Source organism: Callithrix jacchus, chromosome 1 (assembly GCF_049354715.1).
Source record: "Callithrix jacchus isolate 240 chromosome 1, calJac240_pri, whole genome shotgun sequence".
NCBI classification, from domain to species: domain Eukaryota; kingdom Metazoa; phylum Chordata; class Mammalia; order Primates; family Cebidae; genus Callithrix; species Callithrix jacchus.
This window is the reverse complement of record NC_133502.1, coordinates 192099850-192240648: the sequence shown is the minus strand read 5'-3', so window position 1 is coordinate 192240648 and position 140799 is coordinate 192099850. Positions and strand designations below refer to the sequence as shown.

General features: G+C 51.4%; 3 protein-coding genes, 1 long non-coding RNA gene and 1 other non-coding gene across 14 annotated transcripts in view; 3 read left to right on the top strand and 2 right to left on the bottom strand.

Annotated features, from left to right (window-relative positions):
• TOB2 (transducer of ERBB2, 2) overlaps window positions 1-75 on the top strand; it is a 12149-nt gene extending 12074 nt beyond the window's left edge. For all 4 annotated transcript variants that reach the window (XM_002743806.7, XM_008979610.5, XM_035266807.3 and 1 more), the window contains exon 2: window positions 1-75. This exon is cut by the window's left edge and continues 3822 nt beyond it. The gene's annotated coding sequence lies outside the window, so the exon portion shown is untranslated.
• Window positions 76-32690: 32615 nt separating this feature from the next.
• On the bottom strand, window positions 32691-64030 carry TEF (TEF transcription factor, PAR bZIP family member). Of its 4 annotated transcripts, none has more exons than XM_017963907.4 (4): window positions 63886-64030; window positions 44013-44345; window positions 38144-38364; window positions 32691-36292 (listed from the first exon to the last, which is right to left on the bottom strand). In XM_017963907.4, exons 1-4 carry the CDS (start codon window positions 63950-63952, stop codon window positions 36077-36079), a joined length of 837 nt encoding a protein of 278 aa, XP_017819396.1. In that variant the 5' UTR covers window positions 63953-64030; the 3' UTR covers window positions 32691-36076. The 4 variants fall into 4 exon arrangements, with proteins under 4 accessions (XP_017819396.1, XP_008977845.1, XP_008977836.1 ...); XM_008979597.3 differs by having other exon boundaries at window positions 44013-44330; XM_008979588.4 differs by lacking the exon at window positions 63886-64030 and adding an exon at window positions 49415-49675.
• Window positions 49684-56581, top strand: LOC108588061 (uncharacterized). Its single transcript, XR_013521241.1, has 3 exons — window positions 49684-49876; window positions 54690-54781; window positions 56361-56581. It is a non-coding gene; the product is annotated as an uncharacterized LOC108588061 (long non-coding RNA).
• On the top strand, window positions 53675-53785 carry LOC118148305 (U6 spliceosomal RNA). The gene has a single exon (XR_004735071.1). It is a non-coding gene; the product is annotated as a U6 spliceosomal RNA (small nuclear RNA).
• A 7175-nt stretch (window positions 64031-71205) lies between the features above and the next one.
• Window positions 71206-128366, bottom strand: ZC3H7B (zinc finger CCCH-type containing 7B). Of its 4 annotated transcripts, XM_054239293.2 has the most exons (24): window positions 128165-128366; window positions 108507-108565; window positions 103740-103773; window positions 103413-103610; window positions 101649-101807; window positions 96928-97008; window positions 94728-94784; window positions 92058-92150; window positions 91845-91887; window positions 90973-91163; window positions 90048-90369; window positions 89067-89125; window positions 87895-87994; window positions 86683-86844; window positions 84439-84644; window positions 82494-82594; window positions 81383-81564; window positions 78847-78932; window positions 75805-75938; window positions 75544-75649; window positions 75345-75453; window positions 74794-74927; window positions 74480-74643; window positions 71206-74107 (listed from the first exon to the last, which is right to left on the bottom strand). In XM_054239293.2, the coding sequence occupies exons 2-24, from the start codon at window positions 108557-108559 to the stop codon at window positions 73858-73860; spliced, it is 3024 nt and encodes a 1007-aa protein (XP_054095268.1). In that variant the 5' UTR covers window positions 108560-108565; window positions 128165-128366; the 3' UTR covers window positions 71206-73857. The 4 variants fall into 4 exon arrangements, with proteins under 4 accessions (XP_054095268.1, XP_035122627.1, XP_054095269.1 ...); XM_035266736.3 differs by lacking the exon at window positions 92058-92150; XM_054239294.2 differs by lacking the exon at window positions 101649-101807.
• Window positions 128367-140799: the final 12433 nt, after the last annotated feature.

Genomic DNA, 140799 nt, shown 5'->3' with positions numbered 1-140799 from the left:
CAAAAAGATCAAATCTGTACAGTTTCTATTGTTCCAGATTTTTTTAAGTTTGTATTAAAAGCATGATATATGATAGTCTTCTGCCTGCTCTTGGCTTTCTTGGTTTCTGGGGTCCCTTTTGGGAGAGAATGGGATTGGCATAGCCCTTATAGGCTCCAAGAAATGATTGGTCCTCCTTACAGTGACTGAGCCCAGGATGTACATAACTGTCCTGGTGCCCCTCTTTGACCACCTATCCATCCCATCAACACAGGATACTTAAGTGTGCCTGCCACCCCAGATGCTTTTCTACACTGGAAATGGTTCCACGAAGTTAGGAACTGCTCCAGTTCCCTCAGCCAATTGGTGGTGATGCCAGGGCTGGGAGCAGAGCCTGGAGAACGGGGTACCTCTTCATGGCTCTTTAGAAACTGCCTATTCCTGGGGAGAGATGAGGGGCAGCTTCCAGCCTGCTTTAGATCTAGCACTTAATCATTAGTACTAGAACCTTAGATGTAGGCAAGGATGAGAACAGCTCACATAAGCCAGGATCCATCCAAAAGCCTGGTGCTTGGATTCTTAGCCCTTTTCTTGAATTGGCTAGACAATTTCAAAGCTGCTTTAAGAATAAGACAGCCCAGCTTGGAGAAAGCCACCCTTCTGCCAGTGGCCGATTTCCTTGGGAGCTTAGCCATCTCCCAGTGTCCCAGGCCATATTTTGTCCTTCCCTGGACCTGTGCCCATTAATGCTGCCCATCTAGGAGGGAAACATCTCTATATACCATCTCCCACCAGTGTGCACTGCACTGCCAAGACCCCTGGGCTGAAGTGAGCTCAGAATATTTGTGAAGTTATTTCATTTTTTTTTTTCAATTGCACAGGGTCTTGAACTGGCCTCAAGCAATCCTCCCACCTCAGCCTCCCTCTCAAAGTACTGGGATTACAGATGTAAGCCACTGTTCCCCATCCTGTTGAATCTTATTTCATCCTCAGAGGGATTGTGTCCGTTTTGCATTTAAGAAATAGGCTGCGTGTGGTGGCTCACATCTATAATCCCAGCACTTTGAGAGGCCAAGGCAGCCAGATCACTCGAGGTCAGGAGTTCGAGATAAGCCCAGCCGACATGGATAAAACCCGTCCCTACTCAAAAAATATAAAAATTAGCCAGGTCTGGTGGCAGGTGCCTATAATCCCAGCTACTGGGAAGCTGAAGCACTAGAATTGCTTGAACCCAGGGGGTGGAGGTTGCAGTGAGCCAAGATCATGCCATTGCACTCCAGCTTGGGGAACAGAGTGAGACTCCATCTCAAAGAAACAAAAAAGAAATAGGGTCTAATTTAGATTACCTTAGATTCACAAAACTAGTAAGTTGTAAAGATTTTGACTCATGTCTGACTTTTCCATTTATGAATCCAAGTGATACTGAGCAGTGTCAGCCCTTGTCCACTGGAGAATAAGTCACAGTGCTTGCCTTCCCAGAGCTGACGTCTCATACACATTTGATACCATTACAATTGCTATAGAAGAATGACTTGGGTTAAGGGTGGCAGGAGATGATCTTGCCACCTCCACTGCCACCACTGGACTGGAGTAGGGGCAAACAGTTCTGGGGTATCAGAGGGATGGGGGTCTCCTCAGGCCCCCCCTCACTCCCCAAACGGGCAACACTGAGCGCTCCCCAACCAAGTTTGTGAACTAGAAGCTACCAGGACAAACATCCAACCTCTGGACAGTTCTCAGGAGGCCTGATGCCCAGCCCCTCCATGGGCCACTTCCCCTCCACAGAGCCTACTGAGCGGAGGAAGGCCTCCATCCAGGATAACAAAGCCCTGGCCTGCCAGACACAAGGCTATTGGCAGGGGTTTCACTTTCTTCTTTCCTGCCTGGGAGAGGCCCACCCTGTCTCTGTATCCCTGTGTATGGGCTGGCCACCCACCCTTGGGTTCCATGGCAGCGGCAGGATAGCCCTCACCTGCTCATTCCTGTTTAATGTAGACACAGGTCCTGACATGGCAGGTACCTGCTCCCACTTCCTGTCATGCCATCATTGGAAGGTCCTGGGGCTGAGGCAGGAGAATTGCCTGAACCCAGGAGGCGGAGGTTGCGGTGAGCCGAGATCGCGCCATTGCACTCCAGCCTGGGTAACAAGAGCGAAACTCCGTCTCAAAAAAAAATAAAATAAATAAATAAATAAAGCACAAGTCAGTCAAGAAGAAGCAAAGCAAGGCCCCTCCACTCCCCAGGGAGCCCCATCAGGAGGGCATCCATCAGGGTCAGGGAAGAGTCTGGACTCTGCTCCCTTAGAAGTGCAGGTTCTAATTCCACCCTTGCCACTCTTGCTGCGCAACCTCTGACAAACCTCTCCACCTACCTTGGCACCTCACTTCCGTCATCTTGAAAATGGAAATCAAAAACAAAACATAAAAGTGGAAAAAAAGCCCCACAGGGTGGCTCATGCTTGTAATCCCGGCACTTTGGGAGGCTGAGGTTGGTGGATCACCTGAGGTCAGCAGTTAAAGACCAGCTTGGCTGGCCAACATGGCAAAAACCCATCTCTACTGAGAATACAAAAATGAGCTGGGTGTGATGGCACACACCTGTAATCCCAGCTACTTGGGAGGCTGAGGCAGGACAATCACTTGAACCTGGGAGGCAGAGGTTGCAGTGAGCCAAGATCCCACCACTGCACTTCAGCCTGGGAGACAGAGCAAGGCTCCATCTCAAAGAAACAAACAAACAAAAAAACCCCACAGCCGGGCGCGGTGGCTCATGCCTATAATCCCAGCACTTTGGGAGGCCGAGGCAGGTGGATCATGAGGTCAAGAGATCGAGACCATCCTGGTCAACCCCTGTTGCTACTAAAAATACAAAAATTAGCTGGGCATGGTGGCACGCACCTGGAGTCCCAGCTACTCGAGAGGCTGAGGCAGGAGAATTGCTTGAACACAGGAGGCAGAGGTTGCGGTGAGCCGAGGTCGCGCCATTGCACGCCAGTCTGGGTAACAAGAGCGAAACTCCGTCTCAAAACAAAAAACAACCCACAAATATTAGCCATGGCAGGTGCCTGTAATCCCAGCTACTAGGGAGGCTGAGGCAAGAGTATCACTTGAACCTGGGAGGCAGAGGCTGCAGTGAGCCGAGATCACACCACTGTACTCCAGCCTAGGTGGCAATGAAACTCCATCTCAAAAAGAGAAAAAAGGAGAAAAAAAGACCAAAAAAAAAAGGAAGAAAATTGGGATGATAACTGTACCTACTTGTGAAAATTAAATGAAATAATGGGTGGAAAGTGCAGAGAACGGTGGCTAGCCTGAAGTAAACAACTTGGTGAATAGCGAGTATCATTTTCATCATCATGGCCATTATTGTCCATCCTTAAATGCCACCAGCCAAGCCGGGCCAGTATGCTCCTTGCATCAGCATACAGACCGAAACCCGAGCCTGCTGGCAGGACCAGGCTGGGGAAGAAAAGAAAACTGTGTCCTCTGAGCAAAGCCTGGGCTGCCCCAGGCCTGCCCTCTGCCAAGGTGGGAAGCTGCTTATCTTTTAGCAAGATAGTGTCCTGCGAAGCACGCTCAATTCCACTCCTTCTCTCCAGGGCCCTGGCCTTCTGCCTCAGGATGAAATGTGACTCTCAGTGTGTGTCCCAAAACCTGGGAATTTCTCCTTAAAGAGTCAGACAGGTGGGCAGGGTGGGGTGAGTCACGATGGCCAGAAAACCCTGTTCCCTTCATCATTGCCTGATTCAGTGCCCTTAGGCCAACGAGATGCCACTTTCTGGACCCTACCACCGCCACCTCCCTCCTAAGTGACTTGGGGTGGAGGGGTATGCCTCCTTCCTTTCTCTGGGCCAGGCCAGCTTGGCCAAGTTTTGCCTGGACAGGGACTGAGTAGACTAGGACCAGTCAGATGTCTCCAAGCCTCTAGACAAAGAAGCCAGATGACTCTATGATTCTTTTTTTCTTGAAATGGAGTCTTGCTCTGTCGTCCACGCTGGAGTGCAATGACACAATCTCAGCTCACTGCAGCCTCCGCCTCCTACACTCAAGCAATTCTCCTGCCTCAGCCTGGGATTATAGGCAGGTGCCACCACACCAGGCTAATTTTGGTACTTTTTTTTCTAATATGGGTTGTCACCAAAGTACTTTTTTTTTTGAGATGGAGTCTCACACTGTCGCCTGGGCTGGAGTGCAGTGGCACAATCTCAGCTTACTGCAACCTCCACCTTCGGGGTTCAAGCAATTCTCCTCCCTCAGCCTCCCAAGTAGCTGGAATTACAGCTGCATGCCACCATGTCAGCTAATTTTTTGTATTTTTAGTAGAGACAAGGTGTCACCATGTTGGCCAGGGTGCTCTCAAACTCCTGACCTTGTGACCGCCTCAGCCTCCCAAAGTGCTGGGATTACAGGCATAAGCCACTGTGCCTGGCCAATTTTTATACTTTTAGTAGAGACAGGGTTTTGCCATGTTGGCTAGGCTGGTCTCAAACTCTTGACCTCAGGTGATCCACTCACCTTGGTCTCCCAGAGTGCTGGGATTACAGGTATGAGCCACCATGCCTGGCCTGATTCTTTGAGACAGAGTCTTGCTGTTGCCCAGGCTGAAGTGCAGTGACAGGATCTCAGCTCACTGCAACCTTCACCTCCCGGGTTCAAGGAATTCTCCTGCCTCAGCCTCCCGAATAGCTGGAATTAGAGGTGCGTGTCACCACACCTGGCTAATGTTTTGCGTTTTTAGTAGAGATGGAGTTTCAACATGTTAGCCAGGATGGTCTTGATCTCCTGACCTCATGATCCGCTCGCCTCCACCTCCCAAAGTGCTGTTTTTTTTTCCTTTTGATTCTCTGATTTTTAATTTGGGGAATATTACTATCAGAAAGAGAAGTGGGTTCTAGGTCCTCAAATATGCCAATTCACTGTGTAACTTTGAACCCTCTTGACATCTGTACCATTTGTACAACAGGGGACAGTGGGGCTAGGCCCGTATCCACCTAGGCCATTCAGGATGGTCCCTGTGCCAGCACCTCTTCTGTCACCCAGGCTGGAGTGCAGTGACATGATCATGACTCCCTGCAGTCTTGACCTCCAAGACTCAAGCAGTCCTCCTGCCTCAGTCTCCCAAGTAGCTAGGACTACAGGTTCAAGCCATGACACCCAATTTTTTACTTTTAATTTTTTTGTAGAGATGGGGGTCTTACTATGTTGTCCAGACTGGCTCCTAAGCCCTGGGGAGGGTCCTAGGAGGACCCTGTATGGTGGTACTTTTTCCAGAGATGGGAGGGAAGAATGATAGATTGAGCCCTGGACAGAACCATATGTCATCAGGTGGGACTTCCCCCAACCCAAGATACAAGAACCTAGTCAAACTATTGCTGGGCTGTGGCAGGGCTGTGAAGTCCAGACAGGAGAAGAGTCTTGGTCCAGAGGCTCAGACACCTGGACTCTTTTCCCAGCTCTGCCCTGATTCATTATATTCCTTTTTTTTTCTTTAGACGGGGTTTCACCATGTTGGTCAGGCTGGTCTTGAACTCCCGACCTCAGGTGATCCACCCGCCTTGGCCTGCAAAATACTTGGATTACAGGCGTGAGCCACTATGCCCGGCCATTCCTTTTTTTCTTTTGAGACAGGTCTTCCTCTGTCACCCAGGCTGGAGTACAGTGATATAACCAGTCTTGACCTCCCAGGCTCAAGCAATCCTCCTGCCTCAGTCACCCAAGTAGCTAGGACTACAGGTTCAAGCCATGACACCCAGTTATTTTTTTACTTTGAATTTTTCGTAGAGTCAAAGAGTCTCACTATGTTGCCCAGGCTGGTTTCAAACTCTTGGGCTCAAGTGATCCTCAGGCCTCCAAAAATGCTGGGATTACAGGTGTGAGCCACCTTGCCCAGCCTGATTCACTATACTATTTTTATTGTTATTTTTATTTTTGAGACAGAGTCTTGCTCTGTCACCCAGGCCAGAGTTCAGTGGCATGATCTTACTCATTGCAACCTCTGCCTCCCAGGTTCAAGTGATTCTCCTGCTTCCGCCTCCCAAGTAGCTAGGATTATATGTGCATGCCACCATGCAGAGCTAATTTTTGTATTTTCAGTAGAGACGGGGTTTCACCATGTTGGCCAGGCTTGTCTAGAACTCCTGACCTAAGGTTATCCATCCACCTGGGCCTCCCAAAGTGCTGGGAATACAGGCATGAGCCACTGTGCCTGGCCCGATTCACTATATTAAACATTCAATATTCAGTTGAGGGAATGGTTCATGCTTGTAATCCTAGCACTAAGAAGGGTGAAGGCAAGACTGCATGAGCCTAGGAGTTCGAGAGCATCCTGGGGAACATGGTGATACCCCTGTCTCTACAAAAAATTTAAAAATTAGCCAGCCATGGTGGCATATACCTGCAGTCCCAGCTACTCAGGAGGCTGAAGTGGGAGAATATTTGAGCCCAAGAAGTCAAAGCTGCAGTGAGCTGTCATCATGCCACTGCACTCCAGCCTGGGCAACAAGAGTGAGACCCTGTCTCAAAAAAAACCCAAAATTCTGCATTCAACATGGGGCCCCCATAAGCAGTGGACACTGTGCTAGGCATAAAGCAATAAGGGGCAACTACAGACAAAAATCCTTGCTCTCCTGAAGCAATGTTCTATTAACTGAAAACAAACAAATGAGAAAATGGCAGATGGTAAGATAATCACAACGAGTGACAGTGGCTAGTGACCAAGTGGACGCTTAGATTGGATGGACAAGACAAGGCAGGTCTTCCTAAGAAGGGGGCTTTCAACCTGTGACCTGACCTGAAGCATACAATCCCTTGTCACATGCTTAACAAGGAAAACAGCAGCAGGACCAGATATTTCCAAGGGCAAGAGGCAGGAACAGCATGGTGGCCTCAGGGAAGAAAAGCCAGCGGCAAGCAAGAGGCAAGTGGCACAGAGGAGATCAAAGGTGGCCCCAGGCCACAGCATGGGCCCTGCCTGAAGCCTGGATGGGGAGCTGGGATTTTCTCTTCAATATGCAGTAAGTTTCTGGCCCCAAGGTTGCCTCATCTGTAGTTAGATGCAGAGACAGCTTTCTCACATATTCAACTGCAAACCCTCCTGGAGCCCTCCTTTATGCCAGGCCCAGAGCAAGGACCACTGGAGGAGCAGACCCAGGCCTTGCCGTTGGAGGGGACTTCTACTGGTGGAAGAGTTGGGGGAAGGCAAATCCAGGCCATCATGACTTCAACACCCCATCAGGTCTATGGCAAGAGGCCCAAGGAGCTATATGCACCCAGAGGAGGCTCCCACATGGCCCTGGAAGGCTTTTCAGAGGGTTGACAGAAGCTAGTGGGTGAAGAATTTGAAGAAAGGGCAACAGCACTTATACCAAGTGCTGCAGGGTGAGCTGCAGGGTAACATGACACCTGGACTTGGCATTGAGGGGGGCTTAGGGAGTCAGTGGTGAGGGAAAAGAGGAGTGAGACTAAGGGGCACAAGAGTGAAGGGTGAAACCAAGGGCATAGCAAGTGTAACTGACTCTTTCAACAAGCCACGGAGGTATCCAGAAGGCAGAAATGTAAAACCCCTCGCAAAGTGCTGAGATTACAGGCTTGAGCCACCACACCCCGCCTAAAACCACAAGGAACATACCTATTAAAACAGCTAAAACGCAGCCTGGCACAGTGGCTCATGCCTGTAATCCCAGCACTTTGGGAGGCTGGGGCAGGTGGATCATGAGGTCAGGAGATCAAGACCATCCTGGCCAACATAGTGAAACCCCATCTCTATTAAAAATACAAAAAAAAATAGCTGGTCATGGTGGCGCACGCCTTTATTCCCAGCTACTTGGGGGGCTGAGGCAGAACTGCTTGAAGCCAGGAAGTGGAGATTGCAGTGAGCCAAGATCACGCCACTGCACTACAGCCTGGGTTACAGTGCGAGACTCCGTCTCAAATAAATGAAAAAAAGCCCCAAAACTGAAAAACAGTTAAAATGAAGGAGACTGTTCACACCAAATGCTGATGAAGATGTGCAGGAATTAGTAACTTTATATACTGCTGATGGAAACGTAAAATGGTAGAACCACTTTGGAAAATAATGTGGAAGGGAAGTTTCTTAAAAAGTTAAACATATAGCCAGATATGGTGGCTCAGGCCGGTAATCTCAGTACTTTGGGAGGCCAACGCAGAAGGATTGTTTGAGCCCAAGGAGTTCAAGACCAGCCTGAACAACACAGTGAGACCTCATCTCTACAAAAAATTTAAAATGGTCAGGCATGGTGGCTAATACCTGGAATGCTGCCACTTTGGGAGGCTGAGGTGGAAGGATCACTTAAGCCCAGGAGTTCAAGACCAGCCTGGGCAACAGGGCAAGACCCCATCTCTACAAAAAACTTAAAAAATCAGTGAGGTCATGCCTGTAATCCCAGCACTTTGGGAGGCCAAGGTGGATCACAAGGTCAGGAGTTCGAGATCAGCCTGGCCAACATGGTGACATCCCATCTCTACTAAAAATACAAAAATTAGCTGTGTATGATGGCATGTGCCTGTAGTCCCAGCTACTTGAGAGGCTGGTGGCATGCGCCTGTAGTCCCTGAACCCAGGAAACGGAGGTTGCAGTGAGCTGAGATCAGCCCACTGCACTCCAGCCTGGACAACAGAGAGAGATTCTGTCTCAAAAAAAATAATAATAATGAGGTGTTATGGCTTGCACCTATGGTCCCAGCTACTTTGGAGGCTGAGATGAGAGAATTGCTTGAGACTGGGATGTTAAGGCTGCAGTGGACCACTGCACTCCAGCCTGGGTGAGAGAGTAAGACCCAGGCTCATTAAAAAGTTATATATCGGTGGTGGCTCACACCTATAATCCCAGCACTTTGGGAGGCCGAGGTGGGTGGATCACGAGGTCAAGAGATCGAGACCATCCTGGTCAGCAAGGTGAAACCCCGTCTCTACTAAAAATACAAAAATTAGCTGGGCATGGTAGTGCACGCCTGTAGTCCCAGCTACTCGGGAGGCTGAGGCAGGAGAATTGCTTGAACCCAGAAGGCGGAGGTAGTGGTGAGCCGAGATTGCGCCATTGCACTCCGGTCTGGGTAACAAGAGCGAAACTCTGTCTCAAAAAAAAAAAAAGTTATGTATCATCTACCATGTGATTCAGCCATTCCACTCTCGTTTCCTATAAGAAAAGGAAATAGGCCAGGCCATAATGGTTCATGCCTGTAATCCCAGCACTTTGGAAGGCCCAGGTGGGCACATCACCTGAAGTCAGGAGTTCGAGACCAGCCTGGCCAACATGGTGAAACCCTGTCTCTACTAAAAATAATAAAAACCAACCAGGCATGGTGGCAGGCACCTGTAATCTCAGCTACTTGGGAGGCTGAGGCAGGAGAATCACTTGAACCTGGGAGGCAGAAGTTGCAGTGAGCTAAGATAGTATCACTGTACTCCAGCCTGGGCAACAAGAACGAGACTTGGTCTCAAAAAAAAAAGGCCAGACGCAGTGGCTCATGCTATAATCCCAGCACTTTGGGAGGCCGAGATGGATGGATCACAAGGTAAGGAGTTCCAGCCTGACCAACATGGTGAAACCCTGTCTCTACTAAAAATACCAAAAAATAAATTAGCCAGGCGTGGTGGGCACATGCCTGTAATCCCAGCTACTCAGGTGGCTAAGGCAGGAGAACTGCTTGAACCCGGGAGGTGGAGGTTGCAGTGAACCAAGATCGTGCCAATGCATTTCAGCCTGGGTGACAAGAGTGAGACTCTATAATGAAAGAAAGAAAAGAAAAGAAAAGGAGAGTGGAGGGGAGGGAAGGAGAGGGAATGGGAAGGAAGGGAGGGAAGGGAAGGAAGGGAAGAAAAGGGAATAAATGTATGTCCTTATTAAGCCTTGCATGCAAGGCCAAGTCAAGAAAAGAAAAGAGGTGGGGGAGGGCCGGGCTCGGTGGCTCACGCCTATAATCCCAGCACTTCGGGGGCCGAGGCAGGTGGATCACGAGGTCAAGAGATCAAGACCATCCTGGTCAACATGGTGAAACCCCGTCTCTACTAATAATACAAAAATTAGCTGGGCATGGTGGTGCGCGTCTGTAATCCCAGCTACTCGGGAGGCTGAGGCAGGAGAATTGCTTGAACCCAGGAGGCGGAGGTTGCGGTGAGCCGAGATCTTGCCATTGCACTCCAGCCTGAGTAACAAGAGCGAAACTCCGTCTCGGAAAAAAAAAAAAAAAGAGGTAGGGGAGGAAGGAAGGGAGGGAGGGAAGAAAGAAAGAAAAAAGAAAAGGAAAGGAAAAGAATAGGGAATAAATGTATGTTCTTATGAAAACTTGCATGCATGAAAGACCAGGTGCACGAAAGTCTTTGTGAGGTGCAGTAGCTCATGCCTATAATCCCAAATCTTTGGGAGGCCGAGGTGGGAGGATCACTTGGGTCCAGGAGTTTGAGACCTGCCTGAGCAACATAGCAAGACCCTCTCTCTACAAAAAAAATTTTTTTTAATTTAGCCAGGTATGGTGGTGCCTACCTGTAGTCCTAGACATTTGGAAGGCTGAGTGGGGAGGATCACTTGAGCCCAGAAGATTGAGGGTGCGGTGAGCTGTGATCGTACCACTGCACTCCACCCTGGGCAACAGAGTGAGTCCCTGTCTCAAAGAAAAATAAAATGACTCATATGCAAATGTTCATACCAGCTTTATTTGTTATAGGCCCAAACTGGAAACACCCACAGGTCCTTCAATGCATGAATGGTGGAAGCAATGCTGGCACATCTATGCTATGGAATGGTACTGGTGATGAAAAGAAATGAGGCTGAGGCGGGCGGAACACGAGGTCAAGAGATCAAGACCATGGTGAAAACCCGTCTCTATTAAAAAACACAAAAATTAGCTGGGCGTGGTGGCACGCACCTGTGGCCCCAGATACTCAGGAGACTGAGGCAGGAGAATTGCTTGAACCCGGGAGACGGAGGTTGCCGGAGCCGAGATCGTGCCACTGCACACCAGCCTGGCGCCTGGCAACAGAGCAAGACTCTGTCTCAAAAAAAAAAAAGGAAATGAACTACTGACAACCAGGTGCAGTGGCTCACAGCTGTAATCCCAGCACTTTGGGAGGTCAAGATGGGCAGATCACGTGAGGTCAGGAGTTCGACACCAGCCAGACCAACATGAAGAAACCCGGTCTCTACTAAAAATACAAACTTAGGCAGGCACAGTGGCTCATGCCTGTAATCCCAGCTACTTGGGAGGCTGAGGCAGGAGAATCACTTGAACCCAGGAGGCGGAGGTTGCAGTGAACCAAGATTGTGCCTCTGCACTCCAGTCTGGGCAACAAGAGCAAAACTCTGTCTCAAAAAAAAAAAAAGAAAAAGAAAAAGAAATTAAATGATCTACTGACACACACAACATGGCTGATTCGCAAAACAATAACGCTGAGTCAAAGCTGCACCTTTAAAAAAACATTTTTTTTTTTTTTAAGACGGAATATTACTCTGTTGACCAGGCTGGAGTGCGGTGGCATAATCTCAGCTCACCGCAACCTCCACCTCCCAGGTTCAAGTGATTCTCCTGCCTGAGATTCCAGAGTAGCTGGGACTACAGGCGCAGACTACCATGCCTTGATAATTTTTGTATTTTTAGTAGAGGCAGGGTTTCACCATGTTGGTCAGGCTGGTCTCAAACTGCCTGGTGGATCACTCAGGTGATCCACCTACCTTGGCCTCTCAAAGTGCTGGGATTACAGGCATGAGCCTCCAGACCTGGCCTTATTTATTTATGTATACAGAGATAGGATCTGGCTCTGCCCCCCAGGCTGGAGTGCAGTGGTGGGATTACAGCTCACAGCAGCCTCGACTTCCCAGACTCAGGTGATCCTCCCACTTCAGCCTTCTGAGTAGCTGGGATTACAGGTATATGCCACCACACCAGCCTAATTTTTGTATTTTTTGTAGAGATGGGTTTCACCATGTTGCCCAGGCTGGTCTCAAACTCCTGGGTTCAAGAGATCCTGGTCTCTCAAAGTACTAGGATCACAGGCATGAGCTACCACCCCTTCCCCTGAGACTGCTCTCCCACCCTTGTTTCCGCTATTCAGCCCCTTCCTGCAGTCTCAGCTCATGGCTGTGTGGCTTTGTGTGAATCTCACTCTCTTTTTGCAGTTCAGTTTTCTCATCCATAAAGATGGGAGACAAGGCTGTGTCCAGCTCACCTGGGCACTGGGCTCCCATACAGCTGACGCTCTGTGAAGGGGGCCTTTCCCCTTGGCTCAGCTGGCACTTTTGGAACACGAACAGCAAACATGCCAAGGGCAGAAAAACAGCCATCTCAAGAGCCCAGCTGGCTTGTCCTGAGTGGCACCCTGGGGAGTCTGTCCCCTGGGACTAGGGATATCTTCTGGAGAGACAGCAGGGCTTAGAGTAGGGGCACCCCTCCTAAGCAGGGCTCAAAGTGAGGTGGGAGGAGCTGAGGCACTGCCCTCAGAGCTGCCTCTGTGAGGCCGGCTCTGTCTTGCTCATACCAGGGCTGGGGACAGGCCAAGTTGGCCCAAGGCCCAGAGGGGCAGGGAGGGAGGTGAACGCCACGGCTGGGGGTGGGCCTGCTTGGCCCTCTCTCTGGACACAATGTCCTGGACTGCTCTACAGCTTGGCTGGCCAACAGGGAACAGTGGCTGGCAGAGGACACAGGCAGCCAGCCGAATGGAGGCAGGCGGCCCAGCTTGAGCAAAGGGCCTTGTTCTTACAACCTGTCCTGCCACCTTGGTCAAGGAGAGGGCCAGCTTTCTGGAAGCAGGGAACCTCAGCAGTCACTCTCTTCCTCTTGCCTTAGTTTCCCCAGATCATGAACAACTGCCATCATTTGAGCTAAGTTCTACAAGAATGCAGAATCCCATAAATGCTGGCTTAGCACCCTGCTGACTGTGTGACCTTGGCTGGGGCACCATTCTGAAACCCAGATCTTCCCTGGGCATGAATGCATAGACAGCATTTAGGATAGTAACTCAGAGAAAGTGCTTCATGGAGTAAAGTATGCTAGTACAGTCACATTCACATTAATAAGCAATCATTACATTTATCTATTAAGAGTAACCTGTGTGCCAACAGCTTCATCTGTATTGTCCCAAATCCTGGCAGCAACCTGGTAGACAGGTATTAACACCCTCACTTTATTTTTTTTTATTTATTTTGAGTCAGGGTCTTGCTCTGTCATGCAGGCTAGAGTGCAGTGGCACAATCAAGGCTTACTGCAGTCTTAGCTTCTTGGGTTCAAGCAATCCTACCTCAACCTCCGAAGTAGCTAGGGCCACAGGTGCTCACCACCATGCCTGGCTGATTTTTTTGTTTTTGGTAGAGAAGGGGTTTCCTTATGTTGTCCAGCTTGGTCTCAAAACTCCTGGGCTCAAGCTTTCTGCCTGCCTCGGTCTCCCAAAGTGCTGGGATTACAGGCGTAAACCACCATGCCTGGCCAACACTGTGATTTTTTATTTTTATTAATTTTACTTTATTTTTTTGAGATGGAGTCTCACTCTGTCACTCAGGCTGGAGTGCAATGGTGCAATTTCGGCTCACAGCCACCTCCGCCTCCTGGGTTGAAGCGATTCTCGTACCTCAGCCTCCTGAAGAGCTGGGATTACAGGTGCACATCACCATGCCCAGCTAATTTTTGTATTTTTAGCAAAGACAGGGTTTTACCATGTTGGCCAGGCTGGTCTCGAACTCCTGAGCTCAGGTGATCTGCCCACCTTGGCCTCCCAAAGTGCTGGAATTACAGACGTGAGCCACTGTGCCCAACCAACACTGTGATATTATAGGTGAGGAAACTGAGCTCCAAGAAGCAAAGTGACAAGTCTAAAGCCAAACCACTGATATTATAGGACTGAGTGGCTCCCCAGGTGGGAACCCAGCCTCCCCCACAGGCAGAGGGTAAGAGCCTGTTGGGTGGACCCTGGTGGGTTCCTGAAGGCTGAGGCTGAACCAAGCAGGGGCCAAGGGCTTCCATGGGACTCAGCAGTGGAACCAGCCATCTAGCCTCCCAAAGGATGCTGCTGGCAGAGTCCAGACTTAGATCAAGGCACATGAGCCAAGGTGCTCAGGGAAGGCTGAGGGGGGTAGTGAGAGGGAATGATTCATTAATTCATTTGCATTCATTAATTCAGCAAACAAAAACTTGAAGGCAATATAGTTTGGTGCTGCCACACACAGGCTCTGCAGCTAGACTTTGAACATGGACACTGTCACTTGCCAGGTGTGTAGCCTGGAGATAGGGTAACTCCCAGTTTTCCCACAAAAGCCCAGAGTCCCCTCAGTTTCCAGCAAATCAGGATGACTGGTCACCCTGCCTGGAGAAGCGATTCCACCTCTTGGTTTCCTCAATTGCAAAGGCGAGGCTGGTGGTGTGTGGCCTGGATACCTTTGCTCAAAGGTAAAATGAGGCCAGGCGTGGTGTGGCTCATGCCTGTAATCCCAGCACTTGGAGAGGCTGAGGCAGGAGCATCACTTGAGGTCAATAGTTCAAAACCAGCTTGGCCAACATGGCAAAACCCCACGTCTACTAAAAATACAAAAATTAGCCAGGCATGGTGGTGCACACCTATACTCCTAGCTACGCGGGAGGCTGAAGCAGAAATGCTTGAATCCGGAAGGCAGAGGTTGCAGTGAACCGAGGTCATGCCACTGCACTAGGGCAACAGAACAGACTCTGCCTCAAAAAAAAAAAAAAGAAAGAAAGAAAGAAAGAAAGAAAGAAAGAAAGAAAGAAAGAAAGAGAAAGAAAGAAAGAAAGAAAGAAAGAAAGAAAGAAAGAAAGAAAGAAAGAAAGAAAGAAAGAAAAAGGTAAAATGAGCATAAAGCCCTGGGCTCATGTCCAGGCCAATTTGTGGGAGCAGGGAGAGTGGAATTTCATCTCCTACTGGCAGGGGCCAAGCAGGGGGGAAGGGAAGGAGGTATGATATCTGTGCCCAAGAAAGAGATGAAGATACTGAAGTTCCCAGTGTCTGAGCAGCTCAGAGAAGGCCTGGGCAGATACCTTCCTCATCCCAAAGCTTGCTCTTCCTAGGTGCTCAAAACAGGCTTTGGATGAGCTACCTCAGTAAGTAAGACCATGAATGAGACTGCAAGAGACCCTCAGGTGCTCCCAGGGTCTTGTAAGGAGGGTGACTGGGAAGCACCCACCCCCCCCAACCACCAGGCCACACAGCACCAGCCACGCCTGCAGCTGCTGGGCCACAGGGCAGGCGTGGACCGCGTGCTCCCAGGGCAAAGGCCAAGGTCCACAGGGAGCTGACTGGCCCAGCTGGGCACCACCTAACCAGGTCCAGGTCTGGCACTGTGGCAGGTCCCCGGCGGGGAGGGGTGGATAAGGAGAGTTCACAGCTACCTGGCTAAGTACTCACCAGGTGCCGACATGCTGTTCTTCCCAACCACACTAGAAGGAAGGGGCCATTTTAGACAGGTGGAAACAATGAGGCTCGGAGAGGCAAAATCTGCCCAAGGTCACCCAGAGGAAGGTGGAGAAACCAGCCCTCACTTAGCGTCACCGTCTGACTTTAGAATTTAAGGTACATGGTGGCCCAGGTAAAAATGTCGTGAGTGAAGTGGCCTCGGAAGGCTCCAGAGCCCCCAGAGTCCAGGGCAGGGAGGGAGAGTGATGTAAAGAGGAAGAAGCCGAGGCCTCAAGGGGAGCTGGGACTTTCCCCGCAGTCTGGGCTCCCCTGGGGACCCAAGGAACCTAGCGAGGACAGCCACAGCCACTGCCGCAGGCACCACCCGCAGTACCCTGCTGGAGAGGGGCTTCATTTTCTCTTTGGGCGCAAAGCGGAACTCGACGGCTCTGAGGCGGGCAAGGCGGCGCCGGAGGAGGGTGCCCCGCCCGCGGGGGAAGGTGTGGAGGGGAAGAGGGATTACGTAACGAGCAGCGCGGGGGGCGGGGCATCGTCGTCAGGGACAGGGTCGGGGGGAGCTCCGGGGCGCCCCCTCCTGTGAATAGCACCGCTGTTCCGTCCTCGTGACACCAGCGCGGCCTCCTCCGCACCCATCGTGTGGGCCGCTGAGTCCACCGGGACTGGGGGCGGGGAGGACACCTGCGGGGAGCGAGACCCGGGCGAACTCCCAAGGCAGTTCCGGGAGTGGAGAGGAGCCCTTAGGGCGGGCGGCCACGACCCCTCGGCGGCCCCTCGCGCCCCGCACGCCCTTTGCCCTCCCCGGGGGCCTAGTATCTTCACACCTCCCGTCCCGCTCTGGCCGAGCCTCAGCCTTGAGGTCCCTGAGCCCCGCTCCTCCTCCTTTTCGGACTTCACCTCCGCCAGGGACTTCCGCCCCATGGCCCGGCCTCGGCGCCACTTCTCTCGCCAACTTCGCTCTGCGAAGGTGGATGTTATTTATTTATAAGTTTTTTCTTTTGAGATAGTTTAGCTCTTGTTGCCCAGGCTGGAGTGCAATGGCGTGATCTCGGCCGAGAGCAACTTCTGCCTCTCGGGTTCAAGCCATTCTCCTGCCTTAGCCTCCAGAGTAGCTGGGATTACAGGCGTGGCCAATTTAGCAAAACCCCGCCTTTAGTAAAAATACAAAAAATTAGCCAGGCATGGGGGTACTGCCTGTAGTCCCAGCTGCTCCGGAGGCTGAGGCAGGAGAATCGCCTGAACCCAGGAGGTGAAGGCTGCAGAGAGCTGAGATTGCACTATTGCACTCCAGCCTGGAAAACCAGAGTGAGACCCTGTCTCAAAATAATAATAATAAATAAATAAAAATCAAGGCTCAGAGAGGGGATGTGATTTGGACAAAGTCCCTAGTGAGGAGGGTGCAGAAGAATCAGTACTCAGTTTAATTCCTTTATTGCAGGCCCTAGCTAGACACTAGGCATGGAAAGACGAATAAAACATACTTCCCTAAAAGAGTTGTTGGTATAGGACGAAAGGCAGGCAGCAAACATATCACAATCGCAATCACAATCATGATGGAGGTCTGGAGCAGCAGTGAGGGCTCAGAGCTGAATTTTGAAGGATGAAGAGGAGTTATCCCAGAAGATTCGGGAGGGGCATCCCAGGCAGAGGGAACAGCTTGTTCCACTGCTCAGAGGCCTGAAATAGCAATCGCTGTAGGGAACTGTGAGGTCTTTGGTGAGACTGAGCTTAGAGTGTATTGGTTTGGTGTGAGATGAGGCTTGAAGTGCCTGGAGAACTTTGGCCTGGCAAGGAGGCTGGACTTTGTCCTGAGTGCAGTAAGAGTGCAAGCCCTATGGAAGAGGGGTGAGAAGTAGGAGGGACCTGAAGGGGGCCAGAAGAGCAGAGGCACAGGGCTCCCTCCCACCCCTTCCCTGTATCTCCATGGCAACCCTTCTTTCCCCCACTCTGACTGCACCTCAGCTGTGGACCTGGCTCTCTATCAGCGGTTAAGCTGGGGACTGTCAGGAGAGACCAGACCCCGTTCTAGCTGGGCATGATGTGCTTCCTGTGTGGCCTGGAGCAGACCACTTTGTCCCTTTGGGTCTCGGTTTTCTCTTCTGTAAAATGGGGCAGTACTAATCCCTGCCTAGTCCCTCCACGGGGTGGGTGAGGTGCAGAGGCAATGGCCAGGCCAGAGGGGCTTGTCTGATGCACAGCCCCTGTCAGCACCTTACTAGGCATTGACTCAATTGGTGCATCCCCCAACCCTCATCTGGGTGAGCCTTCTCCCAAGTGCTCCTTCCAGCTGTGCCCACCAGACTTCAGGAGAAGCCAGCAGCACTGACTGGAGTCCTGAAGCTGCCAGCTCACTCAAAGTGGAGCCTCAGGAAAGTCACACACTCTCTGGGCCTCAGTTTTCACAGATGCAATATGGAATGCTCCTGAGTGTCTAGTGGGGAGGGGGCTCTGGCAGCCCTTCTGCCCCAGGACAACCCAGGCCGGCTCTCTCTAACACACAAAGGGGGCCAGGCACAGTGGCTCGCGCCTGTAATGCTAGCACTTTGGGAGGATGAGGCGTACAGATCACTTGAGGACAGGAGTTCAAGATCAGCCTGGCCAACACAGCGAAACCCCATCTCTGCTAAAAATACAAAAATTAGCTGGGCATAGTGGCATGCATCTGTAATCCCAGTTACTCGGAGGCTGAGGTATGAGAATGGCTTGAACCCAGGAGGCAGAGATTGTAGGGAGCCACGTTTGCGCCGCTGCACTCAAGCCTGGGCAACAGGGCAAGGCTCTGTCTCAAACACACACACACACACACACACACACACACACACACACACACACACACACACACACACAGCTTCCAGAAACAGAACTGGCAGATCAGGACCCTCTCTGTCCTACCTCCTGCCATGTCCCCTCTGCCACCCCCAGGCCCTGCCAGGGACATCCTGTGCTCCAGTGATGTCACCAGGCTGACAGGATTTATTTTTAAACTCACAGGCCTTGGCCAGCTCCCTACCTGCCACCCATCCTACCCTATCTCACCCTACCTGCCCTGCTTCTCACATCCCAGCCGAGCCACAGGCTGGTCCTTGAAGGCTTCTCCACACAGATTGTTGCCCAATCTGCAGCTCTCAGGCTTTTGAGAGGTTGTGGGGAGCCAGGTCACTGGCCAATTGATCTTGACCATTGGATTCAGACCTGCAGAAGTAAACAGATGGGCGGTGCCTGGAGGTGGACCCCAGCTTCCTTGGGCCCCCAAGAGGAAGCCTGAAGCCCAGATGGCAGGGGGGTAAGGATCATCAAATGGGCCGTGTGAACACTTGGAGCCCCTGCCTGGGCCTTAGAGCTGTCACCAAAGCTGGCTTTGAATTCATTTTTTAAAAACAGCTTTTTGTCTGCAAGCTTCAAGTCTTTCTTGATGATGTAAAGCTCAGGTTGGGTGCTGGGGTAGCTCCCAGCAGCACCCTGGCCTTGCCCACACCCTGGGCAGGGTGTATATCCATCACACATGTCACACACTTACCCTCTGGAGTGACTTTAGACTAAGGCTCTGTCTCCATCTTGAGCTTAGAAATTTATGCTGACGAAACACCCACTTACCTGTTTCATATGTTGGCCTTCCAGATAAGATTATGGGTGAAAATGACATTCTACTTCAAAAAAACATTTGAAAATGGCAGCCTCAACTCTTCTATCCTTATAGCTGTCCTAGGAAGCTGGGAAAGGACCAGAATCCTCGTTCGTTTGTTTTTTTTTCAGACAGAGTTTTGCTCTTGTTGCCCAGGCTGGAGTACAATGGTGCATTCTTGGCTCATTGCAACCTCCATCTCATGGGCTCCTCTGCCTCAGTCTTCCATGTAGCTGGGATTACTTGTTGCTTTTGTTGGCCAGGGCTGTCTCAAATTCCTGAACTCAGGTGATCCACCTGCCTCAGCCTCCCAAAGTGCTGGGATTACAGGCATGAGGCACCACTCCCAGCTCTGAAACCTCTTTTAATAAATTGGGAAACTAAGGCTCAAAGGGGAGGAGTGACTCAGGCAGTGGCAGTCGATAGAATCCAGGGTTAGAATGCAGTGGTGCAATCTCAGATCACTGCAACCTCCACTTCCCAAGCCCAAGCGATTCTCCTGCCTCAGCCTTCCGAGTAGCTGAGACTACAGGTGCCCACCACCACACCTGGCTAATTTTTTGTGTTTTAGCAGAGATAGGGTTTCACCATGTTGTCCAGGGTGGTCTCAAACTCCTGAGCTCAGGCAATTCACCCGCCTCAGCCTCCCAAAGTGCTAGGATTACAGATATGAGCCATTGTGCCTGGCTAAAATCTCCATTTCTTGATAATTCAGTTCAGTGCAACACAGAGAATAAAAGCACAGACTCTGGACCCAGATAGATCTCAGTTTGAGTCTTGCCTGTAACATTTCTTAGCTGTGTGATCTTGGGCTAGTCACTTAAACTCTCTGTGCCCCAGTTTTTTCACCTGTAAAATAAGGTTTATAATAGGGTGTAACTCATAAAGGGTTGTGAGAAAGACTGTTAGAGAAAATGCTTGAAATGCACTTAACAGACCAGGGGTGGTGGCTCACGCCTATAATCTCAGCACTTTGGGAAGCTGAGGCTAATCACAAGATCAGGAGTTTGAGACCAGCCTGGCCAACGTGGTGAAACCTCATTTCTACTAAAACTCCAAAAAAAAAAAAAAAAAAAAGCCTGCTACCATCACCACCCTATCTCCCCAGGGGATGTAGTAACCCTGAATCCAAAAGAGCAAGAGGCAGGTTTGTTACTTGAGGGCAGGAGCCAAGAAAGAAGGTGCCTAGGCCCCCTTCCTATGCCCACACTCCAGCCAGATCAGCAGAAAGTTCACCAGAGCTGGATTCAAATCCTACTTAACTGTGTGGTCTCAGCCAAGTCAATTGCTCTCAACCTCAGTTTTCTTATCTGTAAAATGAGTATAAAGATAGCAAAAACAGCTGTGGTGAAGATTAAATGAATGAGTATAGAAAGCATCTGCTGCCCCGGTGGGTGGCTCATACCTGTAATCCCAGCACTTTGGGAGGCTGAGGCAGGAAGATGGCTTGAGCCCAGGAGTTTGAGACCAGCCTGGGCAACATAGGGAGACCACCATCTCAATTTAAAAAAAAAAAAAAAAAAAAAGGCCGGGCTCAGTGGCTCACGCTTGTAATCCTAGCACTTTGAGAGGCCAAGGTAGGTAGATCACCTGAGGTCAGGAGTTCACGACTAGCCTGGCCATCATGGTGAAACCCCATCTTTTTTTTTTTTTTTGAGATGGAGTTTCACTCTTGTTACCCAGGCTGGAGTGCAATGGCACGATCTCAGCTCACCGCAACCTCCGCCTTCTGGGTTCAGGCAATTCTCCTGCCTCAGCCTCCTGAGTAGCTGGGATTACAGGCACACGCCACCATGCCCAGCTAATTTTTTGTATTTTTAGTAGAGACGGGGTTTCACCATGTTGACCAGGATGGTCTTGATCTCTTGACCTCATGATCCACCCGCCTTGACCTCCCAAAGTGCTGGGATTACAGGCTTGAGCCACCGTGCCTGGCTGAAACCCCATCTTTAAAAAAAAAAAAAAAAAATCTGGCCTGGCGTGGTGGCTCACACCTGTAATCCCAGCACTTTGAGAGGCCACGGTGGGTGGATTGTTTGAGGTCAGGAGTTCAAGACCAACCTGGCCAACATGATAAAACCCCATCTCTACTAAAAATACAAAAATTAGCCAGGCGTGATGATGGTTACCTGTAATCCCAGCTATTCAGGCGACTGAGGGAGGAGAATCACTTGAACCCAGGAGGCAGAGGTTGCAGTGAGAGCCAAGATTACGCCACTGCACTCCAGCCTGGATAACAGAGCAAGACTGTCTCAAAAAAAAAAAAAAAAAAACACCTGATACATCGGCCAGGCATGGTGGCTCACGCCTGTAATCCCAGCACTTTGGGAGGCCGAGGTGGTTGGATCACAAGGTCAAGAGATCGAGACCATCCTGGTCAACATGGTGAAACCCCATCTCTACTAAAAATACAAAAAATTAGCTGGGCATGGTGGCACGTGCCTGTAATCCCAGCTACTCAGGCAGGAGAATTGCCTGAACCCAGGAGGCGGAGGTTGCGGTGAGCCGAGATTGTGCCATTGCACTCCAGCCTGGGTAACAAGAGCAAAACTCTGTCTCAAAAAAAAAAAAAAAAAACCTGATACACAGTGAGTGCTTAATAATTACATTACTGAGCATGGGGGCTCACACCAGTTATTTCAGCACTTTGGGAGGCTGAGGCAGGCAGATCATTTGAGGTCAGGAGTTCGAGACCAGCATGGCTGACATGGTGATACCCCATCTCTACTAAAAATACAAAAAAATTAGCCGGGTGTGGTGGTGTCTGCGCCTGTAGTCCCAGCTATTCAGGAGGCTGAGGCAGGAGAATCGCTTGAACCCCAGAGGTGGAGGTTGCAGTGATGAGCCGAGATCACACCTCTGCCCTCTAGCCTAGGTGACAGAGTAAGAACTCTGTCTCAAAAAACCAAAAATTTGCCAGGTGTGGTGGTGTGCTCCTGTAATCCCAGGTACTTGAGAGGTTGAGACAGGAGAATCACTTGAACCCAAAAGGTGGAGGTTGCAGTGAGCCAAGATCACGCCACTGCACTCCAGCGTGGGCAACAGAGTGAAACTCAGTCTCAAAAAATAAATTAATAAATTAATTAAATAATTACATCTCTTGAGCAGGAAAAGAGCCAGGCTGAATCTGCATGGGGAAGAGGGGAGCCTGGAGATTGGGCCCCTCCAGCTTAATAGCTGGACCCCCTTATGCTGAAGAAGTCCACAGCCTGCTCGACTACTGTGGCAGGAGTGGGAACAATGCTGTATGCCTCAGGGAAGCAGAGATCTAAATCCAAATGTATGTAAATCTCACGCAAATCAGGAAGCACTGGGTCCTTCCTGGGGAGAAATGGAGAGAGAAGATCCAGTTACCAAGGACTGGGGGTGGAGGTGGGGGGACTGGAAGAGAAGCAGAGTGCCCCAGAGCCTTCAAAGGGCACTGCCCCAGCTGCCAATTGAGCAGCTGCCCCAGTCCCTGTGGGCCCCTCCTGGCATGGATATGAAAGCTCTTGGTGCCCTGTGAGAGGGTCCCTGGTGTGGACACACACAGACACACACGTTTCTGCCATAGTTGGACATACACATAGACCCAATAGTACACACACTCGGACACAGGTACTCAGGCAACTTGGGCTCGACCTCAGGGCAGGGGAGGTCCCAGAGACCTTGCCCCACTTGAAGAGGCAGTACTGAGGCCCCAGGGGCCCCTGGTTTCCTGTCCACCTGCCTTTTCCCCAAACCCACACACACGGGTACCTGCACACACCACCCTCACTCGAGGAGGCCCCTGAAAAAGCCCCTTCCTTGGCCTCATCTTGATACAGCAGGCCTGTTCCATGCACCCCATGGGGTTCCAGTTCTTGCCTACATGTATTCCCTTTTTAAATGTTTTTTTTGAGCGAGAATCTCACTCTGTTGCCCAGGCTGGAGTGCAGCTGTGCAATCTCTGCTCACTGCAGCCTCTGCCTCCCAGGTTCAAGTGATTTCCTGACTCAGCCTCCCAAGTAGCTGGGATTACAGGTGCCTGCCACCATGCCTAGCTAATTTTTTTGTATTTTTAGTAGAGACAGGGTTTCACCATGTTGGCCAGGATAGTCTTGAATTCCTGACCTCAAGTGATCTGCTCACCTCAGCTTCCCAAAGCACTGGGATTTCAGGCGTGAGCCACCATGCCTAGCCTATTCTCTCTTTTTGACAGATGGGGAAATTGAGGCTCACAGCCGTGCTTGTCAAAGGCATACGGAGGACTAGGGATGGTGAGTTACAAATCCAGGCAGCAGATAGACTCCAAGTTCCAGGCCTCTGCAGAACCCCTCATCCCTGATGCCTGGCTCTGGCCAAGCTCCAGTCCCCACCCAACTCCCTGCACGTCCCTTCCCTTCCCAGAAGGAGCCTAGAAGCACAGACTCTGGGTAGCAGCCAGCCCTCCCTTCCTCCCAGGCTTCTGTGCATGCTCTTGGACCACAGCCGCCAGTGGCCATTGGACGGCAGGAGGGGCGGCGGCCGAGTCAGCTGGTATCCACAGCACTGCCTGGCACGGAGGGCCCTGGAGGCTTTGCTGAGAGGACAGATCTGGAGGCTGGACTCGAGGTCACTGCCCAGGATGTGTCTGCAACGCCACCTAGTGGTGACATAGCACCCTGCCACACTCGGCTCTGGTGCTATCATCCTCCCTGAAGCTGGGTCAGCAGATATTTGGGGAGCAGCTACTGCATGCTGTGCTTGGGCAGGCCAGGCACTGAGAACAGACAGATGCTGAGGAGATGTGGGGGCGCGCACTCCAGGCAGGTGGGACAGCAAGTGCCACGGCTCTGAGAGGTGAAGGAGTTGGGGAGACCCAGGAGGAGCAAATGGGTTTAAAAACTAGATTTGGGCCAGGTGTGGTGGCTCACGCCTGTAATCCCAGCACTTTGGGAGGCCGAGGAAGGTGGATCATGAGGTCAAGAGATCAAGACCATCCTGGTCAACATGGTGAAACCCCATCTCTAGTAAAAATACAAAAAATTAGCTGGGCATGGTGGCGCATGCCTGTAATCCCAGCTACTCAGGAGGCTGAGGCAGGAGAATTGCCTGAACCCAGAAGGCGGAGGTTGCGGTGAGCTGAGATCGTGCCATTGCACTCCAGCCTGGGTAACAAGAGCGAAACTCCATCTCAAAAAAAAAAAAACAAAACTAGACTTGGGTGCCAAGGGTAGAGAGGAAGAAAGGCAAGGTTTGGTGGCTCACATCTGTAATCTCAGGACTTTGGGAGGCCAAGGTGGGAGGATCACTTAAGCCAAGAGTTTGAGGCCAGCCAAGACTGTGTCTCTACAGAAAATAAATTTATTTTCTTTCTTTCCTTCTTCTTTCTTCCTTTCCTTCTTTCCCTTTTTCTTTCATGTTCTTCCTTCCTTCCTCTCTCTCTTTCTCTTTCTTTCATTCTTTCTCTTTATTTTTATTTATTTTTAATTTTTATTTTTATTTATTTATTTTTTGAGACGGAGTTTCGCTCTTGTTTACCCAGGCTGGAGTGCAATGGCGCAATCTCGGCTCACCACAACCTCCGCCTCCTGGGTTCAGGCAATTCTCCTGCCTCAGCCTCCTGAGTAGCTGGGATTACAGGCACATGCCACTATGCCCAGCTAATTTTTTGTATTTTTAGTAGAGATGGGGTTTCACCATATTGACCAGGATGGTCTCGATCTCTTGACCTCGTGATCGACCCACCTCAGCCTCCCAAAGTGCTGGGATTACAGGCATGAGCCACCGCGCCTGGCTCTTTATTTTTATAAAGACAGGGTTTAACCGTGTTGGTCAGGCTGGTCTTGAACTCCCGACCTCAGGTGATCCGCCCACCTTGGCCTCCAAAGTGCTTCGATTACAGATGTGAGCCACCACGCCCAGCCTTCTCTCTTCCCGCCCCCCTTCTTATTTATTTACCCAAATTAAAAGGATGTTTCCCAGCAAATCTTTCTTTTCTTTTTCTTTCTGTGAGCCACCGTGCCCAATCCCATTTTGTGCTGCTATGACAGAATATTTGAGACTGAGTACTTTTTTTCTTTCTGTAACCCAGGCTGGAGTGCAGTGGCGTGAGCTTGGCTCACTGCAACTGCTGCCACCTGAGTTCAAGCAGTTTTTGTGCCTCAGCCTCCCGAGTAGCTGGGACTACAGGTGCACGCCACTGTGTCGAGCTAATTTTTGTATTTTTAGTAGAGATGGGGTTTCACCATGTTGTCCAGGCTGGTCTCAAACTCCCAACTTCAGGTGATCCACCTGCCTTAGCCTCCCAAAGTGCTGGGATTACAGGCATGAGCCACCATGCCCTGTGAGATTGGGTAATTTGTAAGAACAGAGATTTATTTCTCACAGCTTGGGAAAGCTGGGAAGCCCAAGATGGAGGGCTGCATCTGGTGAGGACCCTCTTGCTGTGTCACAACTGTGGCAGAAGGCATCCCATGGTGAAGGGAGCAAGAGCTCAAACTTGCAGCCTCAAGCTCTTTTATATTCATTCATGAGGGCAGAGGCTTCATGAACTAAACACCTTCCATTAAGCCCCATCTCCCAACACTGCTGCACTGGGGATTAAGTTTCCAACACACATGTTCTGGGGGACACATTCAAACCATAGCACCATCCTGGGTGCTGTATGCTGGGAAGACATAAGAACAGTGAGGAATGGTGCACCTGGCCTCATGCCTTAAGAGGGAGAGCCAGCTGGAGGAAAAAGATTGAGGTCCTGTTGACCCTTGTGCTGTCCTCACTACCTCCCTGAAATCTGAACTTCCTGGAGTTGGCCTGGAATCCAGACCTGAGTGGACACCCACTACTCTGTTTGAAGAAACCTGCGGGACAGCTGAGCAGTGGCTTGCTGTGTGCCCAGCTCCTGCTGACAGAGCCACAGCTTAAAATAAAAGCCTCCTGCTCAGCCCTTACTTAATCCTGAAGGGACCGGGCATCAGGACGCATGGTTGGGAGGATTTGCTGAAGTGAGATGCTGATGAGAGCTCCCGGAGGGCTGGCTGGGGGACTGGGGGGCTGGGGCACCAATCTTAAAACCTGTTTCTCCCAGCTACTCAGGAGGCTGAGGCAGGAGAATTGCCTGAACCCAGGAGGTGGAGGTTGCGGTGAGCCGAGATCATGCCATTGCACTCCAGCCTGGGTAACAAGAGCAAAACTCCATCTCAAAAAAAAACCTGTTTCTAGGGCCAGGCACATCTGTAATCCCAGTACTTTGGGAGGCCAAGGCAGGCGGATCACGAGGTCAGGAGTTTGAGACCAGGCTGACCAACATGGTGAAAGCCTGTCTGTACTAAAATTACAAAAAATTAGCCTGGCATGGTGGTACATGCCTGTAATCTCAGCTACCTGGGAGGCTGAGGCCAGAGAATCACTTGAACCCGGGAGGCAGAGGTTGCAGTGAGCCGAGATCATGCCATTGAACTCCAGCCTGGGCAACAGAGCAAGACTCCGTCTCAAAAAAGAAAAAAAAAAAAAACCTGTTTCTGATTTCCTTTGCTGCTCACCCCTATCTGTGGCTGGCAGCTTTCCCGGATTAGCTGCTGACGTCAGAAGCTGCCAGCTGGGCCAGCCTGGCACAGCCACGGGGCAGTCTGTGAAGGGCTATCTGGTAACAGGGTGCAGTCAAGGAAGGGGGCATGGGTCCAGCTTTGGAAATTTGTCCTTGAGGGAGCTGGGGGTTGTGAAGGAGAAGGGTCTAGATGTGCTGTCAGGCACACACATGTGACCTGTGTAGCACATTCCCATTGTACAGAGATAGAAACACCTCAGGGAAATGGATAACTTGTCCAAGGCCACACAGCTGGGCTGACCCTGGCTGCATCCCACACCAGCTGGTAGACACCACCCGATGGGCAACAGCTGCTAGGATTGGAGGTGATGGTCTCCGTGTAGGTCCGTACCTTCCTGCCTGTCGCCATCATGGTGGCTGCTGAGTGTTGAGTGTTTTTGCCCTGCTCCAGAAATCTTCATGGGACAAGTGTCTTATGAAGCTGGTGTTCCATGCTACAGCTGAGAAACTGGAAGCCCAGAGAAGGGAAGTGACTTGCCCATCATCATACCCCAAACTGGTGACAGAGGCAGGGTTTGATCCTAGGATGGTCAGAGTCCAAACCCAGTGCTCTGCCATACATACAGAGATTTCACAGCTTTGACATGTTTCAAGCCCATGCCTCTGTACTTCCCGAGGCGGCACAGATCTCTGCTTTGAGTCAACACATTTGCATGCAGAGTAGAAAACACAGAGTGGGGCAGGTGCGGTGGTTCACACCTGTAATCCCAGCACTTTGGGAGGCCATGGCGGACAATAATTTGAGGTTAGGAGTTCAAGACCAGCTTGGCCAACATGGTGAAACCCCATTTGTACTAAAAACACAAAACAGCCAGGAATGGTGGTGTGCACCTGTAATCACTGCTACTCGGAAGGCTGAGGCAGAAGAATTGCTTGTATCCAAAAGGTGGAGGTTGTAGTGAGCCAAGATCAAGCCACTGCACTCCAGCCTGGGCAACAGAGTTAGACATCACCTCAAAAACAAACGAACAAAAAATGCAGGGGGTTATAACAGGTCAACCCTGGAGAGAAACAGACCTCAGGTTGACCAGTCTCAGGAAAGAACATCCTTAGGCCCCAATGGGTCACATGCTCACTCCTAGAACAATTGTGCCCAGGGCTAGGGTCAGATAGACCACCGGCTTGGATTTGGGGGTGAGCAAGGCCTTGGGTAAAGCCTTTGCCTAAAAATTTGATCCCTGGGGCCAAAGGTTTTGCTTTTACCTTCTTTTTCTTCTTCTTTTTTTTTTTTTTTTTTTTGAGACAGATCATGCCCTATTGCCCAGGCTGGAGTGCAATGGTGCAATCTTGGCTCACTGCAACCTCGGCCTCTTGGGTTTAAGTGATTCTCCTGCCTCAGCCTCCTGAGTAGCTGGGATTACTACAGGCATGTGCCACCAGGCCTGGCTAAGTTTTTGTGTCTTTAATAGAGATGGGGTTTCACCATGTTGGCCAGGCTGGTCTCAAACTCCTGACCTCATGATCCAACTGCCTCGGCCTCCCAAAGTGCTAGAATTACAGGCATAAGTCACTGTGCCCAGCCTCTCTTCTTTTTTTTTCTTTTTTTTTTTTTTAGATGGAGTTGCCCTTTGTTGCCCAGGCTGTGCAATGGCTCAATCTCGGCTTATCACAACCTCTGCCTCCTGGGTTCAAGGAATTCTCTTGCATAACTAGGATTACAGGTGAGCGCCACCATGTCCTGTTAATTTTTGTATTTTTAGTAGAGATGGGGTTTCCACAATGTTGAGCAAGCTGTCTTGAACTCCTGACCTTGTGATCCACCCACCTTGGCCTTCCAAAGTGCGAGGATTACAGGCGTGAGCCACCATGCCCTGTGGGTTTTGCTTTTTCACCTGGCTTCTTGGAGTCCTATTCTCAACTTCAGGGACAAGAGGCAGAGGGGTCAGGGTTCCAGTTTTCCTACCAGATCCTCTCCAAGTTGCTTTCTCTGTGCCCTGTCTCTTTGGCCATCTGGCTGAGCTGTATCTGCAGGGCGTAGTGAGGTGTGTGATCGGGGTCAGAAGCTACCTGCAGGCCTCTTGGCTGTGCCCCCAACTTGTATGTGAACCTTGGGGACGAGTCACAGCCATTCATCCTCCTGGTCTCCGCTTAACTGCCACCCAGAGCATCTTTCCTAACCCCTCCAGTACAGTTAATCTCTCTCCCAGCTCCCCAGTCTCATCAGCCGCACCCTTACCTCTGCCTGCCATCATCTATCTTTTTCTGTCTGTCTTCCCTAGCAGACTGTGAGGGCAGGAGGCAGGGGTGATACAAAATAGACATTTAAGAAATACTTGCTACTGAATAAACCATGGTGGTATCTATTAGAAAAAAACAACTTGCTTGGCCGGGCACGGCGGCTCACGCCTATAATCCCAGCACTTTGGGAGGCCAAGGCGGGCGGATCACGAGGTCAAGAGATCGAGACCATCCTGGTCAATATGGTGAAACCCTGTCTCTACTAAAAATAAAAAAAATTAGGTCAGGCACAGTGGCTCATGCCTGTAATCCCAGCACTTTGGGAGGCCGAGGTGGGTGGATCACGAGATCAAGAGATCAAGACCATCCTGGTCAATATGATGAAACCCAGTCTCTACTAAAAATACAAAAATTAGCTGGGCATGGTGGTGCACGCCTGTAGTCCCAGCTACTCGGGAGGCTGAGGCAGTAGAATTGCTTGAACCCAGGAGGCGGAGGTTGCAGTGAGCCGAGATCCTGCCATTGCACTCCAGCCTGGGTAACAACAGCGAAACTCCGTCTCAAAAAAAAAAAAAGAAAAAACAACTTGCTTTTGGGAGGCTGAGACGGGTGGATCATCCGAGGTCAGTTCGAGATCAGCCTGGCCAATATGATGAAACCCTGTCTCTACTGAAACTATAAAAATTATCCAGGTGTGGTGGTACATGCCTGTAATTCCAGCTGTTCGGGAGGCTGAGGTGGGAGGACTGCTTGAACCCAGGAGGTGGAGGTTGCAGTGAGTTGAGATCACATCACTGCACTCCAGCCTGGGCAACAGAATGAAACAGCATCTCAAAAAAAAAAAAAAAAAAAAAAGAAGAAATATTTGCTGAATAGAGTTCCTCTAAACTAAGCCAGGCACGGTGGCTCACGCCTGTAATCCCAGCACTTTGGGAGGCTGAGGAGGGCGGATCACCTGAGGTCAGGAGTTCAAGACTAGCCTGGGCAACATGGTGAAACCCTGTCTCTACTAAAAATACAAAGATCAGCTAGGTGAGGTGACGTGCGCCTGTAATCCCAGATGCTTGGGAGGCTGAGTCAGGAGAATAGCTTGAACCCGGGAGCGGAGGTTGTAGTGAACTGAGATTGTGCCATTGCACTCCAGCCTGGGTGACAAAGCAAGACTCCATCTCAAAAAATAATTTCTCTAAATTTTGGTTTCATTCCCTCTGTGAAATTGAGATAAGATAGTGCCTCCCAGCCCCCAGCAGGCCTGAGATGTGGCAGGAGGCGCTCACAGCCCTGGAGCTGGGCTGAGGGTGAGAAGCTCAGAGGCTTTAAGGAGGCTGGCAGACCTAAGGCTGCAGTCAGCCCCAAGGCTGAATATGGGAGTCTGCTGTGACCCCAGGGCAGCAAACAGGCCCCTTGCCCAGTTGCTGTTCAAGGGATCTGTCACCCCATGTCCCATTCTGGGTTCAAATACAAGCTCTGCCACTGTGACTTGGGGGCATGCCACTTTGCCCTTCTGAGCCTCATCGTTTAATTTGTAAGATGACTGCTTCAGAGTCCACCTTGCCAGCCCATGTCTCCAAAGTTCAAGCCCCTTTCCCCTGAGAAACAAAATTACAAATGGCTCCTGGTCCCTCAACCCACAGGGACCCTGAGTACTAATACCATACAATGTGGGGAGGCCAGGAAGGGACAGTCTGGTTGTAAAAGAGCAGCCCCAAGGCCAGGTACAGTGGCTCATGCCTGTAATCCCAGCACTTTGGGAGGCCAAGGCAAGTGGATCACCTGAGGTCAGGAGTTCAAGACCAGCCTGACTAACATGGTGAACCACCGTCTCTACTAAATATACAAAAATTAGCTGGGCATGGTGGCATATGCCTGTAATAACAGCTACTTGGGCGGCTGAGGCAGGAGAATTGCTTGAACCGGGAAGCAGGAGTTTGTGGTGAGCCAAAATTGCACCATTGCACTCCAGCCCGGACAAGAGCAAAACACTATCTCAAAAAAAAAAAAAAAAAAAAAAAAAGAGCAGCCCCAAGCCTTGCTGAGGAAGCAGGTGCTACCAGCTCTGCACACTGGAGGAAGTAGAGGGAGGAGGGGTGAGGAGAAGGCTGGAGCCCAGCAGAGGGAGAGGGATCTGCACTGGGCACTGCCAAGGGTGGTACACCCCATTTCCCCCCTACCCACTGGGTGAAACCTCCTGGGGAATTCAGGCCAGCCTGAGCAGGGGACCAGGGAACACCAATGTGGAGTGACTGGGCAATGACAGTTCTGGTGCCCTCTCAGACACTGCACTCTTGTGTATAAATTTGTCTTTTCTTTTCTTTTTTCAGACAGGGTCTCACTCTGTTGCCTAAGCTGGAATGCAGTGGCACAATTGTAACTCACTGCAGTCTGTACCTCTTGGGTTCAAGCGCCTCAGCCTCCCATATAGTTGGGAATATAGATGCCATCACCAGATCTGGCTAATATATATTTTGGTAGAGATGGTGTTTCACTTTGTGGCCCAGACTGGTCTCAAACTCCTGACCTCAGGTGATCTGCCCACTTCAGCCTCCCAAAGTATTAGGATTACAGGTGTGAGCCACTGGGCCTGGCCAAACTTGTCTTGGCCAAACATCTCATAGCCACAGACAGAACATTTGGCAAAAGAAGAAAAGGAAAACCCTCGGAGTCCCACCATGAGGATCCAACTTTTCCAGTCTTCTTGCCTTTTTTTTTTTTTGAGACACAGTCTTGATCTTTTGCCCAGGCTAGAGTGCAGTGGCATGATCTTGACTCACTACAACCTCCACCTCCCAGGTTCAAGCAGTTCTCCTGCCCACAGCCTCCTGAGTAGCTGGGATTACAGGCACATGCCACCACACCCGGCTAACTTTTGTATTTTTAGTAGAGACAGGGTTTCACCATGTTGGTCAGGCTGGTCTCGAACTCCTGACCTTGTGATCCACCCGCCTCAGCCCCCTAAAGTGCTGAGATTATAGGCGTGAGCCACCATGCTGCTGGCGCTTTTTTTTTTTTTTCCAAGACAGTATCACTCTGTAACCCAGCCTGGACTGCAGTGGGGTGATCTCGGCTCACTGCATCTTCCACCTCCCAGGTTCAAGCAATTCTCCTGCCTTGGCCTCCTGTGCCACCATACCTAGCTAATTTATACACACACACACACACACACACACACACACAAAGATTTTTAGATTTTTTAGCATATACACACACACACAGGTTTTTAGTAGAGATGGGGTTTCACTCTGTTGGCCAGGCTGGACTCAAACTCCTGACCTCAAGTGATCTGCCTGCGTTAGCCTCCTGAAGTGCTGGGATTAGTTGTGAGCCACTGTGCCCATCCTTTCTTCGTTTCATTACAGAGCTGCCATCATGCATTCCCAGTGTGAGAACACTTTTTTTTTTTGAGACGGAGTTTCGCTCGTTACCCAGGCTGGAGTGTAATGGCACGATCTTGGCTGACCGCAACCTCTACCTCCTGGGTTCAAGCAATTCTCCTGCCTCAGCCTCCTGAGTAGCTGGAACTACAGGCACGCGCCACCATGCCCAGCTAATTTTTGTATTTTTAGTAGAGACGGGGTTTCACCTTGTTGACCAGGATGGTCTCGATCTCTTGACCTCGTGATCCACCCGCCTCGGCCTCCCAAAGTGCTGGGATTACAGGCGTGAGCCACCACGCCCAACCTAAGAACACTTTTCATAAGCAGTTCCCTGTCTTCTAGTTGTGTAGCACTTTTATCTGTTCAAACTGCTTTTGGTCTGCTTATTTGTCCCTCCTCAATACAAGCAGAGCAAGAATCACTTCCATCTGATTGATGAGGAAACTGAGGCAAAGTGGTTGGGGTCAGATGCGAGGAGTGTCTGGACTGTGATGAAGCGGGTGTCTGGATGGATTCTAATTAGGTGTAAGATTTCCAGCTTCACTCTCCAGCTCCTAGGCTAACACTCAGAGAGGAAACTCGGGGTGGGGGTTGGGGGGAGGACAGAGAAGACAGTCCCAACATTCTCATTTCAAAATATTTAATTTTGTCTGAAAAGGATACATTCCCGGCTTCCCTCCCACCACATCACTCCGGCCCACCAGCAGTGACACACTCGCACGCACACACGCACATAAGGCCAATGGGCTACGGTCTGCTTCTGCCCTCTCCAGCTGGGAAGAAGGAATTTTTCTCTTGCCTCCTTCCCCCAACAAAGGTAAAGAAGAGAGGGGCCCACTGGAATGCCAGCTCCCAGGGGAGGACACAGAGCCCCACACACTCTATCACATCACATGCATTTAGAAAAATAAAACCAAGTGGTGTTCTGGCATCCCCAACACCGTAAGAGAGCATTATCCACCTGGAAGTCATCTTTGCCATTTTCTAGAAAAATTTATTGCACTTAATTAGCAGATGTTAAAGGAGCCCTGGGGTAGAGCTTTGCCTTGAAACCCTCAGCCCTTTGCCTTCCAAGGAGCATGGCTCCCGGGGCCTGGGTGGAGGGGCTGCCCAGCTTCAAAGGGGCTTTCCCCTATTGGCTCAAGTGACTGCCGCCCTGCCTGAGGCCAGAGGACCACAGGAGCAGCCTGCACAGCCCCTCTGAGCAGCGTGACATGTACCCAGACTTAAGATTCACTGCTAGGTGCCCCCTCCAACCTCAGAAGCCAGACAGACAAACCTCTTCCCTTGACCAAGGATGAGTTACCCAAGTCCTCCACAAAGCTTCCGTAAACCTTGAAAACTCTCCATCTCTCTAAATGCATGCTCCTCCATCTGGATTAGACATTTAAAATATGGATATTCTTGCAATGTTCCAGCTCATTTGCAATTTGTCTGTTCTGAGGTTGCGCTGAGGCTGCTACAAAGCTTGAGACAGGATGCTTAGGAAGTAGATGGTACTTCTAAGCCCATCGGAACCCACAGAAAGCCAAGGTCAAATCAGCTTTTCTAGCCTCCAGTGATTTACAGATGTGAAAGATCTGGGCACAGGAGCCTGAGTCTCCAGCAATTGGCCTCTAAGAAGCAGAGGGCCCAGGAGGGAGCCAAGGAGACTCCCATTTCTCCGACAGAAACCGAGCAGGCACCAACTCTCTCCTGCAAGCACGGATTCTTAGGACAGAAGAGGAGACAACCTTACCTGAGCACTTCTTTCCCCGCAAAGGTCAGCCTCTGCGGACATCCTCTGTCTTGTCCCTACCAGGCTCCTGACTCAGAGGGGCATTTCGAAAAGAGTCCAGCAGCCGCACTCTTTCCAAGTAAGCACTTTGGGAAAGAACCCAATACCCACTGCCTGGGGGAAAGAAGGGAGGGCACCAAACAGGCAGAGGGCGGGACAAAGACATCGAGTTGAGCCACCATCCCAGCCACCGGGCTCGGCATGTGGGCACCAGAGATTTAGTGTCCATCCTTAAAAAAATGAAACTGCAAAACACAAACCATAGACTTTCTGGCCAAAGAAAACGAAGAGCTTTTAAGCTCGAGGCGCTTCCACTAATATCAAAATGAGAACCGCCCTCTTGGTGATCCACCAGGCCAGAGGGAGCGTGCCTGTGAGGGAGAGCTGCCCGGGGCAGGACACTGACATGCTGGATGTGCCTGCCCTGTGTGGTTACAATAGAGTGAAAGTGTATACATGGTTTTTAAAGAACCACAAAGTAAAAGTCAGGGGCCTGGAGGGAGAAATGACCTCCCTTGGCCTCAGGGCCCCTCGTCAAGTCCCTCAGAGAGGTGGGTGTGCAGGTCCCCAGAGGGCCGTGGCATTCCCCTGGCTAAGGTCCACGGCTTGGTCATAACATCTGTGATGAAAAGTCTTTAGAGGTTGGGGCCTGGGACTCTGAACCACCACGTAAATAAAGCCACTGTTATGGCAGACAAAGCATGCCCATCACCTCTGTCTCCTCTTCACCACAGGCTGCCCGCCCTGAGCAAATAAACACACCCATCTCAGGGGTGCCCCAGTGACCCAAATGAGCAGAGGCTTCCATGAATTTCCTCGGTTCATCTTCAGAGCACAGTAAAAGGGTGAGTCCAGCCACACAAGAGAAAGGAGTATTTGTGGGGCAGGGGAAGCCACTGCTGTGAGAAGCCACAGCGCGGCCAGCCTCACGAGTGGCTCCCATCTCCTAGGACCAAGATTGAGGGGACCCTAGGCCTATGTAAACGTCCCAAGGGCCTGCTATCTCATAAGAGTGGCACTGTGACCTTGGTGACTCTAGGCCAGGTGTCTTGCCCTGCTGACACCCTCCTGGCAGCTCACATGGGAGGGATCCCGAAGCAAGAACTGCGAAGCCCTTGCTGCCTCCAGGGAGAGTGCACTCTGGCCCGGGCCACACTGGTGAGCAGAGCAGAAAAAAATGGGAGCTTCTCAAGAAACACGCTCCAGCTCTTATGCCCATGGTAGAAGGGGGCTGTGGAGGCGTTTTCTAAACACCACTAGGAAAGTGAATCCTGGGGTCCAGGAAGTTAAAGCCTCCTAGATGAAAGAGGGGTTCTTCCTTTGAAATCCATGATCCAAGACTGGACACTGGGTGGAAAGAAACAGCAGGCCCAGAGGCCTGGGCTAGTGGGACAAACGAGCTTCAGGTGGCCTCTGAGTAGCTTGGAGAGGAAATGAAAAAGCATCCCTCGGCCCTCGTACTCTGGGCTCAGAGAGCAGCCACCCTGTCTCTCCTCCACAGCCAATAAAATGCAGAGAGCATCGATGGCCAAAGTACCTCCCTGGCTTCCAGACCTCATGCCTCAGAGCCATAAGGGAAAAGGGGTACAGGAGCTAAGAAAGGCTGGGTGCACTTCTGCTGCAGGTCCCAGCCCCAAGCCCCATTCCAGGTTGTGCAGAGACCCACTCCTGTGGCTGGCCACCCATGCAGACACTGACAGAGGAGCTACTGTGTTCTTCTGCCTCCAAGGAAGATGGGAATAGATGTTACTCAAAGACTTTTGGGGGAGGATGAGGTGTGTGACAGACACACCTTGAGTGGAAATGCGCCCTGCTACCTGAGAAGACATAAGGGTGACAATGATCACAACTCATTCTGCAGAGATAGCCCTCAGCAGCCCAGGCTGGAGACTGAGAGTCCCGGGAGTCTGAACGCCCATGAAAGGAGAGGTGTGTACTCCAGAGGTCCCCTTCTGATTCAACTGGGACATCCAATAATAGAAACTAAGGCCGAGTCACCGGTCTACGCAGATTCTCTTGCGTTCCCCACCAGAGAGGAGACTGGCCCCCGGGGACATCGCCACGTGCGTGGACTGTGGTATAATGAAGCTGAGACGTGGCCACTCCTGCACCGGGTGCACCGCCACGTGCCCACGACGAGTCATAAGTCTCCACGCATGTGAGGGGTTTCAGGGAGCCCCCAGGCAGAGGTCTGAGGTGCAGGCAGTGCCCCGCCCGGGCGGGGGGCACGGGTTACAAGGGCCCATATTTGGTCTCATACTTGGACACGATGGTCTTGCACTTGCCCACCTCCTTGCGCAGCTCAGCCACCTCCGTCCGCAGGGCTGTGTTCTCTTTCTCCAGGAAGGCTGCCCGGATGGTGATCTGATTCTCTTTCAGGCGCCGGGCATCCCGTGACCGTTTAGCCGCCACATTGTTCTTCTTGCGTCTTGTCCAGTACTTTTCATCCTGTGGGGAAGTGCCCTCTGTAGGTCTCTTGTCTTTCCCCACGAGAGAACCCAATCTCTCCCTTCCCACCACCTGGATTCCCTTAACTCATCTGGTGTGGCCAGAACTAAAGCAGGGATACCAGGGAGGGAGCAGCATAAACCAAGGCACATTGATGGCGCTGCCCTTACCTTGGGATAAGAGACAGTGATTTGGTAGGTTACATGGTAGAGAGGAGATCCATCTCCTGGAGGCTTGCTATCTGCTGCTCTAGCATAAAGCACTGCACTGTCCACACCCTTGCTTCACTTAGGCGTTCTGGTTGTGGGTAAGGGCCTAGTTCCCTGAGTTCAGATCTTGGCTCCGCAAGATTACTAGCAGTGAGACTGTGCAAATACTTTAACCTCTCAGTATCACAGGTCCCTTATTTTTACAATGAGAAATAATAGGCCGGGTGTGGTGGCTCACACCTGTAATCCCAGCACTTTGGGAGCTGAGGCAGGCAGATGCTTGCGCTCAGGAGTTCGAGACCAGCCTGGGGAACATGGTGAAACCCGGTCTCTATTAAAAATATGAAAATTAGCCAGGTGTGGTGATGCATGCCTGTAATCTCAGCTACTCGGGAAGCTGAGGGACAAGAATCACTTGAACTCTGGAGGCGGAGGTTGCAGTGAGCTGAGATCATGCCACTGTACTCCAATCTGAGCAACAGAGCGAAACTGTCTCAAAAAAACAAAACATAACAAAACAAAAAAAACAGTGGTACAGTAAGTACCATCCAAATATTTACTGTAATCATCACATTATTATTAAAGTCTCAGAAACCTCCTTGGGAGGCAGGTTCAGTTGTTCCCATTGTTTTTTTTTTGAGACAGAGTTTCGCTCTTGTTGCCCAGGCTGGAGTGCAATAATGCAATCTCAGCTCATCGCAAACCTCTGCCTCCCAGGTTCAGCGATTCTCCTGCCTCAGCCTTCTGAGTAGCTGGGATTACAGGCGTGTACTACCACGCCTGGCTAACTTTTGTATTTTTTTTCCATAGAGACAGGGGTTTCACCATGTTGTCAGGTTAGTCTCGAACTCCTGACCTCGTGATCCGCCAGCCTTGGCCTCCCAAAGTGCTGGGATTACAGGCATGAGCCACTGCACCCAGCCCTGTTTTATAGATGAGGAACTTGAGGCACAGCTAGGTCACAGGTAGCAACGTGGAGTTTAAACCCAAGTCTGCCTGACTCCAAAGAGTTGGATGAAAAAATCTTTCCTGTAAGTTTTTCAAAGGAAAAGATGGAAAACTGCAAAATTCCCTCTTCCTAAAAGCACCATCAGCTTGAAAGCTGCTTGCTCATCCCTGGGGATGGCAATATACAAGCAACCCTTTGTCCTTCAAAGCAAGGACTTTTTCAACCCCAGTTCCTATGGCCCAGTGAGCTCTTTCCCAGTGGCTGGGCTACAGCCAGGGAGGCAGGAACATCAACACAGTCAATGGGCAGGGGAAGGAGAGGGAAACTACAGAGAGTCACACTGGGGCCAAATGCCCTTTCTTTCTATCAAACTGCTGCAGGACACGGATTTAAGCACTGAACTCATGTCTTCCTTTTTTTTTTTTTTTTTTTTTTTTTTTAATAAAGATGGGGTTTCACCATGATGGCCAGCCAGGCTGGTCTTGAACTCCTGATCTCAGGTGATCCACCAACCTCGGCCTCCCAAAATGCTAGGATTACAGGTGTGAGCCACTGCGTCCGGCCAAACTCATGTCTTTCTAAATGGTATCACAAGGAGGGAGGGCTCTCCGGATAAAATCAAATGCCAGGACCCATAGCCCCTAGGCCCCTGAACCAATGCTACATCTTTACTTATAAGGAATACCAGGTTACCTTCTGCTCATCAGGGACAAAGACCTTTTTGGCCTTTTTGATCATGGGCTGGGGCTTCAGGTCCTCCTCAGCAAACTTGTGCTTCCGAGGGTTGAAGAGCTCCCCGCCTGGCACGCTGGAGAGCACCAGGTCGGCGGGGTCTGGATTGAAGTTCACATCCACCTCCACACAGTTGGGGTCGATGGGACTGGGAGTCTCCCTCTCTTTCTCCAGGGAAGATTCTGAAAGACATAGAGACAGGTGGTCCTGAAGTGGCCCACTGGACAGGGAAAACCCATGCCACACACCCAGACACTTGCTTGAACCTCAAGGCTGCAAAAGCCACTGCCACTTGGGGAGAAGAAAATGCCAACAGCACCAACCCCTAAGCCAGACTGGCAAATATGGTTCAATTCCGCAACACAAAGATAGAAAGAATTATTTCCTTCAGGAACAGAATGTTCAAAAGGAAACAGAAGCCCTAGAAAAAGACAGGATTTTCCAATTGTTCCCCCCACATCCCCGCCAGAAATGTTAAGCAAAACATTAAATTTTTATACTCCCTTAACTTCCTGTGGTTACAAGATCTCCAGTAATGAGAAACAGCTGCATCTCTCTATAACTCTAGTGGGTTAGGGACACAGACTGAGTAACGGAAATGGGTTCCTTTTTTTTTTTTGAAACAGTCTTACCCTGTCACCCAAGCTGAAGTGCAGAGGCATGATCACGGCTCACTGCAGCCTCGACCTCCTGGGCTAAAGCGATCCTCTTGCCTCAGCCTCCTGAGTAGCTGGGATTGTACGTACACATCAACACTCCTGGCTAATTTTTTTTTTAAATTTTTGTAGAGACAGGTCTCACTATCTTGCCAGGACTGGTCTCAAACTCCTGGAGTCAAGTGATCTTCCTACCTCAGCCTCTGAAAGTGCTGGGATTACAGGTGTGAGCCACTGCACCTGGCCACCAGGGTTGTTTTTTTTTTTTTATTTGAGACTGAGTCTTGCTCTGTTGCTCAGGGTGGAGTGCAGCGGTGCAGTCTTGACCCCCTGCAGCCTCCCTCTGCTTCCTGGGTTCAAGTGATTCTCCTGACTCAGCCTCCCGAGTAGTGGAGAGTACAGGCACACACTATCATGTGGATGGATCACCTGAGGTCAGGAGTTTGAGACCAGCCTGGCCAACATAGTGAAACCCTGTCTCTATTACACTTTTTTTTTTGGTCTTTTTTTTTTTTCCTTTTGTGAAGAACAAGTTCTCGATATATTCCCCAGGCAGGTCTTGAACTCCTGGGCTCAAGCTATCCTCCTGCTTCTGCCTCCCTAAGAGCTGGGATTACAAATGTGAGCCACTGCGCCCAGCCGTCTCTGCTAAAAAAAATAATGCAAAAAATTAGCTGGGTGCAGCGGTAGGCGTCTGTAATCCTAGCTACTTGGGAGGCTGAGGCAGGAGAACTGTTTGAACCTGGGAGGTGGAGGTTGCAGTGAGCCAAGATTGTGCCATTGTTTGTACGCCAGCCTAGGAGACTGAGCGAGACTCTGTCTCGGAAAAAAACAGAAAAACTACACCTTTGGCCAGCTCTTTCAATACTACTTATAGGAGTATGCAAAATAATTATTCAGTCAACAGATATATTGAACACCTGCTATATGCCAGGTACTGTCTTGGCAAAGACAAAACAGTCAAAAAACAAGTAAAAATATCTGGCTTCATGAAATGTTGGTCTAGTGGGGAAAGCTGCATTACACAAGATAAATAAGAAAACGATCAGCCGGGCGCGGTGGCTCACGCCTGTAATCCCAGCACTTTGGAGGCCAAGGCGGGCGGATCACCTGAGGTCAGGAGTTCAAGACCAGCCTGACCAACATGGGGAAACCCCGTCTTTTAAAAAATATTAAATAAATAAACAAACACAAAAATTAGCTGGGCATGGTAGCATGTGCCTGTAGTTCCAGCTACTCGGCGGACTAAGGCAGGAGAATCACTTGAATCTGGGAGGGAGAGGTTGCAGTGAGCTGAGATCGCACCACTGTACTCAGGCCTGGACAACAGAGTGAGACTGTCTCAAAAAAAAAGATCCTACAATGCACAGGTGAGTCACTCCTCCAACCCCAACAAAAAGTCATCTGGTCTAAATGTCAATGGTGCTGCTGATTCTGACTTTTATCCTGAGATGGAACACCTGGAGGGCTCCGGGCAGACGTGTGCCATGTGCCATGATCAGACTTAAGTTTTAATTGGATTATGCACATAAATTCACTGTACCCTACTAGACAGGGGCTAATTACAGAGATGTCTGAGTGTCAGAGGGGTGAGTGACCAGTGACCCACGTGGTAACTGCAGGCATACAGGGGCTGCCAAACCTAGTACCTGCAAGATAAGCAGCTCAGGTACCTGCATATGAGAATGCTGTTCCAAGTGACACGGTGCCTGGGTGCCCTTCAGCAACAACCAAATGGCACGATGTGGTTAAGTTTCAGAGACGGGATAAGAGAAAGCCGCAGGAAACAAAAGGGGAAATTTTGCAAAGAGGCCTGGGGACAAGATTTTGAGGAATCCCCATTTCCCTCAGTAGATACCTCTGTGAACAAATTCTAGAAAATGACAATGAGACCTTAAAATGACTTTGCTAGAGGGAAAGGGAATAGGTAACTTGCCTGAAACATAATTACCTCATAGGTCCATCATTACAAAAGATGTTAAAATTAAAATCAAAGGCTGACACTGGGACTCCAGTGCCCTGCTGGTGGGAGTACAAATAAATATAACCACTTTGTACACTATTTGGCACTGTCTACACAAGCTGAACATATGTATGCCCAATGACCTAGCCATTCTCTTCCTAGGCAAATACCCAAGAGAAATGCATACCAAAAGACATGCACACAGGCCAGGCGCAGTGGCTCATGCCTGTAATCCCAGCACTTTGGGAGGCCAAGGTGGGTGGATTGCCTGAGGTCAGGAGTTTGAGACCAGCCTGGACAACATGGCGAAACCCCATCTCCACAAAATACAAAAATTAGCCAGGCATGGTGGCACATGCCTGTTATCCCAGCTACTCAAGAGGCCGAGGCAGGAGAATCACTTGAACCCAAGGGGCAGAGGTTGCAGTGAGCTGAGATTGCACCACTGCACTCCAGCCTGGGTGATAAGAACAAAACTCTGTCTCCAAAAACAGAACAAAACAAAACGGCCTGCACGTGAATGTTTATGATGGCAGTAACTACTCATAACCAAAACTAGAGATACCCCAGATGTCCTTCAACCATATAATGGATAAACTGTGGTATGTTAATACATTAGACTACTATTCAGCAACGTAACAATGTGGCTGTGTGTAGGGGCCCATGCCTGTAATCTCAACCAACACTTTGGGAGGCTCAGGTGGGAGGATTGCTTGAGGCCAGGAATTGGAAACCAGCCAGGGCAATATAGTAATAATCTGACTCTACAAAAATAAACAAAAAAAAACCCTTTTAAAATTAGCTGGTATGGAGGTAGATGCCTGTAGTCTCAGCTATTTAGGAGGCTGAGTTGGCAGGATTGCCTGAGCCCAGGAGTTTGAGGTGATAGCGAGCTATGATCACACTACTGCACTGTTGTCCGGGCTGGGCAAGGCTGGGCAACAGTGAGACACTGTCTCTAAATAGAAAATATAGATAAGCCGGGCGCAGACAGCGTAAAACTATGCGTAAAAAAAAAAATGAAATTAGAATTTCTCCTTTTAATTTTTCAATTCCTCTATAGAAACAAATATCAATAAGGCCGGGCACAGTGGCTCACGCCTGTAATCCCAGCACTTTGGGAGGCTGAGGAGAGTGGGAGGTTGGGAGTTGGAGACCAGCCTGACAAACATGGAGAACCTCGTCTCTACTAAAAATACAAAATTAGCCAGGCATGGTGGCACATGGTTATAATCCCAGCAACTCAGAGGCTGAGGTAGGAAAATTGCTTTAACCTGGGATGCAGAGGTTGCAGTAAGTGGAGATCGTGCCATTGCACTCCAGCCTGGGAGACAAAGCAAGATTCTGTCTCAAAAAAAAAGAAAAGAAAAAACATCAATAGTGTACATGTATATCTTTTCTTATTTTTTATTTTTTCCGCAATGATGCGAAGTTGGCTCACTGCAACCTCCACCTCCTGGGTTCAAGCAACTCTCCTGCCTCAGCCTCCAGAGTAGCTGGGATAACAGGCATGCGCCATCACACCTGACTAATTTTTGTATTGTTAGTACAGATGGGGTTTCACCACGTTGGTCAGGCTGGTCTTGAACTCCTGATCTCGTGATCTGCCCACCTTAGCCTCCCAAAGTGCTGGGAATACAGGCGTGAGCCACTGTGCCCAGCCCTAGTGATACTTGTTTCTATAGAGGAACTGAAAAATTAAAAGGAGAAATTCTAATTTTTTTTTTTTTTTTTTAGGCATAGTTTTACTCTGTCACCCAGGCTGGAGTACAGTGGTGCAATCTTGGCTCACTGCAACCTCTCCCTCCTGAGCTCAAGCAATTCTGCCTCAGCCTCCTGAGTAGCTAAGACTACTGGCGTGTACCACCATGACTGGCTAACTGCTGTATTTTTAGCAGAGACAGGATTTTACAATGTTAGCCAGGCTGGTTGCAAACTCCTGACCTCAGGCAATCTGCCTGCCTAGGTCTCCAAAAGTGCTAGGATTATAGGTGTGAGCTACCACGCCCAGCCTTAATTTCTGTATTTTCAGTAGAGATGGGATTTCACCGTATTTGTCAGGCTGGTCTCAAACTCCTGACTTCAGGTGATCCACCCGCCTCGGCCTCCCAAAGTGGGGAATGGTTTCTTTGCACCAGGGCATAAGCAGTATTCAAGTGCTACCTCCATTACCTACTAGCTGTGTGACTTTGAGCAAGTTATCTAACTTCTCTGTGCCTCTGTTTCCTTACCTGTGAAACAGGGATAATAGTACTAATCTTGTAAGATTCTTGTGAGGATTACATGTTAATGCCTGGCACAGAGCAAGTGCTAAATGACTGTTAGCTGGTATTAATATCATTGCTTGAGCTTCCTGATAATCTCTGGCAAAGTACACATCGGAGTAAACGAGCAGCATTGAGGAAATGCAGAGTGGGATTTTTTTTTTTTTTGAGACAGCGTCTCACCCTGTCTCCCAGGCTGGAGTGCAATGGCGCAATCTTGGCTTCCTGCAACCTCCACCTTCCAGGTTCAAGCGATTCTTCTGCCTCAGCCTCCCGAGCAGCTGGGATTATAGGGGCCCACCACCATACCCAGCTAATTTTTTGTATCTTTAGAGATGGGGTTTCACCATTTTGGCCAAGCTGGTCTCCAACTCCTGACTTTATGATCCACCTGTCTTGGCCTCCCAAAGTGCTGGGATTACAGGTGTGAGCCACAGGGTGGGATTTCTATCCTGTAACACTTTGACCTAGAAGGTCCCGTCCTGCCTGTCTGCAGCACACCAGCCAACAGAAAGGTTCCAACTGCTGCTGACATCATCACTATTTTTTTTTTTTTTTTGAGACGGAGTCTTGCTCTGTTGTCCAGGCTGAAGTGCAGTAGCGCAATCTTGGCTCACTGCAACTTCAGCCTCCCGGGTTCAAGCGATTCTCCCACCTCAGCCTCCTGAGTAGCTGCGACTACAGGTGCGTGCCACCATGCCCAGCTAATATTTGCTGGGATTACAGGTATGAGCCATGGCACCTGGCCCTATGACCACTATTTTTATCTTTAGCTTCGGGGAACTGTGTAGAAGGATGTGGAGTGGAGGGTTCCTCCACACTGCAGCCTCAGCAGGGCCTTCCCTCAGAGAAGGGGCTCACTGGGTGCGTGGATACAGGCAGCCCATAGTGAGAAATGGACTTCCTTGGATGGGACAGGTGGCCCTGCCCAATGTCCCGTCACCGACCTGTGCTGGACACGGTTTCAGAGGGCTGAAAGATGGCAGTGGAGGAGGATGGTGGGGACGCTGTGGAAGAGCTGGCAGACTCCTTCCCTTCTAGCTCAGCTACAGGCAGCAGCAGGTTGTGGGCCAGGTGGGTGGGGCTGGCAGGGATGCCATTCTCCAGCAGGAACTCGTCCAGGTCCATGTACTCCAGGTGGAAAGATTCACCATCATATGGGATGGTCTTGTCCCAGATGGGTGGCATAAGTGAGGCTGAGACGGCCATGGTGCTGGCGGCTGCTGCCTCGTCCTCCTCCAGCTTTTCCTTCCCCTTTTCCTTATCTGCAGACACAACATCTGTGATGAGATACCACACAGTAGATTCCTATCCTGTAATGCTTTTGGCTAGAAGGTCCTATCCTTCTAGGCCAAACTTGATCCCAGGAAGTGGGCAGTGAGTCTCACAGGCCTGGCCCATCCTTCTCACAGTCCTGATTCCAACCCATGCATTTCAAGAGCCTGCTCTGTTCTCCAGTTAGAATCTAGCACTTGAACCAGGCCCAGCTATTCTCCTTTAGACATGGTATCCCATCCTCATCCATGCCTGGCCTTCCCAGAATGCTTACCACATGCTCTGAGGCCTCAAGTGGTCACAGGATTAATTTGTTATTTATTCAATTTTTATTATTATTTTTATTTTATTTATTTATTTTTTTTGAGACAGAGTTTCGCTCTTGTTGCCCAGGCTGGAGTGCAATGGCGTGATCTCGGCTCAACGCAACCTCCGCCTCCTGGGTTCAGGCAATTCTCCTGCCTCAGCCTCCTGAGTAGCTGGGATTACAGGCACACACCACCGTGCCCAGCTAATTTTTTGTATTTTTAGTAGAGACGGGGTTTCACCATGTTGATCAGGATGGTCTCGATCTCTTGACCTCATGATCCACCCGCCTCGGCCTCCCAAAGTGCTGGGATTACAGGCGTGAGCCACTGCGCCCAGCCTATTCAATTTTTAATTTTTTTTGAGACGGAGTTTCACTCTCATCACCCAGGCTGGAGTGCAATGGTCCAATTTTGGCTCACTGCAACCTCTGCCTCCTGGGTTCAAGCCATTCTCCTGCTTCAGACTCCTGAGTAGCTGAAATTACAGGTGCCTGCCACCGTACCTGGCTAATTTTTTGTATTTATTAATTTAGTAGAGATGGAGATTTGCCATGTTAGCCAGGCTGGTCTCGAACACCTGACTGCAGGTGATCCGCCTACACTGGCCTCCCAAAGTGCTGCGATTACAGGGGTGAGCCACTGTGCCCGGCCTATTTTACTTTATTTTTGAGATGGAGTTTCACTCTGTTGCCCAGACTGGAGTGCAATGCCACAATCTCGGCTCACTGCAACCTCCGCCTCCTGGTTTCACCATGTTGGTCAGGCTGGTCTCAAACTTTTGACCTCAGGTGGTCCACCCTTCTTGGTCTCCCAAAGTGCTGGGATTACAGGTGTGAGCCACCATGCCTGGCCACGGGGTAATTCAGAATAGTCTGTAGCACTGGCTGGGCGCAGTGGCTCAGGCTTATAATCCCAGCACTTTGGGAGGCTGAGGCGAGTGGATCACCTGAGGTCAGGAGTTCGAGACCAGCCTGGCCAACATGGTGAAATGCTGTTTTTACTAAAAATACAAAAATTAGCCAGGTATGGTAGCGAATGCCTGTAATCCCCGGAGGCTGTGGCAGGAGAACTGCCTGAACTCCAAAAGTCGGAGGTTGCAGTGAGCAGAGATCACACCATTGCAATCCAGCCTGGGTGACAAGAGCGAAACTCCGCCTCAAAAAGAAAGAAAGAAAGAAAGAAACAGGACAGGTGCAGTGGCTCATGCCTGTAACCCCGGCACTTTGGGAGGCTGAGGCAGGTGGATTATCTGAGGTCATGAGTTCAAGACCAACCTGACCAACATGGTGAAACCCCATCTCTACTAAAAATACAAAATTAGCTGGATGTGGTGGTGGGCACCTGTAATCCCAGCTACTTGGGAGGCTGAGACAAGAGAATTGATAGAACCCAAGAAGTTGAGGTTGGAGTGAGCAGAGATTGTGCCACTGCACTCTAGCCTGGGGGACAGAGTGAGACTCCATCTCAAACAAACAAAAAAAACCACAAAAATTAGCTGGGTGTGGTGGAGTGTGCCTGTAATCCCAGCTACTTGGGAGGCTGAGACAAGAGAATTGTTTAAACACGGGAGGCCAAGGTTGCAGATTGCACCACTGCCCTCCAGGCTGAGCAACAAAGAGCGAAACTTCATCTCAAATAAAGAAAAAAAAAAAAGAAACAGAATAGGGTTAGCATCTGCAGGAGAGAGACTACAAGGAGGGAAATGGATTCTCTGACCTTTCCTGATAGCTTAGCTTAGAAAGGGCTGAGCTCTTCCAGCCAAGAACTTTTGTGTTCCCCTGTCCTGTTCCCTCCAGTTATGCTTCTCCACAGAACGCAGACCAGGGAGGAGTCCCAGCTTTGGCACCCACTTGCTGTGTGATGTGGGAACTTAGCCATGTTACTTGACCTCTCTGAACCTTGGTGTCTTCCACTGTACGTAGGATAAAGCTGTTTGTTTGGTGAAGATTCGAGGTAACATTTGAAAGTGTCTTTACAGCCAGTTGTAGTGGCTCACGCCTGTAATCCCAGCACTTTGGGAGGCCAAGGCGGGCGAATCACCTGAGGTCAGGAGTGTGAGACCAGCCTGACAAACATGGTGAAACCTGGTATCTACTAAAAATACAAAAAATCAGCCAGGCATAGTGGTGCATGCCTGTAATCCTAGCCACTTGGAAGGCTGAGGAAGGAGAATCACTTGAACCTTGGAGGCAGAGGTTGCAGTGAACCGAGACTGTGCCACTGCACTCCAGCTTGGGCAACAAGAGCAAAACTCCATCTCAAAAAAAAAAAAAGTGTCTACAGACTTCCTGGCACATAGCAGGCATTCATTGTTACTGTGGGCTCACTGAGGGTAGGGAATGATTTATTTCTAGATTTTAAGGGCCCACCAAGGGGTAGGCAGACAGTGGAGTATGGAAAAATATATATAGTAACTACAGAATACTGAACTTGCAAACAGATTCAGATTAGGTTTATTAGAAAGGGCCTGGAGCTGTCTTTTCAGGACCCTTTCAGAGCAACCATTTCAAGAGACCTTTATCCCTGAATAAGGAAAGAATGAAGGCAGGTTTTCTGGGAGGAAAGAGAGGGGTGGATCTGAAGAAGACTGCTCCTATTTAAAGCAAAACTAATCAATTAGTGGGGACTAGATATGCCTCATTGTCTCAGTCACAAAGTTACATGTGTGGATATCCAAGAGAGGGCAATTTAAAAAAGACAGAGAAATGTGACAAGGTTGGAAGGAAATCAAAGTGACAGCAAGGTCAATCAGGGAAGTGGGAGATAAAATCATGACAAATTAATAATGAGTTTTCAAAATTGAGGGAGACAATTTTGAACTCTGGATTTATAAGTGAAAAGGAGAAATCAAATATGATTAAGTTGGAGATAAACCAGTCATGCATGGACTCCCAGACCAAACAGCAGCTTGTTGGTCCAATAAAAATGAACACACCCACTGAGTTAAGAAGGTGGAGGTTTTGACAAACAACTTGGTCATGGCTTTCTAATACAAATTAATCTGAATGCCTGCAACTGCCTTCTATACCAGGCTTTGGTTTAAAACCAACTGGGAAGTAAGAGAGTCAAGCCTTGGTGGGCTGGGTGGGCCAGATGGCCTTCCTGCTCTCCTCACCTAAGATCTGGACTCCCATTCTGTTCAGAAATGACTGTGACCCATGTTGGGTGGGGTCATTTGGGATCAAATGAGGCAGGAGAAGGCAGAAGATAGAAAAGCAGCCATACTGAAGGGCAGGCATCAGTAAGCTGCAGGTTTTGCCTGGCCTAAGCAATGAAAGATATTTTAAATTTTAAGAAATAAAGGACTAGTCCATCACTCAAGTAACACAACAGTGGCTGCCAGTGTGATACAGTAGAAAGGGCCCCAAACTGAGAGTCATAAGGTCTAGCTTTGTGACTTTGAGACAGCACCTCCCTGAGCCTCAATTTTCCTCATCTGGGAAGTGGGGAGAATACCCTCTAGGACTGTTCATGAAATAAGATGATGTCAACATGCTTCGTGAGCACTCTGCGAATGTCGGGTAGAATTCTTGTCATGGATGGTTATTACCTGGTCATCTCAAACAAGAAACTGCCAGATGTGTACACCTCTCCCTGCAGCCTGTCTAGCCCCAGATTTGGAACAAAGCATCGTCTCAAAAACAAAAGGGTTTGTGCACATGAGGTCCCAAAGCAAGAGGAGAGAGGCTGGCCTCACCTGACGTGCTGAAGCTATTTATAACTCAACAGTGACAGCCACAGGGATGGGAGCGTCAGAACACACAGAGGAAAAGAAGAGAAATGGGATTTTAAAAAGGAAAATCCATTCCTCAGGCCAGACAACTCTCAAATGCCTTTCCCTTTCCCAAACCCTGAAATACCTGATGGCTCTTGGAAATGCAAAGGTCTCACACTCCAAGTATACCTCAGTGTACCGACAATCCCACCACAGGCGGCCCTCCTGCCACTCCATGAACCCCATCTCCCAGGGCGAAAAACAAGGCCAGACCTGCTTTCCACATATGCCCTAGGGACCTTCGTGGCCTAGGCAAGAAGATGAAGCTCAGTCCTGCCACTGTGGCCCCAGAGTCTAGGGTCAGCTAGAATCAACCAGGCGAAGGGCCTTGTGGCCTCATCTGACCCTCATCCCTTCCTGTTTGGCCCAAAACTCCCCTCCCAAGGCACCCCACGCCCCTTGCCCACACCCCTCCCCCACCCACTCAGCAGCAGCCCCCTCGACAGAAAGCCTCCCGCATGGACCTAGCAGCTGGGGCAACTCACACCCAGGGAGGAAACCAGGTCTCCCCGTGGGAAACGCCATGTACGGTGACAATAGACCTGTGCTTCCTAAACTTTGATGTACTTAGAATAATAATGGAGGTGTGGTGGGTTGCTCCTTAACATGCAAGACCCCTGTCCCGGCGGCCGCAGAATGGGTGGGGCCCAGGAACCGGCATTTTAAACAGGCATCCCGAGTGACTCCGATGCAGGCGGCCTCGGGGGAGGGGCCCTGAAGCGTCATTTAAGTGATTGCTCCCGATCCCCTTCCGCCTCCTCAAACACCACCACTCACCCTCTCCCGCCAGACCCACTGTTTCAGCTCACCCCTGACCCTCTGTCCCCAGCCCCCTGGCCTCGTCCTCCAGATTCCTGGTCATCCCGGCCCCATCCCCCTCCGCTGGACCACTGCTCCCTGACCCCAAGCCACCCCGGCCCCGCCCTCACGATGCCCCGCCCCTGCAGAAGTCCCGCCCCCAGGCCCGCGCGGACCACCACCCCGCCCTCACCTAGGCGCGACTCGCGCGGGGGGTTCTCCATCAGCTTCTTCAGGACCAGGGGGAAGGAGCCCGACAGGCCCCTTTCCCCAGCTGCGCGCCCCGGCCCCGGGCCGGGTCCTGCCTGCGGCTCCACAGGCGGCTTCTTTCCGCCGCCCGCGTCGGACATCGTGCCCTGGACTCAGCTCGCGCGCCTCGCTTCCCCCGCCCGCCCCCGAGATGGGCCGGAGCCTTGCGACCCGCTGCAGCTGCCGACACGGGCAGCTACTGCGCAGGCGCCCAGCGGCGCCCCCGCCTCCCTCCATCGCTACCCCGCCTGCGGACCGGCTCTGATACATTAATTATTCATGAGGCCAGGCCAGCTTCCCGGGATCGCGGCTCTGGATTGGCCCAGCCTGCGAGAGGGGCAGCCACAGCTCCTCGGGCCGCGATTGGTCGGGGCAGCCCGGCTAAGCAAGACACGTGCGGGGCCAGGTGAGGACCCCCGCGGAGGCCCCGCCCCGCCGCCCCTGTGTCCCTTGATTGGCGCCTGGTGGACGTGGGCCTTCCTCGGCGAGGTCCCTTCCTTCCTACTAGTGTCCCTGCTTCACCGCTGTCTTCATAACCTCTGCCTTCCCGACCACCGCAGCCTCTCCCGGTCGTCCCTGTCTCCCAACCTTCCCGACGCGCTACCGAACCAGGGCGGGGCTCGGAGCGGCGGCCGGCCAGAGGGACCTATCCGAGCTTCCGCTGGCTCGGCGTGGACGTCCCCCCGCGGGTCACGTGGAGCCGCAGCTGAGTCTGGTCGCGTGGGGAGGGGGCAGAGGAGGAAGGCGCGGGAACAGCCAATGGAGGGCGGGGGCGGGGCCCGGGGCGGTGCACGAGGCGCCGCACGTGCGGGGCTGCGGCGGGGCAGTAGGGGAAGGGAGGGACGGGCGTTTTTGTTCTGGGGACTCTGGCCAGGGTCGCGGGATTGGGACGCAGAGCCCAGCTCTCACTTCTGCTCCCAAGCGACCCAGAGGTTTCCTGAGGGCAGGACCGGGAATCCGGACCTGCCGAGATGTAGGGATGGCCCCAGCAGGCTTGGCCGCCAGAGCTGGGTGTCGGGTTGCCCGAGGCTCCAGGGTTTCGGTGCGGGCGGGCGTGGCTGCCAGATAAACACTAGCGTGGAGGGAGCATTCCTGAGGCCCCATCCTGAGCCAGGGCCCGGGTACATGCTTCCGCCCTCCCACTTACTAGCTTGTGACCTTGGGAAAGTCCGGTTGCTTCACTGGCGCTTGTTTCCTAGGCCATAAAATTAAGAGGTTGGGCTACAGAATCTCTACAGTCTCAAACAGCTGTGAAATTCTGTTCCTTTCTGGGACTCTCCCTTCCTTTACCTGAAAAACAAAAACCTCCTTAACACCAGATACCGATCCCACATTTTGTGGGAGAACCATCGCCTGTCTTAAAATGTAAATCCTCCTCAGGAGTTCCGTAGGAATCTGTAAAAATGTAATACGTGGAGCGGTACACAAATGCAAAGTTGCTCCTAAACAGCGCTCAGAACTTTGTACCTCTTAATAGTACAAGTCAGACTGTGCTGCAAACCCAGGCAACACTAGACTCCCGGCTTAACTCCCGGAAGGCAGAGAGCTTGGCTTGTTTATCCAGCATCCCAGCAGGGGCCCACCCCTTCTAGCAGGAGGGCTTTAGGGGGTGGCAGAGTGGTAGTCCTTGGTTCAGGGGGTAGATGGATGATCCAGACACCCACAGCCAGCTAAAAGTTGTCAAGCTGATGCAATCAGAATTTTGCTAGGGCTGGGCGCGGCGATTTACGCCTGTAATCCCAGCACTTTGGGAGGCTGAGACAGTCGGATCACCTGAGGTCAGGAGTTCGAGACCAGCCCGGCCTATAGGGCAAACACTACTGTAAGTACTAAAAGAATTAGCTGGGCGGCTAATAGGTGGGGGCGCCTGTAATCCCAGCTATTCGGGAAGCTGAGGCAGGAAAATAGTTTGAACCCAAGAGGTGGAGGTTGCAGTGAGCCGAGATAGCACCACCGCACTCAAGCCTGGGCGACAGACAGAGGGAGACGAGACTCCATCTCAAATAAATAAATAAATAAATAAAGGCCAGGCACAGTGGCGCACATCTGTAATCCCAGCACTTTGGGAGGCTGAGGCGGGTGGATCACGAGGTCAAGAAATCCAGACCATCCTGGCCAACATGGTGAAACCCCGTCTCTTAAAAAAAAAAACAATTTCATAAAAAAATAGAATAATTTTGCTGGGGGTTGAGGAGGAAAAAGAAGTTGGGTAGCTGACCAGGCCTGGAAAGCAAGAGATTTGAAGGACTTTGAGTGGTGGTAGGGACATGTGATGAGTCTGATTCCACAATTTAAGCTCTCACTGCTACTCTAATTGAATCTCAGTCATTTTCTGAATCTGATGCCTCAGTTGCTTTACATCTTCAATTTTATGCTTTACATCTTTTCCTTTTATGTCAAATGGAGTTAGGGCAGGCTCTACCTTATGGTTTTCTTTTTCTTTTTTTGGAGGGGGGCACGGGTGGACGGAGTTTCCCTCTTGTTGATCAGGCTGGAGTGCAATGGAGCAATTTCCACATACTGCAACCTCCACCTCCCGGGTTCAAGCGATTCTCCTGCCTCAGCCTCCTGAGAAGCTGGGATTATAAGCGTGCACCCCCACACCTGGCTAATTTTTTTGTATTTTTAGTAGAGATGGAGTTTCATTCACCATGATGGCCAGTCTGGTCTCAAATTCCTGACCTCAGGTGATCAACCCACCTCAGCCTCCCAAAGTGCTGGAATTACAGGTGTGAGCTACTGCGACCGGCCTACCTAATGAGGTTTCTGCAAGCCAATTTGTATAGATGCACAGTTGCAAACCTTCAACAAATGTAGTTTTCATAATTTTACTAAAACTGGTTGGCATATCTGTTATCCCAGAGGCTGGTATGGTGCTTGTATCACTCACTGTAGTCAAAATAGTTAATCGCGTACAGAAAATCTGTTGTGTTGTAGAATTTAGTGAGAGTTCTGTGTGTGGCTAAACTTTCAGGGAAGCTAAGCTAGACAAAGGGCATTCCAAGGAAATTGATTAAAGCAATACAGTGGTTGGGCGCAGTGGCTCACGTTTGTAATCCCAGCGCTTTGGGAGGTCAAGGTACACAGAGCACCTGAGGTCAGGAGTTCGTGACCAGCCTGGCCAACATGGTGAAACCCTGTCTCTACTAAGAATACAAAAATTAGTGGGTATGGTGGCAAGTGCCTGTAACCCCGGCTACTTGGGAGGCTGAGGCAGAAGAATCTATTGGCCCAGGAGGAGGAGGTTGCAGTGAGCTGAGATCATGCCACTACACTCCCGCCTGGGCAACAGAGCAAGACTCTGTCTCATACACACACACACACACACACACACACACACACACACAAATATATGAAGCTTTTTAAAAAAACTGCTAATTTGGCAATGGGGAGATTTGATGGCTTAGAGTCATGTATATGTAGTCTCATGGCTAATATGACATTATTGCTGGGAAGAAAAACCCATTCTCAAAGTATTAGATGATGATTAATGATAACAGTGGAAGGTTATAACACGTGTTTATGAGAAAGATGGGCTGTAGTAAGAGGAAGTAAAGATTTAGCTTTTCTTTTTTTAGCTATCGTTATTCTAAATGAATAATGCCTACTCCACTTATCTCCTATTGGAGCAATTACCCTAACAGGCAAGTGAGGCTGGTAAGAAGTGAAACCAGCAGGTTAAGCCTCCAGAACCTGGTGTTCATGTGCTGACACTCCCCAGAGAGGGTTTTCCCCCGGATAACCAGAGGGTAAATGATGTGTCACAAATACTGCAGGAGCATTGCAAACACGTTCTCTGTCGTGCTTAATTGCAAGCTGCGAGGTTAGCTACATTGCCAACTTGCAGCATTAAACAGTGCCGTCCTGGAGGTGGGAACGGTTACGTTCTCCTCTTCATCCTCCACCACAGCAGCCTCTCTCTACGTTTGTCTCCTGTCACTAAAGTGGGAATAATGGCGTGACCTTGCGCAGTCTCTTAGTGGAGGAATAAATGTTGGGAGAAGTAGTTACAGTTTGTGAGCCCTACAAAGAAGTAAACCCCATAAGAAGAACATGTTATTACACGATTAAGACTTCAAAGGCTGAGATATTAGAGAGGCTTTTCTGGGGGAAAAAGAAAAAATAAAGGTATGATGTGGAACAGTGGCCTAGGCTGGGCAACAGAGTGAGACCTCATCTCTACAAACTCTAAAAAATTAGCCTGGTGTGCTCTCTTCAGCAGCACATAAATACTAACATTGGAATGATACAGAAAGAATTTCCACCGCACCTGTGCAAGGATGACATGCAAATTCATAAAGTCTTCCATTTTTTCAAAGAAAAATTAGGCTGGGTGCAATGGTTCACGCTTGTAATCCAAGCACTTTGGTAGGCTGAGGCGGGTGGATCACAAGGTCAGGAGTTCAAGACCAGCCTGGCCAAGATGGTGAAACCCCTTCTCTACTAAGGCTGGACTCAGTGCCTCACACCTGTAATCCCAGCACTTTGGGAGGCCGAGGTGGGCGGATCACAAGATCAGGAGTTTGAGAACATCCTGGCCAATATGGTGAAACCCCATCTCTACTAAAAATACAAAAATTGGCCAGGCTTGGTGGTGCGCACCTGTAGTCCCAGCTAGTCAGGAGACTGAGGCAGAAGAAAAATCACTTGAACCCAGGAGGCGGAGGTTGCAGTGAGCCTAGATTGTGCCACTGCACTCCAGTTTGACAACAGAGCGAGACTCTGCCTTAAATATATATATATATATTAGGTGCGATGGCAGGCGCCTGTAATCCCAGCTACTCGGGAGGCTGAGGCAGAAGAATCGCTGGAACCCGGGTCGAGGTTGCAGTGAGCCGAGATTGAGCCATTGCACTCCAGCCTGGGCAACAGAGAGAGACTCCATCTCAAAAAAGAAAAATTAGCTGGGCATGGTGGTGCACCTGTAGTCCCAGCTACTCAGGAGGCTGCAGTGGGAGGATCACTTGAGCCCAGGAGATCAAGGCTGCAGTGAGCCATGATTGTGCCGCTGTACTCCAGAGAGACCCTGTCTCAAAAAGAAGCAAAAAACAAACAAAACCACAGTGGTTTATTTAGGGAACTGGGGGTCATGGGGCAGCAGTGACTTTGTGAGCAAGGGAGGCAGCGTGGGGGAGTCCCTCCTCAGTTGCTGAACAAGCCACATGGCCATGGGCAAGTGACTTCTGTCTAAGCCTCGATTATTTTCCTCTTGGAAATAGAGATGGATATGCCTGCTTCACAGAACAGTTGGGAGGATTACCTGTGATGAGCGATGCCAAGTGCCAGCCTGCCGTGTTGTAGTGTGGAGTAGGTAGGTGCCCACCCCTCCCTTTTCGTTGAAGCTGTGTTGGGTCAGGAGTAGAATTATTCTGGATGTGAGGACAAGGCTGTGGGCCTGAGGGCAGGTTTAGAGTCTAAGCTACAGACAAGATTGGATGTGCAATGTCCATTTTCCAGAGTTGGACTGGCTTTACATTCTACTTATGACTGTTTCTGAAACCTGCTAATCAGCCCAAGTTAAAAACTTTGTTCAGGGCCGGGTGCGGTGGCTTACTCCTGTAATCCCAGCACTTTGGGAGGCTGAGGCAGGCGGATCACGAGGTTAGAAGTTCAAGACCAGCCTGACCAACATGGTGAAATCCTGTCTCTACTATAAATACAAAAATTAGCCGGGTGTGGTGACACTTGCCTGTAATCCCAGCTACTTGGGAGGCTGAGGCAGGAGAATCCCTTGAACCTGGGAGGCAGAAGTTGCGGTAAGCCAAGATCACATCATTGTACTCCAGCCTGAGCAACAAGAGCGAAACTCCATCTCAAAAAACAAATGAACTTTGGTCAGGCCAGGCATGGTGGTTCACGCCTATAATCCCAGCACTTTAGGAGGCTGAGGCGGGGGGATCACTTAAGGCCAGCAGTTCAAGACCAACTTGGCCAACATGGCAAAACCCTGTCTCTTTGAAAAATACAAAAATTAGCTGGGCATCGTGGCGGGTACCTTTAGTCCCAGCTACTTTGGAGGGTTAGACAGGAGAATCACTTGAACCCAGGAGGTGGAAGTTGCAAGGAGCCAAGATTGCACCACTGCACTCCAGCCTGCGCCATGGAATGACTCTGTCTCAAAACAAAAACAAAAACTTCGTTCAGTTGCGCATATGCAGAACAAATGATTTTCATTAAGCCATTTTGCTAGTTTGGATTATTTTTACTTAAACTTGAAGTTTGGAGGAGCTAAAACTCCAGCACAGGAGCCTTTGACCAGATACCCTATAATGATCTCTTTGGCCATGTATTCAGCACCAGATAGAACAGCCTCACTCTGTCTTCTGACTTACTGAAAATGGGACAAAGGCCTCAGATGCATGAGAGCAGAAGGGTGATAAGGCTTCTTCCATTGAGCTCTCAGAAAGCCCGGTTATCTGTGTCCTTTGCCCAAATCAAATGCAGGAGAGCACAATGCTTTCCTCAGAGTAGTAACTCAGCAAAAATATACTTTTTTTTCTTTTTTAAAAACTCCCATCCCCTCAGTAAATATTTTTTGGTTTGCTTTGTTCTTGGTGCCAGTAGGACAGTTTAACCAAACCTTTCGGAGCTAAGTCATATGCATTTGGAGCATTAGTAACGTTAAATAACAGTCATTGTGTCTGATTCACAATTGAACCTGGAACAGCAAACATGAGCCATCCTTTGGGAAGTCTGTCCGCACAAGCCTTGCCAGCAGCTCTCCTTCCTAGCCCACATACCTGTGCCTGGGCTCTGTGGTTTGCACCTTGGTCTCAGTGTGTTCCAGGGGAGAAGCGGTGGGTGGAAGCTCTTTACTGATTCTTGCCCCCCTCGCCAGTACTCCCAGAAGTACTCGCTTCCTGTTTGTCTTGCATTCTGTCCGTTACCAGGGTTTGGTCTGCAAATGGAGAGCTGCTCTAAGAATGCCCTTTCCAGAGAAAGTCCTCACCTCTGCCCTCTGTGACGACTCAAAAGCCACTACCCGATTCCACGATTTCTGCAGACAAAGCCATGCTGGGGGGGACAGTGGTGGGACTCTGGAGCAAGACCACCTGGGGCTGATCCCTGCTTTTACTTTAGTCGGCCTTTGAACAACAAGGGTTTGAACTGCATGCATCCAGTTACGTGTGGATTTTTTCTTCAACAAAAGTTACACTAAGTTTGCCTGCCTCTCCTGCGTCCCCTTCCACTTCTGCTACCCCTGAAACAACAAGATCAGCCCTTCTTCCTCCACCTCCTCCTCTTCCTCACCTACTCAATATGGAGACAAGGACGAAGACCTTTATAATGATTCACTTCAACTCAGTTAAGAGTAAGTGTATATCCTTTTATGATTTTCTTTTTCTTTTCTTTTTTTTTGAGACAGAGTCTGGCTGTGTCACCCACACTGGAGTGCAGTGGTACTGTCATAGCTCACTGCAGCCCTGAACTGCTTACCTCAAGTGATCCTCCTGCCCCAGCCTCTGGAGTAGCTCGGATTTCAGGTGTGCACTACCATGTCTGGCTAATTTTTAATTTTTTTGTGGAGATGGAGTCTCACTATGTTGCTTAGGCTGGTCTCAAACTTCTGGGCTCAAGCACTTCTCCCACTTCAGCCTCCCAAAGTGCTAGGATTACAGGTGTGAGCCACTGTACTCAGCCATGATTTTCTTTTCTTTTTTTTTTTTTGAGATGGAGTCCCACTCTGTTGCCCAGGCTGGAGTGCAGTGGCGTGATCTTGGCTCACTGCAACCTCCAGCTCCCAGGTTCAAGCAATTCTTCTGCCTCAGCCTCCCGAGTAGCTGGGATTATAGACATCTGCCATCAGGCCCAGCTAATTTTTATATTTTTAGTAGAGACAGCGTTTCATCGTGTTGGTCAGGCTGGTGTCAGACTCCTGACCTCATAATCTCCTTGCCTTGGCTTCCCAAAGTGCTGCAATTACAGGCATGAGCCACCGTGCCCGGCCAGTGATTTTCTTAATAACATTTTCTTTTCTTTGGCTTACTTTGTTGTAAGAATGCAGTATTTAGGCTGGACGCAGTGGCTCATGCCTGTAATCCCAGCATTTTGGGAGGCCAAGGTGGGTGGATCATGAGGTCAGGAGTTCAAGACCAGCCTGGCCAACATAGTGAAACCCCATCTCTACTAAAAATACAAAAATTAGCTGAGTATGGTGGCATGTGCCTGTAATCCCAGCTACTCGGGAGGCTGAGGCAGGAGAATCGCTTGAACCCAGGAAGCAGAGGTTGCAGTAAGCGAGGCCACGCCATTACACTCCAGTCTGAGTGACAGAGTGAGATTCTGTCTCAAAAAATAAAAATAATATAGTATATAATACATATAGCATACAAAATATTTGTTCATCAAATGTTATTTGTAAGGCTTCCAGTCAACAGTAGGCTATTAGTGGTTAAGCTTTTGAGGAGTCAGAAATTACAGGTTGGGTGCGGTGGCTCACACCTGTAATCCCAGCACTTTGGGAGGCCACGGCAGGTGGATCACGAGGTCAGGAGATCAAGACCGTCCTAGCTAATATGGTGAAACCCTGTCTCTACTAAAAATACAAAAAAATTGGCTGGGTGTGGTGGCGTGTGCCTGTAATCCCAGCTACTCAGGAGGCTGAGGCAGGAGAATTGCTTGAACCTGGGAGGCAGAGGTTGCAGTGAGCTGAGAACGTGCCACTGCACTCCAGCCTGGCGACAGAGCAAGACTGTGTCTCAAAAAAAAAAAAAAAAATTATATGCAGATTTTCTACTGCATGGGGGCAGTATCGCTAATCCCCACGGTATTTAAGGTTAACTGTATTTCCTTCGAGCTTGGGCAAATGAGTGACCCTCTCTGTGCCTGAGTGTCCAAAGTGAAGGAATCCATCTGGCACAGTGCCAGAATACCACCTGGCTGATACCATGTGCACAGTTCAAGTTAACTCTACTGTATTTCCTGCTTGGGTTGTTCTGGGGATACCTCATTTCTCCCTACCGGCCACTTCCTCAAGAATAGGGGGTGTGGGGGTCCTTACAGACAAGGAGATGACAGCATCACTCTTCTTCATGACCGTCAGGGCTCTGCAGGCACTTGCCCTTCGGGTCCCTCCAGCCTCACCCCGACTCCTCTCCCCCTTGCTTGCTTTCTGCAGCCATAGCGGCCTCTTATTCCTCAGACCCATTTTGTCTTTCCTACCCCAGGAAGGGCCTTTGCAGGTGCTGTCCCCATAGCCTGAAAGTTCCTCGGATAGCTGGCTTTTCCTCACCCTCCAGGCCTCCAGGCCTCAGTTCAAATGCCTCTCCCTGGGAGAGGCTAATCCTGACCCCCCCCACCTTGGCCCACCTACACACAGCTGATTGTCTCTCCCCACTGGAATGCAAACACCAGGGGTAAGAATAGGGTCGGTTTCCTTCATCCAGGGCTCCCCAAGCATAGCAAACACTCTGGAAGCACATGATGAATGTCTGGGTGATCAAGAGCTACTGCCTGGGACAGTTTCAGAGCCCAGGGAGCCCCAAGGGTAGTCACGAGCCTGGTGTCAGGAGGAACAGGGTTTGAATACTGCAACAACTGTATGGCCTTCCCTCTCCCAGCCTCAGTGTCCTCATTCAGAGTGCATGGATAATTATATCTCCCTTGCAGAGCCATTGCATAGATAGTGATGTAGGAGCATGCAACATAGTCCTGGCACACACTCAGGAGAAGGTGGCTGTCAAGTCAAGAGCGCATCCTGTAGCAGCCTAGCCACCTGGAAGGGCCACTCCTCAACACTGCCGTCAACGCCTGGCACTTGGTGAGAATGAATTTCTCACATTTCTCTGAAGGGGTAGGGTGGAGGCAAGTAGAGAAGAAGACTCTGGACTCCTAGGGTAGGATGGAAGAAAAGAGAGGCTGGCCCATGTACTGGCCGTGAGGGTAGCCAGTGTCTCTGAGTTCATTTTCTCACCAGAAGGACAGGAGGAATGTACCATTTAGAAGGATGTGGTGAGGAGCCGGGCGTGGGGGCTTACAACTGTAATCCCAGCACTTTGTGAGGCTGAGGTGGGCAAATGATCTGACGTCAGGAGTTTAAGACCAGCCTGGCCAACATGGCGAAACCCCATCTCTACTAAAAAATACAAAAATTAAATGGGAGTGGTGGTGGGTACCTGTAATCCCAGCTACTCAAGAGGCTGAGGCAAAAGAATTGCTTCAACCCAGGAAACGGAGGTTGCAGTGAGCCAGCATGGTGCCACTGTATTCCAGCTTGGGCAACAGAGTAAGACTCGGTCTCAAAAAAATAAACAAAAGGAGGTAATGAGGATTGAATGAGCTAGCATGTCCAGCACATAGAAGGCCCCTTCCCCATCCTCTTTCCTGAAAGCAAACTCCTCAATTTCTCAGTTTTGCTCTGGTTCCCAGGCTGTGCATGGAGGTAAACACGGCCCTTACTCAAGCCAAGCTCAGGAGAGCCCAGGCTGCACCGAGTCCACCCTCTTGGCTCATTTCCCTCAATCCACCAAGATGGTGACACCAAGGCCCCTCCTCCTGCCCCAGCAAGTCCTGCCGAGATCCTGCCTGTTATCAGGAAAATGGGCTGTGCAGGACAGATGGCACCATGCCTCTAGGAGCCTCGGCACGTGTTTCCAAGGAGACAGCTGTGTGTGTGTGTGTGTGTGTGTGTGTGTGTGTGTGTTTACACACCAACTTATAACATCCAGTTCTTGAAAGGAAGCTGGAAAGAAGGGAATGAGGGTCAGATTGCAAATGGGATGTAGGTGGAAGGCGCATGATGCTAGGCCACATTGCTGTTTGCCTTTCACAGAAAAAATCAGCATGACAGCTCACAGTTTGCAGACGCTTTCACATGGGATAACTCACTTAATCCTGGCAACGAGCTCATGACACAGATATTCTTTCTGCTCTTTACAGTCTGGAGTTGGAGAAAGAGGAGGGCAAGTCCCAACCAGTAGGTTGTAGAATTAGGATTCGTGTCCTGACTCTGATTGTAAGCCCCCTCCTCTCCTACCAGAGCCATGCTGCCTTGCCCAGAAAGGATTCTAGATCAGGAGTGCCCCTAGGTGGGGATGTTGCCTGCCCAGCCCAAAGCAAAGGCCTTGTTCAGGGTTCACAACTCCCTGAAAGGGAGGCCTGAGTGACCAGAGATGGCAGGAAGATGGGAGTGGGTGTCTCTAAGCACAGCCAAGGCCCCATGGAGGAGGGAAGGATAGCGTATAAAATGCTAATAGTATGATTTAGAGACACGGGGTCTTTCCAGAAGCTGGTAGAGAAAGACATGAGAGCTGGAGTGAGCAGTCTGGAACAGAATCAACTCTTGGAAGCAGATCCTTGGGAGATAGGGTGGGATTGAAGACAGGAAGAGTGGTTTTCAAGATTTAGGGCCCAAGGACATAGAGGGGAAATTGAGTCAGGGCTTGAGCTACAGACCCACCCTTTTGCTGGAAATGGATTTCTTTGCCAAAAGGGAAGTTGTTTGAACTCGTGGCCCCGAGTGAAGGCCACCAAGAGGCCATTGTCGCTGGAAGCCAAGGGAGCCTGGGAGCTGATCAGCTCTCGTGGAGAAAGTCTGTTTATCCAGGGATAAGAAAGAGGCAAGGTCTACACAGGCTGGGCTGGGAGGCCCAGGGGCAGCACAAGGCAGAGGGGCCCCAAGTCCAGGTTTCAGGGGGTGTCATTGAATTAGAAAGCAAAATGAGGCCGGGCGCGGTGCTCACGCCTGTAATCCCAGCACTTTTGGGGGCTCAGGCAGGTGGATCACTGGAGGTCAGGAGTTCGAGAATAGCCCGGCCCACATGGTGAAACCCGTCTCTACTAAAAATAGAAACATGAGCTGGGCGTGGTGGTGGGCGCCTGTAATCCCAGCTACCCAGGAGGCTGAGGCAGGAGAATTGCTTGAACCCGACAGGTGGAGGTTGCAGTGAGCTGAGATTGTACCATTGCACTCCAGCCTGGGCAACGGTGAGACACTGTCTCAAAAAAAAAAACCGAAAAGAAAATAATTGGAGTGAGAGGCTGTGTGGAGAGCAGAGTGTGGGGAGAGCACACCTGGAGTTTCTCACACTCCATGTGACTTTCCTCTATAGTTGCCTCCCACTGGGGGCGAGATATGCTCTGCATGTGACCTAAACGTGTGCTGAAGCACAACCATTGGACAGGAGAAAAGAGAAAATGGGTAGTTTGTAAACAGTCCTCCAAAGACGTAACTGCCCCTTCCACTGGACGGGAGCAGCAGAAAGTTCACCAAAGCAAGGGCACGTGGGCCTGAGAGCATCCCCGTTTTCTGGAGCACCTGGCCTCTAGTTTTTCTCCCATTCAAACCCCAAGTCAGAATAGTGGGAGAGGGAGAGAAGCCGCTTCAACAACAATTTCAGTACATGGTCCCTGATCGCAAGTAACTCCATAGCAGTTCTCTGTGTCTTTTCACCGAGGTCTATTGCTTTTCAGGTAGACATTTCTGTTTATAAATGGTCTGGAGATTCGGGCAGCTTTGGGAAACTGATTGCAGATGAGGGGCAGTCACGTGCTGCAGTCATTGTGACTCCTGTGGCTCTTCAACCCTCTTCCCTCCATTTTGCCTAGCAGTGGGCTGCAGGCATCTGTCAGTTCCACAGGACCTCATGCTTCTCACCCTCAGATGCCACATGAAGTGACAGGAGGTGACCCAAGACTGGCCTACACCCCTTGGACCTGCCCAGCCATGCTGGACTAACTAATCCTCAGCCATGGTTTCCCAGTGCTTGGCAAAGCTCTGCCTGAAATCCTGGGCGGTCCCCTATGTGCCCGGCCCTGACTTCACTCACCCACAGTGAGGGAGGGGGACTTTTTGGCTATTGGAGGGCTCTGCAGACCGGCTGGGAGCCAGAGACCAGCAGCTGCTGCCACACTTCAAAAGCTTTGTTATCCTCATCTGAGGAGCAGTGCCCCGAGTCACCCCAAGAACTCTTCCTGCCCTGCTGGCAGCCACGCACTGCATGTGCATGCTAGGGGGCATCCTGGGACACCTGGTGGGAGCAAGGAGGGATTGTGCCATCCTTCCTGGGTTCCTGGACCAAGGAGCCTACCCTCTACCTTAGCTTTTGGAAAGCTCTGCCCATCCATACAGGCCGCTCAGAGATGCCAAAAACTCAGCTGTGGCTTGTTTGTGGGTGTGGACTCCAACTGGGGGCAGATCCCTCTGGCCGAGTTGCAGAGGGCTTCCCTGAGGGGGGAGCTTGTCCTGGTGAGCAACTGGTGTCCCCCATACTAGGAGGCCACAGGAGCGCCCTCTGTGACACTCATCTCAGAGGGTGGCCTGGACTGTCCCAGCATTTGACAGCATGGGGTGTGGTCTGAGGGGCCTGAGCCCAGAGCTGCATGTGGGAGAGCTTGGGAGCCCCCGTCCTGTGCTCCTGGAACCCCCTTCCCCGTTCAGGCAATGTTTCCTGAGGAACAGAACCTGCTGCCCCTCCTTTCCTGGCTCAGCACAAGCAAACCCACACCCAGTTCCCGAGGGGTGCAGGGAGGCCGGGGGCTGTGGGGTCTCTCCTGGCCCCAGTTTGGGAGTGGGCTAAGAGCTTCCTGTGGAAGTAAGTCCTGCAGGGACAACCAGGGCCACCTGGTGATGCTGGGTAGCAGGTGCTGGCAAAGTAGGATGAGGGGAGGCCTGAGAAAGGTCCCCTGAGAAGACATGCCAGGTACCCAAGTCAGACTCAGGCAGCAGAGGCCAGCTGGGCCCCTCTAAAGGCAAGGAGGGGTTGGAGCCCTGGGAACCTAAAGGTGACTCCTGATGTCTGGGAACAGAAGGGATTTGGAGAGAGATTTATTAGTATTCTCACCCAAACTAACCCAGCTGTGGGATTCCCAGGCAGGACTTGGGAGACACCTGGTGCTGGCCACCAGGTCTACCCCTTGGTCCATGCCCTCCTCCCTCTTCCCTCACACGTGTTTTGCCTGTGGTATCCTAGGAACGCAGGGCTTCGAGCCTTGTGGTCCTGTTACATAACAGCTTCCATCCCATCCATGAGTTCAGCCCTCCGGCAAGCGGGAGCTGCAGCAGGCGCACCAAGGAAAGCCTCTGCTCCAGACCCAGGCTCCTGCTGCCCAAATGCACAGTCCCCGCCACTCCTCTGCCACCCCCAGCATACAAGGGAAGGGAGCTTCATAAGCAGTCAGCATCCAGCTGGATTCTTTCAACAGGGCCCCTGTCCTGTCCTGGTCCCACATGAGCATGGCACCTGTCAGTGGTCACACACTGGCCATGGCTTCCCCAAATCCAGCAGGCCTAGGAGACAGGCCCAGGGCCGGTGTGAAACATGACTCCTCAAACCCCTCTCCGCACTCTGCACCCCGAGACCAAGGGCACACCATTACTGGGACCCTCCCTGGCTTGGAGATGCCTGTCCTGCCACTGTGCCTGTGGCTGCCCCCTCGCCCCCCTTGGGCACCTGCGCAGGTCACCTGCGCTCTTACCTGTTCTCTTCTCTGGCCAAGGCAGAGAGTGCTCCAGCAGGGACTTGAGGACCTCAGGCATGTCCATGGCAGGGGCCACTCGGAACCAGTGGCAGCTCACACAGCCCAGCAGGAGGTGCTTGCTCCAGGGAGTTCAGAAGCAGCTGGAGAGGCAGGGGCCGGCCAAAGCCGCAGGCTAGGCAGGCAGGCGGGGTGGGAGCCTTGAGGCAGCCAATGGCCAGCACCAGTCCCGGCCCGCCCGTCCACCCCCGGCTCGGCCACCTGCCAGCTCCGGCTGCAGCCAGGCCTTCCCTTCCCGCTGCTTGGCAGGGCGGGCCTGGCCCTGCGCCAGCTGTAGCACGTGGAGCTGTCGCGCCAATCCTCTGACAGAGAGCCCAGCCTGTTATTTAACTTTGGAAAGGGAAGTTCTCCCCCAGGCTGGGAGCCATAACCGGGGCTGCCAGGTGAGAACAGTAAGTTCTACGCCCACAGCAAGCATGCATTGGCATGGAGGAGCCCTGGAGGCCCAGGTGTGCAGTGGAAACCATCCCAGGCTGGGACCTCAGGCTCTGAGAAAAAAGGAGGACGACAGGCAAGGACAGCACCTCGGACAGCCCAGCACAAGATCCCCTGTGCTGGCAGATGCTGGGACACGGGTGGGCAGCATGCCTTCACCTGTAAGCTTGTGAGCCTCAAGGGCTAGTGGCATGTTTTGATGCTGTGTTTATGCCATGCACACGTACCCTACAAGGCATGCCAGCATACATGTGGCATGCATAATTGGGGCTTTATACCATCTGCACAGCCTGAAGCCTGTTCCCCAAAAGGAAGTGACAAAACCTGCCCTCTGAGGTTCTTTGGTCTTCAGAGGAGAGGGAGAAGGGGCAGGGGCCTAGCAGAGAAGTGCCAGGAAACCAGGCACCACCAAAAGGGGAGCAGCTCTGCCAGCCTGGTTTAGGCTTGTCCTGGATGAGGAATCCCTGCTTCCCAGTCATTGTGGGGACCTAAGGTGCCAACTGGCTATTTGCTGTAGTCCCCTCTCATACCCTCCCACCAGGATGCTGGCCCCTATGGTCCTCTGGTTACTTGAATGTGTGGGCGAAGCCGTGGTTCTGGGTGTTACCATCCTCCTCAGACCAACATCAGAGCAAAGCCAGACTTGCCAGGGGATGTCAGGTTCTCGATGCTGCTGTACATTGCTGTGGGATTTTGAGAAAGCTTGGCAGCAGCTATGGGTCTCAATTCCAGAACCACCAAATGCAGTGACCTCTGAGGTGCCTTTCAGCTCTAGTTCTATGGCTCTGAAGCTCCCGGTGGGCAGCAATAAACATTCGGTTTTCTGCATGGTAGCTGATTTTTTTTTTTTTTTTTTTTTTTTTTTTTTGAGACTTCAGATTCTGCTCTGTTGCTCAGGCTGAAGCGCAGTGGTGGAATCATGGCTCACTGCCTCATCCTTGCAAGTAGCTGGGACCAGAGGTGCATGCCACCACACAGTGCTTTTTTTGTGTGTGTAAAGACAGGGTCTCACTGTTGCCCAGGCTGGTCTCAAACTCCTGGGCTCAAGCCATCCTCTGGTCTTGGCCTCCTCAAGTCCCAGGATTACGAGTGTGAACACTGCCCCTGCCCCGTAGCTGGTTTCTAACCAGTCCTTTGTTGTTTACAAAATTCCATTTTGTAAAGAATCAAAAATACTCCAGGAACCCCTTCTGGCTTCTTCCTTTCCCAGCTTATCTTCTAATTACCCTCCTTCCCTCCCTAATGACCTCCCGAAGTTATGCTCTTCCCTAAATTAAAACTTACTTTTAATTTTTTTTTTTTTTTTTTGAGACAGAGTTTTGCTGTTGTTACCCAGACTGGAGTGCAATGGCACGATCTCGGCTCACCCCAACCTCTGCCTCTTGGGTTCAAGCAATTCTCCTGCCTCAGCCTCCCGAGTAGCTGGAACTACAGGCGCACACCACCGTGCCCAGCTAATTTTTGTATTTTTAGTAGAGATGGGGTTTCACCATGTTGACCAGGATGGTCTCGATCTCTTGACCTCGTGATCCACCCACCTTGGCCTCCCAAAGTGCTGGGATTATAGGCGTGAGCCACCGCGCCCCCACCTTACTTTTAATTTTTGAATTCAAAAAACAGTACATGGCTCAAAGCTCAACACCTCCAATAAGGTTTATTTTGAGACACAGTTTCACTCTGCCGCCCAGGCTGGAGTACAATAGTGTGATCTTGGCACACTGTAACCTCTGCCTACCAGGCTCAGGCCTCAGCCTCCCAAGTAGCTGGGATTATAGGTGCATGCCCGTACGCCTGGCTAATATTTGTATTATTACTAGAGATGGGGTTTCGCCATATTGGCCAGGCTGGTCTCGAACTCCTGACCTCAGGTGGTCCACCCTCCTCGGCCTCCCAAAGTGCTGGGATTACAGGCGTGAGCCACAGCGCCCAGCCCCTTCCAATGTTTCTTTTTGCAAAAGTAAGCATATATATGTATATATGTATGACACAGGCACACACAAAACTTTTAGTTTTGCAGAGTTGTATGTTTTGACCAGTTGAGAGTGTTTTGTAACTACAAAGGAGAAACCCCCTTACTGCTCTGTTTCAAGCCAGAGCCCTCTGTTCTGTGACCCTGGGGGGTGAGGGTAAGGGTGAGAGTGGACCTGGTGTGCAGGCCCCCAGCTGACCTGTGACTTGCAGGCAGGTGCTGACTGAGGCTTGGCTGCCAAATTCACCATTCCTTGGCCAGGAGTTCTCTTGAGTGCAAGACCACTTATCACAAAGGTGGAGTGGGCAGTTGCCCATTGGGTATTATCTCAAAAGCAATAGGAAGCACCCTGTGTGTCTCAAACATGTCCACCTGCTGCAAGACATTTCATTCTTGAAGATTCATTCCTGTGAGCTATCTGCAGGCTCCTTTTAATGTGCAAATGTCCTAAGCCTCTGAGACCATGAATGAATGCTTGCCACATACCTGGCACCAGCCTAAACCCTGTGAGGAATTCAAAGTTAAATAACATACCCGGCCAGGCAACTCCCTGTCCTTAGAGAACTTTCACACCACCGGGAGTCCATGTTGGCAGTCCCCCAGTTGGTGCTCACGGTGTCCGGCTGGCAGCATCACCTAGGTCAGACAGGGACCACACCAGTGGGCTGCTGGGCCAGGCAGCCAGGAAGGCCAGAGGTAGTGGGAAGGGGATATACATACCTAAAGACCGGGGGCCACGTGCCGGATCTGTTGGGATTGTCTGCACTTCTTGGACTTCCTAGCTCAGGGGTCTGATGTCCACTGCAGATGGTCTGAGGTCTGTTGGTGTCCTTATCAATGCCACTGAGCCCATTCCCATCCCCTATGCTTGAGTTTTCATCGACTGTATTTACCTCCAATTCATTAGGAATATGGAGTCCTCTATGTGCCTACAGCTATGTCCCATTGAAAGGAAGCTGTGATCCCTGACAGGAGTCTGGGGTCAGAGTCACAATGGCCCCATAAGAACATTTAATGCCTTGTACAGCTGAGAGGCCTGGGCTGAGGGAGAACTTGATAAAGAATATGTTCTTGATGGGCACGGTGGCTCATGCCTGTAATCCCAGCACTTTGGGAGGCTGAGGTGGGCAGATCACGAGGTCAGGAGATTGAGACCATCCTGGCCAACACAGTGAAACCCCATCTCTACTAAAAATACAAAAAATTAGCTGGGCACAGTGGCACTTACCTGTAGTGCCAGCTACTCGGGAGGCTGAGGCAGGAGAATTGCTCAAACCCAGGAGGCGGAGGTTGCAGTGAGCTGAGATTGCGCCATTGCACTCCAGCCTGGGCAACAGAGCAAGACTCCATCTCAAAAAAAAAAAAAAAAAAACATTCTTTACCAGCCATGGTGGCTCACACCTGTAATCCCAGCACTTTAGGAGGCCAAGGTGGGTGGATCACCTGAGGTCAGGAATTCGAGACCAGCCTGGCCAACATAGTGAAAACTTGTCTCTACTAAAAAGACGAAAATTAACTTAATGTGGTGGCAGGTGTCTGTAATCTCAGCTACTCAGGAGGTTGAGTCCTCACTTGAACCTGGGAGGCAGAGATTGCAGTGAGCTGAGATCGTGCCATTGCACTCCAGACTGGGAGACAAGAGCAAGACTCTGTCTCAAAAAAAAAAAAGTTTCCTGTGCCTTGTCCTCTTTTTGACCAGCAGCGCATATTCACTTCTAGATCTGAAATGAAAGTGCCAAAAGAGGTTGACATAATCTTACGATCATCAATTGAGCAGGTCCAGTGGCTCTGGCTGCCTTTTCCTGAAGACCTGGGGATATTTTGCAGGGAGGTTGCAAAGGGCTCCCAGGTGTGGGGATAGACATATGCAGGTCTTTGCAGAACTCCCAAGGGCTTTCTCTAGAGAGGTGCAGAGCTGAGTCAGCTGGTGTGCTGTGTTGGTCGTGCTCACTGAGGCCCCCTCCTCACAGGGCTGAAGACCAGACTGGTGTTCGGTAACTGGGAGCTGCTGAAGCCAGCTCCGACTCATTGATAGGAGGAGTACCAGCCACTGACCATAAGTATCTAGGTGACACGGGTGCATGGAACTGCACATGTGAAACAAAAATTAAGAGAAAGATGCAGAACAGTGAGCAACATGGATTACAATGACGAATCTTTTTGAAGCTTCAATTCCAGTTTCACTTCCTCCAGGAAGCCCTCCCTGGCTCCCGAGCCTGGATGAGGTGTCTCCCCCGCTCACCCCCATCACATCATTCTATATAATCTACTTTTAGGTTGGTCTCCTTTAGCACTGAACTGAAGGGAAAGCAGTTTCTGTGGCAATCTTGTTATGTGGGTACTGAGCTGATGATGTTTCCCAATCTGAGCCATGTGAGGACCAGAAGAGAATTTAAGGGAATTGACCAGAATGTATGAATTTATTCCACTAGGTTTACCGAAGTCTTGCTTGTCTTACTCTTTGCTTTTTAAAATTGTTTTGAGTTTTTGAGACAGCGTCTTGCTGTCGCCCAGGCTGGAGTGCAGTGGTGTGATGATGACTCACTGCAGCCTCAACCTCCTGGGCTCAAGCCATCCTTCCACCTCAGCCTCCCAGGTAGCTAGGACCATAGGTGTGCACCACCATGCCCAGCTAATTTTACTTTTTCTTTTATTGGTAGAGATGCAGTTTTACTGTTGCCCAGGCTGGTCTGAAGTTCCTGGCCTCAAATGATTCTTCTGCCTTGATCTCCCAAAGCAGGATTACAGGAGTGAGCCACCCAGGGAAGGTTTTGATGCAGGCACATGATCTCTCCAGCCTAAGGATGAGTCTATATTTTTCTTGTGGGAGCTCTGCCTTGCCACACCACTTTGATTTTTCACAGTGCACTCAGAGGTGCTGTGAATTCCAGAATGTCAAAGCCAAAGAGATATTTGCCGATACCCAGTTCCCAGTGATTCTCGATCTTTTTTCTGCCTCCTTTCTGAGGGTCCTTGGAACCTTCCCTGAAACTCTCTGGGCTATAAATGTGGACAGCAGACTTCCACGGTTGTTGTGGGAGACGGATGTACTATCTGCACAGTAGCTGCCGCAAACAAGATGCTCAATAAAGCTGGCTGCTGGCCAGGTGCGGTAGCTCACACCTGTGATCCCCACACTTTAGGGGGCTGAAGAGGGTAGATTGGCCTGACCAACATGGGGAAACCCCATCTCTACTAAAAATACAAAAATTAGCTGGGTGTGGTGGTGCACACCTGTAATCCCAACTGCTCAGGGGGCTAAGACAGGAGAATCGCTTGAACCCGGGAGGCGGAGGTTGCAGTGAGCCGAGATTGCACCACTGCACTCCAGCCTGGGCGACTCCATCTCAAAAAAAAGAAGCTGGCTGATTTTGCTCCTTACATCATTTATCAAGCATCTGAGCGCCTACTGCATACCTGGCCCAAATGATTCCCTTAGGCAATTCTCTGGTCCTGAACTTCTGTCCTAGTCCACTCCACACTGCAGTTTAAAGCTATCTGGGAAGCCAGGAGCAGTGGCTCATGCCTATAACCCCAGCACTTTGGGAGGCCAAGGCAGGTGGACCACTTGAGGTCAGGAGTTTGAGACCAGCCTGGCCAACATGGTGAAACCGTCTCTACCAAAAATACAAAAATTAGCCAGGTGTGGTGGTGGGTGCCTGTAGTACCAGCTACTCAGGAGGCTGAGGCAGGAGAATTGCTTGAACTCAGGAGGCAGAGGTTGCAGTGAGCCAAGATTGTGCCACTGCACTCCAGCCTGGCCATAGAGTAAGACTATGTCTCAAAAAAAAAAAAAAGGGAAAAAGAAAAAAAAAAGCTGTCTGGTGAAAGCTTGTTCTTGGACCTGAGCAGTCCCTCCCCACGGGACCCCTCTATCACCTACAGCCATGCACAATCCAAAAGATTTGACAAAGTACCTCCCACCCCAGCAGATACAGGTGTCCCTGACTTAGAACTCCACATCTATCAGATCCTTTTATTTATTTTCTGAGATATTTTCTGAAATTTATTTATTTTCTGACAGATCTTGTTCTGTCACCCAGGTTGTAGTGCAATGGTGCAATCTTGAATCACTGCAACCTCGCCTGGCAAGTTCAAGCAGTTCTCCTGCCTCAGCCTCCTGAGTAACTGGGATTACAGTCATCCACCACCAAACCCGGCTAATTTTTCTATTTTTAGTAGAGACGGGGTTTCACCATGTTGGCCAGGCTGGTCTTCAACTCCTGACCTCAGGTGATCCACCCGCCTTGGCCTCCCAAAGTACTGGGATTACAGATGTGAACCACCGGACCCCGCTAGTTCCTTTTAAAGATGAGAAAACTGGACCCATGTGACTTCAGTCTCCCTTGGGTTCACTGATGCCAGGGTTGCAGTTGGAATCACACTCGAGATCATAGGGAAGGCATGGTCCCCTGCCTTCCTGGAAGAGCCCCCTCCAGAAAGGGCAAAGGCAGGCCTTGGAACCCAGCTGGGCACACGCTGCAGCATAAGTGCAGGGAAGTGTGGGCACCTCTGGCAGCCCCACGTGGAAGATTGAGAGCAGGCAGGCTTCGGATGAGCCAGGGAAGGATGGCTGCTGGGCCACTTGTATAGAGCGCCACTTGTCACTGCCAGTGAAATGCTGCCGGAGCCGGGGTCAGCTGGCCTCCGTGTGTACACAGGGACACAGACCTGTCCCTTACCCCTTAGCATGCCTAACATTCCTCAGAATAGCTAGCACTGGCCAGATCTGTCTCCAGAGGACAGAGTAGCTCAGGCCCTGGATACAAGTGCCAGATGGGGAGGAACAGGAGCGACACCTTGGGGACAGAGGTCAAAGTGCACAAGTTTATTTTCTAGAACAAAGGCTAAAGAAGCAAGTTTCTTTCATTTTATTTTAAGAAGGACAAAAATTGTTATTAAAACATCTACATTATTATCAAGATACTAGACCTTATGAATATTTAATATTAAAGTGTGGTATTCTTAAATTTTTAATACACAGACATTTTAAAGGACCATTAAATTGATTACTGCCCGGCTGAGAAATGCAGCATCCCTCCCCACCCACCCCCGGCCCCATGCTTGCCATGCCATCTTGTCCCTGCCTGCTAGGGGTAAACACAGGTCCTGGATTCCGCCCTCTGAGCCTCCCAGCTGGGGGCCCTAGAAGGCTCACAACTGAAATAGTTACCCTCATCATTAAAAGTGTCTTCTTGTCTGCTCCCCACCATATTATACTCTGCCTCCCACTCTCCCTTTCTTACCCTGTGGGGTCTTCAGCTCTGGCCAGGCCAGGGAGCCCCAGATCCCAAGGGTCCCTGGACAGATCACAGGCTGAAGATTAAAACTCTGGTCTTGAATCCTGTTCCTTTTGGCGGGGAGAAATACAAATCACTTTCTTTCCCTGAGCACTCCCACTGTCTGCACTCGATGGGGGTGGTCTGGGAAGCTGGCAGAGTTGGGCCTGGGGAGGTTGGCTCCTGCCCCTGGCTGCCCGAATCACCTCTGAGCCACGGCTCCAGTCCCTGTCGCCTTGCAAATAGTACGATGACCCCCAAAACCCTCCTAATCACACAAGGATGGCTGCATTTTCTGGCCAAATTCTTTATCTTTAGCCCTCATAAAAGTGATTCCTTGGATACCACACACATATATAATATTATATAGAGCGATATATTTAATACCTGTGTATATATGCATCATGGGGGCGACATATATACACACTAGAAACAAGGCTGGTGACGACAGACTGCAACACCACGGATCAGGGAAAACGAGTATCATCGATATCACAGCCACGACCCCCACCTTGGGTGTGGTCTCCCCTCTCCTCCAGCCATACCACCAGCACCCAAACTGCAGTGGCCTGCTGGGGTAGGAGGCGGGGCAGGGAAGAGGAAAGGGTGCATGCTACGATTATCAGGAAAGGTCGGGCAGTGGCGGTGAGAGGAACAGCATCCCGTCCAGCCCTGGGCAGCCCATCACTGTCAGCGCGCACTGGCAATCCTTGCTTGAGAATGGGATGGTCCCTTTTCTCCTCCTCACCCCTCCACAGCCTAATCCCTGGTTCCTTCCGGGGCTGCCCCACTCCTGTGCCAATGATGTGGGGCATTCTGGAATGTCTGGGGAACCAGGGGAGGCTGGATCTGCCCATGGAGGGTGGGTTGGAGAGGATGGGGTGCACACAGACATGTCAGACGAGAGGGACAAGAGAGGCCTTGCTGGGTGGGGGCAGGAACTGGGGGTCCACTGGAGTCCCAGGCAGCTGGTAGGGCCAGGGATCAGGGAGGGGCTAGGACAGATGGTTTTAACTGTGTATCTGAGTCTAGAGGAGAGGACATGCCTGGTCCCCAAGAAAGAGGGGTGTGTCCCATCCTGGAGTGGCCCATGGTGCCCGAGGTCAAGCCTCCCTTTTCTCCACATCCCCCAGACCCTCACCCTTCCCACCTCCCACGTCTCATGCAGATCCTGAGCTCATGGTGTCCTGCCCTCTGCCACCTTTCCCAGAGTGCACGTGGAGAGGCGACCTCTGCTGCTGTACCCCAAGAGACCATCCTCGGGAGGGAGTAGTCCCTTCAAGGGGTGCTCACATGGCCAGCCCTCCTCTGGGCCTCCCTTCCCCAGCCCCCAGGCAGCGCTGCCTGGGACCCCAGCACACTGATTCAGAGACCGCCACATCCCTGGTGAGGGGACAGTGGGCTCAGCCAATAATTGGCCCTGAGTCTTTTGAGCCCTGTTTTCATCCCAGCTCTACTTTGTGCTGGGAACCTGGGCAGACCACTCCTCCCTTCTAGGCCTCAGTTTTCCTCTCTGCAAAATAGGGTTTGGGCTGGATCATCTCTGAAGGCTCTGAGGACCTACAATCTATAGTCACTGGCCCATGAGGGAGTAGGGTTCAGGTGGTGGCCTCAAAGGGCCGAGACTCCTTAGGTTCCAAAGATCATCTAGACCAGCTCCTTCCATCCTTCCAGAGGGGAAGCTGAGGCTCCAGAGGGTAAGTGACCAGTACAGTGTTCCCAGCTTCTTCCTGGGGCTACATTTTAAAGCTAATGGGGCCTCTGCCCTCTGTTATGTCCTGATTTGCCCCCGGGGGGGTGGTGGAGTGAGGATGGGGCAGGGAGAAGGACCCTACTCTTGCAGATTCAAGTGGGGACCCCAGGCTCCCCAGCCCTGAGCTTTGGGCCCCATTAGGAGCAGACAGAAGTTAAAGCTGGAGGCTGAAGCTGGAGGGGTCAGCCAGGCCCCTCCCTCCTCAACCAGGAGAGCCGTGGGGGTAGGGGAAGGGCTGCCCAGGTTCCAGAGGGATGAGGACCCTGGGGCCTCCAGGGGTTGCAGCATGTGCACCTGGGTACGCACACCCGGGGTGGTGGTGGGGAAAAGATGGACGGGGCCCCAGGGGGCTGGGGGCTGCCTGATAAGGGCGGCCTCCCCACCCCCCCACTGGCCAGCCCTGACCCTTCTATCAGGCCTTCTGTCACCACCCCACCCCCTGGCCCCAGGACTTTGCCCATGGCCGACACCTGGCCCTACTCCCCAGTGGTGGCGGCAGCAGCAGCAGGGGCTTCTGGGGTGGCAATGGCAGGGTCCACGTCCTCTTGAAGCAGGAAGTTGTATTTGCCAAAGTCGTCGTCCCGTGGACACAGCAGCATGTCCTTGCGAGCCTTGGCCAGCTTCTGCTTCAGCACCTCGCGCCGGTCCAGCCACTCGTTGAGCTCCTCCTGTCCATGGGCGCAGCGGCACTTGTCCCCATCTGGGCAGGCTTTGCCCTTTTGGAGCCTGTGGGTGGCAGGAGGCTCACTGCCCGTGCTCTGTGCCCTTCCCACCCCAGCCTGTGAATCTTGGGCCAGCCACTTGCCCTCCCCTGGGCAAGACAAGCCTCTCCCTGGGCAGCTGGGTCCCAGCTCAGGGAAAACCTGGGTGTCCTGACCCACTCTGGGATCTGCTCCAACCCTGTAAATTAGGGGTCTGGATAGGTCTGAGTCTAGTCCCCCAATCTCATCCTTTCCTACCCCCATGGCTGCACTCACAGCCAAGCCTCACCACTCTCTGCACACCACCTCCACACCAAGAGGAGCCAGAGCTGGCCATAGACTCCATCTCCTCGGTCCATACCCCATGTCCCTCCAGGCCCTGCCCTCCCAGGAGCACCTGTCACAGAGCCGGAACTCGCCCATGGGGAAGCGGAAGGCCCAGCCACTGGCGTCACTGTCAGACGTGAAGACCTTCTCCTTGTGCTTCTCAGACTGGATGTGCTGCTGCCACTGCTTCTTGCTGTTGCTGTTCTTGCCGCAGAGCCAGCAGTGGTAGCCCATCTGGGGAGACAGCCACCATGGGTGCCCGGTCCCCCACACCTCTGCCTGGACCACCTCCCTCGGAGAGGCTGAGTGTTCGCCAGCTGGGACTTCCAGGCTGCCCCTCCCAGGTCAGGCTCAGACCACAGCATTCGGGGGAGAGGGCATTACCATGATGTCCGCGTAGTCCGTGGGCATCTGGATCTGCTTCTCCCCTTCCCGAGAACTGATGGGGGTCCCTTCTCCAGGCTTCCCTGGGTTGTGTTTTTTCAGCCACATGTCATAGGTCTGCTGCATGTCCAGGACTGGGCAGGGGACAGGGAACAGGGAACCTGCTGAGGGGCTTCCCCATCCGTTCTGTCCCATGGTCCCTGCTTGATTTGGGAGCTGTGGATGTCCCAAGCCCTGCTGATAGGCCAATGGGCTGATGGGCCCGGCCTGGGGTGGGTGGAGCAGGGCTCAGGCAGCAAAAGGGGGTACAGCAGGCACTCTTAGGCCTGCCAGTGAGTTGATTTTTTTTTTTTTAAGATGGAGTTTCACCATATCGGTCAGGCTAGTCTCAAACTCCTGACCTCAAGTGATCCCCCTGCCTCAGCCTCCTAAAGTGCTGGGATTACAGGTGTGAGCCACTGTGCCTGGCCAGCTGGGCCTGCTGGTGAGTTGAGCTATTCAGTGATGAGGAGACCCCAGGAGAGGCCCGCCCGCCCCTCCTGCCCACTCACTCTTGTTCTCCTTCATGAAGGTCCACATGTCCCTCTCCTCTGGGCTGTGTGCGAAGGAGCAGTTCCCCACATACTGGCACTTGCGGCCGTTCTGTGCGTGGATGCAGAGCTGTGGAGTGGGCATGGGGAGAGTTTCTGAGTCCCACTGGAAAGCATTGCTGCCTCCTCGGGGGTCCCCTACCCCCGTCCCAGCGCTCACGTCGTATTGCTGTGGGAAGTTGCGAATGGATGGCAGTGGCCTCACTGACACCCATTTCCTCTTGGCCTTGGACATCACCAGAAGGACCCGCCGCTCCTTGGTCCAGCTGCAGGACAGAGCAGGGTTGGGGAGAGGTCAGGGCCGAGCCTATGTGCTGTGTGACCTCCGTGGAGAGCCCTGGCCTCTCTGAGTTGGCCTCCACACCTGTGGTGGTCGGGTGGGCCTGATCCCACCAAAGCCCTAACCTGGCACCCCACTCACCAGTGCCGGGCCTTGGCACTGCAGTACTTGAGGTCCTTGTCAGGCTCCACCACCTGCCCGTTTCTCCAGCACTGGCCACAGACAAACTTCATCTGCAGATCGAAAGTGCTAGGCCCATGTGTCCTTGAGGTACCCTGTGGGGGCAAGAAAGGAGGATTGGTGAAGCTGCAGGCACCAGTCCTTAGGCCCCGGGGTCTCCACACAGGTGGCTTCTGGGACAACCTTGGAATAAGCTGGTCTTCTCCCAGGTCCTCCTGGCAGGCAGTGACCTCCCAACTGCAGGCCCAAGGGCTTCTCAGGGGAGCCAGGCCTGGAATGGGGCCCCTCTTTCCACCCTGTGGCTGGTCCCTGTCTCCCCCGACTCCCTGGGAGGACTGCTCTGTGGATGCTGCATTTCCCAGGGCAAAGCTCTGCTCACCACACCTCCCTGCCTATGCACAGGCTGTTCTGGGTGCCCTTCCTCCACTCTTCATCCAGCTTGTTCTAGAAACTATCTGTCAAAACTCAGCTGAAGCACATCTCCTGTGGGAAGCCTGCCCTGGGGCTCTACTAAGCTGCAGCTGTCCATTCTGTGAGCTTCCACAATCTTTACACTGCCTCATGTTGACCAACTCACCCGGTTACGAGTGCCAAGCCTGTAGCAAGTAGGGAGTACAGGAGATGGGAAGCCACCCCAGTGGGGGTGAGGTGGTGGGATAGGCATCTGGGCAGCCCTGGTCTCTGGCCCTCCCTCCAGGGCAAGGTCTTGCTGGTCTCTAAGGCCCCACCTGCCACGTTCCTTTCCTATCCTATGCCCCAGTCTTTGGCCTGCTCTTTTGCACCTTTGGGACAGGGTTGGGAGCCAGAGGTGGGAAAATTGCTCAATCAGCCTTGTCTCCTGCCACCCTGAACCCCCTCATCTGGCTACGTTGGCCAACCTGCTGCTCTGCGAATGCACCAGCTGTCCCCGCTCACTCATGTAACCTTGAGCCTCCTGTCTTCCCAGGAGCCTCTGGTGCAGGGTCACCCAGGGCTCATTTTTTTTTTTTTTTTTTTAAGACAGAGTCTCACTCCGTCACCAGGCTGAACTGCAGTGGCACAATCTCAGCTCACTGCAACCTCTGCCTCCAGGGTTTAAGCGGTTCTCCTGCCTCAGCCTCTGAAGTAGCTGAGACTACAGGTGTGCACCACCATGCCCAGCTAATTTTTGTATTTTTTTTTTAAGTAGAGACGGGGTTTCACCATGTTGGCCAGGATGGTCTCAATCTTGTGATCTGCCCGCCTCAACCTCCCAAAGTGCTGGGATTACAGGTGTGAGCCACCACGCCAGGCCCTTGCTCTTCCAGACTGCTAGGCATCATCCTCCTGCCATAGCAGCTTCCCCTCAGGAGCTGTGGCCTATTCCTGTGTTCCCATTGGCCCCTCACTGCTTCCCACCTGTGGCCAGGGTTATGATCCCCACCTGGGGGTGACAGAGAATGCCACAGGTGGGGAGGGAGCAGAGTGGGCCTTGGACAGGATGTCAGAGAACCAGGGATCTGCCCCACTCAGTGTGACCCTGAGAAAGTCACTAACAATCTCTCAGCCTTAGCTTCCCCATCTGCAAATGCCACAAATCCCATGGCTCCCATCTTCAGGACCATGGCGAAGATCAGGAGGATGGGAGAGGATACTACAATCTGTGGTGTCAGTCTGAGCAGTACTAGGATATTTACAAGGTCTCAACGTATTTCTCCTGAAAACCTTTTTTTTGTTGTTTTAAGATAGAGTCTCACTCTTGTCGCCCAGGCTGGAGTGCAGTGGTGTGATCTTGGCTCATTGCAACTGCCGCCTCCCAGGTTCAAGTGATTCTCCTGCTTCAGCCTTCTGAGTAGCTGGGACTACAGGTGCCTGCAACCACACTCAGCTAATTTTTGTATTTTTAGTACAGATGAGGTTTTACCATGTTGGCCAGGCTGGTCTCAAACTCCTGACCTCAGGTGATCCACCCACCTTGGCCTTTCAAAATGCTGGGATTACAAGTGTAAGCCACTGCACCAGGCCTTTTTTTTTTTTTAAGACAGAGCTTGCTCTGTCACCCAGGGTAGAGTGCAATGCAATGCAATCTCAGCTCACTGCAACCTCTGCCTCTCAGGTTCAAGCAAGTCTCCTGACTCAGCCTCTCAAGGAGCTGGGATTAAAGGTGCCCACCACCATGCCTGGCTAATTTTGTTCATATTTTTAGTACAGACAGGTTTTTGTCATTTTGACCAGACTGGTCTCATCCATCTCAGCCTCCCAAAGTGCTGGGATTATAGACATGAGCCACCACACCCAGCCTCCCAAAGACATTTATTAAAAACTATAGAAACGATCCTGAAAGTATAGTCTTATACTTTCAAAGAGATCTCTATTATAATAGAGAAACATTTACAATGGAGGCAACTTGAGTCAAGTTTAATCAGACTGTCACCAGTGAAGGGACACACTGAGATGATGCATCCCCTGATGTGTGAGCTGAGAACACGACATCACCTCTGTGGAATGAGGAAACTGACAGGAGCCCAGAGGGAGGGACCTTTTACAAAACATTTTACAAAACATCCAGCTCTTCAAAAATATCAGTGCAACACAAGGCAGACTAAAGAACTGTTTTTCATTAAAGGAGATGAAAAAGAGACAGGGCAAGGCCAGGTGTGGTGCCTCATGCCTGTAATCCCAGCACTTTGGGAGGCCAAGGTGGGAGGATTGCTTGAGCCCTGGAGTTTCAGATCAGCCTGGGCAAGATGGAAAGCCCCACATCCCCAGCCCCATGGTCTTAAGAAACATAAAAATCAGCTGGGTGTGGTGGTGCATGCCTGTAATCCCAGCTACTCAGGAGGCTGAGGCAGGACGATCACCTGAGACCAGGAGATCAAGGCTGTAGTGAGCCATCATTCATTACCACTGCACTCCAGGCAGGGTGACAGAGAAAGACCCTGTCTCAAAATAAAAAGAGACACAATAGCTGAATGTGGTACACTACCCTGGATTTGGGGACAAGTTATGAAATCTGAATAGTGGCATAGTAGTAGAAGGTCTTACCACGCTGCTGCTGGCCTTCCCCGTGTGCGCCTCCATCTGCTGCCAGTACTTCTTAGATTCCTGAACGATGTCTTCGTGGGTCATGCCTGGGGAGGGTGGGGGGCAGACACAGGCGTCCTCCAAGGTGCTCAGCAAAGAGGGAGGCAGGGGGTCCACAAGGTGCCAGTGTCCCCCGAGGCCCAGCTGGAGAAGCCCTACTCCAAGTTAGCCCAGCCACAGTAAAACATGGGTGCAAGGGAAACACTTCGTCCATCTGCAAAATGGGAACAGAGCAGAGACCTGCTCCGACCTCACTGGAAGTGAAAGAATTAAATGCAGCCAAGAGTGGGAAAATGCAGTAGAAAGATATTGGCTCTGTACCATGGTGGGGAGTCCCCTTCTCCCATGCCAGTGGCCCTGTATCTTGGGCCAGCGACCCAGCACCCTTTCCTGATCCCCATCTCTCTCAGTGGGACTGCAACGTGGGACCTGCCTGGCAGCCTCTGGCCTCACCGGCACTTAGGGCTCCATGCCTGCCCAGCCTGGCTCACCAGCTTGCCGTGGTACAGTGGCTCTTTACTGCTAGCCCCCAAAGGGCAAATACCCCAGCCTGGTGGCATGGAACCCCCAGTCTGTCTCCCCGCCAGCCTCAGATTTGCCACTGAGCCTGACCTTGGAGATGCAGCTCACAGCACTTCCATGAAGCCTGCCCTCTTCTCAGCCCTCTCCATCCTTCTCACATCTTTCACACGACTGAGGCAGCCTTCCACCCTGGCCTATGGCTACTGCTCTATGACAGCCAGTCATCACTGGTGCTTACTTGGGGCTAGACACTGCATGTGACCTCCAATTTCTTGCAGATGACCTGCAAGTCTGTATCCACAGGGCAGACCTTTCCTGTGAACTTCTAAACCCCATATCCGCTGCCTCCAACATCTCCATGTGAATTCCACCAGGCAGCTCAGACTTCCCACATCCTGCTGCTCCTCTTACAGCCTTCCCCAGCCCACCTTTGTTTTGAGATAGTCTCACTCTTGCCCAGGTTGGAGTGCAGTGGTGCAGTCTTGGCTCACTAAAACCCGTCTCCTGGGAGACGGAGCAATTCTCCTACCTCAGCCTTCCAAGTAGCTGGGATTACAGGTGCCTGCCACCACATCCAGTTAACTTTTGCATTTTTAATAGAGACAAGATTTCACCACATTGGTCAGGCTGGTCTTGAACTCGTGACCTCAGGTGATCTACCCACCTTGGCCTCCCGAAGTGTTAGGATTACAGGCGTGAGTCACTGCACCCAGCCACCCTTCCCCCTATTAGAACATGGTAGCCCCATTCTTCCTGTTGCTTTGATCTTGGAGTCGACCTTGACACTCTCCTTTGTCTCATACTCATATCTGGTCCATAAACAAATCTTGTTGGCTCCACCATCAAAATACACCCAGAATCTAACCACTTCTCCCACCTCCAGCACCACCACCCTGGCCTGAGCAACCCTCCCTGGTCTCCCAGCCTCTGCCCTCACTCCTCGAGCTCCGCCAGGCAGCCAGAGCAACTTTTGCCAAGTATTGATCAGATCATAGAACTCCAGCCACGTAAAACCCTCCTTCAGACACTGTAATCATATTTAGAACAACCCCAGTTGTTCTTAAGGCCTGGAGACTCCTACATGCCCATTCCCCTCCGCTAAGCTGCTCTACCCCAGGGCCTGTAGAGGTTGCTCCTGCCTCCGAGCCTTCAGCCTGGTCCCTCTTCCTGGAATGCACTCCCTGCCTGCCCTTCCCTCCTCAAAAGCTATCTTTTCAGAGAGCCCTTCCCAGCCATCTTACCGAAAATGCTCCCACCCCTGAGTCTCTCACTGCCCCATTGTTCGACTTTATCTTCCTCATAATCCTGAGGCACACCTGAAATTCTACCACTGCATTTCATCAACTCTAAGCAGACACTGAGTGTTATATGTACCACATTTTATACCCCCACCCCACAAAATGTTGCTAATTAAATGATGACAGGGATACATGCATCCTAGAACGAATGGAATACAGGAGTTATTCACCTGTTTATATACTGTCTGTCTGGCCACCACTTATAAATGTAGGTTCTTTGAAAGTAAGGGCCTTGACTAGACCATGGCTGAATGCCCGGCAAGAGAAGGTGCTCAGGAAATCCCTGGTAGGTGAGTGGAAGAACACCTTCGAATCCCCACAGCAGCTATGCGATCTAGAGATGGGGCTTCCCATTTCCCCCATGAGCACTGGAGGCTCAGTGATGAGTGGGGACTTGCTGCCAGCCAACCTGGAGCAAACAGAGGTGCTACTGCAGGAGCCCAGCTGACTCCATCTCCCCTCTTCCTGCTCCCTGGACGGTGCCTGGGAGAGGAAAAACTCAGGATCTCCGAGCTTGGAAGCACCCTGAGAGCAGAGTTTCTCTCCTCTGTGGTGCCTGGGACACACCGGCTTCTCCAGAGAGCACACCCCACAGCCACCTGCAGCGACCACGGGGCCCTGGGCTGTCACCCCAGTCAGTCCTGCAGCACCCTTCACCTGCACCACCCAGCCCTCACCTGAGTACTGCTGCAGCAGCCAGACCTTGAGCTCGATGAAGCTGTGGGCAAAGTGGCAGCTGTCCTCCCGTAGGCAGCCATAGCGCACCTCATGGCGGCACACGTCGAACTGGAAGTGCTCCTGGAACTGGCGAATCTTGGAGTACTTGAGGGAGGTGGAGCGGACGATATGCACCAGGCACCTGGTGGGCAGGTGGGAGGGGCATGATGCAGTCCACAATCCCACTGAACTTCTCTCCTGGCAGGGCCACCTTTTCCATGCCAGTCTCTCCCTGGGCACCCCCTGATCTATGAACCAAGTCCAGGCCATGGATGACACAGGATGGCAGAAATGGGCTCCTACACTCAGGCAGCCCTGGGCCTGGGTCCCAGCGCTGCTTTACTCCTGCCTCTCCCCTCAGGATTCAAAGATGGAGCTGCCAACAAACAGAGGGCCCCGCCCTCAGGTTTCCAGCTTGATTCTGCAGAGCTGGTCCTGCACCCCGAGGAACACTAACCAAGCACATCCCCCAGGCCGGGAGTCTTAATGACCCTCGCTGCAGCCCCAGGAGCATCATCAACTTTACAGATGAGGAAACCCGGGCTTGGACTAAGACAGGACTGGCCCAGGAATTGGACCCTGGTCTGTCTGACTGCAGGGCCTGGGCTTCATAGTCACACTGCCGCAACACCAAGGGGAGCCAAAGGGAGAAAGGGGTGGTGCCAGACCTGACCCAGGCCTCCCCTCACTGCCTGACGCTGATGTCATGAGATTGGAGAGTGCTGGGCTAGAGTCAGAGACTGAGCCCCGCAGCTTGCTGTCTGCTGAGTAAGCTAAGTAAGCAACTTCCAAGCCTCAGCCTTTTTCTTCTGTACAACAGGGGCAGTAACTCCTCCCTCACGGGATTGCTAAGGTAATTAACATGCCCAATAAGATGCTTGGAATATAGTAGGTATTCAATAAACGTGATGCCCATCCTTTCCTGGTGGAGGCTGGATTTGATTCCCAAATTCTGCCCTTTTCCTTGCACCCTAGGTCCACCCTTTCAGCTAGGCCTTTCCTCAGCCTCTGAGGAAAAGTGGACTCTCCACTGGCTCCCAGGCCCCAGGCTGGGCTGCAGGTCCTACTTACTTGTTGTTGTAGAAGCTGTGCTTGGCAGCCAGGTTGGAGCAGACAGACGGAGAGTCCTTGGTGCCTTTGCTGATGATCCGGGGTTTACTGTCAAAGCAGATCTGCCCAGGGAGGGGAAGGGCTGGGACCCTGCATGGCCACCTGGGAAAGGGTGAGCTGGGACCCTGCACAGCTACTTGGGGAAGGACAGCTGGGTCCCTGCAAGCCCTGCTCTGGGTCAGAGAAGTGAGGAAGAGAGTCCCAGGGTCTGTGGCCCTGTCTCTCTGGTTCCAGCTCACAGGTGACCTGGCCTTGGCTCCCTTCCTCACCCTCCTCCCTCCCTCTGATCCCACCATTCCCAATGCCTGGGCAGGGGGTTACTTCGTGTTGTCAAAAAAAAAAAAAAGAAAAAAAGAAATGGCAAATGTATTATGAACGATAGGCTGTTGCTTGGCTGTGAACTATGACTCCCAGGCTAAGGCTCCCTACAGGGGTTGGCACAAGTCCCGACCTGGAAGAGTTGGGGGAAGGGCTGGTGATGCCAGTGATAAGGGTTGGACTGAGCCACATCGAACCCTGCCAGTGACCCGGACCTGGAGCCCTTGCTCTACAGACACAGATGTGACACTGCCCCTGCCCTCAACATGCTACAACTGGGTGGGGAGGCAGGCGCCAAGTTCATTCCAGAGGCCAAGAGGGGGCTTCAGGGACAGCTTTGGGGAGGGAATTAACAACAGCTCAGTGGGGCTGAGAGGTTCCAAGCCCAGAGACACAGAACAGCGCCATGTGGGGAGGGCAAGGCCAGCCATAGGCAGGGAAGTGCAATGGCCACTGAAGCCAGCAGGGCCAAGGGAAGACATGTTGGGGAGGCCTGAGATGTGAGGCCGTGAACATGGCGCCTGTGACGGATGAGCAGTGCCAGATACCCACAAGGGATATGGGGGAAGCCCTAGACGGGCCCCTAATTTGCCTGTGTCCTGGGGGCCTGGCTGTGGGGACCACAAGTGGCAGCTGGTGCTGGGAGGTGGGCATGGCTCCAGGGACAGACTGCCTGGGTTTGAAGCTCAGCTCTGCACTGTGCTGTCTGTGTGGCTGAGGGCAGCTTCTCACCGCCCTGAATCTCAGCTTCAAATCTGTAAAATGGGGATATCTGCCTGCCAGCACTGCCATGACAATGGAAATAACATCTTTTTTTTTTAATTGAGGCTCACTCTTGTCACCCCGGCTGGAGTGCAGTGCCTCGATCTCGGCTCATTGCAGCCTCTACCTCCTGGACTCAAGCAATCCTCCCACCTTAGCTTCCTAAGTAACTGGGACCAGAGGTGCAGGCCACCAAGTCCAGCTAATTTTTAATTTTTTTTTGAGATGGAGTCTCAAATGCAGTTGCAAAATCCTGGCTCACTGCAACCTTCACCTCCCAGGTTCAAGAGATTCTCCTGCCTCAGCCTCCCAAGTAGCTGCGACTACAAGCGTGCACTACAACTAATTTTTGTATTTTTATGCCCAGCTAATTTTTGTATTTTTAGTAGAGACGTGATTTCATCATGTTGGCCAAGCTGGTCTCAAACTCCTGACTTCAAGCGATCCGCCTGCCTCAGCCTCCCAAAGTGCTGGGATTACAGGCATGAGTCACTGTGTCCAGCTGGGAATGAGAAACAAAAACAACCAGATGGCAAGCCCGGAAACCACATGGCTGCCAGGAAAGAGCAGGTGTGAGGGTTACGATTTCTCTTTCCAGCCTCAGTTTCTACCTCTGCAAAATGAGGGGCTGGATCGGATTTGGCCTTTAGCAAGATAGGATCCCAGGGCCCTGACTGACTGACTGTCCAGGACCTACTGGTTCTAAGGCCAGGCCTTCACAGCCCACAGGTTCCAGGGCTGACCTCCCACAGTGGTCCATGCCAGGGAGCATCCCCAGCCGTCTGTGCTGTGGCCTATGGGGTGGCAGTGGGTGGGCGGGCGGTACCTCACAGAGGAAGGTAAAGATGCCTTGGTGCTCCTTCAGGAGCTTGGCGATGGTGAGGCTGCCACGCTTAACGCCCCCCAGTGGGTCGAAGAGCAGGTCGCGGTTGAGGGTGCCCTTCCGCTCCTCGGTCCACACGTCGATCTCCTCCTGATGGTAGGCGAAGGTGCAGTTATCCCCGTACTTACAGTCCTGCTTGTTAATCATGTCTGCAAAGAGGCAACAGGACACGTTCCGCCAGGCGGGGACGGCAGCCCGCAGCACCCTCACCACCCCGCTGCGGCCTGTGAGGCTTTGGCCCCATGAGCCGGGCAGGGCTTGGCTCTGCCCCAACACAGGTGAGGCAGAAGCTGCTGCACCCCCTTCCAGGACTTGGCAGAGCTGGAAAGTCCTTTCCAAACACCAGGTCCCCTTCTGCACTCTGCACCTGCAGAGCATGGTAATCACTCCTGCCCCAGTCACGCCACAGGACTGCTTTTGTAGAAGTATACAAGTCTCTAAGTAAATATAACGGGTTTAAAAGCAATTATTCACCAAGAAAATAACACCACATGGTTAAGAGCATGTACTTTGGCGTCAGACAGAATTGGGCTAGGATTCTTCATTACTCCCTGAGTCTCAGCTGTCTTTTCTATGAATGGAGGAGACTGGGTTGTTGGAATCAAGTGAGATAATAAAGATCCTGGCAGGGGCACTGGGCATGGTGGCTCACGCCTGTAATCCCAAGACTTTGGGAGGCTGAGGCGGAACTGCTTGAGGCAAGGAGTTCAAGAGCAGTATGGACAACAAATTGAGACCCCATCTATACAAAAAAATTAAAAATTAATAAGCTGGATGTGGTGGCATGTGCCTGTACTCTCAGCTACTCAGGAGGCTGAGGTGGGAGGATGGCTTAAGCCCAGGAGGTTGAAGCTGCAGTGAGCTATGATAGCGCCACTCACTCCAGCCTGGGCAACAGAGCAAGACCCTGTCTCATAAAACAAAAATGATCCACCCATTTCACCTCTACCTAGGAAAAAAAAAAAAGAAACAAAACAAAATTTCTGGGGGCTGGGCTGTCTAGAGAGAGGAAGGCCCAGAACCTGGAGATCTGCTGTTTCCTGGGGGTGGGATCCGCTTTTCTTTCTTCTCCTCCCACTCTAAGTCTGCCTTGTCCCATCTCTCTGCCAAGCTCTTGGCACACAAGGACAAGCAGGCCACAGACCTGGAGGAGTGGGGCAGATCCCTGGGTGAGAGTGGGGGTGGCTGCAAGGGAAAGCACCACAGAGAAGGGTTTCCCAAGATCCAGGCAGCGCTTGAAGGAGGAGCAGAGGGCGACCTGGCTCAAAGGGCACAGCGCGTATGACAGAATCGGGGAGGTCAGTGCATTTGGGGAATGGTTAGGGCAGGAGGTGAGGGGTGGATGCGAGCATGCATGGGCCTTGTTGCAGAATCTGGACTTCATCCCACGGGCCATGGGCAGTGGTTGATGGAGGCCTCCGACCCAAGAGTGACATCTTTAGACCAGCCAGGCTGGCGGGAGGACAAGGAACAAGTGCAGGGGGACTGGGCAGGCCACTGCTAGGGGCTGGGTCGGGAGAAAGAGGCAGAGCCTGGGGCACACTCTCGAAGCCCCCATTTCCTCCTTGAGAGCTGAGGCTGCATGCCGGTGAGAATGAAAGGGCTACACTGGGAAGGGCCTAATGATTCATGTCTATTCACGCATCGCCATACAGCAGGACCAAGGCGCTTGGCTGGGACCAGAAAGAAGCAAGTCAGGGACACAATGGATGTCCATTAAATACCAACCAAGCTGACATGAGCCAGAAATGAGGACAGTGACAACAGAAGAGTGACAGAGAGCCCAGGTGGATGGAGCCCTCACCATGTGCCAGTCCTACATACTTCATGCGGCTGCTGGGCACACTGCCCCACAGGCTCTTGGGGCCCTACAGTGGTAACAGAAGCCAGCTCCCTAGGACTCGTGTAGGCCCCTGACACTCCAGAGCACAGGCCAGTGAGGAGCTCCGGCTGAATGTCACAAATGTGTTCCGCCTGGCTCTCGAGCTGTTCAGGGCAGGAGATGCTCATTCAGATACAGAATGCATCCCAGATGGGCCCCAAGAGCCTGAGCCCCAGCTTTCTTACCTCCCATGTGGCCATGAGGCCCACCCCTGTTCTGTCTACCTGTGATGGGGAGCAGAGTGGCAGCTAAGGGTGAAGGGGCTGGGCCTCAGCTGTGCTGCCGTCCCGCTGCAGCCCACCCACCTTTGCACAGGTAGTAGGAGCCCACGAAGCTGGTCTTGGTGGGCCTGGGCCGGATCCGCTTCCAGGTCTGGTCCTCGGAGCTCCGGAGCCGGCCAAGCAGGATGTCCCGCTTGCACTTGTGCTCAAGGCCCTCACGGTAGGTGTAGTCGCCAGCCCGGGGGCCTATGGGCAGGGGACACAGATGACAATTCCGGAAGCAGAACTGAAGGGTGATGGCTGGCAGCCCCATGTGGTGGGTAGGAATCGGCCCCCTGCTTATATAGCTACCTCCCCTCTCAGGACCTCCTGCAAGTTCCCACTACTCCCTTCCTGGCTACTTGCTCCCTGGAGACTGGGGGCCGTGCTGGGGGAAGCCCCTCCACGGTGCCCATTCTTGGCACCCATCTCCCTGACCTTTTTTTTTTTGAGACAGAGCCTCCCTCAGTCACCCAGGCTGGAGTGCAGTGGTGCGATCTTGGCTCACTGCAACCTCTGCCTCTCGGGCTCAGGCGACTCTCCTGCCTCAGCCTTTCGAGTAGCTGGGACTACAGTCATGTACCACCATGCCTGGCTACTGTTTTATTTTTTTGAGATGGAGTCTCACTCTGTCATCCAGGCTGGAGTGCAGTGATGTGATTTCAGCTCACTGTAACCTTCGCCTCCTGGGTTCAAGCGGGGTGTGTCACCAGGGCAGACTAATTTTTTTTTTGTATTTTTAGTAGAGACCGGGTTTCACCATGTTAGCCAGGATAGTCTTGATCTCCTGACCTCGTGATCTGCCCACCTTGGACTCCCAAAGTGCTGGGATTACAGGCATGAGCTGCCGCACCCGGCTCATTTTTGTATTTTTAGTAGAGACAGGGTTTTACCACGTTGGCCAGGCTGATCTCAAACTCCTGACCTCAAGTGATCCGCCCATCTCAACCTCCCACAGTGCTGGGATTACAGGCATGAGCCACTGCGCCAGGCCTACCCATCTCCTTTCTACCACTGCCCTCACTCTCTAATGAGTCTGACCATGTTAGTGTTTCTCTAGAAAGAAATGTGAATACGCTGCCTGGCAGAGACAGGCCCCAAGTGCCTGCCCTTTTGCTTTTCTGCCCTAGAAGTGCTTCTGTTTTCTGGCACTTATCTCCAACTGAGACACTGGGATTCTTTCCACCTGGGATCCCATGTTCCTGAGATTCCCAGCTCTCTGGGGCATAGGGGTAGACTCTGTAGGTGAAAGGTTACCTGTCTTGGGGTAGCAGAGCTGGCAGGCCTGCTTGAACTCATGGGTGGCAGCCAGGGGGTTCTTGATGAGCAAGGCAGTGTTGGGCATGCAGGGCTCTGGCTGTAACAGGAGGAAGGAGGCCATTGTGGGCACAGGAAGATGGCTGAGGCCACTGGGGCCAGCCCGGGCACCAGAAGTGGGGAGTACTCTGTGACCCCCCCAATCCTACTCAAGAGCAAAACCACAGCCCCGGACCCTTCCTCTTCTTCCACCCTCCCAGCCAGGGGAGCTCTTTGTAATAGGGTCCAACAGTCTAGAGTATCAGGACCAGACAGGCTATGGGAAGCCCACAGGCTAGTGGGTGACCTGGGTCTTGGCTCTGAGCCTTTCTTTGAAGGCAAGCTGAATCTGAAAGCACAGAAATGGAAGTGGCCCTGATTGCAGCCTATGCTCATACCCTCCCCCAATCCCTCAAGCCATCAGCAGATGGGAAGGAAAGCAAGACTCCGAGAGGTTAGGTGACTTCCACAGGTCCACACAGTTAGTGTTGGTCAGAGTGCAGTATCCTCATCAGATGCTCTTTTTTTTTTTTGAGACAAGAGTTTCGCTCTTGTTGCCCAGGCTGGATGCAATGGCATGATCTCGACTCACTGCCACCTCTGCCTCCAGGTTCAAGTGATTCTCCTGCCTCAGCCTCCAGAGTAGCTGGGATTACAGGCATGTACCACCACACCTGGCTAATTTTGTATTTTTAGTAGAGACAGGGTTTCGCCATGTTGGTCAGGCTGGTCTCAAACTCCACTCCCAACCTCAGGTGATCCGCCTGCCTCAGCCTCCCAAAGTGCTGGGATTACAGGCGTGAGTCACTGTGTCCAGCCCAGATGGTCTCTTAAACTCAAGACCTGGCTGAGTCTGGAGACCAGAGATGCTACTAATCTAGGGTAAGTCACTTTGCCCTCTGAGACTTGAATTCTTCCATCAGACAAGGGAAGTGGTGCCCGCTGTGTGCCTGCCCAGCACATGGCTTGGTGAAGAAGGGCATGAGGCACTTATCTCTGATCCATCCACTCTGTGGTGCCCCACCATGGGGCATGCAGCACTCTGCCCCATGCAGAGGGCTCACTCCCCAACTCTAGAACCCACAACCCCCAGAAGGGAATGAGGGGCCTGGATCCCCACTCGAGTCACTCACCGAGGGGGCTGGTTTCTGAGCACCGCTGGGGGGACGGTGGTCCTGTGAGCTGGTCTCCTCTGGGCAGGAGAAAACATAGGGGTGAGTGGCTCTGGCTCTGAGCGTGAGGGGCCTTCCTAGGACTTCGCCTCATGTGTTGCTGACTCAGAGAAGCCCCAGGCCCCACATCCTCTCCTATTTCGGCTGAACACCTGACTCTATCCTCTCCTCTCCACTCCCCTGGGGCAAAGACGCCTCCCAGCCTGAGCGTATCCACCCCTTGCTTAAACCTTCAGGCCTTCCTGCTGCCCCTAGGAGAAAGCCCAGGCTCCTTAGCTTGCTCCCAGGTCCATGAAGACCAAGGCCCCCACCCAGCTGCTCTGCTCATCAGCCAGCCCTTCACCGTGCCAGGCTAGTGCGTCTGCTTCCTCTACCTGGCAGGTGAACCTTCCTTCAAGACCCCACAGAGTCACCACTTCCTTCAAGAAGCCTCCTTTGGCCCTGAGGCTGAGTGAAGTCCCCTCTGTGCCCTCATAGTCCTGTTAAGCCCTCTCAGTGGTGAGTGCCCTGGGCTGTGTCTGACTGCTGAAAGCTAGCCTCACCAGGGCCCAGACAAGCCGGCTTCTTCCCTGGGTCCCTGGCACCCAGCTCAGAGTGGTGCTGTGGGAGCCCATACCTTGTGCCCCGGCTCCAGCCTTAGGATCATCCCATGGGGTTTCACCAGCTTGGCAACCCAAGGTCCTGGGAGGCTGGGCAGGGAGTACCACACTGGGAGTCTAGATGCCTAGGCTGTGGCAACTCTGCTCTGCTTGATCTTGAACAAGGCACCCATCCCTCAGACCCTAGTCCCACACTGTGCTGAGCACTGCAGAGACATGGAATGACATGGCCCTGGATTATAAACAGATCTGAAACTCACTCCATTCTCCAGAGACCAGAGAGGTCAGAGCACTGTGCTCTGTCAAGGGAGTGAGGGCTGAACATGCCCACCCATGGCCTTACCCATGAAGGAGTCAGGCTTGTCCAGGGAGCCTCGTGTCGACCCAAAGCTGTCGAGTGCATCCAGCCGGGTCTCTGAGTAGGGCAACAGGTCCAGGGGGTCCAGTGTGGGGCCCGGGGGATCGAGGGCATCCAGCACTGAGGCAGCCAGCTTCTTGGAGGGGTCCATGACCAAGCCGAAGGAGGCGGGGGGCAGTGGGCTGGAGACAGGGATGGAGCCACCCACCACAGGTGGTAGCAGCGGGGTCCCACCGGGGAACACGGGTATCAGCTGGGGCAACTCACTAGGCACGCCGCTGCCAGACAGGCCACCTTGGACCAGAGACTACAAGGCAGGGACAGAGGGAGGGGTCAGAGGAGGATGGGACTGCCCGGGCCTGGGAAGCATCAGGCACTTGGGGAAGCAAGGAGACCTGCAGCCTGCTCCCCAGCTTCAGCCTGTTCCATGGGGGAGCAGGGCTCACTATGGTCCCTTCTGGCCGGACATTCTGCAGCTTCTTTTTTTTTTGAGAGGGAAGTCTTGCTCTGTGGCTCAGGCTGGAGTGCAATAGCTCAATCTGCAACCTCTGCCCAAGTTCGAGTAATTCTCCTGCCTCAGCTCCCAAGTAGCTGGGATTACAGGTGCGTGCCACCATGTCCAGCTAATTTTTGTATTTTTAGCAGAGATGGGGTTTCACCATGTTGGCCAGGCTGGTCTTGAACCCCTGACCTCAAGTGATCTACCTGGCTTGGCCTCCCAAAGTGCTGGAATTACAGGTGTAAGAAGCTGCAGATTGCAGCTTCATTTCTGTCCCAAGCAAGTCCCTTCTGAGGCCTCCTCCTGAGACACATGACATGAGCATGGGGGCCTTCCCTCCACCTCTGGGACAATGGGGGCTGAGGCAGGAGAGGGGCTCAGGGGAGTACAAGGAGGGCAGGTGTGGCTCACCAGTGAGTCCAGGAGGGTGTCCAGCTCTGGGCCAAAGACATCCCCGTCTGAGAAGTCATCCAGGCTCTCGGTGCTGGGGAGGGTCCTGCTGCTGTCCAGGGGGGCCAGCAGGTCCAGAACATGAGGGAACAGAGGCATTGTAGGCGTGGAGGGAAGGAGGGCCGGGGAGCCTCGAGGGTCCACGTAGCAGTCTGCAGATAAGGTGGGCAGGAGTCAAAGGGGAGCACGGCTTGGTAGGGGTAGAGGAGGCGTCCCAGGCCCGGGGATGCTCATCCAACACCTTTCCTTCTTCTCCCAGCTCTTGCCAGGAGCCCTGCCTTCCCCATGGGCTGACTCCACTGGCCGGTGCTCAGGGGTGGTCAAGGAAGGCCACAGCCCCAGAGTGCAAAGGGGCCCTGAGTCCTGTGATGTCAACACTTGGTCCAGGCTCAATGCCTGAATGTCTACCATCACTGCCTCCTTCCTCTGGAGTAAGCAATGCCCTTTCCAGGGGACACTCTTAAAAGGCAATCTTTCCTAGAAGCCAATGAAGAAGAGGAGGGGAAAGGGTTTTGGAAGAGGTGGGGGGTGCAGGCGCCCTGGAGTGAAGGCCATGGGACCGTTGCACCCAGCTGTGAGGCAGCACCCCCCCACACACCAGGTTAGGGATGCCCTCCCCTCCTTGAGCCGGTCTGTGGCTCTCAACCCACTGTTTTCTCTCATGACCCAGGGAGTCCCGGGATGGGGAATCCCTCAGGGGCCCCCCAAATACAGGGCTGGGATGGGGAGGGGCTTGACTCCCCTGACCTCTCAGGGACATCAGGGGTGAAGGACTGAGCACCCCCTCACCCGGGGCCCCAGTTTTCACCTGTTCCCTCGTACTGGGACATTACCTGTTTCGATATCATCTATGGACCCCAATCCATTAGAAGTTCCCTGTGGGGAGAGGGCCACAATGGCTCAGGCAGACATGGCTGGGAAGACCCCAATCCCAGCACCCAGGCCCTAGCCCCTCCCAGGGCTACGCTGTTGACCTGGCGCCAAGGAGCACTTAGAGCACCAGGGGAGATTAAAGCCCTCACACGTGGCTGGGTGAGGTTACTCACTCCTGTAATCCCAGTACCTTGGGAGGCTGAGGCTGGCGGATCACCCGAGGTCAGAAGTTCGAAACCAGCCTGGCCAACATGGTGAAACCTTGTCTTTAGTAAAAGTACAAAAATCAGCCAGGCACAGTGGTGGGCGCCTGTAATCCCAGCTACTTGGGAAGGCTGAGGCAGAAGGATGGCTTGAACCCTGGAGGCAGAGGTTGCAGTGAGCTGAGATCATGCCACTGCACTCCAGCCTGGGAAACAGAGCGAGACACCTGCTCAAAAAGAAAAATCCCTCACACGTGCTGGATCTTCACCCCTATATGTGCCCAGCAAGGGGCTGGACCAGGAGGCGGGGACATGGGCTCAGAGGAGCCCGACAGCTGCCCCTTTAGGGAGGGGTGGTGAAGGGAAAGGAGGCAACCTGTGAGCCTTGGCTTCCACCCACCATGGGGCAGGGTCCTCACCCTGGTGAGGGTGGCAAGGGTCTTACCAAGCCCCCCACGCAGTACCATGGATTGCCTGCAGCTCAAAGACAAAAGTGCCCCCTCCCTAAGTCCCCAGACTCTCCTCTCCCATGATAGCTTCAGGCCACCCAGGAAGCGGAGAAGGGGATGTAGCCCAGGTGGGATCCCACTGCCTTCCCACTGGAGGGAAGCTGGGCCTAAGCAGGCTCTGCAGCTTGGGCCAAGTTCCTCATCCACTTTGGGCCTGCTTCACTCACTGCTGGGGAAGGCTATCAGGAAGAAATGACTTGCTTTGTGTGAAAAGCTTAGTACGGGGCCTGGCACACAGGAACTGCTTTGTAAGTGTTTCCAGTATGTGTGTGTGGCTTTTTTTTTTTTTGAGACCAAGTCTTGCTCTGTTGCCCAGGCTGGAGTGCAGCAGCTTGATCTCAGTTCACTACAATTTCCACTTGCCACGTTCAAGCGATTCTCCAGTCTTGGGCTCCCGAGTAGCTGGGATTACATGCAAATGCCATCACACCCAGCTAATTTTTGTATTTTTAGTAGAGATAGGGTTTCACCATGTTGGCCAGGCTGCTCTCAAACTCCTGACTTCAAATGATCTGCTTGCCTTGGCCTCACAATGTGCTGGGATTACAGGCATGAGCCACCATGCCTAGCCTGTGTTTATTAGATGCATGGCATAAGTTTCTGAGTCCCAGCTATCAGGAAGTTGGCCTGGGAGAGCTGGTGTTTCGTTCACCAGCTCCTACGCTCCGACTTCCAGGCCATGGCACATTCTTCCCTGTCCTGAACACCCTCACCTGCACCTCTTGAGACAGAGTCTCACTCTGTCGCCAAGCTGGAGATCAGTGGTATGATCTCGGCTCACTGCAACCTCCACCTCTTGGGTTCAAGCGATTCTTGTGCCTTAGCCTCCCAAGTAGCTAGGACTACAGGTGTGTGCCACCATGCCTAGCTAATTTTTATATTTTTAGTAGACCGGGTTTCACCAAGTTAGCCAAGATGGTCTTGATCTCTTGACCTCGTGATCTGCCTGCCTCAGCCTCCCAAAGTGCTGGGATTACAGGCATTAGGCACCATGCCCAGCCTATAATTTCTGGTTATAAACCATGAGCGCTATAAAGGCAGATCATCGCCTGCCTCTTTTGCAGGCTGGAAGGTCCCTGAGGGCAAGGACGCAGCTATCTCAGTCAGGCCCAGGGCCAAGAGCGTTTTGTGGGCCTCCTTGTGGAATGAATGAAAGAAAGTGTTGCAAAGCTCTGGGGCAGGGAAGCCTGCTGCTGCCTCGCTGTGATGCTGGCCACGTCCCCTCTTCACTCTGTGCCTCAGTTTCCCTTTACAAGGTGGCAGGACCTCCAGCTCCATCAGTGTTTTTATAGCCCATCCCTCACTTTCCAGAAAGCCTCAAAGTCTACCTGAGCAGCTCCTGTGTGGTGAGTGGGGGGCAGAGGTCTGAGTCGTGTGCCGGGCCCTGCCCAACCTCCAGAATGAGCCAGGCCTGACTAGGGTTCACAAGTCTTGGCCTTTGGGAGGAGTCCCTAACTCAGGACAGCACAGCAGCTCTCAGCAGTTACTGCCTCTGCATTTCCTGCTGGGTCACCTGTCCCGGGCTATCAAGCACTTTCCTCCCTTGTTCCCGTTGAGGGACGGAACACCCCCATTGCAGAATGCAGATGCTGAAGGACCTGCCCAAGGCTGCAGGGCACACTTGGGCTCTTCCTTGTCAGAGTCCTCAGTCTCAGCTGCCCCTCTTCAGCAGAGTCACTGGGCCAGGGAGAACAGGAAGGATCTTAGCAGGGACATGCCCTTGAGCTGGGCTTTGAAACACAAAGAGACAGAGAAAGGCAGGGTGGGAAAGAGGAAGACATTTGAGGCCCAGGGGCCTGAACCTGCAGAAAGGCTGGTGAGAAAAAAGGCGACACAGCAGGAAATGTGGGGTGGGAGAAAGAAAGAAGGTGCATGGGATCAGGCTGTCCAGAGCTTGTGCTGGCTGGGGTCCATGAGTGAGGTTGCCCCCAATGGCTCCCCTGCAATGACCACTTCTGCCAACAGGAGCCATGGCCTGTCCCCACATCCTGCCCCTGTGGTCATAGGAGGTAGCTCCTGGGGAGGTGGAGGCTCCTGGACCCGATGCCTGAGGTCATTTATACCCAGAAAGAGTGAATCCAAACCTCTCACGACACATGAAACAAGACAGGTTGGTTCAGCCCCATCCTACCTGATCTGCCGCGCCAGCTGCAGTGCCATTACTGAGCAGAGAAAAGGTTTCCAATTCCTGCCAGAGTGAAGAGAGGTAGGCAGAGGTAAAGATTCTGAAAAGATGCTGAAGGTCCCCTTAGCTGGGACAGCAGAGAGACCCTGACACAGTCAGCTGGGCCCTGCAATGCCCCCAAGAGTCCCTGTCCCCAGGCCTGCCAGGAATCACCTGCTCTGTCTCTCTGGGTCAGATTCTGGGGTTTTCTTCCTCTACCCTTGACCTGGGCAGAGGACCTCCCTGCACACCTCTACTGTGTGTCAGGCATCGTTCTAGCTGCCATCTCAAACATTTTTTTTTTTTTTTTCCTGCCTCAGGTTTATTTGTACAAATAGCACAGGAGGACCCCAGCCCCATGCAGATGGCAGCCCCAGGGGAGTCACACCAGTCCTTCTGTCCTCTGCCAGACAAAGATATCTATTCTGAAGCCTTTGTAGGGGCCTGGGCACCTTTGAGAGCCTGAGCTGGAACTGAAACTGGAGCTGAAGCCTGGGCCTTGGTTTGATCCTTGGCCTTGGCCTTGACCTTGACCTTTGGCTGGCAGAGCCTGAGCCCCTTGGCAATGCGTGCGCGAGCACGCTTCCCAAGCTTGGGGTGGGCAATGTAGGCAAGTCGATCGAGCTTGCGGCTGACACCCTTTGGGATCTTGGGCTTAACCTCCTTGGGCTTTACGAGGGCCTTGATGGCCTCGGCACGTGCACTCATGGCCTTGGCATTGTTGGCCTGCATCTTCTTTAGGCCCTTCTTGTTGTGCTTCTTGGCAAAGCGCATGTTCCTCAGGAACTTGGGGTCCACCCCCTTAACAGACTCGTATCTTTGTGATCGGGGTTTCTTGATACCATTTCTGTGCCATTTTCGGGACTGGTTGTGTGTGGTGTGGTTCTTGGACTTGGCCATGTCTGCACTCAAGCCGCAGTTCCCCTCAAACATTCTTTTATATATTTATTAATCTAAAAAATGTTTCTGAGACAGGGTCTCACTTTGTCCCTCAGGCTAGAGTGCAGGGGGTGCAATCTCAGCTCACTGCAGCCTTGACCTCTGAGGTTCATGTGATCCTCCCACCTGAGCCTCCCAACTAGCTGGGACTACAGGCACACACCACCACATCAGGCTAACTTTTGTATTTTTTTTTTTGTAGAGATGGGTTTCGCCATGTTGTCCAGGCTGGTCTCGAACTCCTGGGCTGAAGCAACCTGGCAGCCTTAACCTCTCAAAATGTTAGGATTACAGGCATGAGCCACTGTGCTCAGCCTATTCTTTATTGTCTTTTTTTTTTTTTGAGATGGAGTTTCACTTGTCGCCCAGGCTAAAGTGCAATGGTTCGATCTCTGCTCACCATAAACTTCACCTCTTGAGTTCAAGCAATTCTCCTGCCTGAGCCTCCTGAGTAGCTGGGATTACAGGCATGCACCACCATGCCCAGCTAATTTTTCTATTTTTAGTAGAGGCGGGGTTTTTCCATGTTGGTCAGGCTGGTCTCAAACTCCCGACCTCAGGTGATCCACCCACCTCAGCCTCCCAAAGTGCTGGGATTTACAGGGGTGAGCCATCGCACCCGGCCCATCCATTCTCTCTCTTTTTTTTCTTTCATGACTACTTTTGTGCCACCATTCTCTCTTTTTAATCCTCCCATGAGCCCTCTGGGGTGGGCATAAACTATCTTCATCTTCTGGATGAGGAAACCAAGGTGGAGAGAGATGAATTAACTTGCTCAAGGTCACAGCAGAGACTCTAGAGTCACAAGCTTTCCTACGTGCAGCTTCCTGGCCCTTGGCAGGTGCCAAATGAATCTACGTGGACCTGAACCAGCCAAACAGATACCGACACTTCAAATTTGCACCATATGGGGGTTATTTGAGAACATAATGCTGAAGGAAGCCAGTGTAAACGCAGGCCACCTCCAGGTGATTCAAATCAGCCAGCACAGGGGAGGGAATGGTTTTCAACAGCTGGAGTCTCAGGTGAACTAAAAGTGACAGCTGCTCTCTCCTTTCAAAAGGTTCCAGGGCTTTCAGCCAACAGAAAGGGAAGGTCACCTGCTGTCACTCCCATCTGGCCTAACCCAGCCCTGGCCACCCTCACCCACCTTCCCCACAGTGCCTGGTCCCTCCCTTCAGACCTCCTCACATCCATACTGACCCTCCCAGGGTCCTGAGTCACCTACCTGGGGCCTCTTATATGCCTTTCGAACTCGCAGCCCCAGTTTCTGGGCCAGCTCCTGACCAAGCTGAGTCACGCTTTCATCCTGCAGGGGATGAGACACAGAGCGGTGGGTCAGTCTGCCTGGGCTCATAAAGCTGTGCTCCTGGACACCTGTGCAGCCCTGCCAGGGGGAGGTCATGGTCACCAGGATCATCACCACATGCTTATGTTCTTCCTTTTATTTGGGGGTGGGGGGAAAGGAACCATTTTGTTATTTATTTAATGAGAGGGAGTCTCACTCTGTCGCCCAGGCTAGAGTGCAGAGGTGTGATCTTAGCCCACTGCGACCTCCACTTCCTGGATTCAAGCGATTCTCCTGCTTGAGAATCTTGAGTAGCTCAGATTACAGGCACCAGCCACCACGCCTGGCTAATTTTTGTATTTTTGGTAGAGATGGGTTTTACCATCTTGGCCAGGATTGTCTTGATCTCTTGACCTCGTGGTCCACCCACCTTGGCCTCTTGAAGTGCTGGGATTACAGGTGTGAGCCACTGCTCCTTGCCTGTTTTTATTTTATTTTATTTATTTATTTAATTTTTGAAACGGAGTCTTGCTCTTTTTGCCAGGCTGGAGTGCAGCGGCACAATCTTGGCTTACTGCAACCTCCATCTCCCGGATTCAAGCAATTCCCCTGTCTCAGTCTCCGGAGGCGCCACCATGCCCAGCTAATTTTTTTTGTTTTTTAGTAGAGATGGGGTTTCACCAGAGCCAGGATGGTCTCGATCTCCTGACCTCATGATCAGCCCACCTCGGCCTCCCAAAGTGCTGGGATTACAGGCGTGAGCTACTGCACCTGGCTCACCTGTTTTTATTTTAATATTATCTTCTTATTTCTAAAATTCAGCAAGCGACAGTGTCACTGTAGAATGGAGGAACGTTACAGGGAGAGCAAGTGCTTCCTGGGTCTCCCCCTCACTCTAGGCTTCTTCAGGGTGGGGAATCACACTCTGTTGGGCTGATGTGTTTCTTTAGGGCTCTTTTCTAGGAATGCATGCATGCACGTAGACCTATAAAGAATGCTTAGTTCTGGTAGGGCGCGGTGGCTCACGCCTGTAAGCCCAGCACTTTGGGAGGCCAAGGTGGGCAGATCACCTGAGGTCAGGAGTTCAAGACCAGTCTGGCCAACATGGTGAAACCCCGTCTCTACTAAAAATACAAAAATTAGCCAGGCATGGTGGCACATGCCTACAGTCCCAGCTACTTGGGAGGCTGAGGCAGGAGAATAGCTTGAACTCAGGAAGTAGTGGTTGCAGTGAGCTGAGATTGTGCCACTGCACTCCAGCCTGGGTGAAAGAACAAGAGCCTGTCAAAAAAACAAAAAACAAAAAAACAACAACAAAAAAAACCTGCTTAGTTTTGTTTTGTGGGGATTATCTCTTTCTTTCTTTTTTTTTTTAACAGGAATGGGGTCACATTATACCTACAGTTCTACAACTTGCTTCTATCACCAAACAACATCCTGCAACCCCAGCAAGTGAGGACTCACAGATCAGGCACAGGGTTCTAAGGCCCAAAGGAGCCAGGGCGTGGAAAGCTTTGAACAGTGCCTGGACGCAGTTAGTGACCACTAAGCAGCAACCATCCGGCCAGGTGCAGTGGCTCATGCCTGTAATTCCAGCACTTCGGGAGGCCAAGGCAGGTGGATCATGAGGCCACCAGTTCAAGACCAGCATGGCCAATATGGTGAAACCCCGACTCTACTAAAAATACAAAACTAGCCAGGTATGGTGGTTCATGCCTATAGTCCCAGCTACTCAGGAGGCTGAGGCAGGAAAATTGCTTGAACCCAGGAGATGGAGGTTGCAAAGAGCCAAGATTGTACCACTGCACTGTAGCCTGGACAATAGAGGGAGATTCTCTCAGTCAATCAAGGAAGGAAGGAAAAAACAGCAACCATCCTTCCTTCCCTTTCAAGGCTGTATTACAGAACATGCATTACATGCCAAGCATGAGTGAGAGCAAAGGATACCCCAGTGAACAGGGCAGATGGGCCCAGGCCCCATGGAGATTCCAATCTGGAGGGGAGATCAGTCAGTGAACAAAGAAACAGGTGGCTAGGCTACCAACTGGGGTCCAGGCACAAAGGGGCAAGGAAGACACTGTGACACCAGTGCACGTGTCTACCTCCTACCTCACTGACAAGCTCCTGGAGGCCAGGGCCTGGGTCTGAGTCATCTCTGGTCCCCAGTGCCCAGCATGGAGCAGGAGCTTGGTCAGTATTTCCCCAACAAAGATTGGGAAAAGAGAGTTTCCTAAAGCAGAGCCAGGAGCCCTCAGTTGTTACTTTTGTCTGGCCATTTACTAACCCTAACTGGGTCCCGGCTCCTGTCTATCCCCTGTGGTGGGGATGAAAGCTCCTCTGTCCTCCTCATGAGTAAGTACCAGCAAGACCTGGGTGTGATCTGCTGTGGACACTGCAAAATATGATATGGTTCAGGGGACTATGATCATAAAGAAACGTTTTTGTTCTTTATATATATATATATATATATATATATAGACAAGCTCTTGCTTTGTCAAACCCAGGCTGAAGTGCAATCGCACAATCACAGCTCACTGCAACCTTCACTTCCTGGGCTCAAGCGATTCTCCCACCTCAGCCTCCTGAGTAACCAGGCTCTCAGGTACGTGCCATCAGCCGACCTATTTTTTTCTAGAAACAGGGTCTTGCTATGTTGCTCAGGCTGGTTGCAAACTCCTGAGCTCAAGTGATCCTCCCACCTTGGCCTCCCACAGTGCTGGGATTACAGGCATGAGCCACTGTGCAGGCCAAGAAACTTTCTTAATTATAAACCAAACAGAATTAGGGAAACAAGAATAGTAAGTAGTAACGACATAAATGTGTTCTGAACATTTACTGTGTCTGGCCATTGTGCTAACTGCCCTGTAAAATTTTTGGATTCTATCCTTGGCACAGCCCTAGGATACCCAGTTGTCACCCCATTTTACAGGGGTGCAAACCAAGGCTCATGGTCACATAGCTAATAGGTGGCAGACCCAAGATTAGAACCCAAACCCAGGCTAGCTCTCCAACACCAATGGCCTTGACCACTATGCACACTGCCTGTCCTCTGATCTGCCCACCGAAATTCTCCTTGCCTCTTTCTGCCCTACTCAAGCCCCGCCTCCCCCAGGGAGCCTTCAAGAATTCTGACCAATCCTCTCCTCTCCACCCTTCCTGGGTGCCATTAACCTTTCCCCACCTTCCTTTACATCCATTATTTCAGGGATAAAGTAGGAAGGGCATCTCATAGATGTGGAAGTCATGTGCAGAGATGGGAAGTGCTTCTTCACACTCAGGCTGGGAGGCCACGGGTGGGGCCAGGTGTAGACCCCAGCTGCTTTCATTTGTCTCCAGTGGGCTGTGAGACCCTGCAGGGCACACATCTGCATCGCACAGAGGCCCTCAATAAATATTTGCTTTGTGGATGAGTAAATGGGGAGGGGGGATATGTCCAGCTGCCAGCAGTCCAGGGCTGCCTCACAGGCTCTCTATTCATCATTTCTCATTGTTTCTTCCCCACCTCCTGACAGCCATGGCAGCAAGACCTTGGCATAGAAGTCACCCTTTTATTTATTTGTTTGTTTGTTTATTTATTTATTTATTTATTTTTGAGACGGATCTTGCTCTGTTGCCAGGCTGGAGTACAGCGAGGTGATCTCGGCTCACTGCAACCTCTGCCTCCCAGGTTCAAGCGATTCTCTTGCCTCAGCCTCCCAAATAGCTGGGACCACAGGCATGCGCCACCACGCCCAGCTAATTTTTGTATTTTTAGTAGAGCAGGGGTTTCACCATGTTGGCCAGGATGTTCTCGATCCCTTGACCCTGTCATCTGCCAGCCTCGGCCTCCCAAAGTGCTGGGATTATAGGAGTGAGCCACCACACCTGGCCCTTGTATTTATTTGTTTGTTTGTTTTCTGTCTAGTTATACATTCATATTTATTTATTTCTAATTAATTTATTTGTTGAGACAGTCTCGCTCTGTTGCCTATGCTGAAGTGCAGTGGCATGATCTCAGCTCACTGCAACCTCCGCCTCCTATGTTCAAGCAATTCTCCTGGCTCAGCCTCACAAGTAGCTGGGACTACAGGCGTGCGCCACCATGCACTGCTAATTTTTTTTTTTTTAAGATGAAGTCTTGTTCTGTTGCCCATGCTGGAGTACAATGGCGTGATCTTGGTTCACTGCAACCTCCGCCGCATGGACTCAAGCGATTCTCCTGCCTCAGCCTTCCGAGTAGCTGGGACTACAGGCATACACAACCATATCCAGCTAATTTTTATATTTTTAGTAGAAACAGGTTTCACTCTGTTGGCCAGGATGGCCTTTATCTCTTGATCTCATGATCTGCCTGCCTCAGCCTCCCAAAGTGCTGAGATTACAGGCATGAGCCACTGTGCCGGTCCCCATCATCTTTAAAATCAGGATAATCACAGCATCTACCTCTTAGGGTTATTGCCAGGATTAGGTGAGTTAATACACATAATGTGTCCCAGCAATGCCTGGCACCGTCAGAGCTCAGAGAAGGGGAGTTAGTGTTAACATCAGGATCTGCAACTCCATTTCACAGAGAAGGAAGCTGAGACACAGAAGGATGTGATGGCTGGGCCCAAGTGAGGGCCAGAAGGGTTAGACGCCTGGCCTCTAAGCAGGCACTGGCGTGGCTGCAGAGCCACACTCACGTGGGGCAGGGCGAGGGAACACCGGCTACTGCACTCGTAAGCTTCCTTGTGGCGTCCCAGTTCATTGAGAGCACGCGCCTTGCGGAACAGAGCCCGGATACTCTCGCTGTCCAGGCCCAGAGCCTTCTCGCTATCCTCCAGCGCCTTCTCATACAGGCCCTGCCGGAGGGAATCAGGCGGTCATTGGTCAACACCTCTTACCCTCCCTCCCCCAGGCCTCCTGCCCCTGCCTAGCAATGAACACCAGTTTCCCTTCCTGGCAGAGATAGAGGAGCTGAAGTCTTGGGTTAGGAACAGGGCTCGAGGCTCCAGGAAGAAGAAAGTGCTCTGGTGTCCAGCCTCTGATCAAGGGTATCTGTGTGTCCAGCTGATGCGGCTGCAGTGGGCATGGGCAGGACACAGCAGAGAGGGGCCTGAAGATGGACAACCATGAACCTGGTCACTCAAACACGCCTATTTCCATCTCTGCCTTTGGTTTAGAATATGATGGGCTGAGAGTAACAATGGCTCCTCTAAGAGGCAGTGAGACCATGAAGGTAGCTCTGTGTGCAGAGTATGAAGAGTTAACCCTGAGGCATAAGGGAGCCATTTATCCAAAAGAGTTCACTGGATGGCAGAGGTGTCACGGGGTCCTCTAGAGAGCCTGCAGCAGAGCCTCCCACAGGATCTCATGAACCTGAGTCAGTGGGTGCACAGGACAGGGAAGAGGAGGAGGCTGCAGCTCTAAGGAGGAGAGGAGGCAGGGGAGGAGGAAGGGACTGAAGTCTGCAAAGAAAGAGTGAGGGGAAGCTGAGGCTCTGAGAAGGAAGGGGGGCCAGGAGGGAGGAGCAGGAGAAGTCAGACTCCCACCAAGGCCCAGGGTCACCCCATGATTCTAACTTACTTCATCTGGGGTAGGGCTAGGGCATCAGTATCATTTTTTTTAATGGTTCTTTTTTTTTTTTGAGATGGAGTTTTGCACTTGTTGCCAAGGCTGGAGTGCAATGGCATCATCTTGGCTCACTGCAACCTCTGTCTCCCAGGTTCAAGCAATTCTCCTGCCTCAGCCTACTGAGTAGCTGGGATTATAGGCATGCACCACCACTAATTTTGTATTTTTAGTAGAGACAGCGTTTCTCCATGTTGGTCAGGCTGGTTTCGAACTCCCAACCTTAGGTGATCCACCCACCTCAGCCTCCCAAAGTGCTAGATTACAGGCATGAGCCATCACGCCAAGCCAGAATCATTTTTTTTAAAAAAAACTTTTTATTTGGCATCATACTTTTTTTTTAAGTCGGAGTCTCGCACTGTCGCCAGGCTGGAGTGCAGTGTCGCAATCTCGATTCATTGCAACCTCTACCTCCCAGGTTCAAGCAATTCTCCTGCCTCAACCTCCCGGGTAGCTGGGATTACAGGTGCTTGCTACCACGCCTGGCTAACTTTTTGTATTTTTAGTAGAGATGAGGTTTCACCATGTTAGCCAGGATGGTTTCAATCTCCTGACCTTGTGATCCACCCGCCTTGGCCTTCCAAAGTGCTGGGATTACAGGCATAAGCCACTGTGCCCGGCCTATGCATCCGTACTTTTAAAAGCTCTCCAGCTGAGCATGTTGTACAGCTGAGATTGAGAGTCCCGGGAATAGATAGTGAGATTCTGACCGGAAGCTGGAAGGAGGCTGGCCCTGTTTATGGGCTCACTGGGGTAGGGGCCTGGCTCAACTGGGCATCCGGAGATGTAGTGATCAGGGCAGCGGAGGAGGAAAGGAAGGAGGGTGCCAGGCTCACCATGGTGAAGTAGCAGGCAGCCCTATTGACATGCAGCTTGCACAGCAGCTCCCGGGGCAGGGCCACCTGGTCGGAGGCGGCGTAGTCAGCCACATTCAGCCCTTCCATGTACTGCACCAGGGCCTGCTTATAGTCCTTCTCCCGGAACAGATCATTGCCCTCAGCAAACAGATTCTGTACCAGCTTGAGCAGAAAGGCCTGTTGGGGGCAAGGTGTGTAGGCTCAGGACCTCATGAGCTCTGGCCCCAGCCCTGGCACCCGGCCCCAAGCCTCTCCCCTGGACATCTCTGCCCTTTGCCTTTGCTCAGCCTGGCAGCTGACACTCACCTCATATTCTTCTTGCTTTAGGGGTAGTGTCGACCTAGCAGGAAAAGAGAACACGAGGTCTGGGTGAGCCCAGTGGTCCCAGCTTCATGGAGATCCAGAGCTGCTCCTCCAACTCAGACCTCAGCCATCACCTTACAGACTAGGGTGAACAGACAGTGGTTTTCTTCCCCTAAATCACTACCATGCAGGCCTTCCAGGTCTGATGGAAGGACCTTCATTTTCCTTGGGGCCAGACAGCCAGGCTTTCCCAGGTACAGGTGCTGAGGAAGAAGAGACCAACCCCAGCCCCACCTTCAGCCTGACCCCAGCTCCAGCCCCACTTCCAACCCCAGCCCCAACCCCAACCCAACCAGCCCCAGCCCCAAGCCAGCCCTAGCCCAGCGCAGTTCCAGCTCTACCTCTAGCCCCAGACCCACTCCCGGCCCCACTCCCAGCCCCAGCCCCAATCCCAGCCCCACTCCTAGCCCCAGCCCCAGCCCCAGCCCCAGCCCCAGCCCCAGCCCCTGCTGGCTATCCTCTGCTGAAAAAACCAGCCCTCTCCTAAAGAAGAGCAGGCATTCCAAGCCCTTTCTCAGTTCCATGAGGGAAGGAGGGAGGAGACACGCTAGGGTCTAGGAGGCCCCCAGGACTAGAAAAGGACAAGAAGAGGAAAATCACACTCTGGCCCAGGCAGGGCAGGGGAAGGCTCCAGTAGCAGCTCAAGGCCAGGAGGGAGAGGATGGCGCAGGAGCTGCTGTAGCAGGAGTGGCAGGGACAGGAGCAGGCAGGAAAAGACAGGAAGCATGAGCGTTGTCAGGGAATCAACATCTAGCATAGGCCCTGGGAAGGACCACGCCCCATCAAACCTAACCCAAGACCACAGGCCCACAGACACTGAGGCATGGGGAGTCTACCTCAGGCCCCTCCCCTGTCCACTCCCACATAACACACACGCCCCCAGCCAATGCTAGGTCTTCAGCAAGCCTGTCAGCCCCTCATGCTGGACTCAACAAATCATTCTAGGTGTGAAAGAGGGTGTCAGCCAGGAGAACTGAGATTCATCTCTCCAATGGGCTCAATGGCCAGGCTGGAAGGGAAGCTGGGCTTTGTCTCTTGGCCCCTCATTCCACAAAGGAAAAAACAGACACTCAAGAGTGGCACAGGGACTTGCCCAAGGCCATGCAGCAGGAAGGCATCGGAGGCAGAGCTGGGGGTATCTTTCCATTGCCTGGAAATGCCAGCCGCCAACACCTAGGCAGGAAAGAGCGGCCTTGGCTAGTGCACAAGAGGTGGGCAGAGGCGTGGCGCCAGGAGGTCTCTGTGTGCACGTGTGTGTGGAAGGCATCCCCATTTGTGACACTGAGGCTCACCAGCCCGCCTCTCACTTGCCTCTCCATGGCTGGACCCCAGCCCTGCGCTCCCACGCTATACTACTGCAGTGTCCATCCCCTCTGCTGCCCCTACGGGGACTCCATCACTGCCCTCCTGGCCTCCTACCTTCAGCCTCCCCTCTTCCAGCACTGGCTCCACATGTAATAAGTCATGCCTGGTCCTAAGATATCTTAAGGTCCTCTGCAAGCTGGGACCAACCCACCTGTCCCAATTCACTTATGCTCTGAGTGTGCTGTGCTAAGCACACGAAGCACACATGTACCAACATAGTGTAGCAGGAATGGGGCCAAAACAGTGGGACTGATGTGAAAAGCAGCAAGTCCCAATGTGCTTCCTACAAAGCCTTAGGAGGCCAACGGATGGGTTCGGGGAGGCTGCCCTGTTGCTGGGCCTTCTTAGAACTCCCCTTTGGAAAGGAGGAGGTGACAAGAGCGAACATTCACCCCAAGTACCACCTGGCCTCTTAACCCTCACAATGATTCTGTAGGGGAAGTGGGATAACTGGGTTGGGGACCCAGCTCTGCAGAATTCAGTGACTGAGGCTGGGGACACAGAACTCTTCTTACAGAAGATAGCAGTGGTTGAAGTCACCTTGTTCAGCAGACTGGCCCCTAATAAACTTGAATGCTTCCCCAAAATCAAACCCTTGCTCCCCAAAATGGGAGAGGATCAGCCGCCCATGAACAGAGATGAGCTGGCAGCAGCTCTGATGACCGAGCCTGAGGAGGGTTTGCAAACTCCCAGCCATGGCAGAAGGTGGGATTGGCCAACAGCCCAGGGAAGGGATGCTACACCTGGGGCCATGCTCGAGGTGCTCCCCGATCACCTAATCAAATCGGCCCAGCACCGGACACCCTCTGGAAGCAGCCAGGAAAGTGACTGCACTATGGGCTGAGGAAGGAAAGCATGTTGTCAATATGAATACTCACTCTGTGAGAGCAGCATGGATACCAAGGGCATGTGAAAAGGGATACAGTCTGTGGTGACGTGGGTGAGAAAAGGCAAGGGGGTACTCTGGGCACAACTGCACGCACCTGCAATCCCGCTATTTGGGAGGTTGGGGTAGGAAAACTGCTTGAGCCCAGCAGTTTGAGACCTGCCTGGGCAACACAGGGACACTCCATTGAAAAGAAAAGAAAAGGCAAGGAGTAGCCAGGTGCCGTGGCTCATGCCTGTAATCCCAACACTTTGGGAGGCCGAGGTGGGTGGATCACAAGGTCAAGAGATCGAGACCATCCTGGTCAACATGGTGAAACCCCGTCTCTACTAAAAATACAAAAAATTAGCTGGGCATGGTGGTGCGTGCTTGTAATCCCAGCTACTCAGGAGGCTGAGGCAGGAGAATTGCCTGAACCCAGGAGGCGGAGATTGCGGTGAGCCGAGATCACGCCATTGCACTCCAGTCTGGGTAACAACAGCGAAACTCCATCTCAAAAAAAAAAAAAAAAAAAAAAATTTGCCAGGCGTAGACACCTGTAATCCCAGAACTTTGGGAGGCCGAGGTTGGTGGATCACCTAAGGTCAGAAGTTTGAGACCAGCCTGGCCAACATGGTGAAACCCCGCCTCTATTACAAAAAAAAATTAGCCGGGCGTGGTGGCACACACCTGTAATCCCAGCTACTTGGGAGGCTGAAGCAGGAATCGCTTGAATCTGGGAGACAGAGGTTGCGGTGAGCCGAGAGGATGCCATTGCACTCTAGCCTGGGTGACAGAGTGAGACTCTGTTTCAAAAAAATTAAAAAAAGAAAAGGCAAGGAGTGTTTTATAGGTTTGTGTGGAAACAAAAATGGGGAGTATATAAGGGTATACAGAGGCAAATTCCAGTTTTATGGGGAGCCCTATTTAAGAAAAAAACCACGAAATTATGAACACAGGATTGTAAGAGTGCATGCCTTCCAGGGCCTCGGAAGGGGCCTGTGCAAGTGAGAGGCAACAGTGCCTATTCTTCATTAGTGTTGTGATAAATATGTCTCTGAGAATCTATTCAAGAGGAATAAGAAAAAAGGTTACTCAAAATATTCTGCCAGGCGCGGTGGCTCAAGCCTGTAATCCCAGCACTTTGGGAGGCTGAGGCGGGTGGATCACGAGGTCAAGAGATCAAGACCGTCCTGGTCAACATGGCGAAACCCTGTCTCTACTAAAAATACAAAAAATTAGCTGGGCGTGGTGGCACACGCTGCAGTCCTAGCTAGTCAGGAGGATGAGGTAGGAGAATCACTTGAACTTGGGTGATGGAGGTTGCAGTGAGCCGAGATTGTGCCACTGCACTCCAGCCTGGGCGACAGAGCGAGACTCCATCTCAAAAAAAACACCAAAAAAATGTAAGTTTTGGAGTCAGCCAGGCCTGGGCTAGAATGCTATTCCTCAATAGCTCCGTGACTTTAAACAAGTTGCTTAACTTCTCTGAGCCTCAGCTGCAAAATGGAAATAAGGCTACCTACTTTACTGGGCTGTTGTGAAGATTAAATAGGTGATGGATGGGCCGGGCACAGTGGCTCATGTCTGTAATCCCAGCACTTTGGGAGGCTGAGGCAGGAGGATCACCTGAGCCCAGGAGTTTGAGACCAGCCTGGGCAGCATGACAAGACCCTCTCTCTAAAAAAAAATTTTTTAATTGGCCTGGTGCAGTGGCTCACGCCTGTAATCCCAGCACTTTGGGAGGTCGAGTCAGCTTGGCCAACATGGCGAAATCCTATCTCTACTAAAAATACAAAAATTAGCCTGGAATGGCGGCACATGCCTGTAATCCCAAGGTACTCGAGAGGCTGAGGCAGGAGAATTGCTTGAACCTGGGAGGCAGAGGTTACAGGGAGTCAAGATAATGCCACTGCACTCCAGCCTGGGTGACAGAACAAGACTTTGTCTCAAAAAACAAAAAAATTAGCTGGGTGTGGTGGTGTGCACCTATGGCCTCAACTACAAGAAAGGTGGAGGCAGGAGGACTGCTTGAGCCCAGGAAGTCAGGAGCACCACTGCACTCCAACTAGGGCAACATGGAGAGTCTGTCTCAAAGAAGACACAGGTGTGAAGGTTTCAGCACAGAGACTGAGATTGTAAATGCTCCATAGCAGGGACTATTGATTTATCAGAAGACTCGTGCAGCCATGCAAGAGAATTAACAGGGAGTGCAAATGTGAAGGGTGAGGGTAGAATTATCTACTGGACAAGACCAAAGGGTAACCAGGGCCAGGGACCGTGTGTGTATGTAGAGTTCACACCCCGACCACGCCAGTTCTGTCCTGGCTCCTCCCACCTCCCCACACCCAGCGCACACAGGAGCCTTGGCAGTAAAGACTCAGCAGAAGAAAAGGTAGCGCTGGGAGGGCATGGCTCTCAGAGACCCCACACCTGCCCTCCCAGCCGCCCCGCCCAGCCCAGACCGTGTGCAGGCTTACTGAATGAACTGCAGCCCCTTCTCGATGTCCGCCTTCCGTTTCTGTCTCTCCATCAGTCTCTGGGGGAAAGAACACAGTCCATCACTTGGTCAGCAAGAGCAGGGTTGCCATCTGCCACCCCAACTTTACGGGGCCTGTGATTGGGTGCTCTTACTCCCACTCTCATTCCCTTTCCCAGGTTGGGAAAGGAGTCCCTGAGGGTGACGACCATCCTGAGAGCGATGACCACCCTGAGGGCACTATCCTCCATACCCACAGCCCCTGGACTCTGAGACTGAGTGGTGCCCTCAAGGAACAAGGTGCATAGAGTCCACCTGCTCTTTCCCACACAGTACTGAGCTACAATACTGCATGGGACACCCTCAAGTTCAAGGAAAAGCTTATTTTTTATTTTATTTTTTTTGCTCTTGTTACCCAGGCTGGAGTGCAATGGCGCGATCTCAGCTCACCGCAACCTCCGCCTCCTGGGTTCAGGCAATTCTCCTGCCTCAGCCTCTTGAGTAGCTGGGATTACAGGCATGTGCCACCATGCCCAGCTAATTTTTTGTATTTTTAGTAGAGACGGGGTTTCACCATGTTGACCAGGATGGTCTCAATCTCTTGACCTCGTGATCCACCCGCCTCGGCCTCCCAAAGTGCTGGGATTACAGGCTTGAGCCACCGCGCCCGGCCAGGAAAAGCTTTTTTTTTTTTTTATCCAGGCTGGAGTGCAGTGGCCAGTGGTGTGATCTTGGCTCACTGCAACCTCCATTTCCGGGTTCAAGTGATCCTCCTGCATCAGCCTCCTGAGTAGCTGGGATTACACCACCACCACCACGCCTGGCTTTTTTTTTTTTTTTTTTTTACCAAGGAGGAAACAAGTTCAGGGAGCCCCGTCTATGAGCTGGCATATGGCGGAGGCAGGATTTGAACCCCAGGACATGCTTCCTTTTACATGCACTGGCAGCCCCTCTGTGTATGGCTGATTGTTGAGGGGAAACCCCATAAGTGCCGAGGCAGGAGTCAGAAGCCTCAGCCTATTCCCATATAAATAATGAAGAAGAAAATAACTAGAGATATAACCATAGTAGTTATTCATAGGTGATCTTAGTCATTCATATGTGATCTTAGTTATTCATATATGATCTTAGTTATTCATAGGTGATCTTAGTTCTTTTACTAATGCCTCTCAGGTCTGGAAGTGTGAACCTGGGGTGACATTATGAAAGGAATGACCCAAGATGCTTTAAGCCCTCTGTCATGCCTGTGTAGGAACTGCCGGAGGGCGCTGCTGGATAGCACCTATGCTGCAGCACCATTTAGCAAGCTGCAGAAGGAGATGTCAGAGAGGTCTCCTTCCCCAGAGGACGGAGGAGTTAGGAGAAAACTCCATTCCTCCAAGTTCTTGTGGTAGGCCTGATGGCTGTCAGGGAGCCCCACAGACATCTGGGGGCTTAATTGTCTCTCTGTGATGCTGTGCTTCAGCAGTCACATTCCATGTCCACTCTCATGTTCCGCTTCTGCACCTGGTTCCTTTTTTCTTAGAAGAGATAATCAGTAAAAGTAATATAAATCTTAATGTCTTTGTTCTTTCTTGACAAGTATGGAAAAGTGCTGATGCATTATGCTCCTTACCTCATCTTGACTACTAGAAAGCCTTGGGCCCCTACCTATACAACACGTGATGTACTTGACCCTATCACTGACCACCAATGCCACGTCCTACCTACCCTGCCCCCAGCTTTGTACTCAATAAAAGTCAGAGTGTGCGGATACTCGGGGCCACTGCCGGACTCCATGCTTTGGTTAGCAGTGGACCCCTGGGTGGAAACTCTCCTTTCTCTATCTGTGTCTTGTGTCTTTTATTTCTACAGTTTCTCATCTCCACACCAGCAGAGAGGGGCTCTAAGGACCCTGTAAGGCTAGACCTTTCAGCTGATGGCCCTGGCGATGTCTGCAGGGAGGAATGCCACGCAGCAGATGCCACAGTGCACACATGTCACCTGCACTCAGGCAGAACGGGAAGCCTGGCCCAGAGAAGGCCTCCAGACCTGGGGGCCATCTCAGCTTCCTCCCTCTTTCCACAGCCCATCTTCTGGCTGGTCAGTCCTTGCCATTTAGTCCACAAGGGGCCTGGGCTAGACCAGTTTTGGGGATGCCAGAGGTGATTCTGACATAGTCGCTGCCTGGAGGGAGCTTTCAGTCCAATAGATAAAGCAGCCCTTGAATTGGTCAGGCCTTGACATGTGCCCACCACACATCTGTTGGCCTTGGAAGGCCTTGGTTCAGGGCTCTGGACCCAGAGAGGCCTGGGCGTGAAGCCAAGTGCTCACACTCATGGTGTGAATTTGGGCCTCTGTCTCCTACCGAGAAAGTAAGGCTAACAGCAGCTCTTGCTGCATCAGCCATGCTGAGAGTTCAGGAGCCACCATGGACAGGGTGCCCAGCACAGATCAACAGTCCCACAGTCACAGGAAAATGCGTCACCAAACACTGCTCTGCCCCTTAGAAAAAGCTCTGCAGGCTGGGTGCGGTGGCTCAAGCCTGTAATCCCAGCACTTTGGGAGGCTGAGGCGGGTGGATCACAAGGTCAAGAGATCGAGACCATCCTGGTCAACATGGTGAAACCCCGTCTCTACTAAAAATACAAAAAATTAGCTGGGCATGGTGGCACATGCCTGTAATCCCAGCTACTCAGGAGGCTGAGGCAGGAGAATTGCCTGAACCCAGGAGGCGGAGGTTGCGGTGAGCTGAGATCGCGCCATTGCACTCCAGCCTGGGCAACAAGAGCTTAACTCCGTCTCAAAAAAAAAAAAAAGAAAGCTCTGCAAGCATTCCCTGGGATGGACATGACTACTGTGACCCCATCCTAGTACAGGAAGCTAGCAGTTGTGGCCCTTGGCTGCCCACTCCCTGCCCAGCAGGCCTCTGGGTTAGTCTCTCTGTCCTCGGCTCCCCTGTTTGTGAAACTAGCCCTCATCTTCCCCATACCAGACTCCAGGCCCAGGCTCCAACAGGCTGCTGGTGGTCTTCCTGCCTCCTGGCCTTCGCTCTCATGGTTCCTTCCACCAATGCAGCAGGCTCCGCTCCACCCTTGAGTGAAATCCCACCACCCTGCAGAGCCTAACCCCTGCACCTAGTCTCTCCTGATCTCATTAACTGAACCCATGGGACACTCATTTGTCCAATGTTTACTGGGAGCTGGGGAGCCACGGGTGGGGGCAGTGGTCAGTCCCTGACCTGGAAGAGCACTGATCTCACAGGGGAGGTGAGGATGCACCCAGTTACCACACAGCACAGTCCCGCACAAACTGGGGAAGTGGCGGGAGGGGAGAAGGCCCCTATGCACCTGACTGCCAGCACCATAGCACACAGCCATGGCCAGTGGCCACCAAACCCTCCCATGTTGACCTGGGTCACAATCCCACACCGCCTACCACCACCTGCGGTGGCTGTCTATCCCAGATGACTGGACCAGCCTCCTCACAGCCCTGCCAACCTCAAGTATAGCATGGGGGTCTTACAAAACTCTGCTGCCCGGAGCCTCTGATGATTCACTTCACCCGAATCTCTGCTGGCACCCACAGCGGCTTATGCCACAAGGAGAAATGGCCCCATTACCCTCTCAGGCCCTGTTCAGCCCCATGGCTCTCCCATAAATCCACAGTGGTCAGAGAGAAACACTGCCACATCTGTCCTCCAGCCCTAGAGTCTGAGAAGACTTAACAGTTACCAACACTGGGCCAGGCGCGGTGGCTCACACCTGTAATCCCAGCACTTTGGGAGGCCGAGGCGAGTGGATCACAAGGTCAGGAATTCAAGACCAGCCTGGCTAAGATGGTGAAACCCTGCCTCTACTAAAAATACAAAAAAAAATTAGTCAGGCATGGTGGCGCGTGCCTGTAATCTCAGCTACTCAGGAGGCTGAGGCAGGAATTGCTTGAACCCGGGAGGCGAAGGGTGCAGTGAGCCGAGATTGTGCTACTGCACTCCAGCCTGGGTGACAGAGTAAGACTCTGTCTCCAAAAAAAAAAGTTACCAATATTGCCATAGCCACTCTGAGCAGTAAAGTCCACAAGGCCTGAAGCCTGTGCCAGGGAATAAACGTTCGCTGCTCCTGATGGTGCGAATGCTTCTCACACAGCCTGGCCATTTATTCACCTCTCTGATCCCCCAGCTGACTGGCTGAATGACCCTCCACACGTTCCTCTGTCTCTCTCTTTTTTTTTTTTTTTTTTGAGACAGAGTTTTGCTCTTGTTACCCAGGCTGGAGTGCAATGGCGCGATCTCGGCTCACCGCAACCTCCACCTCCTGGGTTCAGGCAATTCTCCTGCCTCAGCCTCCTGAGTAGCTGGGATTACAGGCACGTGCCACCATGCCCAGCTAATTTTTTGTATTTTTTAGTGCAGACGGGGTTTCACCATGTTGACCAGGATGGTCTCAATCTCTTGACCCCGTGATCCACCCGCCTCGGCCTCCCAAAGTGCTGGGATTACAGGTGTGAGCCACCGCGCCCGGCCTCGTCTGTCTCTCTAAGTTACAGTTTCCTGCTCTGCAACACAGCGGGGACACAGGGTGCTCTTGGCCAGGATTAACACATAGGAGGTGCTCATTTCAGGGCCTAGGACACAGCAGGCACTTAATAAATGGTGGCTATTAGTACCTCAGAATCCCCATGCTGGACATTCAATCTGACATTTGATATATGTCCACTACACGCAGATGAGAAAGTTGGGCTTCCTGCTTCCTGGCCAGACCTCACAATCTAGTCAGAGACATGGACAGATATTCCAATAGCTCCATCCCAAACCAGACTTCTGTAGTAAACACAGGCTGGGAGGAGGCACAAAGAAAGTGGAAGCTCCTCAAAGGGGGCAACATTTAAATTGAGCTTCAAGGGATGAATAGGAGTTGGTTTACTGGTGTCAGGGTGGGGAAGCCTTCTGGAAGTCTACATGTGACAGTTTACGAAATCACTATCATCCCCTGCATTTCATCCAATCCCAACTGATGACCCTGAGGACTGGGCCACAATGAGACCACATTTGAGAGATGAGGAAAATGAGGCTAAGAGAGGTCACAAAGCCTGCAGTCAGCAGGTGGGGCCATGCCTGGAACAAATGACTTCAGGTGAGTGAAGACAGTGATGCTCTCCCTCCTCAGAGCCAGCACATACCTATGGTTCCGGCTACTTGAGAGGCTAAGGTAAGAAGATCACTTGAGTCCAGGAGGTTGAGGCTGCAGTGAGCCCTAATTGTCACTGCGCTCCAGCCTGGATGACAGAGCAAGATACTGTCTCAGAAAAAAAAAAAAGGGTAGGCCAGGCACGGTGGCTCATGCCTGCAATCCCAGCACTTCGGGAGCCCAAAGCGAGCAGATCACTTGTGGTCAAGAGTTCAAGACCAGCCTAGACACATGGTGAAACCCCATCTCTACCAAAAATACAAAAATTAGTTGGGCATGGCAGCATGTGCCTGTAATCCCAGCTACTCGGGAGACTGAGGCAGGAGAATTATTTAAACCCAGGAGGCGGAGGTTATAGTGAGCTGAGATCGTGTCACTGCACTTTAGCCTGGGTGACAGAGCAAGACTCCGTCTCAAAACAAAGGGTGAAAACTAAATAAGCACTATAGCCTGGTAATGTACCAATTCCAATTTTCTGGACCATACAGGATATCATTATTCAGGGAAGCTAGGTAAAGGGAATTCTTTGTACTATTTTTGTAACTTCTTGTGAATAAAAGGTTAAAAACAAACAGGAATTTCCATGACAACACTACTAGGAGAACAAAGTCCGAGCTCTCATCCTGGTTCATGCAGTACCACAGGGCATGTCTGGCCTCTTTCTGCCCCACAGCCTGCCTGGAAAGTCATACTCCTGCAACAGTGGACCGTCCGGCTTCCCGTCCAAGCTGCCAGCTAAGTGGGGCATCCTCCATGCCCACTGCTTCCCACCCTGGCTTAATGCCCACCACTTCTCTAAAGCTCAGCCAAGGTGGCTCCTCTACCAGGAAGGCTTCTTTCCCCAACCACTACTGTGCACAGTACCCCAAGCTCACTGCAACCACTGTGCTCATCCTCAATAACTGAAACTATGTACTTATGTCACCATCTCTCCCTAAACTGTGAGCTCCTTGAAGGCAGACACTGTATCTGATTCATCTTTAAGCAGCCCAAATAAACAGTTGGGGGACCGGGTGCAGCGGCTCATTTGCCTGTACTCCCAGCACTTTGGGAAGCTGAGATGCATGGATCACTTGAGGTCAGGAGTTCAAGACTAGGTTGGCCAATTGTGGTGAAACCCTGTCTCTACTAAAAGTACAAAAAAGTATCTGGGCATGGTGGCGGGTGCCTGTAATTCCAGCTACTCAGGAAGCTCAGGTAAGTGAATCACTTGAACCAAGGAGGTGGATGTTGAGATTGCACCACTGCATTCCAACCTGGGTGACAGAGCGAAACTCCATATCAAAAGGAAAAGAAAAGGCCGGGCGTGGTGGCTCACGCCTGTAGTCCAAGAACTTTGGAGGCCAAGGCGGGAGGATCATCTGAGGTTGGGAGTTCAAGACCAGCCTTACCAACATGGTGAAACCCCGTTTTTAAAAAAAAAAGAAAGAAAGAAAGAAAAGAAAAAGAAACTTCGGGAAACCTATTTTGAGTAGGCAGAGCTCATGGATCTTAGAAAAACAGTGAGGATGCTATTAGTCATGTTTTTTTTTTTGAGATGGAGTTTTGCTCCCTTGCCCAGGCTGGAGCGCAATAGCACATCTTGGCTCACCACAACCTCTGCCTCCTGGGTTCAAGCAATTCTCCTGCCTCAGCCTCCTGAGTAGCTGGAATTACAGGCATGCGCCACCACACCCAGCTAATTTTGTATTTTTGGTAGAGACTGGGTTTCACAAGGTTGGTCGGGTAGTCTCAAACTCCTGACCTCAAGTGATACACCCACCTCAGCCTCCCAAAGTGCTGGGATTACAGGCATTAGACACCATGCCTGGCCCATTTCTTTCTTTCTTTCTTTCTTTTTTTTTTTTAAAGAGACAGGTTCTCACTCTGTCACCCAGGCTGGAGTGCAATGGCACCATCATAGCTCACTGCAGCTTCAACATCCTGGCTCAAGTGATTCTCCTGCCTCAGCTCCTGGAATAACTGGAGTACAAGCCACTGCACCTGGTTAATTTTTAATTTTTAGTAGAGATAGTGTCTCACTTTGTTGCTTGGCTGGCCTTGAACTCCTCTGTTCCAGCAATCTTCCCAACTAGGCCTTCTTACGAATTAGGATGACAGGCGTGAGCCACTACACCCAGCCTCAGCCATCATTTGTTAAGTTCTTTCTCTTACCAGAAACTACTCTGAAAGCTTTAAATATAATAATCCTCACAACATCCCATAAGAAAGTACCATTACTTCCCCATCTTATGATGAGGAAACTAAGGCACAATGAGGTGAAACAACCTGCCACAGTTAACACAGCTGGTAAATGATGATGGAGCTGGGATTTGACCTGGCAGTTGGCCTCTAGAGCCCACACTCTGTCACCTGTCTACCTGACAGTCCTCCTCTCCCCACCCCCACCCCTCCCCCATTCCACCTCATCCCTACTCCCCCCACCACCAGGCTGCCTCCAGGCACACCCCACCCCCTTGCACTCACTCTCCCAGGTTTAATGAAAGAGTGGCAGTCAGTCCAGACTGCAGACATGGCACACAGCACACGAACACTATGTGAGGTTATGTCATCTCTAAAGACACCCGGCACTTCTCCTGACTCACTGGGCTCTTGATGGCTTCCTTGGAGAGACCAGGAAAGGTCTAATTTTGCCATCCTTAACTCTATTAGTCTGCATTCCAGGCCTGCAGATAGCCCTTCCCCACGGTCCTCACATGGCATGTGTGCCCACCCTGAGGACCCTTTGCTCCAAGGTGGTCAGGGAGGAGTCATACCTCACTTCTGGGGGTTACCTGCATTATGTCAAGTACCTTCTATGGCAGGGATTCTAAATGGAGAGAACTCAAGGAAAACGTTTACAACCTGGCTTTCACTAACACCTCAGTGCTCTTTAGCACTCCTTCCAATGATGAATGTTGGCAACGCATGGCAGGAATATCTTTAAGCCACCTGTGACCCAGTCACCGCCAGAATCTTTTCCTATCACATTTCAGTTACTGCAGATGTAATGAAATGTTCACCCTTATCACCTCTGAAATTAGAGTAGTTACATTAGACTGCTAGATCTGGTTTTTTAATTGATACTATAACCCAAGATAACTGTTTTCCTTTGTAATGCTGTGTGTTTCACTTAATAGTTTTTGTTTGTTTGTTTATTTGTCTGAGTCAGAGTCTTGCACTGTCGCCCAGACTGGAGTGCAGTGGCACGATCTCTGCTCACTGCAACCTCCGCCCCGCCAAGTTCAAGTGATTCTCTGGCCTCAGCCTCCCAAGTAGCTGGGATTACACAGACACCCACCACCACACCCAGATAATTTTTTGTATCTTTTTAGTAGAGACGGGGTTTCACTTGGTTGGCCAGGCTGGTCTCAAACTCCTGACCTCGTGATCTTCCTGTGTTTCATCCTTCCAAAGTGCTGGGATTACAGGCGTGAGCCATCGCGCCCGGCCTACACTTTTGTTTTTGAGACAGGGTCCTGCTCTGCCATCTAGGCGGGACTGCAGTAGCATGATCTCAGCTCACTACAATCTCTGCCTCCTGGCGTCTACAGATCCTCTCACCTTCAGCTTCCTGAATAGCTGGGAACACAGGCTACACACCAGGCAACACCATGCCTGGCTGACTTTTTGTAAGTTTTGTAGAGACAGGGTTTTGCCATGTCACCTAGGCTGGCACTTTATACATTTAAAAACATGACAGGTTGGCCGGGTATGGCTCATGCCTGTAATCCCAGCATTTTGGGAGGCCAAGGCGGGCGGATCACGAGGTCAGGAGTTCAAGACCAGCCTGACCAATACAGTAAAACCCCGTCTCTACTAAAAATATGAAAATTAGCCAGGTGTGGTAGCATACGCTTATATTCCAAGCTACTCGGGAGGCTGAGGCAGGAGAATTGCTTGAACCCAGGAGGCAGAGGTTGCAGTGAGCCAAGATTGTGCCACTGCACTCCAGCCTGGGCAACAAAGTGAGACTCCATCACAAAAAAACATAAAATAAAATAAAAAATAAAAATAAAAGAAAACATGACAGGTCTCAAAAAGAAAAAAAGGTCTGAAAAGATTTAGAAGCCCTATTTTAAGGAATCCTATTATTTATCCACACAATCACCTCAAAGGTGGGTGTTAATTACCCCACTTTTCACAGAGGGGATCTGTGACTCTCCCAAGGCCACACTGCTGCTGAGGAAGAAAGCGGGAGCTACTGGCAGTGCCCCTGGCTCCAGGAATGAATGTGGAATGGCAGCCTGCAGCTTGTGTTCTAGTCATCTGGCCACCTTGAACAGAAACCAAAGTGTGGGAAACTTCCCCAGACCTCCCCAACTCCCTGGTCCCTACCCCATAAACTAAACTAAGAGTCAGTAGCAAAGCATGCTCCTCTTCCCTGCAGCAGCATTCTGCTTACAAAATAATCTTGTCTTGCTTTCCTCACAACCTGGGGCCAAACTGAGCAGGAATAGTTGAAACCCACATCCCTGTCTCCAGGAGCCTGGGCTCCAGCTTTTTTTTTTTTTTTTTTTGAGACAGAGTCTTCCTCTGTCACCCAGGCTAGAGTGCAGTGGCTTGATCTTGGCTCACTGCAACCTCTACCTCCCAGGTTCAAGCAATTTTCCTGCCTCAACCTCTGAATAACTAGGACTACAGGCGTGCATCACCATACTCAGCTATTTTTTTTTTTTTTTTGTATTTTTAGTAGAGATGGGGTTTCACCATGTTGGCTAGGCTGGTCTCGAACTCCTAACCTCAAGTGATCCATGCACCTTGGCCTCCCAAAGTGCTGGGATTACAGGTGTGCCGGCCCTGCTCCAACTTCTTCATCAAGACCCACCAGATGTGGTGCTTAAAGTAAGATGCTGCTGGGTGCGGTGGCTCACGCCTGTAATCCCAGCCCTTTGGGAGGCCGAGGCAGGTGGATCACAAGCTCAAGAGACCGAGACCATCCTGGTCAACATGGTGAAACTCCATCTCTACTAAAAATACAAAAAATTAGCTGGGCGTGGTGGCGCGTGCCTATAATCCCAGCTACTCAGGAGGCTGAGGCAGGAGAATTGCCTGAACCCAGGAGGCGGAGGTTGCGGTGAGCCGAGATCGCGCCATTGCACTCCAGCCTGGGTAACGAGTGAAACTCCGTCTCAAAAATAAAATAAAATAAAATAAAAAATAAAGTAAGATGCTTAAAAACTACTAACTCCCTTTTTAAAACAGAAAGTAGCAGAAGGTCATTGGCCAGACATGGCGGCTCATGCCTGTAATTCCAGCTACTAGGGAGGCTGAGGCAGGAGAATCACTTCAAAACTGAAGGCAGAGGCTATCATGAGACAAGAGCACACCACTGCACTCCAGTCTGGGCAACAAGAGCAAAACTCTGTCTCAAAAAAAAAAAAAAAAGTAACAGAAGATCATTGTAAAAGCTTTGGAAATTATAGGCAAGTATTAAAAAATAAACCAGAGTCACCCAGAGGCCCATAGCTCAGAGGGACTGCTTAACACTGTGGTGTACTTTGCTCCCCTTGAGAAGCTGATTAGTCACTGCTCCTGCTCCCAGGGAGCTGGAAATCCTTGTGGTGCACCCATGGCATCAAGAGTTTGCAGCGCTGCTCTGCTTGCTGGAAAAAAAAAAATTACAGGCATAATTTTTTTTTTTTTTGAGACACAGTCTCACTCTTGTTGCCCAGGCTAGAGTGCAATGGTGCCATCTCGGCTCATGGCAATCTCCGCCTCCTGGGTTCAAGCGATTCTCCTGCCTCAGCCTCCCAAATAGCTGGGATTACAGGCATGAGCCACCACCCAATTTTTGTATTTTCAGTAGAGACGGGGTTTCTCCATGTTGGTAGGGTTGGTCTCGAACTCTCAACCTCAGGTGATCGCCCATCTTGGCCTCCCAAACTGCTGGGATCACAGGCGTGAGCCACGGCGCCCAGCTCACAATGGACATAATTATCCTATAAATTTTCATTCAGTCAATGCTGATTTCTTTGCAGTTTCTCTGCCCAGTCCTGGGCTATGGGCCTCTGGGTGACTCTGGTCACCCAGAGTTTATTTTTTAATACTTGGCAAGGGCTATTCTGTGGCCAACCTGTTATTCATTTATTCAGCAAGGGGCCCTACCAGGTGCTAAGGGAACACGGTTAATAAAGTCCCTGGCCTGGGGGAGCTTGTCATCCTTGGGTGGGAAGACAAATAAATCAGCATGAAATGCACACGACAAGTAAAAATAGAGATCAGAGTCACAAGGAAGCTGAAGCAGGAAACATGGCATGGAGTGATGGAAAGTACAATAGGGCCAGGCGCAGTGGCTCACCCCTGTAATCCCAGCACTTTGGGAGGCTAAGGTGGGCAGATCACTTGAGGCCAGGAGTTCAAGAGCAGCCTGGCCAACATGATGAAACCCCATCTCTACTAAAAAATACAAAAATTAGTCTGGGCGTGGTGGTGGGCACCTATAAACCTAGCTACTCAGGAGGCTAAGGCAGGAGAATCGCTTGAACGCAGGAGGTCAAAGTTGTAGTGAGCCAAGAATGCACTACTGCACTCAAAAAAAGAAAAAAAGAAAGAAAGCAGACTGGGAGTTTAGGGCAGGCCCTTAAGAGGAAGCTGGCATTTAAGAGAGACAAAGAGCCAGCCATGGAAGATGGGAGGTAGGGTAAGAGGGCACCTACCTAGGAGGGAGCAGGGTACAGGCAATGGCCCTGAGGAGGGAACAAGGTGTTAATGTTCCAGGAAAACTCAGAAGGCCAGCATGGCTGCAGCACCTGAGCAAGGGCAAGCCACATGGGAGGTAAAGTGCAAGGCGCAGGGGAGGCTGGTCCCAGAGCCACTCACAGGCCATGCCAGGAACCAGGGCTGTGTTTTGCGTGAGTCAGGAAACTGTGGGAGAGTTTTCAGCACTGGAGTGACAGGAGCTTATTTATTTATTTATATTTATTTTTTTGAGACGGAGTTTTACTCTTGTTGCTCAGGCTGAAGTTCAGTGGCACAATCTCAGCTCACTGCAACCTCCACCTTCCGGTTTCAAGTGATTCTCCTGCTGTACCACCCCCTGAGTAGCTGGATTACAGCAGGCACCTACTACCATGCCCAGCTAATTTTTCTATTTTTAGTGGAGACAGGGTTTCACCACGTTGGCCAGGATGGTCTGGAACTCCTGACCTCGTGATCCACCCGCTCCAGTCTCCCAAAGTGCTGATATTACAGGCGTGAGCCACCACGTCTGGCTGACAGGAGCTTATTTATCTTGCAAGAAGATCCCTTTGGTTACTGCAGGGAGGATGGATGACAAGAGAGGATGCTGGAAGATTGGTTAGGAGGCTACTGCAGTGGTCCAAGCCTGGATCAAGGCAGACAGTGAAGAAGATTCAGGAATATTCTGAAGGCTATTAAATTATCACGACAACTATAACCCCTGACGCAGATTCGATTGGATCAGTAGGCCATTTCACAGAAAAGGAGATAGAAGCTAAGAATGACAAAAAGATCGTGCCCCCATCACGCAGCCAGCATGTGCAGGAGTTGGGAATAAAACTCCAGACTTTGGGCTCCCTGCCCTGTGTTCCTCGGCCTGTGGAGGGAGAAGGCATGACAGAGGGAAGCTCAGGGAACAAGAGCATCATAGCTGAACTAGGGCGACCTCTGAAAACCCCAGGAGGGCCAGAGCCCCCACCTTCCCCACAGTGCTCACAGGAAGTGCTCAAGGAATGATCATCAGCCAGCCCTGGCACTTCAGAAACACAAACCAACCGGAAGACATGGTTCTTAGTCTCAGAGAATCCATTACCCTGTTTCTTTCCCGAGTTGCAGCGTGGACTGGGTAGGAGGGGCCAGCAGGTGGGTGATGCCTCAGTCTTTTTCTTCAGAAAAATAGGGACACCTCTTACTTTACCTCGAAAGATGGTCATGATAATTAATGAGAGCCTTTAGACACAACAGGACACAAATGGTGGTGGTGGTAGTTAGAATTTCCAGACTGATAAGAAAAGAGCTTCTGCCAGGTGCGGTGGCTCACGCCTGTAATCCCAGCACTTTGGGAGGACGAGGCAGGCAGATCACCGGAGGTTGGGAGTTTGAGACTAACCTGACCAATAAGGAAAAACCCTGTCTCTACTAAAAATACAAAAATTAGCTGGGCATGGTGGCATGCACCTATAGTCCCAGCTACTCAGGAGGGTGAAGCTGGAAAATCGCTTGAACCTGGGAGGCGCGGGTTGCAGTGAGCCAAGATTGCACCAGTGAGCTGAGATTGCACCACTGCACTCCAGCCTGGACAACAAAAAACTTATAGAAACTGTCTATTAAAAAAAAAAAAAGAAAAAGAAAACAGCTTTGAGGAAACTGGAAGTAACTTGAAGGCTGTCTCCTGCATGGCAGCTAAGACCTGAGATGTCAAATGGCTTCATATGACTCCCTTCTCTATGTCAACTGCGTGATCTCAGCAGTGCTACTTAGTCTCTCTGAGCCTCAGGCTCCTCAACTACAAGATGGGGCTGCTAATGACTGCTTCTGCCTCAAAGAGCTGTTAAGTGGATTCATGAGAGGGTGCAGGAAATGCCAAGCACAATGCTGGTATACAGTGCTGTTAACTAATATGGGGGCTACTATGGTATCACCACCATCACCACCAAGCTCTTGTCTCATCCTCTGATGCTGAGACACTCTGATGCTGCAGAACTGAAGTTACTAGATGTTTCTCAAGGGACAGGGTTCTGAATGCAGGAATGTTCCTCCCTCTGGGCCTCCATAGCCTGGTGGGGAGATGGCACCAATACAACCAACACTCCTGCAAAGAAACAGTTTCCCTGGGGGGAATGAATTCAGTGGGAAGGAGTCTGTAGCTGGTGCTGACAGAAAGGAAAAGCTTGTTTTCCAGGGGCCATGAAATGTGATGAAAGGAGCTGGCTTCTGTGGAGGCTCCTGGGAGCTGACACAGTGCTCACTTCATCAGCCCAGGCTGAGCCTCCAGCTTCCGGCTGTAGCACCTCCACCCACCCACCCCTTCCACCCGCACAACCTCAGGTCTCCTCAGAGGCCCCTTCCCAGGCCCACACCAAGCCAACCCCAGAGCCAGACATCCTGGGTTGGCTCTGCAGCTTTGCCCCTTCTGCGCTTCACTGAACCTCTCTGCCAGTTTCTTCACCTGTAAAATGGGGATATTTATAGTGCCTCCCTCTAGGGCTGTTCTAAGAATTAAATAAAGGCTGGGCGCAGTGGCTCATGCCTGCAATCCCAGCGCTGTGGGAGGCTGAGGTGGGTGGGTCTGGAGTTCAAGACCAGCCTGGCCAACATGGTGAAACCCTGTCTCTACTAAAAATACAAAAATTCGCTGGGCGCACACCTGTAATCCCAGCTATTCATGAGGCAGAGGAAGGAGAATCACTTGAACCAGGGAGGCGGAGGATGCAGTGAGTAGAGGTCGCACCACTGCACTCCAGTCTGGGTGATAAGAGTGCAACTCCATCTCAAAAAATAAAATGAAAGAAGCTAACTTGGGAAAAAGCACTTGCAACAGGGCCTAAAGAATTGCTGGACTGGTGACTGCTAAATTAATAAAAATTTTAAAATACCTCTAGCTCCTTTTATCTGAGTTTCTTATCCTGACCCCCAGACATAGGTTATCACTAAATATCATCAAATCTCTTAGGGCTCCTTTTCTGAAGGGGAAACTGAGGCCCAGAGAATTGAAGGGATCACGATGGCAGAGCCTGACTTGAACCCAAAGTCATCTCTGCCCACTAGACTGTGGCTGCACTGTCCCCGGCTTTGTACATGTCAATGCCTCTGCTTAGAACACCTTTTCTCTGGCTTTTCAACCTATCCGTCAGATGTTCAAATGGCACTTCTAGGAAGACCTTCCACTCTTGGGCAAAATAAACCTTTCTCCTCTACACTAGGGCATAATTCAATTTGACAACACAATGGCTGAGTGTGTCATCCTGGCACCACCTCTGGGGCTGGAGGCACAGAGGGGGAATCAGACCCAGTTCCTGTCCTTGGGAAGCTCAGATTAATGGTCCATATCTATCTCATCCCAAGCTCCAAGCTCCTCCAGGGTGCTGAGTTTGCACTCAGCAGGCACTGAGGAACCGAACCTGCTCAGATCCAGTCTGAACACACTCAGGGACCAGTCCTCCTCCTACTGCCATCCTGCCTTCTCCAGTTAGAGACCTAATGACAGTGCTTTCACTGGGCCAGTCCTGCAGGGCCCTGGGATGTAGCCAGTTCAGGAGAACTCCTTGGGCTTGGGGAGCTTGCTGATCATTCAGCCTGAGCCCCTACCCTGGTTGCAGTTGCTAATTCAGACCATCTGATCTCTGGGGTTTTTTTTCTTTTTTTTTTTTTTTTTGAGATGGAGTTTCACTCTGTCGTCCAGGCTAAAGTGCAGTGGCACAATCTTGGCTCACTGCAACCTCCACCCTGCAGGCTCAAATGATTCTCCTGCCTCAGCCTCCCTAGTAGCTGGGATCACAGGCACACGCCACCAGGCCGGGCTAATTTTTGTGTATTTCGTGGAGATGGGGTTTCAACACGTTGGCCAGGCTGGTCTCAAACTCCTGACCTCAAGTGATCAGCTCACCTTGGCCTCCCAAAGTGCTGGCATTACAAACTGGTCCCTGTTCTTGCTTATGTATCTGAGAGGAAGGTGGCTGCAGAGGGCAGAGCACACTTAAGAGTCAAGAGGCCTGGATTCAAATCCTTCAGGTTGACCTTGGGCTGGGCACACAAATCCTGTGTTCCTCACTTTCTTTTTTTTTTCTTTCTTTCTTTCTTTTTTGTTTTTTGAGCCAGAGTCTCTCTCTGTTGCCCAGGCGGGAGAACAATGGCACAAACTTGGCTCACTCCAACCTTCGCCTCCTGGATTCAAGCAATTCTCCTGCCTCAGCCTCCCAAATCCCTGTATCTGAGATTACAGGCATGTGCCACTACGCCCAGCTAATTTTTATATTGTTAGTAGAGACAGGGTTTTGCCATGTTGGCCAGGCTGGTCTCGAACTCCTGACCTCAAGTGATCCACCCACCTTGGCCACCCAAAGTGCTAGGATTACAGGCATGAGCCACGGCGCCTGGCCCTCAGTTTCTTCATCTGCAAAATGGAGATTACAATGCCCACCCCTCATGGAGCTACTGTGACAATTAGAGATAACATAAGTCAACCTCCCAGCACAGAAGCACTTGTGGCTAACCCAGAAATTCCCTTCTTCTCCACTCTAGCAAGCCTCCCCATTTTTTCAAGTTCAAATTCTACTTCCTGGAAGAAGCCTTCTCTAACTTTTCCGGATAACTTTGAGCTCTCTTCTCTCCACTCCCACTGCATTGACCCCAGAATTCTTGTGTTCTCACTGGTTCACTAGAGTGAACTTTCTCTTTCCAGCCAGATAATAAATGACAAACTCAATCGCAAACCTTCCCCACAGCATCACACAAGAGGCACTTGAAAAGTAACTTGCAGACAGGCATGAGGTGGCTCAAGCCTGTAACCCCAGCACTTTGAGAGACCAAGATGCGCAGATATGTTGAGACCAGGAGTTCAAGACCAGCTTGAGCAACATGGCGAGACCCTGTCTCTACTAAAAATACAAAAATTAGCCGGGTGTGGTGGTGGGTGCTTGTGGACCCAGCTATTCAGGAGGCTGAGACATGAGAATTGCTTGAACCTGGGAGGTTGCAGTGAGCCAAGATCATGCCACTGCACTCCAGCCTGGGTGACAGAGAGAGAAACTCTCAAAGAAAGAAAGAGCTGAGTGCGGTGGCTCACGCCTCTAATCCCAGCACTTTGGGAGGCCAAGGTAGGCGGATCATGAGGATGCAGTTCGAGACTAGCCTGACCAACATGGTGAAACCCTGTCTCCATTAAAAATACAAGAATTAACCAGGTGTGGTGAACATGCCTGTAATCCAGCTACTCAGGAGGCTGAGGCAGGAGAATCGCTTGAAGCCAGGAGGGGGAGGTTGCGGTGAGCCGAGATGGAGCCACTGCACTCCAGCCACTGCACTCCAGTGAGACTCCCTCGAATAAAAGAGAGAAAGTGGGAAGCAGAAGAAAGAGAAGAAAGAAAAGAAACTTGAGCCAGGCTTGGTGGCTCATGCCTGTAACCCAGTCCCTTTGGGAGGCCAGGGCAGGAAGATTGCTTGGGCCCGGTAGATTGAACTACGATTGTACTAAGGTACTCTAGCCTGGGTGACAGAGTGAGACCTTGTCTCAAAATGAAAAAGAAAAGTCACTTGCTAAGGTAGCCCAGGACCCTGGGAAAGGGTGACGATTTAGAGCCAGAAAACTGTGTGGGAATCCTGCCTCTGCCATCTGACTTTCCAGCAAGACTCACAATTCAGCCTAAGGTTTCTCATCTGGAAAATGTCTACCTGACACAATTACTATGGAGGACAGATGAGCCAACACATGTGAAAGCCTTTTTGTTTTTTTTTGATTTTTTTTTTTTTTAAGACTCAGTCTTGCACTTGTCTGCCAGGCTGGAGTGCAATGGTACCATCTTGGCTCACTGTAACTTCCATGTCACAGGTTCAAGCGATTCTCTTGCCTCAGCCTCCCAAGTAGCTGGGATTATAGGCACTCCCCACCACATCCAGCTAATTTTTGGATTTTTAGTAGAGACGGGGTTTCACGGTATTGGCCAGGCTAGTCTCAAACTCCTGACCTTAGGTGATCCGCCCACGGCGGCCTCCCAAAGTGCTGGGATTCCAGGCATGAGTCACCACGCCGGGCCGCCCTTTTGTTGTAAACTAAAAAGTGATATTTAAAGATTATGATTTTCAGATTGAGGGGTTATCATTTTCAGATTCTCCACCCATGTCTCAACTGACATCTCAGTTTTCCTACACCTAAGACTCGAGAGATCAGCACATCCCACCAAGAATCCCACTATTCTTAGCCTCACAATAATCTACCAAAATCCACATTCCTGTGTAACCTATACAAAAGCCAGCAGCTAAGAACTCCCAGCATCCACAGAACAGAAACTTTATCCCAGCTCAGGGACAACAAAGTCTCTCCCATCCTCAGATCTTATCCCTCCTGGACACACGTTTCTTCTTCCCACCTTAAGACTCTCCACTTCTCAAATGTGCTCCATCCGAGTGTCGACCAGGTGTCGTGGCAGTCCAACTTCTATGGGAGTTGAACGTGGGGAAAGGAGACCCCCACGGAGGGGGATGGGTGTATGTGTGTGTAGGGGGGAGTATTGGTAGTAGAACTAAAGATTCCGCCAGCATTTTGTGTCCAACGCGGTTGCTACATGTACTATAATTATCTCATTTGTGTGACAATTCAAGGATCTGCATTCTGCTATTTTCATCAGGCTGAACTGCAGATGCTGAGGAATATGGCAAGAATTTGGGGTTCAGAGTCTGACGCCAAAGCTAGCAACTCGAGAAACAAAACCGCTGATCACCAGCTCCCTCCTCACTCAGGCCCAGCCCCCTTTTTTGAGCCCCCAGACCCCCCACGCAGGGCCCTAGCCCCCTAGTCTTCCCCATCGATGCACTGTTGGCAACACAGACATCAGGTTCTATCAGAGGGAGCTGTTTTTACATGATCATTTCTTTTCCTGGGAAAACGGCTTTGTCTGTGAAAGACCCCCCCAACCAGGCGCCTTATAAACCCCCAAATCAGACACAGTTTTAAGGAGAAAGGAGAGGAAAGGGGGAGGGAGTAAGCCTGGAGTGAGGCCCCCAGGCTCGCTGCGGGCAGGATGGGGATATGAGGCCCGGGTCCGCGGCTCCCAGGCCCCCAGCCCCATCAGGCACCCCCCGCCTCAGGCGCCAGAGCCGACATCCGAAGCCCCCTAGCACTCACTCCCTGGACCGCCACGGACCTCCCACAGGCCTCGGAGCCCAGAAACTGATCCTGCGACCGGAAACGCCCCCCTGCCCAGCAGGCCCAGACCGCGCCCCCCTTTTCTGCCGCCCCCTTCCCGCGGGCCCGGCTGCAGGCCCCGGATCCCCGGGCTCGCGTGGCCGCCGCATCCGACCGGGGTGGCCCGTCTGGCGGCCGCGCTCCCCGGCCCTCGCCGGGGCCCCTCCAACTCCGGGTGCTGCGGAACCAAGGCGAACACAAAAGGGGGGGCCTGCCAGCGACTCCCCTGCCAGTCTCCGAGACCCCCTGGGCGGGAGTCGGCAGAGCATCCGGGGACCCCAGAAGCTCCGCATGCCGGAAAGGCCCCAAGAAAATTCCAACACAGCTCCTGGGGGGCTGCAGGGGCGGCCAAGTCTCCCCAGGGCAGGTGCCCCCGGCCACACGGTAACTTAGAAACTTTGGGGCAGGGCACGGGGACCGGGATCCCCAAAAAAGAAGGAAATGGGGGTTTAGAGACAATTTATTTTTTGCAAAATCCCACTTTCCAGGTGGCCCGGCGCGCAGCCCCGGCCTGGACAGGGCTCTGGGCGCCTCCTCCCCGGTCCGGCCCGGCTCAGCCCGGCCCGGGCGTCCCCGAACCGTCGCGCGCGGGCGGCCCCGGACGCGGTGGCCCCGGCCTCTGCCCCGCGGGCTCGGGCCGCGCCAAGCACTCACCTCCGCCGGGCTGCGCTTCCCGCGGGTCTGCGCCGAGCCCGATAAATGGTATGCTATGACTAGAGGTATGATTACGTTATTATTATTATTAGTAATAATAAGAGTAAATGCTATTTAATTACGGGCGGCCGCATCCTGCTCCCGGCGCCGCCGCCCCGGCAGCTCCGTCCATGTGGCTCCGGAGCGCTTTACTTTCATTTCCAGCCCCTCGGCCGGCCGCTCGCGGCAGCACCCGCTGGAGGCACCGTCTCCCTGCAGCGCTTCCTCCTCGGGTCCTAGAGAGCGCGGCTCCGGTCGCATCGGCGCGCCCGGGATGGGCGGCGCGGGCTGCGCACCTGGGGAGAAGGGGAGGTGGGCTAGTTGGGGAAGCCCCACTTCCCTGTGGAAAGCTCATGCCTGGAATTCACCTTTATTTTATTTTTAAGTGTCCTGACTTTTAGCGGCGGGGGGGTTCTTTTGGCAGTTCTGCATTTCTAGGCTGATGCTGCTCAGACCCACTGCCTCCGCCCTTCCCCATCTGTGTCAAAAGCCCCCAGGCTTCCAGGTGCTTTCATGGAAGGCTCCCCAAAACCCTGGTTGCGTTGTGCTCTCGTCACTGATGGGAACTGGAGACACAGAGGAATCAGGATCTCACTTGGCTGGAGTTTTATGCATAGGATGTTAAAAACATATATATTAAATGACATTTGTTAAAGACTATAAGGCCACTTTATTGGGGGGAGGAGCATCATGGTGGGTGTAGGGACCACTGCAGTGGGTTTGGCAGGGCGGGAGAGTATTTGGGCTCAATTCAGAATTCAGCATGGGCAATTGGTAATTTATAGAAAAGGAGCAAGGATCCACTGATTGAGGGTAAGTGGATAGGAAATTACATCAGAGATAAGAGAGGATTCGGGCTTAAACACACCTAACAAGAATCTTGTGAAGGCAGACCAAGGTGATCAGACATCACCTGGGAATGGTGGAGAATGAGGAACCCGATTAGATATTGACAATCAGGGCTGGGTGCAATGGTTCACGCCTGTCATCTCAGCACTTCGGGAGGCCGAGGCGGGTGGATCACCTGAGGTCAGGAGTTCAAGACCAGCTTGGGCAACATAGTGAGACCCCTTCTCTACAAAAAAATTAAAGACTTCGCTGGTGTGGTGGCATGCTCTTGTAGTCACAGCTACTCTGGAGGCTGAGGCAGGATCACTTGAGGCCAGGAGTTTGAGGCTGCAGTGAGCTATGATCTTGCTATCTGCACTCCAGCCTGGGTTACAGAGGAAGGCCCTATCCCTAAAATCAAAACAAAACTGGATAATGTAAAGATTAACACAGAAGTCAAAAAGTCAAGACCTAGTTGAAAAGTTCAGGGGAGCCTAAATAGAGGTTAGTCAAGGAGAGAATTTTTGCCAGGGATCTTTCTAGAAAGGATTTGAGGCTGCTTAAAAGACCTACTAGGGAAGAGGAGATTAACCAGACAGACCAGCTATACATTTTCATGACACTGCCTCAGTACTGAAGAGGCTACATTTGAATCCACAGCTCATGATCCAGAGTGTTCATTTACCACTACCTGCCCCACTGATTCCTGGAGGACTCTCAAGAGTTCTCTGATTTCCTTCTTGATCCTCTTCATTTTACACACATGCACATACACACACATTTGTGTGTGTGTGTGTGTGTGTATATATATATATATATATATATATATATATATTATTTATTTATTTATTTTTTTTTTTTTGAGACAGTCTGGCTCTGTTGCCAGGCACCAGGCTGGAGTGCAGTGGTGCGATCTCAGCTCACTGCAACCTCCACCTCCCAGGTTCAAGCAATTCTCCTACCTTAGCCTCCCAAGTAGCTGGGACTACAGGTGCACGCCACCATGCCTAACTAATTTTTGTATTTTTTTTTTTTAGTAGAGACAGAGTTTCACCATGTTGTCCAGGCTGGTCTCGAACTCCTGGACTCAAGTGATCCTCCTGCCTCGGCCTCCTAAAGTGCTGGGATTATAGGTGTGAGCCGCTGCACACAATCTGTGTTTATTTAATTCTCACAGTAATACTGGAAGATTGGTTTCATCGTGCCCATTTTCAGATGAGAAACTGAAGCTCAGAATGAAGTGACTTGCCCAAGGTAGCACTTCTGGCTCCAGAGGCTGTGTGGTTTACATGGCCTCCTATGCTTTCCTCTGTCTCTGCTTTAAGGCAGACTTTAGAGGGGAACAAAATGCACCTGCACCTGCAGAAGCTCTCAGACTCTTCCCTCTTTCGGTGCCTTCTCCCTCCTCACTACTCTGAGAGCCACAAACAAAAATCCTCGGCCGGGCATGGTGGCTCACACCTGTAATCCCAGCACTTTGGGAGGCTGAGACAGGCAGATCACCTGAGGTTGGGAGTTCAAGACCAGCGTGACCAACATGGAGAAATCCCGTCACTACTAAAAACACAAAATTAAGGCCGGGCGCGGTGGCTTACAGCTATAATCCCAGCACTTTGGGAGGCTGAGGCAGGTGGATCACGAGGTCAAGAGATTGAGACCATCCTGGTCAACAAGGTGAAACCCCGTCTCTACTAAAAATACAAAAATTAGCTGGACATGGTGGTGCACGCCTGTAGTCCCAGCTACTCGGGAGGCTGAGGCAGAAGAATTGCTTGAACCCAGGAGGCGGAGGTTGCGGTGAGCCGAGATCCTGCCATTTCACTCAGCCTGGGTAACAACAGCAAAACTGCGCTAAAAAAAAAAAAAAAAAAAAAAAAAACACAAACACACACAAAATTAGTCAGATATGGTGGCATGCACCTGTAATCGCAGCTACTCAGGATGCTGAGGCAGGAGAATGGCTTCAACCCAAGAGAAGGAGGCTTCGATGAGCTGAGATTGCACCATTGCACTCCAGCCTGGGCAACAAGAGCAAAACTCTGTCCCAAAAAAAAAAGCCTCAGCTCTGTGTGGTATCTGACAGCTATAATCGAAGCACTTCAGGAGGCTGAGGTGTGAGGATTCCTGAGCTCAGGAGTTCTAGACCAGCCTTGGCAACACAGTAAGATCCCATCTCTCTCTTTTTTTTTTTTTTGAGATGGAGTCTCTCTGCTGCCCAATCTTGAATGCAATGGCACAGTCTTGGCTCACTGAAACCTCTGCCTCCCAGGTTCAAGTAGTTCTCCTGCCTCAACCTCCTGAGTAGCTGGGATTACAGGTGCCCACCACCATGACTGGTTAATTTTTGTATTTGTAGTAGAGACGGGGTTTCACGATGTTGGCCAGGCTGGTCTCAAACTCCTGACCTCATGATCTGCCCACCTTGGCCTCCAAAGTGCTGGGATTACATGCGTGAGCCACCACACCTGGCCTCTTTTTTTTTTCTTTTTTTTGAAACCAGGTCTCGCTCTGTCACCAGGCTGGAGTGCAGTGGCGCAATCCTGGGTCACTGCAACCTCTGCCTCCCAGGTCAAGTGATTCTCATGCCTCAGCCTCCTGAATAGCTGGAATTGCAGGAATGTGCCACCCTGCCAAGCTAATTTTTTTGTATTTTTAAAAATGGAGTCTGGGTTTTGCAATGTCAATCAGGCTGGTCTCAAACTCCCTGCCTCAAGTTATCCGCCCACCTTAGCCTCCTAAAGTGCTAGGATTACAGGCATGAGCCACCTTGCCCAGCCTGTGAGATCCTATCTCTACAAAAAATAAAAAAATTAGTGAGGTGTGAGCCAGCACGGCGTGGTGGCTCATGCTTATAATCCCAACACTTTGGGAATCCGAGGCAGGCAGATCACGAGGGCGTGGTGGCGCACGCTTGTAGTTCCAGCTACTTGGGAGGCTGAGGCAGGAGAATGGCTTGAATCTGGGAGGTGGAGGTTGCAGTGAGCCAAGATAGGGCCACTGCACTCCAGCCTGGGTGACAAAGCAAGATTCCATCTCAAAAAAAAAAAATTAGTGAGGTGTGGTGACACACGTGTGTGGTCCCAGCTACTTGGGAGGCTGAGGTGGGAAGTTTGCTCAAGCTCAGGAGACTCAGGCTACAGTGAACCGTAACTGTGCCACTACACTCCCACTGGGTAACAGAGTGAGACCTGGCTTCAAAAAAAAAAAAAAGAAAAAGAAAAGAGGGGGAAAAAAAGCCTTTGGCATGAAGAAGGTAGAGGCTTTTGTCCACATCTGAAAGCAGACTTCAGTGGCCATCAGACATTTTTGCTGTTCAATGGGAAATCAACCTGGGATAGACTCAAGATCATGAGCTAGAGGCAGTGAGAGGCTGCGCCTGGTGATTTAGGGAGGCTGGACAGTGTAGTGTTTATGTCATTGAGGTGATATAAGGAGGACCAAGGTTCCCAGCCCGACCACTCTCTGGCTATGTGACCGTGGGCAATCTAGCAGCGTCAATTCCTTCATTTGTAAGATAAGGATAAGGAAACTGAATCAACATAAAATTTGATTTAAGGATTATAATGAAATAGGGGCATGGTGGCTCACAACTGTAATTCCAGAACTTTGGGAAGCCAAGGTGAAAGGCTTGCTTGAGTCAGGAATTTGAGACCAGCCTGGCCAACATGGTGTCTATTGGCCAACATGTCTCTACTAAAAATAAGAAAATTAGCCAGGTGTGGTTATGTGTACCTGTAGTCCCAGCCATTTGGGAGGCTGAGGCAGGAGAATCCCTTGAACCCAGGAAGAGGAGGTTGCAGTGAGCCGAGAGTGCACCACTGCACTGCACTCCAGCCTGGGTGACAGAGCAAGACTCCATCTTAAAAAAAAAAGGGGAGGGGGATTATAATGAATAATGTGTATAAAGCATGTAGTGAAGACCAAATAAAGATAAATGTCGGCCAGACGAGGTGGCTCACACCTATAATACCAGCATTTTCGGAGGCCAAGGCAGGCAGATCACCTTAGGTTAGGAGTTCCAGACCAGCCTGGCCAACATGGTGAAAGCCTGTCTCTACTAAGAGTACAAAAATTGGCTGGGCACGGTGGCTCACGCCTATAATCCCAGCACTTTGGGAGGCCGAGGCGGGTGGATCACGAGGTCAAGAGATAGAGACCATCCTGGTCAATGAGGTGAAACCCCATCTCTACTAAAAATACAAAAATTAGCTGGGCATGGTGGTGCACGCCTGTAGTCCCAGCTACTCGGGAGGCTGAGGAAGGAGAATTGCTTGTACCGGGGAGGTGGAGGTTGCAGTGAGCTGAGATCTCACCACTGCACTCCAGCTTAGTGCCTGGCGACAGATCAAGACTCCATCTAAAAAAAAAAAAAAAAATAGGCCGGTTATGATGGCTCATGCCTGTAATCCAAGCACTTTGGAGGCCAAGGCAGGCAAATCACCTGAGGTCAGGAGTTGAAGACCAGCCTGACCAACATGGTGAAACCCCATCTTTATTTAAAAAAAAAAGAAAAAAGAAAGCATGACCACAGCACCATGGCATGGACGTCTTAATTCCAGATCTGTCACTAGCTACCCCCAAGGGCTTGTCATGTGAGTGCCTCACTGGAGAAAGGGAGTCAGGGGCTCATGCTCCTAACTAAAGAACTGATAGGTACGTACATAATTTGTTCATCCCAGGCCGGGCGCGGTGGCTCAAGCCTGTAATCCCAGCACTTTGGGAGGCCGAGGCGGGTGGATCACGAGGTCAAGAGATCGAGACCATTCTGGTCAACATGGTGAAACCCCATCTCTACTAAAAATACAAAAAATTAGCTGGGCGTGGTGGCGCATTCCTGTAATCCCAGCTACTCAGGAGGCTGAGGCAGGAGAATTGCTTGAACCCAGGAGTCGGAGGTTTCGGTGAGCCGAGATCGCGCCATTGCACTTCAGCCTGGGTAATTTACAATGCTCCCTTCTTCAGTGAGCATATTTTGTACCAGGCTTGTCTCCTGGGACAGCCTGAGTGCAAGGCAGCCTTGGTTGCAACCGTGTGCAGGGCCCATTCATTCACTCAACAAACATTCACTCCCAGGCCCCAGGTCTCCATAACTCCAGCATGGTCTCAGGTTCTAGCCCTCCAGGCAGGGATCTTTTTTTTTTTTTGAGACGGAGTTTCGCTCTTGTTACCCAGGCTAGAGTGCAATGGTGCGATCTCAGCTCACCGCAACCTCCGCCTCCTGGGTTCAGGCAATTCTCCTGCCTCAGCCTCCTGAGTAGCTGGGATTACAGGCACGCGCCACCATGCCCAGCTAGTTTTTTGTATTTTTAGTAGAGACGGGGTTTCACCATGTTGACCAGGATGGTCTCGATCTGTTGACCTCGTGATCCACCCGCCTCAGCCTCCCAAAGTGCTGGGATTACAGGCTTGAGCCACCGCGCCCAGCCCAGGCAGGGATCTTAACTGGGGTTTAGGGAAGGGCTCTGAAAATGTACAAACAACTTTAGGCTTAGGTTCCCTTTTCCTCATTGTAAATTGGAACACTGAATGTCTGTGTTCCATCAAAATTCATATGTTGGGCTGGGTGAGGTAGCTCATGCCTATAATCCCAGAACTTTAGGAGGCCAAGGCAGGCAGATCCTGAGGTTAGGAGTTTGAGACCAGCCTGGCCAACATGGTGAAACGCCATCTGTACTGAAAATACAAAAATTAGCTGGGCATGGTGGCACATGCCTGTAGTCCCAGCTACTCGGGAGGCTGAGGCAGGAGAATCGCTTGAACCTAGGAAGTATAGGTTGCAGTGAACCAAGATCGCGCCACTGCACTCCAGCCTGGGCAACAGAGGGAGACTCTGTCTCAAAAAAAAAAAAAATCCTATGTTGTTGTGAACTGAGCGCGAGCCCGGGAATCTCGTCCAGCGAGAGGGTCCCAAACCTGGAAGAGAGCGCGCGCCGGAAAAAAAAGGAGATAGAAAAGGCGAGGTCTGGAGGGCTACATGCGCTATGCTCATGCAGCAATTTTATTTTTGCAATGTGTTTCATTATATACTTTTCTGAAGTTAAAGTTGTTTACACCAGATTAACGTACTTAAGTTACAGTAAGCAAGTTACACCCAGTAAGTAAGTTAAGCCCAGTAAGTAGGCTACGCCCAGTAAGTAGGTTACTCCCAGTAAGTAGGTTATGCCCAATAGGTCAAGGTAAGTAGATTACAGTCATGCCCTGTAAGCCATGGTAAGTAAGTTACAGTTACGCCCTGTAAGTTACGGTAATTAAGTTACAGTTACACCCAGTAAATTCTGGTAAGTAAGTTACCAAGTGTAAATACTTAAGTTAATATTTTACAATGAAGGTAACAAGGGTCCAAAATGAACACAATCAAGCAATAAACCGTAAGGAGCCAAAAGTAGACACAATGCCTTCCAAGTCCTCGTATCCATAAAGTAATGTCTGTTAATTATTTTGGATAACATATAGTTCCTCTCTCAGTTCCTACTTTCCTTCAGCTCGACTCCCCCAACCAGGGATCTGTGCCTGGGCTCAAGCTCACCGTATGGTGAGGCCCATTTCCTAGGGGTCTCATACAGGAGCAATCCCCACAGGTCTCCCTTACTATGTTGACTGTAATCCCTGATTTGATGGTATTAGGAAGTGGAGCCTTTGGGAGGTAATTAGGTCATGAAAATGGAGGTGAGTGGATGACCTGAGGTCAGGAGTTTGAGACCAGCCTGGCCAACAAAGTGAAACACTGTCTCTACTAAAAATACAAAATATTAGCTGGGCATGGTGGCACGCATCTGTAACCCCAGCTACTCAAGAGGCTGACACAAGAGAATCGTTTGAACCTGGGAGGTGAAGATTGCAGTGAACCAAAATCATGCAACTGTACTCAAGCCTGAGCAACAGAGCAAGACTCTCTATCAAGAAAAAAAAATCAGCCAGGTGCAGTGCTCATGCCTATAATCCCAGCACTTTCAGAGGCCAAGGTGGGTGGCTCACCTGAGACCAGGAGTTCGAGACCAGGGGTTCAACATAGTGAAACCCCATCTCTATTAAAAATACAAAAAACTAGCCAGGCGTGGTGGTGGGTGCTGTAATCCCAGCTACTTGGGAGGCTGAGGCAGGTGAATTGCTTGAACCTGGTAGGCAGAGGTTGCAATGAGCCAAGATCACACCATTTCACTCCGGTCTGGGAAATAAGAGTGAACTCTGTCTCAAAACAATAAATAAATGAAAAATGGCTGGACATAGTGGCTCACGCCTGTAATCACAGCCCTTTGGGAGGCCGTGGCAGATTACTTGAGGTCAGGAGTTCAAGACCAGCCTGACAAACATGGTGAAACCCTGTCTTTATTAAAAAATACACAGAAAAAATAATAATCAGCTGGGCATGGTGGAGCATGTAATCCCAGCTACTTGGAGGCTGAGACAGGAGAATCGCTTGAACCCAGAAGGTATATGCTGCAGTGGGCTGAGATCGCACCACTCTACTCCAGACGGGGTGACAGAGCAAGTCTCCATGTCAAAAGAATAAAAAGTAAGTAAATAAATAATATATTATCTGGGACGCAGTGCATGTAATTCAGATTTTCAAATATGAAGGCGTCATTAAAAAGACAGAACAGGCTGGGCGTTGTGGCTCACGCTTGTAATCCAGCACTTTGGGAGGCCAAGGCTGGCAGATCATGAGGTCAAGAGATCGCGACCATCCTAGCCAACATGGTGAAACCCGTCTCTTAAAAAAACAAAAAAAGATAGAACAGATCCATGACCCTTTAGGTCAGACAGGTTGGCCACATACAATGATGATACAATGGGTGAAATGAAGGAGATAAAATATGGCCACACTTGTCCCCAGCGTATTATTATTAGTAGTATTTTTTTTTTTTTCGAGACGGATTCCCACTCTGTCGCCCAGGCTGGAGTGCAATTGCACAATCTCAGCTCACTGCAACCTCCAACTCTGACTCCTAGGTTCAAACGATTCTCCTGCCTCCACCTCCCCAGTAGCTGGGATTACAGGTGACCGCCACAACACCCAGTTATATTTTTTTTTGTATTTTTAATAGAGATGGGGTTTCTCCATGTTGGCCAGGCTGGTCTCGAACTCCTGACCTCAGGTGATCTGCCCACCTCAGCCTCCCAAAGTGCTGGGATTATAGTGCCAGGAGCACCGCACCTAGCTTCCCCAGCATGTTATTATGAAACTGAAAACAGAAAGCTGAAAGAACTGCTCAATGAACACCCACATGCCCTAGATTATTCTACTGTTGTTAACATTTTGCTGTGTTTGCTTTATTACATATTCATCCATCTATGCATTCATAAATCCACATAATTTTTTTTTTTTTTGAGACAGAGTCTCACTCTGTCCCCCAGGCTGGAGTGCACTGGTGCGATCTTTGCTCACTGCAACCTCTGCCACCTGGGTTCAAGCAATTCTCCTGCCTCAGCCTACCAAGTAGCTGGGACTACAGGTGCACAACACCACACCCGGCTAATTTTTGTAGTTTTAGTTGAGACGGCGTTTCACCATCTTGGCCATGCTGGCCTTGAACTCTTGACCAAGTCCAGGTGATGCATCCGCCTCCCAATGTGTTGGTATTACAGGCGTAAGCCACTGTGCCCGACGTTTTTTTTTTTTTTTTTTTTTTTGAGACAGACTTTCACTCTGTTGCCCAAGCTGGAGTGCAGTGGTGCATTCTTGGCTCACTGCAACCTCTGCCTCCCAGGCTCAAGTGATTCTTGTGCAGGAGAATTGCTTGAACCCGGGAGATGGAGGTTGCAGTGAGCCGAGATTGCACCACTGCACGTTAGCCTGGGCGACAGAGCGAGACTCTGTAGCATAAATAAATAAATAAACAAAAATAAAATTAAAATACAAAAATTAGCTGGGTGTGGTGGCAGGTACCTGTAATCCCAGCTACTTGGGAGGTTAAGGCATGAGAATCGCTTGAACCGGGAGGCGGAGGTTACAGGGAGCCCAGATTGCACCACTGCACACCAGCCTGGGCAGCAGAATGAGACTCCACTTTAAAAAAAAAAAAAAAAAAAAAGGAAGAAAAAAAAGAAAAGAAAGCATTATTAAAAGAGAAGATAATTTACCAAAAAGATTTGGTACTGGAAAACCCTCCATAAACATTAGTTAGAGCAGAATTTAAGCTCCTCCATAGATACCATCCTTTTCAGTTTCTTTCATCACTGGATTTTCAGGAGCTGGAACAATGCCTGTTGGAACACAGATCTTTGATAACTATTTGTGGAACCAATGATTTATTTTAATGATGGTTATTTATCAAGGTTAAAAAAATAGTTTAATGGGAAGCCCTTGGCTTGAGCCCTGAGGAGGATGTGGTTTAAGTGTCCTTCACAGATGATGCAGCCAACCCACTTCCACCAGGGGAGGGGACCCTGGGGGAGGCTGCCTTGCCCTGCAGGTGGGCTGACCCATCTCTCTCCAGGGGCCATTGCACGTTGGAATTTTCTCTCCACATTCCTCACATGTTTGGCGTACTTTAGCCATTTGTTTTTAATCTGACTAAATGGCAAGTCAGCAGCCTTGGTCTGTTTTCAGGAATTCCACATAAATATTGTTATTTATTCATTTACAATTGGCAATTAAGTTTGTTTTCAGGCACCAGAATGGAATTTAAAACACTCAGTTAAGTAAACCAGACTAATCAGAGGCAGCCTGCTTTTGTCTTCCAAACATTCTTTACAAAAACAAAAACAAAAAAAGGCTGCACAACACTCTCAGCTTCTCCTGATTACCCCTTGTACTCAACCTAGCACTCACAAAGTGAAGTGTGTTTGTTGAAAACAACCCTAGAAGGCCTGACATGGCTCACACCTGTAATCTCAGCACTTTGGGAGGCTGAGGCGGGTGGATCACCTGAAAGGTCAGGAGTTCAAGACTAGCCTGGCCAACATGGTAAAACCCTGTCTCTACTAAAAATACAAAAATTAGCTGGGTGTGGTGGCAGGCACCTGTAATCCCAGCTACTTGGAAGGCTGCGGCAGGAGAATCGCTTGAACCCAGGAGGCGGAAGTTGCAGTGAGCCGAGATAGTGCCATTTGCACTCCAGCCTGGGTGACAAGAGCGAGACTATGCCTCAAAAAATGATAATAACTTTTTTTTTTTTTGAGACAGAGTTTCGCTCTTGTCACCCAGGCTGGAGTGCAATGGCGCGATCTCGGCTCACCGCAACCTCCGCCTCCTGGGTTCAGGCAATTCACCTGCCTCAGCCTCCAGATTAGCTGGGACTACAGGTGCACACCACCATGCCCAGCTAATTTTTTGTATTTTTACTAGAGACGGGGTTTCACCTTGTTGATGAGGATGGTCTGGATCTCTTGACCTCGTGATCCACTCGCCTCAGCCTCCCAAAGTACTGGGATTACAGGCATAAGCCTCTGTGCCAGCCATTTTTTTTTTTTTTTTGAGACAAGGTCTTGTTCTGTCGCTTAGGCTGGAGTGCAGTGGCCTGACCATGGCTCACTGCAACCTCCACCTTCTGGGCTCAAGGATCCTCCTGCATCAGCCTTTTTAGTAGCTGGGAGTCCAAGTATGCACTGCCATGCCTAGCTAATTGTTTTTAGTAGAAACAGGTTCTCACTGTGTTGTCCAGGCTGATCTCAAATTCCCAGGCTCTAGCAGTCTTCCCACCTTGGCCTCCCAAAGTGCTTGGAGGTTGTGAGCCACCATGCCCAGCCTTGTCTCATGTCTAAGTCACACTATAACTTGGGCCTCAGTGCTTCACTTGTTGAAATAAGGAACGAGTTCGGCTTTTTTTTTTTTTTTGAGATGGAGTCTCACTCTGTCACCAGGCTGGAGTGCAGTGGTGCAATCTTGGCTCACTGCAACCTCTGCCTGCAGGGTTCAAGTGATTCTCCTGCCTCAGCCTCCCGAGTAGCTGGGACTACAGGTATGTGCCGCCACACTGAGATAATTTTTTTTTGTATTTTTAATAGAGACAGGGTTTCACCATGTTGGCCAGGATGGTCTCAATGTCCTGACTTTGTGATCTGCCCACCTCGGCCTCCCAAAGTGCAAAGAATACAGGCTTGAGCCACTGCGCTCAGCCAACAGGTGACAGTTTTGGATGATAGTATCCATCTGTCAAAGACTATGATTACACTTCTTGGGCCAGGAGACTAGTTCTCAAGTGAAAACTTGAAAGAGAGAAAGCTGGAGAAAGGGCTGGAAGGAGAAAGAGAGAAGGTAAGTATGTTGCTTGGAAACCGTGATGATTCTCTTTTGTTTTTTTGAGATAGAGTTTCGCTCTGGTTGCCCAGGGTGGAGTGCAGTTGTGTGATCTCGTCTCACTGCAACCTCCGCCCCACCCCCACTCAGGTTCAAGCAATTCTCCTGCCCCAGCCTCCTGGGTAGCTGGGATTACAGGCATCTGCCACCATGCCTGACTATTTATTTATTTATTTATGGGTTTTTTTGAGGCAGAGTTTCGCTCTTGTTACCCAGGCTGGAGTGCAATGGCGTGATCTCGGCTCACCGCAACCTCTGCCTCCTGGGTTCAGGCAATTCTCCTGCCTCAGCCTTCTGAGTAGCTGGCGTAAGCCACCACGCCCAGCTACAATTTTTTATATTTTTAGTAGAGACGTGGTTTCATCATGTTTGCCAGGCTGGTCTTGAACTCCTGACCTAGGGTTATCCACCCGCCTTGGCCTCCCAATGTGCTGGGATTACAGGCATGAGCCACCATACCCAGCCAGAAAGAGTGATGATTCTTGATTCTTCTGACTCACTGTGCACCCTTGGGCAAACCCCCTGTTCC

Bases quoted from the DNA above. Each gene is read 5' to 3' on its own strand.
- TEF (XM_008979588.4), bottom strand. From the start codon at position 49,571: ATGTCCGACGCGGGCGGCGGAAAGAAGCCGCCTGTGGAGCCGCAGGCA. The intron at 44,346-49,414 runs GTGAGGGCGGGG...ATCTCATCACAG, and splicing joins CCCGCGCGAGTCGCGCCTAG to ATGTTGTGTCTGCAGATAAG. The intron at 36,293-38,143 runs GTAACCTGGTAT...ACTTCCCCACAG, and splicing joins TTGTCCCTGATGAGCAGAAG to GATGAAAAGTACTGGACAAG.
- ZC3H7B (XM_054239293.2), bottom strand. From the start codon at position 108,559: ATGGAGAGACAGAAACGGAAGGCGGACATCGAGAAGGGGCTGCAGTTC. The intron at 94,785-96,927 runs GTAGGTGACTCA...TCACTCTGGCAG, and splicing joins AGGCATATAAGAGGCCCCAG to GAATTGGAAACCTTTTCTCT. The intron at 90,370-90,972 runs GTGAGCCACACC...CCTGCCTTGTAG, and splicing joins ACACCCTCCTGGACTCACTG to TCTCTGGTCCAAGGTGGCCT.